We start from the raw sequence: 133,781 nt of genomic DNA, 5'->3' as shown, positions 1-133,781 counted from the left end.
ATGTAAAAACTGAGGTTTCTGCAATTTCAAGAGCTGATACACTGTTTGGAGAGATAAGGTAAGGTCTACTTAGAACTATAATACAAGATTGTGTAATGGTGAGCCAGGGGGAGGAGCTTTTGAACCACGGGGACCAGCAGCAAGATGCTGCTGGGTGGAACCAGCAGTTCCTTGGAACCATCATGGACCAAAGAACTCTAGACTGATAAAAAAGCCCATGTGAGAGAGCCAGGAATTTGTGTTTTGGTAATAGGCATCTCAGTAATTCACTAATTTGGGGGCCTAATAATTTTTAAGAAATTAAAATGGATCTAAGTTTTTAACAGTTCATAGCTTTTTTGACAGCCAGCCAAGAATGGGTTTCCTGTTTTGCAATTTGTACTTTTCGCTCCCTCCCAAACTGACTGAACTCATTGCTTTGCTATTCTTAAGACCGTAGAGAGTTTCAAGTTGAAATGAGTCTCCTGCTTTCATTTCATTCTTTCCATTCTTCACTTTCATTTTGAACTTAAGGCTTTTCTGAGTTAGGCAATTCCATGCTTTAAATTTCCAACAAAAGGGCCTCTTCACTAATACCATGGAATTCTGGAACACTGAGGATTTGAAGTTGGAAGAGCCAAAGTGACATAGGCTAACCCTGTCATTTTAAAGATACAGAATCTCAGCCCAGAGAGGGAAAATTACTTTTCCAGTTTGGTACCGCTGGTCCGAGGCAGACTGGAGAGTAGGATCCAAGTTTCCTAATTTCTACACTAAAGCCTTTGCCACCTACTGCTTGCCTCTCAGAGGTGCCTTGACCAGGAGCCAACTCTGGGACAGATTCTGCCGTTGTGGATGACCACGCTGTCTCCCATCAGAGCAATGTATATGACTATTAATCAATATTTGTCGTTTAAGAAAGTAAAGCCATGGAACAAATATTGGTGGTTCTTGTGGGTGCATAAAAGGATGCCACAGCCTTTGAGCCCTGACCGCGTGGGGAAGTGTTAACTCCAGTTGAAGCTGTATTCCCAGATTCTTCAAGTCAGGCCCTGCACTGGACTGCAGTGATGAATCTGCTTTCCAGCAACCATAATTAGGTGGCGTTTTTAAAACTAAGCATCATGATGGTTGTTAACGTAGTGGCTCTTCCTTGAGTGTTGCTTTTGCAGATCTTGAGTTCAGCATACAGCCTTAGCTGACAGGAAGTCCACATGGGTTCAGCTGTGGCATGCCTTGTAGCAGTGATGGAGGGCAGCTCTGGGGGTGCTTGTCATCGATTATGGCTTAGCACGTTTCTAATTTGATGGCATAGTTGAAGCCAGATGTCACAACCTTGATAGATCCAATTCCCTGAGTTCTGCCTATCCTGTCACACTGAACTGGTCCATTTTTGTACTTCTCATTTGCTCTAAATCAAATTAGATGTTGGGAAGTAAAGTAGATCACATTGCTTATTGGTTTACACTTGGACTCACTTGCCATTTGATGGCAGTTAATTCCTGAAAACACAAATAAGGAAGATTAGTGTTTGCACTAATAACAGTGGGAACAGCAGGCAATGTGAGCAGTGAAGAACCTTCTGGTATTGTGGCCAGGAAGGTTTGATTGTGCCCAGGTAGAGAGCTTCCTACTCATTAAGCCTTCTAGGGAAGTAAAAGACCCTAATAAGGCAGCAACTCAGGCCCAAACTTAAGAGGGTTTTCTCTCAACCCTACTGTAACTTCCTACCCATGAAGAAGAAACATGCTCATTTCCTAGCCAAATTGGATATTAAAGGCCTCCAATAAAGACTGACCGCAAGCTCCTAAAGACCTAGCATTATGGCTCTGCCGTCACCCAGCTGTATTGCCATTTTTGTTGAAATGAAGGAATGAGTTAACTAGATTTTGGGAGGGAAATTTTTTGATGAGTTCCCCTTGCCAGGCAAGTTCCTTAACTCCTGATCCTCAGTTTCCTCATTTATGAAGTTCTTGAGAAGATTGAATGCAATAAATACGTAAACTTAGATAAATGTCTCTCCTTACTTCATCCTTAGTAACAGAACTGTCTTGTTACACTATGACTCTGCATCTGAGATGGATGTTTGTGAATCATGTTTTCTTCTGTGTTTCCCTTGCTCTGGCACTTGGCCTGGGCCCAGATGGAAGGAATTCCAGCTATCCCTTTAAAAGGATAATTAAAATGTCCTTCTCCTCCAAACCCTTTCTTGGTGAACTTGGTGTGGCTTCCTGGGAAAAGCGTTAAGACCAGGAGAAGTCCTAAGTTTGCAATCCAATTTAGTTACTTTCTATATAACTTTGGGCAAGAAATTTAAATTCTTGAGCCTCAGTTTTCTCATCTATAAAATGGTGGTAATACCTGCCCTGTACACTGTGTGAGGTTTTTAATGCCAAATGAGAAGGTGCTGGTGAAGAGATGGTTTATAAATTATAGTAATACTTAAAGGATATTTTCAAAGAAATGATTAAATTCCCAAAGTCCACTGACAGTACTTTTCTATAAAGGTGAAGGGCAGCTGAGCTGTCTTTTGGTTGTCCCCCCCCCCCCCCCACAGATGGCTTCCCTTTTGATTAATCATTTGTAGTTAGGGAATGACAGAAAAATAAATAAAAGGCATTCACCACACCCCACGCCTGCACTCTGAGCTGAGAGATGGATCTTTTAAGAGAGAAAAATGCAAGCCTAAATGGCTAGACTGCACCCTTACTGTGCTCCCAGGTTCTACCAGCTCTCTTACCAGAACTGGGGGGTTTATGGCATGCTTTTGAAAATGTAGTATGAGGATCGATTGGTTCCTTTTAGCAATGTATCTTTCTTTACCCTTTCTTTAGAAGTAGCTAGCACTTTTTGCTCATTTCTCTAGCAGGCTTTTTTGCAGTGGTTGGTGGTACTTGCTGATCAAGTGGAAATGTTTTGCCATGCTGAGACATTATCTTAAATCGGTGCTCGGATCTTTGGAAGATTGGCCCTGAATGTCAACTTCCAGAAATGTAAATAGCTGCTCCTTTATTAATTATAGTTAAATTATACTTTTAAATACGCGTCTGTGTGCCTTAGAATGGTTTTGTCACCTCGTACCATGCTGCAAATGTTCTGTTACGTTTGGGAGAACATAATGCATTTAAAATGGAGGTGGAGACTAAAGCAAAAGTAATGTATTATTTTTCCCCCTGCTCTTTCATTTAAACTTTCTCTCGAGAGTTGAGTGGAAGAAAATTAATTGTAGAAAATCCTTAATTTTCAAAGGAAAAAAGGCACAATGTAAAATACCATTGAAAGGATATTTATCAGAGCACGATTAATTGGAAACAATTCTAATGTCTAACATAAGACACTCAAATATTCCTTCATTTAGATGCTGCATCTAAATGAAGGAATATCGTGGCATAATTGCTTACTTTCAAAATATATGCCTAGAAGATATTGAAAAGACAAACAGCAAAGCCATTAATATTGTGTACCACTGGAAGATAATTACAAATTATTTTTAATTTTCTTTTCCTTTTCAGCATTTTCTCTTTTTACTTTAGTAAAAAGGTGAAGCAATCAAAGGTTACTTTAATTAAACAAAAAAAAAAGATAACCAGCATATTACGTTAGGTGAAAAAAAGCAGGATTGTAAGCTTATATACTTAAAAAAAAATGTGTATAAGTATGTACATAGAAAAAAACTTGTTAGGAAATAGACCAAAATGTTGATGGTGGTTATCTTTCATTGGAATTACAGATAATTTTTATTTTTGCATTTATAGCTTTGTATATCTTCCAAATTACCCACAAAGAACATGTATTTTATAATCAGAAAAAAAAAATTTGGTGTTTTGGAGGAATCATTGTCAGAATAGTGTTAGTTTTCCTCCAAACATTATATAACACACCCTTTCATTTTTTTCCTAAGTAATTCAAGGTCAGGGCAAATGAAGTCAACTAGGTTTATTTAAAACACTGAGGCCATTCTGAATCAAAGGAAATCAGCAAGTTCACCCAGAAATCCTGATTAAATGTTTCCTTTGTGCAGAACCAAGTACAGATCATTCAGCTTATAAAACTAGTCTCCTTTTGTATGGGTGCTCACAGTGATGGCATGGTGAAATGAGAAAGGGGCGTTGATTTTGATTCTGCCCACATAGGGAAGTGGAAGCCTAGGGTATGAATGTCCTGGGGTCCCACATGTGTTAGAAAATGCCCCACTGTTCTTCCACTCCCAACTGCTCCAAGCAAGTCTTTCATGCAAGCTGTGTGACTCCTTCAGTTTAAATCCCATCCTTGTGAAATGTTTTGGTCCTTTTTTTCTCTGAACTCTCACTCCCCCCCAGGCCAACTTCAAAACCTGGGAGTATTCTGGTAACTGAGATGTTCAGCAGCTGATACTGCCACCCCCACAAATATAGTCAGGATTCTATTTAAATTGCTGTCAGGATTTTGATACGGTTTCCATAGTTTCTTTACACTGTCCTAAGTGTTGTACTACTGTGGGTTGCCACCTCAGAACAGGCAGAGCAGATGTTTTGTAAAAGTGAACACCGTATTTGAGGAAGCGTGAGTTAAGCTATGTATGACTACTTTTTCAAGCCACAAAAGCTTTTTAACATTCAATGTGCATTTTCAGCTCCTATTTGTCTGTTATGTTGTTAGCTGCCTGAGACTGGTTAGCAAAGAGAATCAGCTCCTGATATCACAGAGTTTAGAATCTAACAGGGAAGACAAACAGCAGTGATAAATAAGGGGGTGATTTATACTATACCAGTGCTGCTCAAATATTAATGTGAAAATTCTCTGGGGATAGTGTTAAAAACAAAAAGCAAATTCTGATCGAATCGGGGTAGAGATAATGAATCAATTTCTAGCAAGCTCTCAAGCTGCCTGGTGCTGCTGGTCTTTTGGAGACACCGTTGCAAGGTGCTGTATCTCAGGAAGTACAGGTTGCTGAGTAAGAACCCTAGTAGAAACACTGATTAACCATGGGGGGAAGGCTCCTTGAAGGAAATGATGTTAAGCATAAACCCAAAGGAAGAACAAGAGTTAGGCAAAGAGGAGTGGTTGAGGTGTTACAAGGTGGACCAGTGATGAAGTCGTTGCAGTTGTCCAGGGTGAGATAAGTGTCCTTGATTATCGTAATGGGAATGGAGTCAGAGAAGTGGATACATTGGGGTGATATTTATTAGCTCATACTGATAAACTTTGATGGTTGCTTCTTGGGGGGGTGGGGTTAAGGGGCAGGGAGGAGTCAGGGATTATACCCTGGTGGGTGGACGGTGAAGCCCCTCACTGAGTGGGGCACATACAACAGGTTTGGGGATGCGGTGATGAGTTCTGCTCTGGACAGAGTTTGCAGGTGCTCGAGGTATCGGCTTAGAAATAACTCTGGAAATTTATACGAGTCTGGGGGTTAAGAATGAGGACTGGGCAGGAGATGGAGGACATAAGCACAGAGATGCCAGCTGAAGCTGTGGGTGTACGTAAGGGGGCCAGGAAAAGTGTGTAGAGTGTAAGAGAAGCAGGTCTAGACTGGAGAGCTGAGGAGCACCCCCACATAAGGGCCGGCAGAGGAAGAGGAGGAATCTGTGAGAGCCATTGTGAACAGCCATGGCTTGGAAAGCTGTCAGCACCACCGTCACCGCCAGTTTACTCCTTACAATAACCCTATTAGGTGAATACTACTATTATTCCAATTTTACAGATGAAGAAATTTGACCTTGCAGAAGGCTACATACACGCTATTAAGTACAAGAAATGGGATGTAAACTCAGGGAATCTGAACTCAGAGTCCAGGACTATCATCGAGTCTCCATGGCATTTTTCTAGGTTAGATTTCTTCACATTACCCACTTGTGGTCTTGAGTCTGAGCTTCTTTGCCACATCTCTCCTAGCAAAGATGACACATTTTTTTCAACCACCCTAAACAGGTCTGACCTCTCAATACCTATAATTTTTCCTAGCCCAAAAAGGTCATCTGGTTCTTAGATTTGGTAATTGCTTCCATTAAGAAGCCAATTGATTCCTGAAAGATAAGGCCAGAGACCATTTTGGAGAATCCTAAATCAACTGTTTGGGGATGGGCAGTGCCCTCTGGTTCTGGTCTCCCTCAGAATTGAGTTTCCTGCCTCTCAGGAATCCCGCCCTGGACTGTGTTTTTGATTGCTAAATTGCTAACCCCCAGGCTTGGAGGCAGACTACAGGTCCTGAAGTTACTTCTTTGTTTCTTTTATGATGCCTCAAGGCTTTCTTGCAAATAAAGGGGCCTGCCTCCATTTCCGGAAACTGCCCCTTTGGGCTCTGCTGACTGGTTCTTGCGGTGTCTGCCGAAAAGGAGCAGGTCACACTTAGCTCCTATATATCTGAGTTAGAATGCAGCACTTCTTGCTCTCTACAATCATTTCTGAAAAGTAGGGTCACAATGGAAGTTTTGCGTATTACATTCCATCTGCACAAAGAATGCAGTTTCCAGAAAGCACTATCTTCTCCCCTCTGCCTGGAACACCTCACTCCCCGCACGGGTCAGGCTCTGGAGGCGTTTCCCACCTCTGCCCTTCCCTGGGTGTGGGACGTCTGGGTTCACACAGCAACCTTTGCTTATGTCTGTCACCACAATTGTTTCCCAGAGGCTGGAAAAGCTTTACCAGGCAAAGCTTATTAACGTGGTATGACCCATACACACAAAATAGGGGTTCAGTAAGTGTTACTTCATTGACACTCTGCTTGGGAAAGAATCCTGTGAGAATTTGTCTGAAAGAGGCCAGCTTTCAAATGTTCATTTTGCAACTTCCAATCTCCAGATAACGAGTTTGTCTAAAGCAGGGTATAGCTGTTTGACCTAGAGCTCAAAAGATGCACTTGCAGGACAGCTTTGTGGTTGTGGGACCTGGGGAGTTGCATAGGGCCCCGCACATAGAAGGGCCCCACACTTGGCTTAATACTCAGCTGCCACTGTCTTGAAGTTCTTAATAATTGTGAACAAGGACCCCTGCATTTTCATTTTGCACTTGGCCTTGCAAATTATGCTGCTGGTCCGCATACCTGGGTATGTCCCTCGGATCTCAGTGGATCATAGACTAGGGTCCACATATATCTGCAAGGCCCCTGAAATCGCCAGCAAAATTAGGTGTGTGTACTACTGTGTTTTTCTGGGTGGCAAGTCTGTGGCTTTCATCAGACCCCTGGAGAAGTTGAGAACCATTGTTACTAATAATAACAATAGTTAACCTTTACCTGATGCTTATTGTGTGCCTTGCTCAACCTTTACTTAGGCTTATTGTGGGCTTTGCCAGATTTTGTCTTGTGCGTCGCCAGATTTTGTCTGTGCGTCACCAGATTTTAAGTGAGTTGGGGTGGGGCAGAAAGCAACATTGCACCTTTCAGTGGCTATATTCCCCACCCAGAGAGAAGAAAAGAAAACCACTGACAGGGTCCTTTCTCCTCCCATGACGTTTACAGAAACCCAAACCTGTCATTATCTCTTTTGTTAGGAGGAAGAGAGAATCGCCCCCTGCTTTGACCCAGTCCCTACTTCAATTCCTACCACTACTCCCAGTTTTCCCAAAGCTTCCTCCTTTGCCAAGCCTGGAAGAGGTAGTTGGGTAAGTGGTCAATAGGCCCCCTCTTGTCTGGTTAACTGGTTATAGGGACACCACTACTCCTGCAGTCATTATCCCTCTGGCTTTACCTTGAGTGGTAAGATACACAGCTCAGGGCCTATGTGGAAAGGCAGGTGAGCCCATAAGAGTCTAGGTGAGTAATGAGCTCTGGGGGTTCAGTAAAGAGGAGGGTGTCAGCCATTTCTCACAAAAGATAGAATCTGTACTTGGTATTGTTTGTGTGCTTTATGTCCTACTGTGATTGTGGAGTGTGAAACATTTGTGAACATTGCACCCATTTATTTTGCACATTGGCATTTGAGCCTTGTGAAAACTCAAACATAAAACTGGTAGGCATGGTCCCTGGATTTGCTGTACAGGACTCTGAGGGAAATTTGTGACCTGGTGAATTTGTGCGTGGGGGGGTGGGGGGGGAGGGCAACCTCACTCCCACTTCTCTGAATGCTTTATTATTATTTATTTCTTTCCTTTGGTAACCTCTCTGAATTGTTTACTTCCTGTATTTGGAAATCCAACTTCACAGTCTTACACCAGATCGGGTCCTTTGGAGTGTGCCTCGTTTGTAGTTCAACAAACTATTAACAGGGCTACCGGTCGTGGTTCCTGCTTCTAATCATTCTGCTCCTCCACTCTGAGTTTTTATCGTTCTACTTCTGGCCTCACCAACAGAATGTCTTATTGTACCTGACCTTTGGGAGTCTTTCTACAACAAATGCTAGATTGTTCTCACCCCCTGGCTTCCTGGTTTGCTATCAGTTATAGTTGCTGATACTAACTATACGTTCAGCTCAGTGCTGACCAAAAAAAACAACACAAGAACTATTAGTTGTCCTAGAAGTTTATTTTGGTGAGCCAAAACAATTTTGACAGGAATGCTGCCTTGGAAGATAACGGAATCATAAAACAGTCTGAGCTGCTTGCTGCCTTCTCTTTGCCATGCTACTTTTCCCTCCTCTGCTGCTACTTCTCTTCTAAGAAGCTTCTAGTAGCGTTCCTCCTTGGAAGCTGGGGGTGGGAGGAGGAAACTGATAGCGTTGAGCACCAGTTATGCATCAGGTCCTCATCTAATCCTCAAAACCAACCCGAGAGGTAAATTATAACAGAAATTAAGGAACAGACCCAAGTAAGCTCGCAAGAAAGTGGCACTGGAACACATGTCTGTCTGACTCCAAAACTCATGTTCTTAACAACACTAGGGTCTCCCCTCTTGGAAACCCTGTAACAATAGGTGGTGGTGGTTTTTTTTTTTTTTTAACTAGTACCAGTTTTCCATGTCTGTCGCCTTTACTAGCTTCTGAACTCCTCTGGGGCAAAAGAGTGACTTCCTTGTATACATTAGGAGTTCAACTAAGGTCAGTTCCGTCTCTCCTTTCCCCGTCCCTCCCCTTCACTAGACACAGGGTTGAATATGAGATCTAATGGAGTGCTTTGCATTCTCCATATCTTCAAGGATATATTAACATTTATGCCATTTAATTTAATTGAGGAAATAATATTAACACACATGATACAGATAATATAAAGCAGTAAGTATAACTGGACAATAAGTGCTAAATTGGGTGGTAGAGGATAGGAGAGCAATGAAGGCAGAAATAGGCATGGTATATACACTCTGTAAAAGAGGGGAGGATTTTTGAGCCATGGAGGATGAATAGGATTTGGATTTTAATTTGTTCACACCATAAGCAGTTACTAAGCCACTACCCATGGCAGTTCTGGTGCTGGAGTGGGGTGGGGACCAGAAAGGAAGCAGGGTCAATAAGTAAATGAAAGCCTAGGGAAGGGCATTTGGGACTAAACTTGGTGCTTTCTGAGAGAAGTAAGAAACTGAAGTGCAGGGCTGTCACGCTAAGAACACTGCATACTATTGAGAGGTCAAGGCAGTGGGAAGAACTGACTTTTCTTTTTCCCCAAAAGAATATTTTTTAGGAAGGATGAATGAGGGATGGTTGCCAATAGCCAGCCGTCAATTAGTATCCCTTTTTAGATTCACCCTCAGCAACACTCCAGTATTCTCAGAAGGAGAGTAGGTTTTTAAAAGTGTCAAAAGGACACAGATTTCCTGGAGATCTTCCAGCTTTGAGTTAATTAATCTCACTTCTGAAGCTGTGAAATCTTAACATATCACAGGTCCATAGGGGTCTGGAAAGAAAACAGACTCCAAAAGGGAGCACTTAGTTAAAAGACGTGGACAAGATCAGCAGGCAGGGCTCAATCTGTGCTTCTAATGAAGAAGTACACACAGTGTCAACTTCAGGTCCCAGGGAAAGTCAGGACCTTTGGCAGCTGTTTTAATTCGTTCAGGACTCGGACTCAGTGTTAAAGCTGGAGGAATCGTTGAGAACAGCCAGTTCTAGTTGAGATTTCTCATGGCGTAGAAACTGCAACCAGAGAGGTCAAGCCCCTCACCCTGGACCTCATAATGGGAGAGTTCAAATAGGGTCTTGTCTTGAAGAACAGTGCCCCAGATACATCAAGGTTTAGAAAGAGTGAAATGAGATACAAAGAATATCTACGGAAGGATACACAGGGCATGTAACGATGGCTGCTTCCGAGAAGGGAAAAATGGGGGCCAGGGAACGGGGTGGGAGGGAGACTTAAAATTTACTGAATACCTTTTTGTACCTTTTGAACTTTGAACCAGGTATATCTGTTACCTAATAAAAAAGTAAGTTATTTGTAAAAATTCAATGGACTCCTAAGTATATATTCCTTGATCTCCCCCACTGTCTCATATTTTTATAAAACTTGTTTTTCTGAGTCAGACTATCCCAGTATGTAAATTATTCCACAGAAGGATGGTTAAACACTTTGGAAATGGCAATGACAGATCAGCTGGTTACTACTTCGTGGCTGGAACAAGAAGAGCCTCCTGAACCTCAGGCCAACGCTATTCCAGAGTCCCAGCTTCCTGCCAACGTTGGGGCAGAAGCTGGCAAGAAAAAACCCAGAGAACACAAATCAATTAAGAGTCTCTGATTTCATTCACTTCAGAGCAGGATATAGTTGTTAACGAATCTTGATGGAAAGGTCTCCTGTGGCCAAAACTGGAGAAAACAACAGAAGATGCAAAGGCAGAAATCCAGTGTAATGCAGCAGTAAGTGCCTTCAACAGACAGAACCTTGTGCTAGGTAGAGAAGAGAATGCCTGTGTCTGGAGGGCAGTGTTACAATGGAAAAGCTAACCATCTGCTGGAGCTTTCCAAATATAGTATTGGGAGAGAGGTTAGTCTGATTATTTCATGGAGATTTAATGCATGAATCTCTTAGGAACTAGTGAGGGGAACCTGGCTTAATATTCCCAGCTAGTTTTTCCATTGGGGTTCCAATTTTAAACTCCGTTTGGTGTGGACATTTAGATATGGTGTGTTAGACTTAAAAAAAGAAGATCATTGTAATCTTGCCACTTCCTGTACAGTAGTATTGAGACCCTCCTGTGTGTTGGGCATTGTGGGGGAAACAGGTGAAATTTACTCTTACTTTCCTCTTGTCAAGTACCTACATACACCTATCAATTCTGTATACTAAGGTATTAGTAGCTATTAGATTGCTAGTTTAGAATTATCCTTTCTTGCTATTTAATCTACAGTAGCTCTCCCAAATGATGCCCTTGAAACAATCTACTTACAGCTATCACTCATTAAATGCTTACTGTATGCCAGACACTGGTAAGTGCTTTACGTGAATTATTTCACTTAACTCAATCCCATGAGGTACTTTTATTTTACAGAGATGGAAATTGAGCCTCAGAGAAGTTAAATAATTTGTGCTGTTTCACACATGGTGGAACAAGGATTCAAGTGCAGATTGTTACTCATTCAACCAGTACTTAATGACTGCCTAGGTACCAGGCACTGTACCAGGCATGAGGGTAGAGGATAAACACCACTGCTAGTCCCTGCCCTCTTAGCACTTATGGTCTACAGAAGGCTATATGATTCCAAAGTCCATGGTTTTGACACTGACACTATACTATTTCCCTAGGTCTGTGCAAAGGGGAACAACGTTTTCAAAGGCAATTACTGAGTACTATGAGTTAACTGGTATCCTGAAAGAATATGGCCAAGCACCTTTTCCCCAGTCCTCTCTCCCCACGCTTACTAAAATCAAAATTTTTGTTGTGTGCAGAAGATACATTCTCTGCCCTTAAGGAGTGTAAGGAGCAGCCTGGAAGCACAGGCTATGAAAACGGACCCCTCTGGGTCATTTCCCCGTCGGAAAAATGGATATTAGTACTATTGCACGTGCTTGAGATGAGGAGCCTACCACACAGCACACGTTCAATAAAGGGTCGCTCTGGTTATTAATAGGATCAGGAAGACACAAGAAAAACTCAGGACCGTGTTAGGAAAGCTTTTTTATCCACGCAAATTTGGTAGCATTCTGTATGAACAGTTGTGTACAGGTCTTCTCTCGCTTAAACGTGCAGGCAGTCTGAGTAACCCCTGTGTTTGAGGCATATGTGCTATTATTTGAATCAATGAATGGACGAACGACCGAAGACAAGATCAATCTCTCAGTGAGTGAAGAGGTTCATATAGGGAGCACATCAGTAAAACAGCACGTCGATACAATACCCCTACTAGGTTAACGCGCTTCGTTGCTTTAGCCCTTTCAAATTTTCAGTGATCTTAAACTGTAAAATGGGTTTAAGGACACTTCAGTCCTCACCATGTAGTTTTGAGATCAGATAAAACGCTAGATGTGAAAGCCTTTGTAAATGGGATCGCCTCTACAAACGAGATACCGGGGCTTGGTTGCAGACAGCCCACGCCCACGCTCCGGCGGCAGGCGCCTGGTCGCCGCTCCGCCCCCTCTTCCTGGTTTTCCCGAAGACCCTCCCCTCCGCCGTCATGTGACAGGGGTGCCGGTCCGGGCCAAGACGGACTGAAGAACGCCTTGCGATTGGCCCGCAAACGACGGGCCCCCGCCTCCCTCCACCTCCTCGCCGCGGCCCACGTGAGGAGGGCGAGTCACGCGATTTCCGGGAACCCGTCAGGAAGGACATAAACAAAACAAACCCGAGGCAGCATGGAGAGGGGCCGTGGCCCTTGCAGCGGAACCAGACCCAGCCCCTGAGCGGCCCCCACACCCACAGGTGAGCGCAGCTGCTACCTCCCGGAGACCGTAGGGACCTGGGCCTGGGGGCAAACCGCGAGGGGGGCAGAGGAGGGCCCCTGGCCTAAGAGGCAGCAGCAGCGTCCGGGCCCTGAGCCGGGCCGGCGCGGGGCGGGGACCCGGACCAGGGCTCAGGCTGGGGGTGCGTGGGCCACGGGTTGCTGCCTGCCGGTCACGGGGGCGCCCGCTCCCCTCCCCCACCCCCGGCCCGGGACGGTTACATAAAGCGCGGGGCAGCCGAGAGGGGACCCGGGGCGGGCGACGCACTGGGCTGGGGATGGGCAGCGCCGGGTGTCCGCCCTGCCAGGCGCCTCGGCCCTTCACGGCTACCTCCGAGCCGGGGGCCGCGGCTGCCGGCAACCGGCCTGTCAGAGAAGCGAGCGGGTGGGAGGGGCCGGCGAGGGGAAGGGAGGCTGGCCGAGGAGATGGAGAGGGGCGTGTGAGGAAGGGCCGGGGCCGCTGAGGTTGGAGCCGCGCCGGCAGGCGACCAGCAGGCGTGGGCTGGGGCTGAGGGGGGGCCCAGGCAGGGATCTTGGGGGGCAGCTGCTCCCCCTTCTCTTCCCTGCCCCAGAGGCGACGGGCGAGAGGGGCCTCCCTCCCGGGATTTGTTTATATGTCTTCTCAAAGCAGCTTGAAGCGGCTTGGAGGCGTTGCCTTCGGTGCTGTGTGGCAGGTAGTGCCGTCCAATGGGGTAGGCGGACGGAAGATAGCGGGCCAATGGGCGCATAGGAGGCGGTGCCGCACATCTCCGGGGTTTAGTGTGTGTCAGGGGTGGGCTGGGCGGGGCGGCCATGTTAGATGGGAGGAGACCAGTGGTGGTGGGTCCCTGAGAGGGGTGGAGACAGGGCAAAGGGCGAGGGAGCCGGGCCGGGGGCGTTTCGGGTGTCAGAAGGCGAGTCCGATCGGACCAGGAAGTAGCTCAGGGGAGCCTGACCCCGACCCACCGTTCTCCTCACACGGGCAGAGGAGGCAGGGAAGTACCGAGGGCAGTCAAGCCTCCCCTGGGGGTGGTTCCTGGGACTAGATGGAGCTCAGTCTCTGGATTCTCCCTTTCTCGGCCCTACGCTTCCATCTCTGACAAATCCGAACGCCAAACCCTGTAATCGCCCTCCGTTAACCCAAGAAAGCAAATCTTTCTGTTGTTTCTGAGCGATCTTGAGCCTTAAGGAGGTACTTGGATAACTAACGGGCTGAATTTCTGCACCAGGCCTCAAATAGAGGCATGCATTGAGGGAGAAGTTCGGCTTTTCTGGATTTTGCAAAGAGAAAACCCGGACTAGAAAAGCCGAGAAAGTTGAGGCCTGGGCAGGGTTTCCATTTTTTTCATCAAGATATCTTCCAAAAAGCAGGCCCTAGTCTTAGTAATTTGCCCCTCCTCTTTGGTAGTTCACATATATCAACTTCATAAGAAAACTAAGGCTTAAGAAAATTATTTAGGTTTGAAAGTTCTGTAGGACTTTGTCTTGCGACTATTTTGCAGGTGAGAAATAGAATCAAGGTCTGACTTCTTTTTAAAAAGCAAAAAATAAGACCTGTGTAAATCTTGTGATCTGTGGTAAACTATCACTTGATTGTACTTTTAAATATTTTTAAAGTTTTCTTTTAATCTGGAACAAGTAAGAGAAACACCTAAGATGAAGAAAAACAATGGTATGAGTAATTAGAAAACCACTTATTTTACTTTAATTGTATAATGTGATTATTTTGTCACTATGTCGACCTATGTTAACATCAGTTTACAACCTGTGACTACATTGGGATTGCCAAGGATACCAGGCTTTTGATGCATCTTGGGTTAAGCTATTAGGGTAAGAACATGCCTTAGGTATGTCATGCAGGGGCTGTTCAAGAGTTGACTGTATTTATTTTAAGAATTCACGTTATCTCGTGTTAACTGAAGAAAAATAATAATTGGTAAATAAATGATTTATTGATTTGTGTATTTGTTTGACACAATTCACATCTCTGAAAAGGATGATACCTAAAAATATAATCCCTGATTAAATCATTTGATAGACTTTGCAGTTCTTAAGTTTGACTTTTATAGCAAATAAAAAATTAGCTTATTTTTTTAACTGGTTCTTGCTTCATTAGTATTGTGTTGCTTTACAATGGCATAATTCGTTTTTAAAGGGAAGTGTAAAATTTTTAAAGGGAAGTGTAGCTAAACTTAAAATCTGTTTCATTGATACCTAGAATGCTTATTCAAGGTGATTTTCATTTTTGCATTGGTTGATAAGTCAGCATTGCTTATTTAATGTAATGTTCTTTTATTCTAAGAATGGCAAATACATCCAACAGAACTTACTTGGGTAAAGCTCTTTTATATGACTGGTACAGCAGCTTTGGAATTTTTAGATTAGTAGACAGAGAAGAGGATAAATACATCCAGAAGAAGAGATTTTGGATGCTCCACTTAACCATCCCATTCTTTATCATGGCAGGTGAAACAGTGTCCTGCTTAGCTCCCTGGTTAGTTGTGGTATGTCAGTGTAAGGGGTAAAGGAATATCTGCTATATCTCAGGTGCCTGGTTGTGGTTAACTGAAAACAAGTGACAGTGAAAGTACAGTGGGTTTGCCTATTGATTCTATAATGTAGCACAGTTTTTAAAAGATTAAGATAACTAAATTCACCATTTGCTTTTCAAGCATATTTTATAGTCAGGATTGTTAATTATATGACTTTGAATGAAAGAACAGAGATTTGCTTCTAAGATTTGTACTTAGATATTTTGAGGGAGTATTTATTGACGCTTTCACCATATTCAGTAGCTCATTCCAGGGTAGCTAACTCTTAGGCTGGACATAAATTTAATTGCCATACATTGCTTCTGAACTATTTTAAGATAGGTCCACAGATTTTTTTCTGTAAAGGTCAAATAGTAGATAGGCTTCGTGGGCCATACAGTCTCTATCGCACCTACTTAAGGCTGCAGTTGTGGCATGAAAAGTGCCATAGACAATATGTTTGGGGCTGAATTCCAATAAAATTTTATTTATAAGAAAGGGCTGTGGCTCTGCAGCTTGTTTGTTGACCCCAGTTCTAAGACATCAAAAGTCAGAAACCTGGGTTTTAAGTACTTAGATGTTAAGATATTGCAGAACATATAAATACGCATTTTAGTTCAGGTAACATTTGAGCACCTGCAGAAGGTACAGTCGCCTGCCTTGAAGAATTTTTAGTACAAAAGCATATGGCAATATTGTGTTCTATATTTTACTTCATTTACATATAGGTGTTTTCCTGAAAAGCTGGTTAAAGCAAATGCTGGTATATTATTAAGTCCTGTTTCTTCTCAGATATGCATTCTGATGGAAAAAAACTTTGGTTCCAAGATATCATACCCAAGAACTTGAATACATTCATGGTATGGTCCTATTGTGGTTTGGGAATACAGTTAGCGTATCATTCCTGCCAAAACTGTTTAACAACTGTTTCAAGAAAAGTTGGTCAAGTTTATAGTCAACTCACATAGCTCTTACAACAAATATATCATATAGTTAATTTAGCAGTCCCATTGATTGTGCCATTTCCTGGGTTATTTGTCGAGTTCACTAAGTAGAATAGGGTAGTTTTTCAAACAGGACCCAAATGATAACAGGTTTTCCACCTCCTTCTAAAATGACAAGTGCCCAGTGAAGCACAGATGCCCTACCTAAAAATATTAAACAAGCAAATACTTAATTTTTGTCATGCATAGTGGTTTAGTTTCCCGGCTGCTAAAAAAAATACCGTACAATGGTTGGCTTAACAAAAGGAATTTCTTGGCTTATGGTTTCAGAGGCTAGAAGGCTTGCTTCCTGTCTCCCAGGATTGCTATCTCCTGGTGGCCCACAATCTTTGGAATTTCTTGGTTTTTCAGTCGCGCGTGGCAATTGCACATGGCAGCATCCTCTCCTTTGTCTCCCAGGTTCCACTGACTCAGCTTCTTTCTTCTCCTGTGGCTTCTCTTTCTGTATCCAATTTTCTTTGCTTGTAAGGACCTCAGCCATATTGGATCAAGCCCACCCTCATTCAGTTTGGGCACCCCTTAAACTAATGACATTTTTGAAGATCCTGTTTACAAATGGGTTTGCACCCATAGGACCAGGAGTTGGGACTTGAACATGCCTTTTGCTGGGAGCATGATTCAATCCCCAACAGATAGCTTTTGCGCTTTTTTTATGTAATATTTCACCAGTTTTATCAACTTGAACTGAATTTCAAATGGAAGCATGAAGGTTTAGAAAGGAAATGAATCTATTGACCTCTGTGAAACTACAGCATCATGTCACCTGTAATCTTGTTAGTAGTTCCAGCTAGCCTGTTGTCTGGCTGGGTGGCCAAGGGTGATCTCAGTTTATTAATTTGTAATGGTAGGGATTAGTGATACTTTCCATCTCACAGAAGGCTATTGGGAAATTGTTAGTTACTGTGTTCCCAAGCTCTTGTCCCTTTGAATATGCTACTCCTTTGGGCTGTTTGGAATCACCTCTCAAATCTGAATTTGATTTTCTTGCTTTTAGTTTCATTGCACTCTCAGTTTATCTTTGTTAGCACTTACTCCACCCTATAGTATTTGTCTTCCCATTAAACTATAAGCTCCTTGAGGTCAGAGTCTGCCTCTTCTTTTTACATCCCCAGCGCCTAACACGGTGCCTGATACCTTTTAATGCTTGCAACTGTTTAAATAAATGAGTGAATTGCTAAAGTCTGCTTATCTGGAAGGTAATAAAGTCCACTATTAATAGAGGTTTTGCACTTTTCTTACTTGGAAAGTAAGTTTCATCAGGGAGGAAGTAATCACCATCTGCTCAAATGAAAGTCTTCTTTCTACAATTTACTGTTTCTTTAAAGACAGTTTGTAGAAAAGCTATTTTAATGATGTCTAAAAATCCCTTGTATTCTTTGGTTAATTTGTTTTCGGATAAACTCCATTAGACTTGTTGAACATTCCTTTCAGGGAAAAGAAAAGTTGTGCTTTTGCCCTTTGGATTTGTTATTAGCTCTTGGCACACTTGGTCTCTGGGTGTTTGACAGATATGAATGGAGTTGTTACTATAATCCTTTTCTTATTTCTTAGAGGTTTGGAACCTCTAAGAAATTCTTAGAGGTTCGTCTACATTTCAGGGTCCCTTTTTGGGGGAAGCATTATAAAATCATTCTTGCTAATAAGTCTGATTCACCTCTGTGGGGTAGGCTGGACTTGGGAGAGGGTTTTGTGCAGGGGACTGCAGTGATACCTTGTGACCACAGTACCATTCTATTGCCAGCCAAGCCTTAATGCCTTGTCACTAATTCATTACTTTCTTCCAAAATCTGTATCAGAACTCTCCTCCCTAATAGGTTTCTAATCCAGTGATCTCCCTACTAATCCAGGCAACTCTGATCATCCCATCATTTTACCCTTTCAACACCAAAACTACTTTAACACTTTGGTTACAAATCATACTTTTACTTGTTTATCTTTGGGTATCATTGAATTTGACAGTTTCGTATAAAAGCTTCATGAGCTTGATGGTTTCTTGTCCTCCAGCTTTATTCAGTTTCTTGTACATTTATTTCCTTGAGCAGGGTTTAAGGTGCTCCTTTTGTTTTATGAAGTTTCCTCCTTGCTACACAATATTCCTGGTGGAATTGCCTTCATCTCTATTATAGGTTTGCCCTTCACTGAGAAATCTAAAGCATTACAAAAATTAAACTTTAAAAGATTAGGTCATTGATGGTATGGGGAGGAATTAGGGGTAGGGTGGGTGTATTCTTGCTCAAAATAGTACTTCAGGAATCAAGTCAATGAGAATTCCTTCAAACAGCAAGGCTTCTAGCATCCTACTAGTGTTGTATAAAATGAGGTAGATTTTACAGTTTTTTGAATTGCTTTTTAGTTGAGAGTTTTTCTCCTTACTGTTGAATCTTCTGCAGTTACCCATAGACTGGTAGGGGAGAAAGACACTGCAGTTCAGTGTTATATTAGTGTTTCAGAAAAAAATGTTTTGATAGTATGAAAGAGGCACTGCTAACTTTGCCTGAGAAAGTTGGAAAAGCTTCACGGGAAAGGTAACATTTGAATTGGGTTTTGAAGAATAGTGAAGGATGCGTTCTAGTCCAAGTCAAGGAGGTGGGAAAAGTGTACAAGGTGTGTGGGGTAGGGGTGGGTATGAGAAGGCTTGAACCAATACAGAGGTAAAAGGGAAGGAAGAGGATGAGACTGATCTGGGATATCTAGGAATAGCACACTTATTTGCTCTCATTTTGTCCTCTCGTTCTCTTATGCAGGCTGGCTCTGTGCTGTCAGGTCTCAGGTCTTTTTGCTCTGTAACTCTGGCTTTAGTTGTTGGGTCTGTTTCCCCTAGATTTTAGTTTTTCTTTTAGTCCCTTGTCAATGTCTAATTCACCTCCTTTTCTCTGTCTTCTAATCTGTCCGTACCAACGGCTGTAACTTTGATTTTGGCCAATTGTGTGCCTTGCCTTTATTTCACCTCCTTGCTTCTCTACCTCCCTTTACTCCCTTTGGGTTTCTCTTTGACCCTTAACCTTTCCTTTAAAAAAAAAAAAAAAAAAAACACTTTATTTTGAAATAATTTCAAACTTACCAGACAGTTAAAAAAATAGTACAAACCCCATACAAAGAACTCCAACATATTGCCACCTCCCCAGATACCCAGATCTACCAATTTGAACATTTTGCTACCTTTGCTGTGTCATTCTATCTATCACCTATCTATCTATTTTCTAGAAATTTTGGAGCAGGTTGCACACATCATACTCTTTGAACACATATTTCCACATGGATTTCCTATGAACAAGGATATTCATGCCTGTAATCATCTTAAGAGAAGTTGTCAAGTTCAAGACATTTAATGTTGACATAAAACTTACATTCTATATTACAATTTTTTCTTATGTCTCAATAATGTTCTTTTAAGCCTTTTCTCCTCCATTCTTATATCCCATCCAGCATCATGCATTGCATTTAATTGTCATTATCTCTTGTTTTTAATTGTGGAAACATATATACAACATAATTCTTCCCATCCCAACCTCTCCCAAGAATACCATTCAGTGGGATTAATCACATTTATAGTGTTGTGGTACCCTCACCACCATCCATTACTAGGACTTTCCCTTCATCCTAAACAGAAACTCTAAATTCATTTTGCATTAACTCCCCATTATCCTTGCCCCCCACCCCCACCCCTGGTAGCTTGTACTCTATGAGTTTGCATATTCTTTGATTTTTTTTTTTTTTTGTGGTTTCCATGGGACTTCAATTTAACATCCTAAATCTGCACAATCTTGTTTGCTTTGATACTAATTTAACAACTTCAGTAGCAGATGAACACAAAGAGAATAGTAATAGAGAGATGGAAATTATGAAAAGGAACCAAACTATGTTTCTTTACCTCTCTTCCCCCTACCTTTATGTAGTTCTTGTCGCAAATTACATGCTTACACATTATGAGTCTAAAACCATGGATTCATTATTACATTTTATGCATTTGCCTTTTAGATTCTGTAGGAAGTGAAAAAGTAGAGTTCTAAATAATACAACAATACTGATATTTTTATTTACCCATGTCATTATCTTTACTGGCAATCTTTATTTCTTCATGTGACTTCAGCCATTTGTCTAGCATCCTTCCCTTTCAACCTGCAGAACTCCCTTTAGCATTTCTTATAGGACCATCTACTGGTGATGAAGGTCCCTCAGCTTTTATTTATCTGGAAATGTCTTAATTCCTCCCTCATTTTTGAAAGACTCTTTTGCCAGATACAGATTTCTTGGTTGGCAATTTTTTGCTTCCAACACTTTTAGATATATCTTCCCATTTGCCTTCTTGCCTCCGTGATTTCTGATGAGAAACTGGCAATTAATCTTATTGAGGCTCCCTTGTATGTGGCACATTGCTTCTCTTTTGTGATTTTCAGAATTCTATTTTTGTCATTCAGCAGTTTGATTATACTATGGAATGGTGTGGGTCTGTTTATCCTCTCTGGTGTGCATTATGCAGCTTAGATGTGTCATGTCTTCATGTCTTTCATTGAATTTAGGTAGTTTTCAGCCTTTATTTCTTTGAATATTCTCTCTGCCTCCTTTTCTCTTTCTTCTCCTTCTGGGACTCCCACATTGTGTACATCGGTACATTTGATGGTGATCCACAGGTTCCTCAAGCTCTGTTCGTTCTTTTTCATTCTTTGCTCTTTCTGCTCCTCAGATTGGATGATGTGATTTCAATTGTCTTAACTTCATGTTCACTGATTCTTTCTTCTGCCAGCTCCAATCTGCTATTGAACCCCTTTAGGGAATTTATAATTTCTGTTGCTGTGGACTTGAGTTCTGTTTGGTTCCTTTTCATAATTTCCATCTCTCTATTACTATTCCTTTTGTGTTTTCCTGATTTCCTTTAGTTTTTTGTCCATGATTTCTTTAACTCTTTGAGCATATTTGGGACCATTTTTTTAAAAGTCTGGAATGTGCCAGGTCAGATCCTCATCACTGATGGTTTCGAATGCTTTAATCTTCTCCTTTACTTGGGCTGTCACTTCCTGTTTCTTTGTATGTTTTTTAATCTTCTCTTGAAACCTGGACATTTTGATATTTAGTGTGTTATCACTGGAATTTACTCTGAGGCATCTGTTCCTTAAGCTTGTATCCTACTAATTTATGACAGAGCTCTCCATGAGTCCTAGGAGCTAACAAAAAAAAAGAAAACACATTTCTCAGTCTTCGAGTATTGACCTTTGTGAGTGCTTTACTTCAGGACTTATCCATACAGTGAGTTTCGAGACTAGCTCCAGAAGAAAGCGAAGAGGCCTTTCTGATTCTTTCTGCACATTACTTTTGTCTTGAGCAGGGGACTGTGCCCCTAGAAATTTCCTCCATGGTTTGCATGGATATGAATATCCCTTTTTCCCTATGGTTTTCTCAAGGTCCTGGCACTGCATTTGGCTACTCAGTCAAGTCCCAGACAGCATGACTTAGTCTGCTTTCTCACACCAGTCTATAGGAGAGCTCTTTGAGCCGCGTGTTACATGCAGAACAAGTTCTGGGACAGTGAGTCCTTCAGGCCACCACCTGATGGATTGGGCCAGACTTACACGCTCCAAGCATGTGCACTCTCCTCCCTCCGGAACTGGGGCTAGGGATCCACACTGGGAGCTGGAGCTGGCCCTGTGCAGAGCAAGCTGGTGGGGGGAAGGCCAGCCTTGGTTCCGAGATCCTACTGCTTTTTTTGTGGCCTTTTTCTTGATTTGGTGCTTGCCTTGTTACTGCCATCCTTAAACTGTTTTCTAGAGCTTTTAGAAAGATGTTTCTGCCAGTTCTTGGTGATTGTTTAAAGCTTTGGTAGTGGGTGGAGCCCTGAAGCACCTTACTGTGTCATCCTGGTCGGGGTGGCCTCACCTTTCCTTTTCCTTTGCTTCATTAAGAAAAATTGTTCATACCATCTGATTATTTTGTTTATGGAATAGCAATATATGAAATCTGTGAGTTGATTCCCTCTTTGTAACTCTTATCAGATCAACTAGTCTTTTATACCTCTCCAAGTGGTAATTATCCATCTATATGAATTTCTTTTTATGAAGCATTTTCCTTTGTATTCAAAGATGCCTCTTCTGTGGGCTACAGAGCAGGATATGACTATATGTATGCTATGTTTCCTACTTCTTGTGCACCTTAAAATCGTTCTGTAAGGAGATCCAATTCAAATCTCACCTTTTCACTTGAGCTTCCCCAAACTTTTCCTGGAAGAGTTGGTAGTACTTTTCTTTTCTAAATATCTCTTTTTAAAAATCAGTTTTATTGAGGTATAATTTACATAAAATAAAATTTACCCAGTTTTGAGTGTACAGTTTGAGTTTTGACAATGTTTGCAGTCATCTAGCCACCACCATAGTCAAGTTACAGAACATTTCCATCATCATGAGAAGTTCCCTTGGGCCGCTTGGTAGTCAGCCCCAGTACAGTCCATCTCCCCTGGCCCCCTCATTTGCTTTCTAACACTATAGATTTGCCTTTTCTGGAATTTCATATAAATGGAATCATAGAATAAGTGGTCTTAAGCAGTCTTTGGCATCTGACTTCTTTGACCTAACATAATGCTTTTGAGATTTATACATATTGATTCATGTCTCAGTGGTTGATTCCTTTCTGGTGTATGGCTATACCACAGTTTGTTTATCCATTTACCAGCTGATGGACATTTGGGTTGCTTCCAGATTTTAGATCACTATGAATAAAGTTCTGTGTACATTCATGTACAGTCTTTGAAATAAATCTTTTAACATTAATACCTTTTATCTGGAGGTCAAGTTGCAAAGTAGTTAAGAGGGAAAGCCCTGGAGTTAACTATGTTCACAACCAGGCTTTTTGCCAGCTCTGTGGTTTTGAGCATCTCTTAGATTTCCCATCCGTAAATCAGGACTGGTTGGGGATTGGTGCGAGCTAGAGAGCACCTGTTGGTTTAAAGAGGGTAACTGTGACTTCAGTTCAAATGATTGCTTTATGGGGAATATGAACTCAGTACTGCCAGATCGGATTTCTTTCTTCCAAAAGAGTGACATTTGATAGTGGGAATCAGGAATTTTATGTCATATTTCCAATTTAAGTGCTGGCAATTAAAATCAAAAAGTTTTAAAGCACTAATGTGGGAGCAGAACCCAATCTTTCTGCAGGCGTTGATTTGTGGCTGCAGGACAGTTTGAGACCTCTGCTATAAACCTTCAATTAACTTCCTCTTCTATTTTAAAATGTACATACTCCTAATAGAACTCATCAGATCCCTGTTATCTTTGTTATATAGCTTAGCCTAATAATTTGCTAGTTTACAAACTCCGGAGGGATATTAACAATACAGAGTGCTGGGTGGGGGTGGGGGTGGGGGTGGGGGTAGGGGGTTGGGACCAAGTTCTGGTTTTTCTTTGTACTTCTACTCTGATAGCTGCTAGTTCTATTCAATGCTGTTTTCCTAGCAGTTGGGATAGTGTGCCTCCCTTGTTTGATTTATTCTGATCCCTTTTAAGATAAGTGTAGAATAGAATAAACTGTATGTGTATGTCTGTGCACTTATTAGAATCTGTGTAAGTATTATATATGTAAAGATTAATTTTATATAAGTCCATTCTCTCAAGTTGCCCTGAATCTATGGTGAAGCCAGTATAAGTGTAAAAATGTGATAAATTGTATGTAACTGTTGGAACAAGGAGAGCAATAATCTCTCTCAAGAGACCCTTTCCTCTAGAGAGTTGTTAGTTTTTATCATGTGTAGAGACGACTGGGTTGCAGTTTTGTAAATTAGTTTGTGAATCCAAAGATTCTTTTGCTGCTTAAGCCAAAACAACTGAAATTTACCTCATAAAACTAGCTGGGGGTGGGGGGGGCAAGGGTGTTAAATTACCTGTCATGCCTGAATAGCCCTTACTTACCCTAGTTATAGGCAGCTGGCTTTTTGTGCTAATTAACTGTGGAAATTTAGATAAACTAAGATTCTGAGTTGAGTTTTGGGTTTATTTGCTCAAATCAGCAACATCCCAGGAGCATCATATACCATGGAAGGAATCCAAGAAGAAAAATAACCACCATTTACTGAACATATGTTTTGTGCTAGGGATAGATACTTTACATATCATCATGAATCACCAGATCCCAGCAAAGTAAGTTGGGAAATTCTTGTATTTACACATAGAAGGCGGCAAATGAGAATCTGGAATGAAATATATTCCAAATATTCATCTATAAAACAGAACCTTTGTTCTTGAATCTACCGGTCACTCCTTAGTGAGCAAGCCTCTTAGGAATATTAGAGCCTTTCTCAGTGTTGGAAGAGGTGACAGTGCAAAACCATACTCAAACCTTTCTTATAACCCTATACCTATAACCTCTGTATCACCTGGGCTATAGTTCTGTGCCCATGGTATAGCCCATTTCACATAGTAAGAAGGAATTTGAAATTTGCCTCTAGTATATGTTCATGCCACTTTTGAAAAAGGGTCGTATCTGAGAAAGGAGGGAGGGGACAATAAATTTTGAAGAAGGGCCCAAAGCCCTGATAGAAATTGTTAGGGTATATCTTGGAACCTCAAGTGTGTTCTCTTCTGGACCAATGTCTGTTTTTATGCCGCTGTCTTTAATTCTGAAGGGGTTTCTGTTCCCTTTTTACATTTGGTAGATTTCTGCAGAACAGCTTAGAAAACTGAGTGATACTTTAAAACTCAAATTAAAACCTGTCAGATTTTCAGTTGGTGTAAATAATTTTTAATCATACTCTTTCCCCCATCTCTGTAATCCCTAAACAAGAGATATCTCAGGTCTTTAAAATTGACTGAAATTCAAATGGCACTCTTCCTGGAAATTAAAAAAAAACCTCAGAAGTACAATATTTAATATTTTTACCAGATGATACTACAGTGGTTCAAGACTCAAATTAATTAGCTATTACAAGCTACTTCAGAGCACATAAAAGATGCTCAATAAATATACGTATATATATTGACTGACTCCTTTGAAAAGTCTTTGTATATGAAGAACATCGTACCTCTGACTCCATATCCAGAAGAACCTTAGGGGATTTTCCATTCATCATCAGCCAACGCTTGTCTGGATGCCTGCCCCAGGCAAGGCATGGCTTTTGGCACTGTAGTGAAATAGTCATGAAATATTATGGTCATTCTCAAAGATTTTACCATCTTGTGGTTGAGGCTGGTGGGGTGGGGAGAGGAAGAGAAAGAATGTTGTGAGGCAAGTCACAAAAGGCCAGAGTCTCACTGTGGGATAGCTGTAGTGGAGGCAAGTGGGATTGCAAGCACACCAAGTATTTGGGGAAATGGTAAATATATTAAATATAGTATTTCTGTTATAATTCTAGAAGAGTAGTGGAAGATGGGGTTGAAAAGATAGTTTCATTGCAAATAATTTCAGGCACTATTCAGGAGGTGTTTGGGAGTTGGGAGGTGTATAGGGGCACAGTGCTAATGTGATATGGTTTAGGAAGAATAATCATAGAGTGGGACATAGTACTGGAGGGAGGGAGAGGAGAGACTGGAGATAGGAAGATCCATAAGGAAGATCCATAAGGAAAAGATTAGAATGGTAAATATGAGATGAATAGGGCCAAGTAAGGGCTAAGTGGTAAGGGCAAAGTCAAATGGATGCGTGTATGCTCAGGACAAAGTAGGTGGCTTTTGTATCCTTGTTAAAGACGATTGTCATGACTTAACAAAGTGAGTGAGGAGGAATAAAAGGGTCAAGGCTGAAGATGAGGATTCTGTGCCTAGATGTCTGAGAATGATGGCACTATTGAAGTACCAGAAAGTTTGGTTGGGGAGGTAGCCTGCTGTGTTTGAGGTGGCAGGAAGTGAAAGTGAAAAAATCTTGATTTCAGATGGTAGGGTTCGCATACTCACGTGTTTAGCGTTATGGTATAGATTTGGGAGTCTTCTGAGATGTTTTTTGAGGCACTAAGAGGGGAGATTGTCTCTTTGATGATAGGTTTGCAATGAGGCATCCAGTTACTGAATGACCTTAGACAAATCTCTTATCATTGATAAACTTTTTTTATTAATGTAAAAAGGCCTAGACAGAGTAAGGTGAGGGGTGACAGTGATGCTAATACTTACCCTACTTCACCAAGTTTTTTTTCAAAATGTTCACTCTCATTACTTCACCAAGTTATCAAATGATGGGGTATAGCAGTGTGCTTTGTGGTCTCTAAATAGCTACACAGATAAGAAGTGTGAATACTTTGTCTCCAGTGGGTAATTAAGGATGGTTGTTGGGGTTAGAAATGCATTCTTTAGCTTGGTTTAAAACTGTTCCACTCTCTTATTCTTGTGCTCTGAACAACTTAATTGACAAGCCCCAATATCTAGTAGTTGGTAGTTTTCAAATAAAAAGTTGCCCTTCCCTTTCAACTCAGATTCACCCAAAGACCTGCTTTAATGGTCTTTCTTATTGGGTTCCAAAGAGCTTTAACCGAGCTCTCATCTGTTGTCTGTATAGCTCAAAGATTAAAATTGGGCAGAAGCCTTTGGAAAGAATTGAAAAGAATGCTGAGAGGACTTGTGTCTGCAAGACTGCATCCCAAGTAGAGATCACTTTTGAGTTGTAATACCTTCTCTTAGCTCTTCAGGATTCTAAGGAAAATGTGGTCGTAATTATTTTAACTAAATTTTTGTGGCAAACATAGTTCAACCCTCATATTTTTTAAACTGTGAGAGAGGATAAAAGGAGGCTGTTGGGTTGATGAAGGATAAAGAGTTCACAAGGTGTTATCATGGAAATATCACATCTGCTTATTAAGTTCTGCTTTGGCTAGAAAAATGATCCTTTCTTACCCAACTCACAGTCTGAAGGAGAAGATATATCTTCTCTTTCCTTCCTCTCCCCCTTCATCTGTCTTCCATATCTTAAAGATTAACAGCAGCAGGATTCAGAATGTAAGCAATTAGGATCTTTTGCTGATAGTTCCTAACATAAACTATATCCATCTAGTTTGAAGTTTACTTGACTGTTTTCTAAATTTTTGAGTCTAGAGAACTGCTTATTGGAGGGTGAAGAATGGTGATTCGCCTGCAGTTGTGTTTGCAGGACTTACATTACATAATAAAGGGGAGAACTTGATCCCCACCTATCCCCCCCAACCCCCATGGCCAAGAGTCCGTTGCAAAGGCAGCCTCTGCTTCTTGGATGGGTCGGAGGTTTAGGGATCTCTTATTTCTTCTCTAACATGAAACAGGTAATGGCTTGACTTAGTAAGAACCTGAAGGACTGTTTTGCTCAACTCTTGCAAAGTACAGTAGTTTCCAAGAGGAAAAATTGTTGAGTGGTACATACTAAGTATAGAAGACTAGATGGAATGTGTGGTAGATGGGTCCTGGTCTGCTAATGAGCTTGGGGAAACCTGTAAGCTGTCAGTCTTGTCAAACAAGGAAGTCCCTTGAGATACACACATTCTATAAACTTTTAAATTAACAGGTCAGTAGGTTTTTTTTTGTTTTTTGTTTTTTTTTTTCTTTTTCTTTTAACTTTACTGGTGATTAAGCCTTGGGAGAAAAGATTTATTTAAATTAGGGGTCAGGACAGTTCCCATCCCTTAGAAATGTGGTTCTGGTGGTATTTTATAGACAACCAAGAAAAGACCAAGAAGTCTGCGCACATGAAAAAATGATGAGCAAGTACCAGCAAAGATTAGGAAACATCAAAATAAACCATGATATGTGAATTACAAACAGTATAAATGTATCGGTATTTCTTACCTCAAAAAAATCTTGACATCAGTGAATGTTGGATTGAGTCAGAGTGTCACTTACCATTGGGAGGAACCAATTCCTTCAAATTACTGAAAGGAGTATATTAACAAAATCTCTTCACCCTCCCAAATTAGCAGTGGCCTAAACCAGTGCCATATGAAAGGGGAACTGCAGCAATCCTGGCCACCATATATATTTTCATTTAAAAAGAGATTTTTATTTTTCTTGATAGGAACTTTTTTTTTTTTTTTTTTTTTTTTTTTTAATATGTGTCCTCTCGGGGATTAGCCAAAACCCTCAGATTCAGAAGAGGCACAATTTAGGAGCTCTTGGATATGTGTGAGCTTCCTGGTATATTATGATTATTTTAATGGTTTGATCTGCCTCAGGGATAAGCTCTTTTAAGAAGTCCTTTGCCTGTGCCTGCCATCTTACTTTACCTTTTGCTTTGCCTAGCATACATAGTAAGCATCAATATATGTTTAAATGGAGAACGAAAAGCCAGGGGTAGGGCCTGGTGGAAAGGGATATGAAAGAGATTGAAACTGTGGTTGTCTTCAAGTGGTTCCATTGCTGCTGATAAACCAATCATTTGCCCCTCCTGGCTGCTTCAGAAACCTAGGTATCTGTCACAGGAATATCTTCCTTGCTTAAAAGCTTTTGTTGAAGATTTTTAATGTGCTCAAGTACAGAAAATCTATTGGTAAATATTTCTGATGCTCCCCGCAGCCCTCTCTCCCTTGAAAAACTCACAGATCTTTATTGGAAACTGGTGAGCCAGTGCTAGGATCAAAGGAAATAATATATAAGGGATTTAATTTAGCCTTTTCCCTAGTTTTTTTCCAAAGATATATTAGTTTTGAGATAGGCTTGAGGGAAGGAGGTAGAAGAGGATTTTATGATCAAATAAGTTTGGGAAATAGTTTATGCTGTATTCACCTATTGGTGATTTATAATGGACATTAGTGCATTGAATTTCCAAGAAGTCTTGCACTAAAGGAAGTTTAGCAGTTTTGTTTAAGGTAGTATTTTCCAAATTTCACAACCCTTTTGTTGAATAATCATTTATAACATTCCTTAGAACAATTATTCCTTAGGTCACACATTGAGAAATTAGACCATTGCTTTTGATGTACTTTAATATCAGTGCTTTCAGTCAAATATGGATACTCTTGAACTTGAAGTGTGAAGGCGATATGAAAAGCAAGTTGTTGTACCTTCCTTCTCAATGTTATTTGTCCATTTGAGCGTTAATATTTATGTATATGGCTCCCTGGTATAGGATGCAGTTTTGGAGTAGTGTATCATTTTGGAAGATGCTATGTAATGGTAATTTGTTTAGAAGCCTTTATTCTATTTTTTCCAATTTTGGGTGGGGAATTTTGATCTTCATGGTTGTTTCTCAATAAATGCTTGGAATAGTACTAAGGATTTCTGGAAAATGGGTGCAAAACATTGGGGATAAGGATAGTTTGTTGTTAACTTGGGTCATTGGTTTGAGAGAGAGGAGCGAGTTTATCATTGAAAAGAATTATCACTGCTTGGGATAGAACTGGCTTTCCTGTGCTTGCTTCGGCAGCACATATACTAAAATTGGAACGATACAGAGAAGGTTAGATTAAGGGTGACACACAAATTTGTGAAGTGTTACGTATTTTTATGTAATTTTTTTTCTTAGTTGCTGGGGTATTAGAATACCTAGAAGGAAAGAACTGAAATGGTGGAACTGTAACTCATAACATTCTTTGAAATTTGCTGTATAGCTACTTGTTAAATTGTACTTGGAAAGTTATCCCCTTTATATATAGTTCCTAATAAGAAAATAACTGAAACTATGGTACTGTAACTCATAACATTCTTTGAAATTTCCTATATAACTACTTTTTAAAACATACTTGGAAAGTTACCATCTGTGCCAGTTTGAATGTATTGTGTTCCCCAAATGCCATTATCTTTGTGGTCCTGTGGGGTAGATGTTTTGGTGCTGGTTAGATTTGCTTGCAATGTGCCCCACTCAGCTGTGGGTGATGATTTTGATGAGATGTTCCCATGGAGGCATGGCCCCGCCCATTCGGGGTGGGCCGTGATCAGTGGAGCCATATAAATGAGCTGACTCAGAGAGAGGGAATTCAGTGAGTGCAGCTGTGAGTGATGTTTTGAAGAGGAGCAAGCTTGCTAGAGAGGAACGTCCTGGGAGAAAGCCATTTTGGGGCCAGAGCTTTGGAGCAGACGCCGGCTGCCTTCCTAGCTAGCAGAGGTTTTCCGGACGCCATTGGCCATCCTCCAGTGAAGGTACCCGATTGCCGATGTGTTACCTTGGACGCTTTGTGACCTTAAGACTGTAACTGTGTAGCAAAATAAACCCCCGTTTTATAAAAGCCTATCCATCTCTGGTGTTTTGCATTCTGCAGCATTAGCAAACCAGAACAGATTTTGGTACCAGAAGTGGGGTGCTTTTGCTGCTGAGTCTGCAAATACCAAACATGTTGGAGTGGCTTTTCAAATGGATAAGGGGAAGTTTCTGGAAGAATTGTGAGGAGCTTGATAGAAAAGGCCAAAACTGCTTTAAGGAGACTGTTTGTGGAAATATGGACTCTAAAAATACTTCTGATGAGGCCTTGAACAGAAATGATGAATATGTTGTTGTAAACTGGAAGAAAGGTGATCCTTGTTTTAAAGTGGCACAGAATTTGGCAAAATTGAGTCCTGGTGTCAGATGGAGGGAGGAATTTGAGGGCGACAGCCTGGAATACTTAGCTGAGGAGATCTCCAGACTACGTGTGGAGGATGTATCCTGGCTTCTCCTTGCAGCTTATAGTAAAATGCAAGTGGAGAGAGAGAAACTTAGAACTGAACTCTTGGGTTCAACGAAACCAAAAGCTGATGGCTTGGAAAATTATGAGCTTCCAGGGGGTGGAATCCCAGAAGCTACAGCCCAATGTGAGGACATAACCAAACATGGAACCCAGCCGCCATTTCAGTACAAGCCAAGATTGGAGATGGAATTATCCAGAAAGGATTTGTGGAAAGTCCTGTTGTCTGATGGCTTTGACCCCTGCATGCTTCATGCAAAGCCAACAGAATTTTTGCGAGATCCTTATAGACAGAGCCATTGCCAGTCTGGACTGGAGGAGACAGACAAGGAAAAAATTAAAGGAAAAATCTCTTCAAAGACAGAGCCATGGAGGTTGAGGTCTGGAGTCAAGAGGTCTCGGGCTGGGAGAGCGGAGCAGCCCACATGCATGGAAAGGGTGAGTTTGCCCTGGAGGTCAAGGGCGGGCTTTCCGCCTCGATGCTCTGGAAGAGTTTTGCCATCTGAGGTCCCAAAGAGGGCGGAGCACGTTCCCAGGGAATTGGGGACAGCCTGGCTGCCACCACACTGTTCTGAAGGGGTTGAGCGTGTGCCCCGGAGATGGAAGGGAATCTGGGAGCTGCGCTGATGTTTGAAGAGGGTGGGGCCGAGAAGGTGGTCTCCCCAGTGTGTGGATATGTTGGAGCACTCGCCCAAGCATTTGGAGAGGAAACAGTTGCCAAAAAGGCCCTTGGGAAGGGTTAGGCTCCCGTTCTCTCAAGCCCCAAGGATGCAACGTTGTTCTGTTAATGACTCTCAGACTTTGAAATCTAATGGAGTTTGTCCTGCGGGTTTTAGGAACTGTTTTGCTCCTGTTAACCCTGTTTTCCTTACTGTTTCTCCTTATGGCAATGGAAATATTTATCCTATGAATGTCTCTCCTTTGTATATTGGGAGCACATAACTTGTTTTAAGTTCACAGATCCACAGCTAAAGAAAAATTATGCCTTAGGACTGGCCATGCCTATAATTGATTTTGATGAGATTTTGTACTTAACTATTGTTACTGAAATGATGTAAGTTTTTTGTGATATTGTGATGGAATGAATGTATTTTGTATTTGGAAAGATAATATCATTTTGGGGTCCAGGGGGTGGAATGTGCCGGTTTGAATGTATTGTGCCCCCCAAATGCCATTATCTTTGTGGTCCTGTGGGGTAGACATTTTGGTGCTGGTTAGATTTGCTTGGAATGTGCCCCACTCAGCTGTGGGTGATGATTTTGATGAGATGTTCCCATGGAGGCGTGGCCCCACCCATTCGGGGTGGGCCTTGATCAGTGGAGCCATATAAATGAGCTGACTCAGAGAGAGGGAATTCAGTGAGTGCAGCTGTGAGTGATGTTTTGAAGAGGAGCAAGCTTGCTAGAGAGGAACGTCCTGGGAGAAAGCCATTTTGAGGCCAGAGCTTTGGAGCAGATGCTGGCTGCCTTCCTAGCTAGCAGAGGTTTTCCGGACGCCATTGGCCATCCTCCAGTGAAGGTACCCGATTGCTGATGTGTTACCTTGGACGCTTTGTGACCTTAAGACTGTAACTGTATAGCGAAATAAACCCCCGTTTTATAAAAGTCTATCCATCTCTGGTGTTTTGCATTCTGCAGCATTAGCAAACTAGAACACCATCTTTATGCATGTATGTTATATTTCACAATAAGGAAATAACTCTAGCCAATGACATTCTTTGAAAATTATACTCCGTAGCTGCTCATTAAATTGTGCATTGAAATTTATCACCTTTGTATGTATATGTTGTATTTCACAATAAGGAAATGACTGAAGCTGTGGAACTGTAACCCATAACATTATTTGACATTTGCTACTTGTTAAATTGTGCTTTGTTAGTTATCACTTTTATGTATATATGTTATAGTTCACAGATTAAAAAAAAAAAAAAAGAGTTGACTTTCCCCCCTTCCTATTTGCTGCTACTTGAGAGACTAGGAGAAACAACTAAGGATCATCAGTACCCAGGTGAACAAGCTAAACCCTTACTTGGTAGATACCCCCTCTTTAAGAATTGGTGCCTTTAAAACTTTCAGCCCTTTCTGCCAACAGCTGTTACAGATGTTGAGCTTCTGAGAGGGGCCAGCTGTGGGGTTAAGAAAGCATTGGCAAAACATACCTATCAATGATAATCACCTTTCCAAATTTATTTTATTACTACATCCTAATTTAATATCTCATTTAATTCTTATAACTATTACAAAGTTTAGGGAGAATTGTTATTCCTCACATCTGGGAGCTAAGGCATAAATTAAGTAACTTACTCTAATTGATAAAGGCTGTGTAGCATTAATCATAGGATCTAAACTAGAACCCAGATCTCCTATCTCCTAAACAAGTGCTCTTTTTGCTAACCGCATAAACCGAAGTTTGTTTTGATACCGTGTTTAAATAAAATTTTAAATAAACATATTTGTTTGGAAGTTTTATGGCTTGGAGCTTTGGTTGCCATGAGAGTGCAGTGTGTTTTTTTTCCCCTCCTGGAGATGAGGAAAATGAGGCTTAGATTTGACTTATCCGTTTATATAGCTTGCAAGTGATAGCTTTGATTAGAGATTAGCCCTGTTCTGTCCACTATTTCCCTCCTAAACCAAGCTGTTGGTAGATGGTGTCTTTAGTCAGTGCCAAGAAGTATTATGTTGAATAGAACTTAATTTCTTCCTGAGTCTTCAATCCTGTTATTAGTAAGAGTAAGTTTTCAGGTTTTAGAGGATATCAAACTCTTCTCTGAGATCCAAGTGACAGACTTGATCCACTTTGTTGAATGCATGACTTGAACCAGATGCCTTTTGGGAGCCTAGGTAATAGGTCTAGAAACAGTGACTGATCTTATTTCTCACAGGAATCAAGGAAAGAGTTAGGACTGAGACTACGGAGGCAGTAGGACCAAGGCTTGAGGCCACATAAGGAGAAGCTGGGAAAGAACTGACCTTTGGTGGGAGCAGGGATCAGTCCACTTGGACTGCAGCACTGGATTGAGACACATAGTTAATCTTGTTTCTTGGTCCAGGCTGGGTACTTGACAGTGTTCCCTAGGCTAGGCCAGTGAGCTGGGAATGGCAGCCCACCAGAGGGGAACATCCAGAAAAGCCCCAGGAAACATAAATTGTAGTTAATTTATTAACCTAATTAAGTAGAACAGTTATTGAGTTCTTTGTTGTCTATTCCTTATTTGTTCCACAAGGGGCCTTTGAATTTGAAATAGTGTACCACTCTAACTACCTCTAGCCCAGAGTATGGGTTAACTACAGACGGCAGCTCAGTTTAAATGGCTCTTTACATCAATCTAAGAAATGATACTGCATCTAGACTGAATGAAAGCAAGGAGTTCAGTGTAGGGCAGTGGTTCTGAAATGTTTTTTGAGACTCAGAATCACCTGGAGGGTTTATTAAAATCCATATTTCTTGGCCCCATCTCCAGAGTTTCTGTTTCGGTAGGTCTGGGCTAAGGTTCAAAATGTTAAATCACTAACAGATTTCCATATTGCTGCTGCTGCTCCTTGTCCTGAGACCACACAAGAACCAATGATCTGGGAAAAGTTATGGGTACAGCTGTTTAGTTCCTGCTAAAGGAGCTGCTTTAGGTCTTCATAGAGGAGGGAAAGGGAACTAACATCTAAGTCTCTTCTAAGACATGTGCCAGATGATTTACAGTCATCGTCCGGTTTAACCCTTGAAATCATACTGCAGAGTAGTCCTTATCCCTATTCCCTCCCTCAACATACAGACGTTAAAAATGTACTGGAATAATTCTTCCTTCAAGAACAACTTTTACTTATAACTCAAAGAATAATGTTCATATACACTATTAAGAATGTAAATTTCTTTAATGTAGGCGATATGTTAAATTCCATTGCTATCATGTATTCATTGTTCTAGATTTATGAGATAGAAAATATAGATTAATTTAGCAGTAATGATTATACATGCTATAGATGGAATTAAATACTGAGACATTGTTCTCATACAGAACATGAAGTAAATGAGGCTTTAAGATTAATTATAATACATCTTTCAGTTCACGGGAAGAATGAGCCTATGATAATTTTGTCAGGGTGTCTTTTTTAAATGTTGCCAATTGGTTATTGATCAACTGTATTTTAGAAACAAACAAGGGGATGAACTGGTGAATTTCAGAATAGTAGGTATTGAGACTGAACAAATCCCCAATATAGCAACCACAAGATTTACAAGTTTGAAGTGTTCTTTGTTAATATCGTTTTTGAAAGGTTTTGAAAGGTCAATTGTTTTTAATGCATCTCAGTGAAGTTACTTAGTGTTGTTTTACAGATTTGCATGGAATGATTAAAGGAAAAAACAAAAACAGCTCCAGGCAGTTGAATTGAAGGCATTCTGTGGAAACCTGCCCTTTATTGTGAAAATCGTCTTTGATCTTGAATTAAAAGTAAAGCTGGAAAGGAATTTACAAACGAGGAAACAAAGAAGTTTGGAATCAGACTTACAGGATCTGGGCTTGGAAATGCCTCAGGTAAGTCATACAGAATAGGTGCAAAGTTTTATATTTTCCCACTGCTGAAAGTGAGTAGCATTGGATCTGTAAGTTCTTTGACTCTTATCACAACCTGACATACTACCTTTCTTAAAATTTTTATTTTTTTTAATTTTGTTGTTAGTTTTTAAAAATGACTTTTATGTTTTTGTTTTGTAGGTTTTTTTGTTGTTTTTGACATGCTCCCTTTTTAGGACATTTTATTTCTGACCTCAGCTAGTTTTGTGAACGTGCCCTGCCTTCCATTGCCTTCTCTTTCCTCTTTTGCTACAGTTTTGAAGTTTAATGCTCCACACAGGGAGCATGATGGACAAATCTGCTGACTTTATGGGGGCTAAACCCACTCCCCTGAAAATCAGTCTGCCACAGAGATCCTGTTTCCATCTCCTCTGTCCTCTTCCTGTTTCCCAACTCATGTCCCACAAAACATTTAAGAATGATGATACCTGTTTCTATTATGGTGACTGCTTTTGAGTTGATCACTGTGGGTTTGAGGCAATCACTGATAACGTAAATGAAGCCCTGTCAGTCCCCACTCTGCTTATTCAAACTCCTTCCCTTCCCCCTCCAATGGTTTGCTCTTACTTTTCCCTTCTTTGTTTTCAATGCTGGAGTGAGACCTGAAATAAAGAAAGGGCAGGGACTCTTAGGTGGCGTTATATGGGGCCGTACAGAGCTATCCCTTGTGCACAAGAAATCAACAAGCTGCTAGGTCTGTCTGGTGACTCAGGGAGACAGACAGCAGAGGCAAAGAAAGGGGATTTGCTAGCTGATAATAAAAACACCTGAGGCCTATCTTTGTGTTAGGTGGACTGCATATACCCTTTTAAAGGTCTTTTCCTCTTGAAGGTTTTATTTGCTATTCATACTGGAATGAAGGGCTGTGAAACACTTATCTCCTCAAGCTAAATTTCTCTAGGAAGAAAGATTCTGTAGCCTGGAAGGGTTAGGGAAAATAGAAGAGATATGCATGGAAAAGTATAAACAAGTAGACTAATATTTTTTGTTTCTACAGAAACTTGCAGAACAGGAAGGCAAAGAGAATTTTTATTCTTCCTTATCCTTTTCCTTCATCCAAGTTATATTTCAAAGTGAGGGCTTTCTGTTGTTTGAGCCACTTTAGGAGTGTGACCCCTGACTTAGACTCTGTAGTGATTTGTGTAGATGTTGAAATGGAAGAAGGGAATGGAGAGAAGACAAGAAGGAACATTAATTCTGGGTGCTGATTTTCCTGCTCTTACGTATTATAGAATGGATTCTACCCTTTGCAGAGCTCAGGATTAAGGCTACTGAGCTCATGCCCAAGTTACCAGTCTCACTCAGGAGCTTTTTTGGGTATTGACTGATCCTGTCTCCATCATGTTCCTGGAGGCACTTGTTTGACTAGAGAGGCCCAAGTTCTCTTTCAGCTTGTCTTGGGAAGTAAGACATGGGACTCACTTTAGGGATACAGAGTGAGACTGACTTGCTACCTCTGCAGATCCCAGGACATGGAAGGGAAATTGTCACCTTATGGAGTTAGAACAGAGAGTGTTAATAGGGAAGAATTAGAAGAAGTGTTAAATAGCTAAATGAAAGTATTTATTAGATACTGCATGTTGCCTCTGGTGCCTAAATAAGCTTTAGTTTCAAGAAGTTAGATGTCATTAACTATTGCTACCCTCCGTGTTTGTTTTTTAATGCATCTTAGTTATTTTCCTACTGTAAGTCCACAGTTTAATACTAGTTAAAACAGTAGGAAAAAATGCAGAATTGTTCTCTGAAAATAAGAAGTTACTTTGTATGGGGGAGCGGGGGTTGAGGGGAAGCTCATGTACAATAAAATTGGTTTTGAAGTAGTCTTTAACTTTCTAAAATTAAAACCACTCTGTCGTAGCCTAGTGTAAGCGGAATGGATCCGCCTTTTGGGGATGCCTTTCGAAGCCACTCCTTTTCAGAACAGACTCTGATGAGCACAGATCTCTTAGCAAACAGTTCAGATCCAGATTTCATGTATGAACTGGTAAGTAACATATTCGTGGATTATGCTTTAATTGATTTGGGGTAAAAGTTATGTGGTAAGGATTTTTTATTTATGTGTCTGAAAAGAAAAGGGAATGTGATTGTCATGTTTGATTCTTGGTAATTATAATTCTAGTAATTTTAGAATGTATGAACCCATTGAAAAAAAGGTTATCCAAATACCTGTAAGTTCAGTTTTTGATGAGAAGGGGAAGCTGTCTGATTTATGTGCCTGACTGCTAAAGGGCTTTCAGCTGTAATATTAAGGAATGATAACACTAACCAAGGGTAGAGAGTATGACATAGTCAAGGGTGTGACACAGAGAATGTCAGATAAAAATAGCAATTCCAAGCAATATCTGAATGTACTTATCACTTATTCTTTTTTTTTTTAACTTATCACTTATTCTTGAGGTAAATAGACACTTAAAATTCCTAAGGAAAACTTTTTTAAATGAATTTAATTATATGCAATTTAAGCAACACAAGTACATAGAAACTGGAGAAGTGGGTTTCACAAATCTATAAATTTATTAAAAATCATGGAATTGTACACTTAGTGTAAAGTATACTTAAGTACAGCTGTTAAACCACACAGACACACACAAGGAAAAAAAAAACAGACAAAACAAAACTGGAAACCCAAAAACTTCCTCATTTTCTTTCTGAGCCATCACCCTCCAGACCTTCTCCCAAAATGCAACTAACTACTGCTAACAGACTTTTTCCTGTTCATAAATAAATATGTGGATATACTTTTTAATGATACATTTATAGATATAATATTCTATAACTTGTTTTTTAAACTTAAAAATATATGGTGAGCCATCCCAAAGTAATTTGAGCAGAGAATAAAAATATATTTAAAGGGCCCCCCTGAGGAGCTGGGGGAAAATGAGGAAGTGTTGGACTTCCTCACCTGGATTGATGCTGATGTTGTGGCAAACATTAAGGACTGGTGATTTGATGTGCCAAGCCCTCTACTGTGGAACTTGCCCTTGTAAAGCTCATTACTGCAAAGGAGAGGCTAAACTTGCATATAATTGTGCCTAAGAGTCTCCCCCTGAGTGCCTCTTTGTTGCTCAGATGTGGCCTTCTCTCTCTCTTTAACTAAGCCACCTTGGCAGGTGAACTCACTGCCCTCCCCCCTCCATGGGACATAACTCCCAGGGCTGTAAATCTCCCTGGCAATGCAGGATATGACTCCCAGGGATGAATCTGGACCCAGCATCATGGGATTGAGAATATCTTCTTGACCAAAACGGGGATGCAAAATGAAATGAAATAAAGTTTCAGTGGCTGAAAGATTTCAAATGGAGTTGAGAGGTTACTCTGGTGGACATTCTTATGCACTATATAGATACTACACCTTTTAGGTTTAATGTATTGGAATAGCTAGAAGTAAATACCTGAAACTATCAAACTCCAACCCAGTAGTCTGGACTCTTGAAGATGATTGTATAACAGTGTAGCCTACAAGGGGTGGCAGTGTGATTGTGAAAACCTTGTGGATCACACTCCCTTTATCTAGTGTATGGATGGATGAGTAGAAAAATAGGGACAAAAACTAAATGAAAAATAGGGTGGGATGGGGGGATGCTTTGGTGTTCTTTTTTACTTTTATTTTTTATTCTTATTCTGATTCTTGCTTATGTGAGGGAAATGTTCAAAAATAGATTGGGTTGATGAATGCATAACTATATGATGGTACTGTGAACAGTTGATTATACACCATGGATGATTGTATGGTATGTGAATATATTTCAATAAAACTGAATTTAATTAAATATATATATATATATGGTGAGCACCTCTCCATGTTAGAACCTTAGAGCTCTATTGCCTTCTTTTTTTTTTTATATATTTTATTTTATTTTATTTTTTTAATCATCATTTTATTGAGATATATTCACATACCACGCAGTCATACAAAACAAATAGTACTTTCGATTGTTTACAGTACCATTACATAGTTGTACATTCATCACCTAAATCAATCCCTGACACCTTCATTAGCACACACACAAAAATAACAGGAATAATAATTAGAGTGAAAAAGAGCAATTGAAGTAAAAAAGAACACTGGGTACCTTTGTCTGTTTCTTTGCTTCCCCTATTTTTCTACTCATCCATCCATAAACTAGACAAAGTGGAGTGTGGTCCTTATGGCTTTCCCAATCCCATTGTCACCCCTCATAAGCTACATTTTTATACAACTATCTTCGAGATTCATGGGTTCTGGGTTGTAGTTTGATAGTTTCAGGTATCCACCACCAGCTACCCCAATTCTTTAGAACCTAAAAAGGGTTGTCTAAAGTGTGCGTAAGAGTGCCCTCCAGAGTGACCTCTCGGCTCGTTTTGGAATCTCTCTGCCACTGAAGCTTATTTCATTTCCTTTCACATCCCCCTTTTGGTCAAGAAGATGTTCTCCGTCCCATGCTGCCGGGTCTACATTCCTCCCCGGGAGTCATACTCTACGTTGCCAGGGAGATTCACTCCCCTGGGTGTCTGATCCCACGTAGAGGGGAAGGCAGTGATTTCACCTTTCAAGTTGGCTTAGCCAGAGAGAGAGGGCCACATCTGAGCAACAAAGAGGCATTCAGGAGGAGACTCTTAGGCACAAATATAGGGAGGCCTAGCCTCTCCTTTGCAGCAACTGTCTTCCCAAGGGTAAAACTTATGGTAGAGGGCTCAACCCATCAAACCACCAGTCCCCTATGTCTGTGGTCATGTTAGCAACCATGGAGGTGGGGTAGGCGAATACCCCTGCATTCTCCACAGGCTCCTCAAGGTGGCACTACATCTTTTTTTTTTTTCCTTGTTTTTCTTTCTTTCTTTTTTTTTTTTTTTAACTTTCCCTTCTTTTTTAAATCAACTGTATGAAAAAAAAAGTTAAAAAGAAAACAAACATACAATAAAAGAACATTTCAAAGAGACCATAACAAGGGAGTAAGAAAAAGACAACTAACCTAAGATAACTGCTTAACTTCCAACATGTTCCTACTTTACCCCAAGAAAGTTACATAATATAGCAACATTTCTGTGAACTTGTTCCTACTATATCCATCAGAATTTAACAGACCATAGTCATTTCTGGGCATCCCCAGAACGTTAAATAGCTTATCTGTTCTTCTTGGATTATTGTTCCCCCTTCCTTAATTGCTCTCTACTGCTAGTTCCCCTACATTCTACATTATAAACCATTTGTTTTACATTTTTCAAAGTTCACATTAGTGGTAGCATATAATATTTCTCTTTTTGTGCCTGGCTTATTTCGCTCAGCATTATGTCTTCAAGGTTCATCCATGTTGTCATATGTTTCACCAGATCGTTCCTTCTTACTGCCGCGTAGTATTCCATCGTGTGTATATACCACATTTTATTTATCCACTCATCTGTTGAAGGACATTTGGGTTGTTTCCATCTCTTGGCAATTGTGAATAATGCTGCTATGAACATTGGCGTGCAGGTATCTGTTCGTGTCACTGCTTTCCGATCTTCCGGGTATATACCGAGAAGTGCAATCGCTGGATCGAATGGTAGCTCTATATCTAGTTTTCTAAGGAACTGCCAGACTGACTTCCAGAGTGGCTGAACCATTATACAGTCCCACCAACAATGAATAAGAGTTCCAATTTCTCCACATCCCCTCCAGCATTTGTAGTTTCCTGTTTGTTTAATGGCAGCCATTCTAACCGGTGTTAGATGGTATCTCATTCTGGTTTTAATTTGCATCTCTCTAATAGCTAGTGAAGCTGAACATTTTTTCATGTGTTTCTTGGCCATTTGTATTTCCTCTTCAGAGAACTGTCTTTTCATATCTTTTGCCCATTTTATAATTGGGCTGTCTGTACTATTGTCATTGAGTTGTAGGATTTCTTTGTATATGCAAGATATCAGTCTTTTGTCAGATACATGGTTTCCAAAAATTTTTTCCCTTTGAGTTGGCTGCCTCTTTACCTTTTTGAGAAATTCCTTTGAGGTGCAGAAACTTCTAAGCTTGAGGAGTTCCCATTTATCTATTTTCTCTTTTGTTGCTTGTGCTTTGGGTGTAAAGTCTAGGAAGTGGCCGCCTAATACAAGGTCTTGAAGATGTTTTCCTACATTATCTTCTAGGAGTTTTATGGTACTTTCTTTTATATTGAGATCTTTGGTCCATTTTGAGTTAATTTTTGTGTAGGGGGTGAGGTAGGGGTCCTCTTTCATTCTTTTGGATATGGATATCCAACTCTCCCAGCCCCATTTGCTGAAAAGACCATTATGGCTCAGTTCGGTGACTTTGGGGGCCTTATCAAAGATCAGTCGGCCATAGATCTGAGGGTCTATCTCTGAATTCTCAATTCGATTCCATTGATCTATATGTCTATCTTTGTGCCAGTACCATGCTGTCTTGGCAACTGTGGCTTTATAATAAGCTTCAAAGTCAGGGAGTGTAAGTCCTACCACTTCGTTTTTCTTTTTTAGAGTGTCTTTAGCAATTCGAGGCATCTTCCCTTTCCAAATAAATTTGATAACTAGGTTTTCCAAGTCTGCAAAGTAGGTTGTTGGAATTTTGATTGGGATTGCATTGAATCTGTAGATGAGTTTGGGTAGAATTGACATCTTAATGACATTTAGCCTTCCTATCCATGAACATGGAATATTTTTCCATCTTTTAAGGTCCCCTTCTATTTCTTTTAGTAGAGTTATGTAGTTTTCTTTGTATAGGTCTTTTTTTTTTTTTTTTTTTTTTTTTTAATCATCATTTTATTGAGATATATTCACATACCACGCAGTCATACAAAACAAATTGTACTTTCGATTGTTTACAGTACCATTACATAGTTGTACATTCATCACCTAAATCAATCCCTGACACCTTCATTAGCACACACACAAAAATAACAAGAATAATAATTAGAGTGAAAAAGAGCAATTGAAGTAAAAAAGAACACTGGGTACCTTTGTCTGTTTGTTTCCTTCCCCTACTTTTCTACACATCCATCCATAAACTAGACAAAGTGGTGTTTGGTCCTTATGGCTTTCCCAATCCCATTGTCACCCCTCATAAGCTACATTTTTATACAACTGTCTTCGAGATTCATGGGTTCTGGGTTGTAGTTTGATAGTTTCAGGTATCCACCACCAGCTACCCCAATTCTTTAGAACCTAAAAAGGGTTGTCTAAAGTGTGCATTAGAGTGCCCACCAGAGTGACCTCTCGGCTCCTTTTGGAATCTCTCTGCCACTGAAGCTTATTTCATTTCCTTTCACATCCCCCTTTTGGTCAAGAAGATGTTCTCCGTCCCACGGTGCCAGGTCTACATTCCTCCCTGGGAGTCATATTCCACGTTGCCAGGGAGATTCACTTCCCTGGGTGTCTGATCCCACGTAGGGGGGAGGGCAGTGATTTCACCTTTCAAGTTGGCTTAGCCAGAGAGAGGGGGCCACATCTGAGCAGCAAAGAGGCATTCAGGAGGAGACTCTTAGGCACAAATATAGGGAGGCCTAGCCTCTCCTTTGCAGCAACCGTCTTCCCAAGGGTAAAACTTATGGTAGAGGGCTCAACCCATCAAACCACCAGTCCCCTATGTCTGTGGTCATGTTAGCAACCATGGAGGTGGGGTAGGCGAATACCCCTGCATTCTCCACAGGCTCCTCAAGGGGGCACTACATCTTTTTTTTTTTTTTTTTTTTTTTTTTTTTTTTAACTTTCCCTTCTTTTTTCAAATCACCTGTATGAAAAAAAAAGTTAAAAAGAAAACAAACATACAATAAAAGAGCATTTCAAAGAGACCATAGCAAGGGAGTAAGAAAAAGACAACTAACCTAAGATAACTGCTTAACTTCCAACATGTTCCTACTTTACCCCAAGAAAGTTACATAATATAGCAACATTTCAGTGAACTTGTTCCTACTACAACCATCAGAAATTAACAGACCATAGTCATTTCTGGGCATCCCCAGAACGTTAAATAGCTTATCTGTTCTTCCTGGATTATTGTTCCCCCTTCCTTAATTGCTCTCTACTGCTAGTTCCCCTACATTCTACATTATAAACCATTTGTTTTACATTTTTCAAAGTTCACATTAGTGGTAGCATATAATATTTCTCTTTTTGTGCCTGGCTTATTTCGCTCAGCATTATGTCTTCAAGGTTCATCCATGTTGTCATATGTTTCACCAGATCGTTCCTTCTTACTGCCGCGTAGTATTCCATCGTGTGTATATACCACATTTTATTTATCCACTCATCTGTTGAAGGACATTTGGGTTGTTTCCATCTCTTGGCAATTGTGAATAATGCTGCTATGAACATTGGCGTGCAGATATCTGTTCGTGTCACTGCTTTCCGATCTTCCGGGTATATACCGAGGAGTGCAATCGCTGGATCGAATGGTAGCTCTATATCTAGTTTTCTAAGGAACTGCCAGACTGACTTCCAGAGTGGCTGAACCATTATACAGTCCCACCAACAATGAATAAGAGTTCCAATTTCTCCACATCCCCTCCAGCATTTGTAGTTTCCTGTTTGTTTAATGGCAGCCATTCTAACCGGTGTTAGATGGTATCTCATTGTGGTCTTAATTTGCATCTCTCTAATAGCTAGTGAAGCTGAACATTTTTTCATGTGTTTCTTGGTCATTTGTATTTCCTCTTCAGAGAACTGTCTTTTCATATCTTTTGCCCATTTTATAATTGGGCTGTCTGTACTATTGTCATTGAGTTGTAGGATTTCTTTGTATATGCAAGATATCAGTCTTTTGTCAGATACATGGTTTCCAAAAATTTTTTCCCATTGAGTTGGCTGCCTCTTTACCTTTTTGAGAAATTCCTTTGAGGTGCAGAAACTTCTAAGCTTGAGGAGTTCCCATTTATCTATTTTCTCTTTTGTTGCTTGTGCTTTGGGTGTAAAGTCTAGGAAGTGGCCTCCTAATACAAGGTCTTGAAGATGTTTTCCTACATTATCTTCTAGGAGTTTTATGGTACTTTCTTTTATATTGAGATCTTTGGTCCATTTTGAGTTAATTTTTGTGTAGGGGGTGAGGTAGGGGTCCTCTTTCATTCTTTTGGATATGGATATCCAACTCTCCCAGCCCCATTTGTTGAAAAGACCATTATGGCTCAGTTCGGTGACTTTGGGGGCCTTATCAAAGATCAGTCGGCCATAGATCTGAGGGTCTATCTCTGAATTCTCAATTCGATTCCATTGATCTATATGTCTATCTTTGTGCCAGTACCATGCTGTCTTGGCAACTGTGGCTTTATAATAAGCTTCAAAGTCAGGGAGTGTAAGTCCTCCCACTTCGTTTTTCTTTTTTAGAGTGTCTTTAGCAATTCGAGGCATCTTCCCTTTCCAAATAAATTTGATAACTAGCTTTTCCAAGTCTGCAAAGTAGGTTGTTGGAATTTTGATTGGGATTGCATTGAATCTGTAGATGAGTTTGGGTAGAATTGACATCTTAATGACATTTAGCCTTCCTATCCATGAACATGGAATATTTTTCCATCTTTTAAGGTCCCCTTCTATTTCTTTTAGTAGAGTTATGTAGTTTTCTTTGTATAGGTCTTTTACATCTTTGGTTAAGTTGATTCCTAGGTACTTGATTTTTTTAGTTGCTATTGAAAATGGTATCTTTTCTTGAGTGTCTCTTCAGTTTGTTCATTTCTAGCATATAGAAACATTACTGACTTATGTGCATTAATCTTGTATCCCGCTACTTTGCTAAATTTGTTTATTAGCTCTAGTAGGTGTATCGTTGATTTCTCAGGGTTTTCTAGATATAAGATCATATCATCTGCAAACAATGACAGTTTTACTTCTTCTTTTCCAATTTGGATGCCTTTTATTTCTTTGTCTTGCCGGATTGCCCTGGCTAGCACTTCCAGCACAATGTTGAATAACAGTGGTGACAGCGGGCATCCTTGTCTTGTTCCTGATCTTAGAGGGAAGGCTTTCAGTCTCTCACCATTGAGTACTATGCTGGCTGTGGGTTTTTCATATATGCTCTTTATCATGTTGAGGAAGTTTCCTTCAATTCCTACCTTTTGAAGTGTTTTTATCAAAAAGGGATGTTGGATTTTGTCAAATGCTTTTTCAGCATCTATTGAGATGATCAATTGATTTTTCCCTTTTGACTTGTTAATGTGTTGTAATACATTGATTGATTTTCTTATGTTGAACCATCCTTGCATGCCTGGAATGAACCCCACTTGGTCATGGTGTATGATTTTTTAATGTGTCTTTGGATTCGATTTGCAAGTATTTTGTTGAGGATTTTTGCATCTATATTCATTAGGGAGATTGGCCGGTAGTTTTCCTTTTTTGTAGCATCTTTGCCTGGTTTTGGTATTAGATTGATGTTAGCTTCATAAAATGAGTTAGGTAGTGTTCCATTTTTTTCAATGTTTTGAAAGAGTTTGAGTAAGATTGGTGTCAGTTCTTTCTGGAAAGTTTGGTAGAATTCCCCTGTGAAGCCATCTGGCCCTGGGCATTTATTTGTGGGAAGATTTTTGATGACTGATTGGATCTCTTTGCTTGTGATGGGTTGGTTGAGGTCTTCTATTTCTTCTCTGGTCAGTCTAGGTTGTTCATATGTTTCCAGGAAATTGTCCATTTCTTCTACATTGTCCAGTTTGTTGCTATACAGTTGTTCATAGTATCCTCTTATAATTTTTTTAATTTCTTCAGGATCTGCAGTTATGTCACCTTTTTCATTCATTATTTTGTTTATATGGGTCTTCTCTCTTTTTGATTTTGTCAGTCTAGCTAGGGGCTTGTCAATCTTGTTGATCTTCTCAAAGAACCAATTTTTGGTGATATTTATCCTCTCTATTGTTTTTTTGTTCTCTATGTCATTTATTTCTGCTTTAATCCTTGTTATTTCTTTTCTTCTACTTGGTTTAGGATTGGTTTGCTGTTCATTTTCTAGCTTCTTCAGTTGATCCATTAGTTCTTTGATTTTGGCTCTTTCTTCCTTTTTAATATATGCGTTTAGTGCTATAAATTTCCCCCTTAGCACTGCTTTTGCTGCATCCCATAGATTTTGGTATGTTGTGTTCTCATTTTCATTCGTCTCTATATATTTAGCAATTTCTCTTGCCATTTCTTCTTTAACCCACTGATTGTTTAGGAGTGTGTTGTTTAACCTCCAGGTATTTGTGAATTTTCTAAGTCTCTGATGGTTATTGACTTCTAATTGTATTCCATTGTGGTCAGAGAATGTGCTTTGAATAATTTCAATCTTTTTAAATTTATTGAGGCTTGTTTTATGTCCCAGCATATGATCTATTCTGGAGAAAGTTCCGTGAGCACTAGAAAAGTATGTGTATCCTGGTGATTTGGGATGTAATATCCTGTATATGTCTGTTAAATCTAATTCATTTATCAGATTGTTTAGGTTTTCAATTTCCTTATTGGTCTTCTGTCTGGTTGATCTATCTATAGGAGAGAGTGATGTGTTGAAGTCTCCGACAATTATTGTGGAAACATCAATTGCTTCCTTTAGTTTTGCCAGTGTTTCTCTCATGTATTTTGTGGCACCTTGATTGGGTGCATAGACATTTACGATTGTTATTTCTTCTTGCTGAATTGCCCCTTTTATTAGTATGTAGTGGCCTTCTTTGTCTCTCAAAACATCCCTGCATTTGAAGTCTATTTTATCTGAGATTAATATTGCTACACCTGCTTTCTTTTGGCTGTAGCTTGCATGAAATATTTTTTTCCATCCTTTCACTTTCAGTTTCTTTGTGTCCCTGTGTCTAAGATGAGTCTCTTGTATGCAACATATTGATGGTTCATTTTTTTGATCCATTCTGAGAATCTATATCTTTTAATTGGGGAGTTTAATCCATTTACATTCAACGTTATAACCGTGAAGGCATTTCTTGAATCGGCCATCTTATCCTTTGGTTTATGTTTGCCATATTTTTCCCTCTCTCTATTAATATCCTTTATTGTACCCATACCGAATCTCTTTAGTACTGAACCTTTCTCCAAGTCTCTCTGTCCTGTCTTTGTTTCTCTGTCTGTAGGGCTCCCTTTAGTATCTCCAGTAGGGCAGGTCTCTTGTTAGCAAATTCTCTCAGCATTTGTTTGTCTGTGAAAAATTTAAGCTCTCCCTCAAATTTGAAGGAGAGCTTTGCTGGATAAAGTATTCTTGGCTGGAAATTTTTCTCACTCAGAATTTTAAATATATCGTGCCACTGCCTTCTTGCCTCCATGGTGGCTGCTGAGTAGTCACTACTTAGTCTTATGCTGTTTCCTTTGTATGTGGTGAATTGCTTTTCTCTTGCTGCTTTCAGAACTTGCTCCTTCTCTTCTGTGTTTGACAGTGTGATCAGTATATGTCTCGGAGTGGGTTTATTTGGATTTATTCTATTTGGAGTTCGCTGAGCATTTATGATTTGTGTATTTATGTTGTTTAGAAGATTTGGGAAGTTTTCCCCAACAATTTGTTTGAATACTCTTCCTAGACCTTTACCCTTTTCTTCCCCTTCTGGGACACCAATGAGTCTTATATTTGGACGTTTCATATTATCTATCATATCCCTGAGGTCCATTTCAATTTTTTCAATTTTTTTCCCCATTCTTTCTTTTATGCTTTCATTTTCCATTCTGTCATCTTCCAGGTCACTGATTCGTTGTTCAACTTCCTCTAGTCTTGTACTATGAGTGTCCAGAGTCTTTTTAATTTGGTCAACAGTTTCTTTAATTTCCATAAGATCATCCATTTTTTTATTTAGTCTTGCAATGTCTTCTTTATGCTCTTCTAGAGTCTTCTTGATTTCCTTTATATCCCGTACTATGGTCTCATTGTTCATCTTTAGTTCTTTGAGTAGCTGCTCTAGGTGCTGTGTCTCTTCTGGTCTTTTGATTTGGGTGCTTGGGCTTGGGTTATCCATATCGTCTGGTTTTTTCATATGCTTTATAATTTTCTGTTGTTTTTGGCCTCGTGGCATTTGCTGAACTTGATAGGGTTCTTTTAGGGTTTGTAGACCAATTGAAGTCCTTATCTCTAATTTATCAGATCTACAGCTTCGTGGAGTACACTTTCTCTAACTAACCAGCAGGTGGCGTCCACGAGCCACCTGTTCTCCACAAGCCAGTTCTCCGCTGCTTAGCCTTTTTGGTGAGTGGGGGGAGTGAGTCTTGTGGGGCCCAATTGGTGTACCAAGCTTGCGTGTGTAGTTGGTGTTGCCTGCCCTGTATGTGGGGCGTGTTTCTGGGCAGTCGGGGAGGGGGGGTGGCCCTAACAATCAAATCTCCCTGGTGATCCTAGAGTTTTAAAGCTGCTGCAATAGTCTAATCCTTCAGTTCAGTCCTGCCACAGTTTGTCTCTGCCACTGACCCACAAGTCCTTGGTATTGGCGTATGGCTCCTGAGACTTGCAAGTGGGCCCCTCTTCCAGGCTGTGCACCCCGGGTCCTCTGTTGAGGGATGCCTGTGCTATGTCACAGGTGAGTGCCGTCCCCGCAGGGCAGTTCTGGGCTGCTGGGCTGTGTAGGGAGGCTCCCAGTCTGCTCAAATGATGGCTGAATGGGGCTTTGTTAATTCACACTGCTTCACCTTCCCAACTCTGGGACAATCAGCTGAGGTTGCAGGGAAGGCTGATGTCCACGCCCAGTTTTGTGGTGTGTGCCTGTTATTTGAAGCACTTCTGTCACAGTGGGTTGTCTGGGGCAGCTCTGGGCTATGGGGCTGGCGATGGGCAGGAGTGTTTCCTGTCCACCAGGATGGTGGCTGTGAGCGGACACCCTCCTTTTCTTGGGAAGTTGTGGTGTTTAGTGAATTTTCTCAGCCACTGGATTATTGCCTTTTGTCTCAGAGCTCTCTTCGTTCTGCTCTTGACTTGACGTGCCCAAATTGAAAGTCTTTGAAGCTTTCTGTATTGGGCTTCTTAGAGTAATTGTTTTAGAAAAAGAAAAAAGGATTAAAAAAAAAAAAGGACCCTCCTCAGAGATCTAATGGGTTATTGAAATGCTAATAAACAAAGCAACCAGGGCCATTAAGGAAAGGTCCACAGGGCAGAGAGATCAGCTTTTCTTCGGGATTTGCATATGCGCCTCAAGGCCTGAGCTCCGCCCTTCCCCTTTCTGTGTTCACCAGAACTCCAAAAATCCTCTGCTTTTATTTTGGAGTTTTTCGTGTTGTTTTTTTTTTTCTATGCCTGTCTCCTCTTTGCTGGGCTGGCTGATCTCAGATTTTCTGGTGTCTGGTCTCAGTCTATCTGTGGTTGGAGTTTGGATCAGTAGAATGAGTTTCTGATAAGGGCTGCCACTGCAGTTCTCCCTTCTCCTTCCCGGAGCTGACAGCCCCTCCTCCCACGGGACTGAGCCTGGCAGGGAGGGGCGCGGGTCCCCTGGCCGCAAAAACTTACAGATTTCGCTGATCTCAGCAGTTCAGCATTTTCATGAGTGTTGTATGAAGTATGCCCAAAGACTGATTGCTTTGTGGTGTCCAGTCCACGCAGTTCCTGGCTTTCTACCTACTTTCCTGGAGGAGTAACTAAAACATACAGCTCACCAGTCTGCCATCTTGCCCCGCCTCTCTATTGCCTTCTTTTTAATGTCCACATACTCTTACTGGCATTTAAAAACCACATCTCTAAAGTGTGTGAGGAGTATTTCACTCCTCATGCCCAAGAGTGGATATAAGATCTTGCAAAAGATCTTATGCTTTTGTGGCTGAATTCCAGCTCTCTTTGGATTGCTCTTTGCCTCTATATTTAAGTTCCTGCTTAAGAAGACAGATTCTTCTATTATGAAGGTAAGGTCTTCATTATTTCTTTGTAAGTCAAGCTTGTTTCTAAGGAGATTCCCCAAATCCTTCTAAGTCAAGGATCAGGAAATAGTAAACTTTTTCCAGGAAGAGTGTTTGTAGTAAAACTCAAGCACCCTTGATATTTGAACCATACCTGAATGTTGAAGAGGGATGACTCTTAAAAGTATAGTATCAAGAGTTTCTCAAAGGACATATTTTCCTCTTTTTTTTCTTGCCCAAGGAAATGATGGCATTATATGGAATGATAAAATGTCATGTAAGTAGCCTTTATCTTAAAATAGACCAGAGGTCAAGTACTGATTTATCAGTTTGATATATGTAAGTGAGGATGGAGGTAAAGATTTCCATCCTAAAATATGGTGTCTGATTTTTTTTCTTAACTTTTCTCAGGATAGAGAAATGAACTACCAGCAGAATCCTAGAGACAACTTTCTTTCTTTGGAGGACTGCAAAGACATTGAAAATCTGGAGTCTTTTACAGATGTCCTGGATAATGAGGGTGCTTTAACCTCAAACTGGGAACAGTGGGATACATACTGTGAAGACTTAACAAAGTACACCAAACTAACCAGCTGTGACATCTGGGGAACAAAAGAAGTGGATTACTTGGGTCTCGATGATTTCTCTAGCCCTTACCAAGATGAAGAGGTCATAAGTAAAACTCCAACTTTGGCCCAACTTAATAGTGAGGACTCTCAGTCTGTTTCTGATTCCCTTTATTACCCTGATTCACTTTTCAGTGTCAAACAGAATCCCTTGTCCTCTTCATTCCCTGGTAAAAAGATCACAAGCAGAGCAGCTGCCCCTGTGTGTTCTTCTAAGACTCTTCAGGCTGAGGTCCCTTTGTCAGACTGTGTCCAAAAAGCAAGTAAACCCACTTCAAGCACACAAATCATGGTGAAGACCAACCTGTATCATAATGAAAAGGTGAACTTTCATGTTGAATGTAAAGACTATGTAAAAAAGGCAAAGGTAAAGATCAACCCATTGCAGCAGAACCGACCCTTGTTGAGCCAGGTTCACACAGATGCAGCAAAGGAGAACACCTGCTACTGTGGTGCAGTAGCAAAAAGACAAGAGAAAAAAGGGATGGAGCCTCTTCAGGGTCATGCCACTCCTGCTTTGCCTTTTAAAGAAACACAGGAACTGTTACTCAGTCCCCTTCCCCAGGAGGGTCCTGGGTCAATTGCAGCAGGAGAGAGTAGCAGCCTTTCTGCCAGCGCATCGGTCTCAGATTCATCCCAGAAAAAAGAAGAGCACAACTATTCTCTTTTTGTCTCTGACAACTTGGGTGAACAGCCAACCAAATGCAGCCCAGAGGAGGATGAGGAGGATGAGGAGGATGCTGATGATGAGGACCATGATGAAGGGTTTGGCAGCGAGCATGAACTGTCTGAAAACGAGGAAGAGGAAGAGGAGGAAGAAGATTACGAAGATGACAAGGATGATGATATTAGTGACACTTTCTCTGAACCAGGTATTGTAATACTTGGAAGCTTGCCAAGCTGACATTTCTATTAATATTTTGAAATAGAAAGCCTTGCTTTGGGATGATTTCTTTATTTTAGTTTGGGGAGTAGATGACTTGTATCTTGGCTTGAATATTTAATGGCTTTTTTTCTATTCAAACAGGCCTAAAATAATAACTTTTACTTATATAATGGCCTAGATGCTGATTCCTTTGAGGACTTATTCTTAATTTATCTTGCTTTAAGCTATCTGATTTGTCATTCTCTTGACCAGCTGCGCAAAGATGTCAAGAATTTATTGGTTTAAAAATGTTCTTATTTATGCCTGTGTTCCTCTATTATAGTTGAGAAAAGCTAGGAGTACCTAGAATGATGAAATAAGTGATGATGGTTTATATTACTCATGCCTACAACCAACGTCGCCTACTTAATGAATAATGTAAAGGAGAACTTTTTCTTTGTTTCTGCTGCATCTTTCATTTGCACAGTATTTTCCCATTCAAGGAAAGTACATGCTATAATTTAATGAGCATGAAGGAGACTCTTCTTTATTTATATATAGCACGCATAAATAAAAGGGAGAAAGAAAATGAAACCTGAAACCTGATTCACTTCAGTATCTGCATGCTTCGGCTATTGCTACTGTCGGCTCATGCAGTTTCTTTATGAAAATGGTATTGCTAAGTGGCACACAGTTTTAAAAATGCACGAAGAAGTAAAGGCTATCAAATTTAAGCAGAATTCAGGCACTGTAAACATTACTACTTAATTTCCTGAAAGGTTTTTAAGGAGATATTGGAGCCAGTGAACCACTGTTACTGCTGAAAGACTTTATCCTTTCGGTGAAATATTTCTGTTACATAAATGCTTAGACTTAAGTATGTGACACAACTAAGTTGTTTGATCTGGATGGGGTTTCAAGTAAGCCAAAGAGAAATTTAAGTTTTTCTTTAGAACTCTGTATTGTCTAAATAGAACAATTGCCTTTTCCACTTAACAGCAGGAAAAATTTCTATCAGTAAATTAATAAAACCTGCTTTTATTTGAGATGTTTTCCAGGAAAGTTGTCATTGTAGCTAGTAGGAAGTTATGTGGCAATTTCCCATTGGAAGATCATAGGGCTGTCCTTAAGTGGTGTTTAGTCTGACAAATCAGCCTTATTGCTTTGAGACCCATGTTTAGGATTAGGATAGGAGGGTAGGGGACAGGTGAGACAAAAAGGGGGTAGCTAATAATTAGGGGCATGGAAAATGTGGGAAGGGAAATGCCTTTAACAACAGCTGGTGCTTAAAGGAGTATATAAACCAGAGGGAGTCAGTAAATCCTACCATCCCCACGGCGAGCCAGAACTATACTATCTGTCCCACTTTTGGTTTTATTTTTGCTTTTCTTTGACTTTTAACTCCACTTTATTTTTATCCTTGATCTTTTGACTTGGTTTCACCTAGATAAATTTGTTGAGATATAAGTAAATCCATGAAGAGTGTTCATGTGGTAAATTTGCCCCCATTTCTATTTTCTCAGCCCTCTGAACCTTACTAGGGAGAGGGAGGTAGTGTTGGGGTGGGTGTTGTCCCGTCATGCCACATTCTCTTGCTTTTCTCTCATAGAATCCTCTTCTGTGAGCTTGTTGGTTGGTCTTAAATAACCAGCCAGTGGCTTTATAAGAGATACACATTAGCTAGCACCCGGCACGTTCAAGTTCTCCTCTTGGCAAATGTTAATGAACGACATACTTAAACCACAAAATCAACATGATTTTGTAGTATTATTTGAGCCTTATTCACATCTGCTAATGAAAATTTCTCTTCCTCTTGGAAGAATGAGCTAAAACAAGCAACTTCAGACAAAAGTAAATTATCGGTTAGAGGCAGGAAGAAATTCTTTGAAGCAGAAAAGTGGAGATAGTTGTATTTTCTTCAGTGTGCTAGTTTTAGGGTGAGTTGATTGGTTTAATTTGTAATGGACAGTGTACAAAGGCCCTTTTGTGGCAACTAGCTCCCTTGATGCTGTTTTTTGGCAGATGGCTACAACAGTGCCTGAGTCTACAAAGTTCCAGGAAAGGTGTAAAATGGAGTTTCAGTCCCTATTCTGGACTGGCTCCCAGGTTTTAATAGAGCCCATTCTGTGGACGGGATACAGCAGTTTGGAGTCATGGAATTACATGGTTCTAGGGCTAAGAATTTGGCCCCTAGAGTTAAATTTGTAATCCCCACTAAACATTTTCACAGTTGACTTTAACAACTTAATAGCAGTAGTCTGCGTTAACCAAAGATGTATGATTGAGATTTTAGGCAGTGGGGATGGCCTTTTTGGACTTATTTTTGATAATCGTGTCAGGAAGGAATGAGCTAGATTAGCATGGTGATCTATCAGACAAAAAGAAAAGGAAAAGGGCTCCATGGGAAATGTTTCATTAAACAAAATTAATTACTGATTTGTTAAACATTTTTGAGTGCCTACTTTTGTGTCAGGCACTGTGGTTATTAGGTATTGGCTATATAGAGAAGAACAAATCAGATACAATCCTTGTCCTCATGGAACTTAACAGTGTAGTGGATTCACTTATTGCAGTGATCTCTCAGAGTCTTTCAGTCTGATTATTTACACAGTGACTTCGCAGTAGAGGGATGCAGGATGAGAGTTTCTTAAAACTTATTTGACCACGGAACTCACCTGGGGGGAAAGCATATCTTATGGAAATGGTGTTCCCCAGAACACACTTTGAGAAATATTTAATTACTTTAAATGCTAGACCAGTGATTTGGGAATATAATCTGCATTCTATTTAGTAGTCTCTGTAATGAAAGGAGGGTGTCTTTAGCTAACAGATCCACAGTTGTGTGTGTGTGTATGTGTGAATTTATGGTATATGCCATTAGAAAATGTTAATATTAGGTCAAATAAAACTGATGGCCCTACATCATTACCTTTTTGGTAAAAGGATGAATATGATATAACAAAGCATAACTAGTTTGAGTGGGGCAGAAGAAGTCTGCCTATTTGAACACAATATGAAATAATATGTGAAAAAAATCTGTGTAGACCATTATTTAACTTGATAGGCACTGGGAAAGTGGGGAGCCCACTTGGATTTAGGGTCATAAGACTCCTTTAGTCACGGGGTCTGAATCAGTCATAACTCTGCCGAATCACTTAAACCCTAACAGAGCATATTTCTTTGTGTAAAATAGAGTTAATAATCTCTTCCTCACCAGGTCCTTAGAGTTCTCAAATGAAATATCTGTCAGTGAAATAATGCAGGTGCCTTTAATGAGGAGGGGAGCAGTGTTTTTTGCCAGAAATCCAGTCCACTTGAGGAGAGGCAAAGTTAGTTGCCAAGTAAGGGGCGTATCTATCAAATGTCCAGGCAGATGGGTTGCCTGAGGAGTTTTTCCCTTATGGTTTGTGCTAGGGTAGGCTTAAGTGTGGAATACCAGTTCTCAATATTGGTAGGAGGGTACAAGTGTTTTGGTTGCTGCATCTGCCTGTGTTGAGGTGTTCCCAGACAAACTAGAGTAATCTCTGCAAGCCAGTAGTTTTTCCTTGGCCTAGTGGTGCAAGGGCCTTACACTTTTTCCAGAGCTGGATTGATAACTGAGCAAGATAAAATCCTTTAATTTGAAGTGAAACATAAGCACAAATAAATAGGTCATGGCTATAGTGCTTTATGTATTTAACACAATTTTTGAAATTTTTATTTTATTTTATTTTATTTTTTATTTTTAAGGCATTTTATTGTGATATATTCACACACTATACAATTCACCCAAATTTAACACAATTTTGAAAATCATACTTCTGGAAATAATTGTCACTCAGTTTGACTTATATATCATTTAAGAACAACCTAAGGTTCCCGTCACACTACTTGCCATATTATTTTAAAGTACCACATGTGAGCTGATATAATGCTTTTAATACCAGTGATGCTGTTAATACTGATGATGCTATAAGAGCTTGCCATGACTATGGCCCAGAAATCATTCTGCTCTTCTGATTGATTCCTGTTTTTTTAAAGCCATGGTTATTGCGATATAATTTTCAAAACACAGTTAAGTTCACCCTTGCTTAAGTGTGCACATCTTTGAGCTCTGACAAACCCATGCAGTCATGTGACCACCACAATTTAGATACAGAATAGTTTCATCCCCACCCCCAAAATTTCCTCAAGCTCCTTTGAAGTCATCCCTGTTCTACTCCCAGCTCCTGGCAACCAGTAATCTACTTTATCCCTATCTTTTTGCCTTTTTCAGAGTGTCATATAAATGGAATTATTCTCCTGATTCTTACTCTGAAGAATACTTGGTATAATGCTTTTTTTCCAAGCATACAGATGTCATCAGTGTCTTAATGTCATTTCCAGACAAGTCATATTTTCAAGAGAGAAAGTGGTCATTTTGCTTGGCTAGTGCTGCACCATCATTTTTCTGGCCACATTAGATTTGGGATTTTGTACGTCCTGTGCGTGGCCCATCCCCACTCCCCCAAGTACCTGGCACTAACAACGTGAGTTACATCTAAGGTGATCATTCTCTGAGGGTATTTTAGATTTATAGGTCATCCTGGTGATACTGGGTCTGACCAGCAATTCTAGCAGTTCAGAATTAAATATTTTCTGAAACTTTGCTTTAGTAAGGAAAATACCCTTAAAAAGTGAAGTAAATACAATTGCTTCCAGTAAGATATTAGCTAGAATAGGCAGATAAGTTTTAATTTGGTAGCCTGTGTGGGAACTTTGATCTTTTGTACTGTTCTAAAAGGGGTAGGGTGGGAGGTAGGAAGAAGACCACCACTGCCTCACAGAACTCTGCCTAGTAGGACCCAATCGTAGAGACACACACCGCTCTCTGGGAATGTTTCATAATATCATAAGGAAGATATTTAAAAATCATGGTCTAGTGTCTAAGTACCATTCTCTGATGGTACTTTTGGCATTCCTGTAGGTGTATTTCATTGTTCTTTCAATCCTATATGGAACTAGAAGATTTAAAAAATTGTTATATACCAATTCATAAAAACCAAAAAGAAACCTAAGCATTGTAAGTAAACTCAAGGAGGATAAACAGTGTAATTATCTATGTTCATTAATCTCCGAGTATTTTATGAGTTAGAGATTTCTGTATTAAAAGTTATTTCATAATGTGGTTTCTTATTCTTGACATGCCAATGGTGTTTTCAGATGAAAGACAATGTATTAAGTTACAAATACAGGGACCTTTTTTTTTTCTTCCTGATTGGCTATTAAAAATTGGGAAACCTTTTTTTTTTAAGGCTATGAAAATGATTCGGTGGAAGACTTAAAGGAGATGACTTCAATATCCTCTCGGAAGAGAGGTAAAAGAAGGTACTTCTGGGAGTATAGTGAACAACTTACACCATCCCAGCAAGAGAGGATGCTGAGGCCATCTGAATGGAATCGAGATACTTTGCCAAGTAATATGTATCAGAAAAATGGCTTACATCATGGTAAGAGGGAATTGCTGGCAAATACTTTTTGTCACTTATTTTAGAGCATAATTTGAAGTAGAAATACCCAACCATAATGCTTACTTAGTGTACCTAGGTATTCAACTCTTTCTAGCAAACTGGAGAGAAGGGAACGGTAGAGCTCCTGTGTTTGCCCTGACTTCTCTTCACTCATTGTTCCAGTTTGCTAATGCTGCCGTTATGCAAAATACCAGAAATGGATTGGCTTTTATAAAGGGGGTTTATTTGTTTACAGAGTTTCAGTCCTAAGGCCATAAAGGTGTCCGAACTAAGGCATCAACAATAGGGTACCTTCACTGAATAATGGCTGATGGCCTCCAGAAAACCTCTGTCAGCTGGGAAGGCACGTGGCTGGCATCTGCTCTGGGGTTCTGGTTTCAAAATGGCATTCTCCAAAATGTTGCTCTTGGGGTGTCTTGTCCTTTCTTAGCTTCTCTGGAGCAGACTCTGAGCTAGCATCTCCAAAGTGTCAGCAAAAGTCTGCTTTCAACAGCCATCTCCAAAATGTTTCTCTCAGCTGCAGCACCGAGCTCCTTTCTGAGCTCTTATAGGGCTCCAATAAACTAATCAATATCCATACTGAATGGGCGGGGCCACACTTCCATGGAAATAATCTAATCAAAGGTATTACCAACAGTTGGGTGATTCATATCTTCATGGAAACACTCAATCAAAATGTTCTGCCCAACAAGATTGTATTAAAATATTATGGCTTTGTGGGGGGCACATAATACATCCAAACCGGCACACTCATGAGTAGCTCTTACCAGTGTCCAAAGCCATCACCTAGGCAGAAGGAAGGATTATATAAAAATTGTATCATTTCTAGTCCCTTCTATTTACCTCACCCAGGAAATGATCAGGAGACCTTGATTCCTGACCTGTCTCCGTTGCTATCACCAGAAAGGTTGGGGAGAAAGAGAAGACTCCATTCTCATCCAGTCCTCAGATCTAATGTAAATGAAAATGGAGAGATTGAAATCAAAACGGTGGTAGGGAGAAAAGGGGAGAGTAAAGAAATAAAAAGGAAAGTTGTGGAGAAAAGGAATGGTGAGGGAAGAGTTGAAGGAGGAGTTCGGAAAAGCTTATAACATTAGGGAGGCTATATTTTGAATTGTCTACCCATTGCTATTGTTAAATACCGTTTCTTCTGCCACAAATGCTTTACATTCATCTAAAGTCTACCAAAAAGGGAAGGTTGGAGGGCACTTGTAAGTGATTTAGTAATCACTCATGGTATAGATTTAATTTGCCAAGCATTTTTGAGGATCGAATTGTATCCGAAGTATATCAGTGCCTCATTTTCCCTTTTCACTGGCACCCAGCTCTGTGCTCTGTAGTCTCTCAATAATAAAGACCTGGTTTTTCCCTTCAAATCATTTTTTTTTTTTACCAGAAATGAAGACAGGTCCAATAAATAATTCCAGGAGCATGGGACAAGTACTAGGAAAATTGTTTAGTTTATTGGAGGAGTTCAGAAGACAGAGCCAAGCCTTTGCATGGAGTGACAGGGCAAGACTCCTTGAGTTTTCTGTAATATTATCAAAACAACTGAAGAATAGCTTTCAAACAAAATCCTTACTTGTTCTTAAACTTTTGAGTCTAACACAAAAATGTATCTATCTGACATTTTCATTCATAGCATCAAACATCTTGGTTGGGGTAAAATTTCTAAACTGTCTTCTGACCGTACATTTTACCCTACAGCTGATTTTTGTATGTAGTTGAACTTGTACTCCAGTCCTGGAATTTGGGTTGCTTAGACTGCTATGCAAATAATTTAAGAATCTGTCATACCAGGGCTAGAAACCTAGGGATAGAGAAGGCTAGAGTTGCACCATACTGCTCCTATTTCTTATAGCCACAAGGTAGGAAAGAGAGGAGGCAGCCCTTCTTAGGATAGGTTGTTAACATGCTGAAACTTCTGAAAAAGAAAAGTGGAAGAGAGGGAGTGGTTTTTAAAGTATGGCTGTGGAAAATGTATCTCTTGTTAAGTAAAATGATCTCAGACTTCTTTTAAATTCTCTGTAGGAAAATATGCAGTAAAGAAATCACGAAGAACTGATGTAGAAGACCTCACTCCAAATCCTAAAAAACTCCTTCAGATTGGCAATGAACTACGGAAACTGAATAAGGTGATTAGTGATCTGACTCCAGTCAGTGAGCTTCCCTTAACAGCCCGGCCAAGATCAAGGAAGGAGAAAAATAAACTGGCTTCCAGGTAAATGGTAATACTGTTTGCTCATGGGAATAAAGTCCAGGAGGTGAAGTTAGACTTTAAGTGAGCTTTTTATACATGAGATGGCTCTATACCATTTATTCAGGAAAAAAAAATTTATATATATATATATATATATATATATATATATATATAATATTTATAAATACTACAACGAGAGTATTATAATTTTTCCTTTGAAAGCACAAGATGGTATTTATGCTTCATGGAAAAAGTTTTTAGATGGGGAGAGGTGAATGGATTTAAGTGCATTATATTAGTATGACAATGAAAAATTTTATCATAGTTTCATTTTTTTGCTTTTTAGTAAGTCAGGTTTGTTGAGGTATAATTTACATACAGTAAAATTCATCCCTTTTAGTGTATGCTTATATGGGTTTTGACAAATATAGCCAATCACAAACCACCACCACAATCAAGATATTTGACATTTTCATCACCGTAAAAACTTCCCCCAGATCTCTCTCAGGCAAACTCCTCCCCCTCCCCCCACACACACATCCAGTCCCTCACAGCCACAAATCTGTTTTTTATCCCTATCGTTTAGCCTTTTCCAGAATATCATATAGATGGAATTATGCTACATGTAGCCTTTTGAACCTGGCTTCTTTCACTTAATGTAGTGGATTTGAGATATATCCATGTTGTTGCATGTAGTAGTAGTAGTTTGTTCCTTTTAATTGTTGAGTAGTACTCCTTTGTAAGAGTGTACTATAGTTTACCATTTAAGGAACATTTGGACTGCTACAGTTTGGGGCATTTATGAATAAAGCCACCATAAACTTCAACTTATGGTTTTTGTGTGAACACACGTTTTCATTTCTCGTGGTTAAATACCCAGGAGGGTGTGTTTAACTTCATAAGAAACTGCCAAACTAGTTTCCAGAGTGTCTGGATGTACCATTTTATACTCCCACCAGCAATATATGAAGGCTCCACTTGTTCCACATCCACTGCAACACTTGGTATTAACAGTTTTTGTTTGTTTTTGCTTTTTTAGCCATTCTAATAGGTGTGTACTGTTCATAGCTTTATTTTTGAACATGTGCTAAATTTAAAAAAATCAATTTGAATAAATGATTGTATTATATGTTTTTTTTTTGGTAATAGAGTTCCTTGATCTAAACAGCAGTAGGCTGCGATTTTTGGTTACTATTAGAAAATGTCTGACAGCAATCAAAAGGAGTCTATTCTGAATGCTAAAAAGAAAAAAAAGTGAATTAATTGTTCCTTCCTTTCGCAGGGCTTGTCGATTAAAGAAAAAAGCCCAGTATGAAGCTAATAAAGTGAAATTATGGGGCCTCAACACAGAATATGGTAAACCTACACTTTTAAGAATTTGATTAATCTCCTGTTGCTTTGCTGACCATGTTCCTTTTTTTTTATCATCTGCTTTCCCTGCATTCTGCCCGAATTTTCAGCCAGCCTTCTTTTTGTTCAACCATTCAGTAAGCCAAAAGTTCACTTATCCATTCAAATCCTCCTTTTAAAATGAGTGTCATTTTAAAATGGGTCATCTGTGTTCTAAAATGATACATGAATATAAATATATTCTGGGGTGGGAAACAATTGGGAAGATAGTAAGGGCCAGGTGTACATGAGTTTCTGAATGTATCTGTGACTCCCCAACCCAAATGTCATCTCTACCCCAAATAGCTGATCCCTTGGTGCTAACGGTAATTTCTTATATTTTATAATTGTGTTGCTGTGTTAGCCAATTTTATTGACTGATTTAAAAATTTCTTTCCCTTTAGTTGAGTAATGTTTTTAATCTTTGAGTGGATAGCTTAGACCTGTGTTTTCCAAATTTGATGGTTTATTAAAATCATCTGGGGAGCTTGTTAAAATACAGATTCCTAGGTTTCTCCTTTGATCTTCTGGATTGGAATCTGTGGAAGTAAATCCCAGGAATCCATGTTTTTAACATACTCTCCTGATTATTCTTACTCAACTCTCCTAACATGTGTTTGGGATCCATTGGTTTAGATCAGTGCTTTCCAATCTCTCACATCATTGTACATGAAGAAAATTACCATCTCTAAGGCAGCCTGGAATATAAGAGTAGGCTGCTCATGACCCTTTTACAGCACACTAGGTGGTTGGGAAGCTCTGGTTTTGAACTTCTATGATAAGAACCACCCTTCCCCTTCCCCTTTCTCTGTTACTGTTCCTAAAGTTTGGTATCATAAGACTTTGTTCCTTTGCCTCTAAAATAATCCCTTTTGGTAAATAGTTCTTAGACAAGTTCTGTTTTGTCTGAACAGTGGAGCAGTGTACAGTGGGCAGAATGATCAGTTGTTAACTGTTTCTGGAGGTTTTCTGAAGTTCAGCATGGTGCCTAATACATAGATAGGTGCTCAATAAACTTTGTCCAGTTAGCTGAAAGAAAGAATTCTGTTCTTGTTCCTTTATTTTGATTATCTGTTTCCGTTTGATTATCTGTTTCCGTTTGTGAGAGCAGAAAGGATTTCCAACTCGGAATTTTACAATTTGTGAAATGAACTGATGGTTTCATTTAGTAATAGCCCCTCAGGACCTTTAAACAAAGTAAACTAATTAGGTTAAACAATAGTTCTTTTGTTGGAAAGAAAATATATTCATTTTAAAAATTATTTTTTCTTGCTTTTGAAGCATTTTGATCTTAATTCTGCAAGTATATATATATGATGATTGCAATGTCCTGGGCATTCATATTTCATTTTAGAACACAGATGACCCATTGCAGGGAGATGCAGTAGGCTCTGGCAAGCATGCTGGGTCTGTGTTTCTTTGGGACACACACAGCCATCTGTGTGTATGTTTTCAGTGGAAGTATTTATGTAGCTATATATTTTGCATTTATGTATACATGCACACTCACACACATACCTTGTGTCTGTTTCTGGGATGTAAATATATTCTGGGGTGGGAAACAATTGGGGAGATAGTAAGGGCCAGGTGTACATGAGTTTCTGAACGTATTGTCATAGCACAAACTGAGTTTTGTGGCTGCCTTAAACTTTTCTTGTTTCCAAAGCTAACTTATAGTTTCTGATATTTTTATGTAGGACAAAGCCTGTCTTTAAAAGGTAGCATTTTTTCCCATCAATTGGTCATTTGAGGGAAGAGGATCTTCTTCCGGTTATTTCTCTCCTCCTTCTGCCTGACTTGCTTTTCTCCCGTCTCTGAAAAGAGCAGCCTTGACTATTGGTTAGGAATCCATCTCATAACCAATAAAATGCTCTTGTGTAGTTTGTCACATGTAGTTTGAAAATTCTCCTAGGGTTTCTGGTACATCTCTAAGGGGAATGTTGTCTTTGCTTTTTCCTAGATGTCTGAGAGTCACCCTCTTACTGCTTTGTGGAATGCTTATTATCCATTACCTATCAGTTAACTTAGTGTTTCTAGAATTTGTGATTCACAAGTCAGTAGCATTTGATAAAGATTTTTGGACTTGGGAACGTAGTTGCCAAGTCTATGTTTTGCCAAGTGAGAACATTAAAAAATACATCATTAATGTCATACAAGGAAGGATATTTTATCATTAAAAAATTGTGAAGGGCACAATCTCACAATAGAATAAATTTAGCTTTATGAAAAATTTACTCTCTTGTTCTTAGCATGTTAAATTAGTCATGAACTAGCACAGTTCCAAGGACTGGCATCAGGGACCCACAATAATATTACTCATCACATCCCATCCCAATACTCCAGACTTCCTTCTTCTGTTGATTCCATCTACCAGAATTCATAAGAGACTGCCCTGTGAGTCAAATGTAGATTTTAAAACTCAGAACAAGAAATAGAACTGATTCAGGTGGACTGAATCTTCACCCTAATTGACATAAGCAAGCTATATGGGAAAATTAAAATTGAAAGACTTCTTGGTGAACATGGAATCAGACAAGGAGGATCTGTTTATGGATTTAATGTTTGGCCTCAATTTCTGAGAGCCAGATGCCTCCATTTCCTAAATGAGGAAGCGTGGTAGCACGAGAGTCCTTCCCCCACACGCCACCTCCCACCCCAAGTGATGCTGAGGCGAGCACTGCCAAGATTTGGAAAGAGCTATTCTGCTGTTTTGTTTAATTTTGATTTCGTGTGTGTGTGTATGTGTGTGTGTGTGTGTGTGTGTGTGTTTCTTTTTAAAAGTGACCTTATTTACTTTTAACCAGTTGAGGGTGGGGGGACCTCATTGTTTTCCCCAAGTCCAACTGGCATGTAAATGTCCTTGTTTATATTTGAGTAAACGGTGTTCTCTCTCAATTATTCATGGAGAAAAAGCAAAAATTTCTTGTTTTGTATGATTTAGGGAGTCACCTTACTTTCCTTGTTTAATGACATCTTTTGCATATATTGACCTTGCATGTAGTTTTTTTTTTTTTTTTTTAATTCAGTTTTATTGAAATATATTCACAAACCATACAGTCATCCATGGTATACAATCAACTGTTCACAGTATGATCATATAGTTATGCGTTCATCACCACAATCTATTTCTGAACATTTTCCTTACATCAGAAAGAATCAGAATAAGAATAAAAAATAAAAGTGAAAAGAGAATACCCAAACCATCCCCCCATCCCACCCTATTTGTCATTTAGTTTTTACTCCCATTTTTCTACTGATTTTTTTTCAATTTTTTAACTTTGTTTATCAAAAAATTAAAAACAAACAGGCAAACAACAACCAAAAAAAACCCCACAACATTTCAAACAAAGCAATGGATTAAGGAAAACAAATAACCTAAAATAACTACTTTGCTTCCAATATGTTCCTACCATACCCCAAGAAAATTAATAAACCATGTCCAGAGGAGTAAGAAAAACAAATAATCTAAAATAACTACATTGCTTCCAACATGTTCCTACCATACCCCAAGAAAATTAACAACCCCTAAGAAAACAAAGGAATAAGAGAAAAAAAAAACCTAAAATAACTCTATTGCTTCCAACATTGCATGTAGTTTTAAACCCCCTTTTTTTATTTCTCACTTCCCTCTTCCACCTCAGTCTAGATTGTCCTCTTCTCGGTATTACTAGAAGAGGAATAAGTCACTGATTTCAAAGCAGTCTGTGATGAGACAGAGATTTATTTCAGACCATAGGAATCCTGTGTGTTGAAATTGGAAATGCTTATTGCCCTGGAGTTTATTTAGGTATAATTAAAGTACAGTAACTCTACATATTTAAAGTATATAATTTGGTCTGTTTGGATGTATATACATGTGAAACCAATGAAGATAAGGAAGATTTCCATCACCCCCAAAAGTTTTTTCATACACCTTTGGAAGCCATCCTTCTGCCACTCCTAGCCACAGTGAGTTTTATGTCACTTTGGATTAGGTTGCATTTTCTAGAATTTTATATAAATGAATCATACAATATGACTGGTTACTTTCGGTCACCATAATTATTTAAGACTCATCCATGTAGTTGCGTGTATCAATAGTTAGATCCTTTTTATTGCTGAGTAATCTGTTATATACATGTTTACCCATTCACCTGTTGATAGATACTTGGATTGTTTCTAGTTTTTTACTATAACAAAGCTATCAGTATTCTTGTACAAGTATTTGGGAGGATACACATTTTGGGTAAATGCCTAGGAGTGGAATGCCTGAATCATGGGATGGATATAGGCTTAACTTTATAAAAACTCCCAAGCTGTTTTCCAAAGTGGCTGTTCCATTTTACATTCTCAAAAACACTGTTAGGAGTCTTCTAGTTGTTTCACATCTTTGCCAATGCTTGGTAGGGTCAGTCTTCTTAATTTTAGTCAATCTAATGGGCGTGTGGTAGTGTATCTCACTGTGGTCTTAATTTGCATTTCTCTGATTAATGACATCAAGCATTCTTCCTGGGCTTATTGGTTATTCATATATTTTTTGAAGTGTTCAAATATTTTGCCATATAAAAATTGGTTGATCATCTTAACTGAGTTGTAGGAGTTCTTTTATTTATTTTTGGATACAAGTTCTTTGAGATATATGTTATAAATGTTTTATTTTAACTTGTTTGCTGTTTTGTTTTCTTATTGGCATTTTTCAAAGGCAAAAGTTTTTAATCTTGATGAAGTTCAATTTTTTAACTTTTTCTTTCATGTTTCATTATTTTTGTGTTCTGATAAATCTTCACCAACTCCAAAGTTACAAATATTTTCTTGTATGTTTTCTCCTAGAATTTTTAGTTTTAGGGTTTTATATTTCAGTTTATGGTCCATTTTACGTTAATTTTTGTGTTTGGTATGAGGTAAGAGATGGTGTTAAATCTCTTAGTGAGGCTTTTAAAATTTCTCTCTATCATGTTACTTTTCAGTGTAGATTGCTTGGACATTTTATGTTAGATTTATTCCTAGATATTTTATATTTTTGGTGCTGCTATAAATGGAATTATTTTGAAATTTTATTTTCCAGTTTACTGCTAGTATATAAAATGGATTTTTGTGTATTACTCTTGTATCTTATGACTTTTCTAAATTTATTTATTTGTTCTAGAAGTAGTTTTATAGATTCCTTGGGATTTTCTATTGAAGCAATAATCATCTGCAAATTGGGATGGTTTTACTTCTTCCTTTCTGATATTTATGGCTTTATTTCCTTTTCTTGCATATTGCAGTGGCTAGGACAATCCAGTACAGTATCAAATAGAAGTGGTGATAATCTTGTTCTCAGTCTCAGGGAAAAATAATTCAGCCTTTCAACTTTAAATTTGATGTTGGCTGTAGATTTTATATTATAGATACCTTTTATCATTTTGAGGAAGATCTCTTCTATTCCTAGTTAGCTGAAAGTTTTTATCTTAAATGGGCATTGAATATTGTCAGTCCCCCCCCCCCTCCTTTTTAAAAATATATTCTGAAACAATCATGTTGTTTTTTTCCTTTATTCAGCTGATATGTCACATATTTACCTGTTAACATGATGAATCACGTTAATTGATTTTTGAGTATTAAACCAACCTTGCATTTCTCAGATAAACTCTACTTGGTTATGATATATCTTCCTTTTTATATTGGATTCTATTGCTAATATTTTGTTGAATTTTGCTGTAGTAATTTAAGTTAGATTCTGATGCTTATGTTTTGTTAAGGACTTTTGTGTCTATATTTAAGAGGGATATTGGTCTCTGATTTCCTTTTTCTGTAATGTCTGTCAAGATTTTGGTATTTAAGCTATACTGGCCTCATATAATGAATTGAGCCATGATCCCATTTCCTCTTTTTTGAAAAAGCTTGACAAGATTGATTTTATTTCTTCCCTGAATATTTGATAGAATTCATCATTGAAATCTCTTGGGTTTTCTTTTAGAAAGAGTTTTAATAAATTAAATTCTTCTACTAGAAATTGGGTATTCAGATTTTCTATTTCTTCCTGTGTCAATTTTAAGTTGCATTTTCAAGAAATTTGTCCATTTCATCCAATGAATTTGTTGGTATAGTAGCATAGTATTTTCTTATTATCCTCTTAATGGTTGTAGATTTTGAAGTCCTAATCCCTGTTTCATTCTAGATATAGATGTTTGGTGTTTTCTCTTGTTTTTTATGATCAGTCTAACTGGAGGTTTGTCAGTTTTGTTGATCTTTTCAAAGAACCAGCTTTTAGCTTTATTAAATTTCTCTATGTTTGCTTTCTGTTTCATTGCTTACTGTTCCTAGCTTTATTGTTTTCCTCCTTCTATTTTCTTTGGATTAACTTTGTTCTTTTTTTTCCCCATCTTCTTAAGGTGAGGAAATTTGTGGGTTTTTTTTTTCTTTATTAGAGAGTTTGTGCGTTTACAGAACAATCATACATAAAATACAGGATTTCTGTATATGATCCTGTTTTATTAACATCTTGCATTGGTGTGAAACATTTGTTAAAATTGACGAAAGCACATTTTAATAATTGTACTATTAAAGATAGTCCTTGGTTTAACTTAGCGTTCACTGTGTGGTGCTGGTCCATGGATTTTTTTTTAAATTTTTATTGTTACCATATGTATAACCTAACATTTTCCATTTTAAGCACATTCAGGTATATGTTTCATTGCTGTTAATTATGTTCACAATGTTGCAATACCAACACAACCATCCATTACCAAAACATTTTCATCATTCCAGGTCGTTGTGCTGTATACTTTAAGACTTAATTTCCGATTCCCTATCCCAGCACCATTCACTGGTAATCTGTATTCTAGATTCAGACTTTTGGGGGTTGGTTTATTCTGATTATTTCAAATCAGTGAAATCATACAGTAATTGTCCTTTTGTGTCTGGCTTATTTCACTCAACATGATGTCTTGGAAGTTCATTCATGTTGTTGCCTTTATTAGGACTTCATTGCTTTTTACGACTTAATATTCCATTGTACGTATATACCATATTTCGTTTATTCATTCCTCAGTTGATGGACACTTGGGTTGCTTCCATCTTTTGGCAATTGTGAATAATGCCACTATAAATATCGGGCTGCAAATATCTGTTCAAGTCCCTGCTTTCAGTTCTTTGGGCTGTATATGTAGAAGTGGGATTGCTGGGTCATATGGTAATTCTGTACTTAACTTTCTGAGGAACCACCAAACTATCTTCCACAGTTCAGCTGCACCATTTTACATTGCCACCAGCAATGGATGAGTGTTTCTATTTCTCTGCATCCTCTCCAACGCTTGTAATTTTCCATTGTTTTTAATAGCAGCCATTCTAACTGGTGTGAAATAGGGAAATTTGTTTTGAAAGCTTTTGTCTTTGAAAGACATGGTTTTATTTATTTAATAAACATTTAGTAAGCATTTACAATTTAACGTACCAGGCACTATCATAGCTCTTAAAATATATGAAGACAAGTAAGACAAGTTGCTTACAGGATAACGCATGCTTACAATGTGTTTATCAAAGTGGCATATCATTTGTAATTAGTCTCTTTGGATAGGAATGCTTGTAACCATAACTGCTTAATGTTTTCTTATACGTTCTCTGTTTTTAATTGAACAGCTTTGTTCCCTAACTAATACAGAATTCTGCCATATTAGTGATATGTTCCAAGAGTCTTGTTCTGTTTTGCAGATAATTTATTGTTTGTAATCAATTCCATCAAGCAAGAGATTGTAAACCGAGTACAGAATCCAAGAGAGGAGAGAGGACCCAACATGGGGCAGAAGCTTGAAATCCTCATTAAAGATACTCTTGGTAAGAAGAATATTGGATAAATCCATCACAAATAATATATAGTGTGAGATATATGATCCTACACTAGGGATATTAAAAGTTCTTATTAGCTTAAGGAAAAACTCAAGTACTCTCATTGTAGTTACTTTCTTCTGAGAGTAGTTTTGTCTTTTGAAATTTCACATTTCTAAACATGTACTGCTATGGTTACCACTATTTATTATTTAGATTTCGTCATGGAACTATCTAGATCTCAACACTCACGAAAGACACACTTTCAGCAAATTTAACCTTCAGTGGGGGAAAAAAGGTCCCTGAGTGGTCAGATCTGCCAGTTACACTTTAGTGGAAGTTCTCCCCTATTTGTTTAACTCAGTAATAAATTTCATAGCAATCTAATAAACTTGATTATCTGGTTTCCCTTTCCTGAACAGATTACATAACATGGGGAGGATCAGAGAGGCAGGCATCCTGAAGCCAGGCAGAGTAATAGCTGACAGGGAGGATAGAGATAGCTACTGTAGACACAAGAACTCCAGAGCTTAGCTGCCACAGGAACAAATGACCTTACAGATCAGTAGCATCTCAGAGGCACTACAGCATAATACAATCCATGAAAACCTTGAAGCATTATAAAGTTGGTTCAGCTATATTATATATTCTTTGTTTAACAGTATTTATTCTAGGATTATCCTTTCAAAATTGGTTCTAAGATAGGCCTTGTGTAAGAAGAATTTTCTTCCTATCTGTTTTCCTTCAGAAACCTCATGGAGTATTGAGTCAGTTCACGTAGAAGAATTAGATTCTACTTTTCAACCATTAACTAGCTATTTACACCTGAATTTTAGAGTAACAAGAACTTTAACTTACACTGCATTGTTTTATATTTCTTTCTCTTTTTTATTGTAAATATCTTGGAATTTTTTTTACATTCCTGTTAAGACAATGTTTTTGATCTCAGTTGACTATAAATTCATTTACACCATAATATTTTTCAGCGCTAGTATGTGGCAGGTGTAGGGAATACGGGGTGAATAACAGAGACTTGGTCCTTACCCTTATGGGAGCTTGTAGTAGAAAAATGGAAGACAAAGAATAAACTGAAAAACAAAAATAATAACAAATTGTGACAAGTGCTATGAAGGACTCAAGATGCTTAGATGGAGTAGGGTGGGGAAGAAGAATTTGTTTCTGTTGATACAGAAATAGATACTTCTCATAGTCTCGAAACTACTGCATTTTCTTTAATTGGATATGAATACACTTTGAATGCTTCTATGCACTTAGTACTTTTCTCATGGTCTTTGAAATTACTTAAAGGTTTCTTTTGACAGCCTAGTGTGTATACTGAAAGTAAGATATACTAGTGTTTTTGAAGGGCAATTTGGAATTGTTTTTAACTTAACAATGCATGTAGATTGTGACCCAACAATTTCATGAAGCTTGACTACTACTCTCTATGCACAAAGACTGAAGGAGAAAGTATTAAAGAGAGATTAAGAGCCAGGAGAAAAAAAGGATTCCTTAGGTATTAGGAAGGGATAAACAACTGACATTAATTGAGGTCTTACTATGATTCAGGACCTGTATGCTAAGGTATTTTGGGTTATTTACTTCCACATTTCTGTGAAAGAGGTATTATTATTATCTGGTTTTATAAATGAGGAACTGGAAGCACAGCAAGGTATTAAGTAACTTGCCGTAAGTCATACAGCCAGTAAGTGGCAGAACTTAGAGCTAAGTTCTCCTGGTTCCAGTGCTTGCACTGCTGAAATGTCTCCACGTAACGCCCATCATCTGGCACTCGTATCTGTATAGTTTCTGAACTGTGTAGTTCACAAGTGACCCACTAATTACCTAATCTGATAGACTTATCTGAGAATTTATTTTTCTTGACATTTCTTGTAGATTTGATACTTTGGCCATTTCTTTCCTTCTTGAAACATTGTCTTTAAGATAATTTAGCATCTACAGGCCTCATTTCCTATCTTTTTACCTATCTTTTTATCTTTTTTCTCTGTGGCTTCAGCAGTACCCACTGGTCATACCCAGAAATTAAGAGTTTTTAAAAAACTAAAAAGTTGTTTAACATTGTGGTTAAGATCAGAGTATTTGAAATCAGTTATAGATTCAAGTCCTGACTCTGCCACTTATCACATGAGGACCTTAGGAGAGTGGCTTCACTCCCCACAACCTCATTTTACCCATCCATAACATGTGAATAATTGTGTGCACTAAATGAGAAAAGTGTATTTTAACACACTTGGCATACTGCTGAACAAATAAATTGTCAATTCTCAGTAAATTTTAACTGTTGGTGTTGGTGTTACTATATTACATATTAGTGCATATGTTACTATATTACATCTTAAATATTTTTATTTTTTTCTTAAAGGAATTTTATTTCCACATAATTCCTGAACTATATCATTAATATTTTAGAAACCAAAGTTTTTTAATGACAAAGCCAATTAAGTTATTTCACTGTCTAGTTTGTACACCAACAACATAGGATTAATTTAAGAAATATTTTTAATATAACTTGCTAAGAAAGTAGATGTATTTTCCTATTTGAGTCTTCCAAACAGTATGACATTTCTGTGATTATTACTTACCAATAATTAATGATAAATTCCTTTTGCTTAACTTGCAAATAGTAATGGGGTAAGTCAATAGAATAATAAAAAGAATGAAATATTCAATTATTATGTCAAGCTGCAGAATTACTTTATTCAAAAGTAAAGTTGTAAATTCATATAAAAATCAAGTACATAATAAATGGAACAAAACTAAGACCAGTATATTTGTACCAAAAATTAAATTAACACAATAAAATGTCAAATGTTTAACTATATGAACAAAACTATATTTATACTGGAAAACAATCTTAGGTGAAGAATAGATCCTAAATATCACTATTTCCCTAAATAACCACTTACTTCCTGCATCTATGTAGATTAATTCAGTACCCAAACATTAAATAAAACAGGAAATAGTGATGGCCAGTTTGCTTGACTTTTCCTTCAGGTGGATTGATGCTATTTTAATGTTTTATGTATTCTTTCAAAACATTTCTGTCATTTCTTTTTCTTTAAAAGCATTTTCAGTCTTCTTTCATTATGTGGAGGGGGAATTTAATATTACAAGAAGAAAATTTTTTTTTCCTTTTTAATTTAAAGGCCTCATATATTTGTAAGTTTATGTATGCCCCTTTACACCTGAAAGTCAGTTTTACCAGATTTCAAATCTTTGAGTCACTTTCTTTCCTTGAGTATTTTGAATATGTTTCTCTGTTTTCTTCAGGCATAAAGTGTTGCTATTGAAAAGCTAATAATTGCCTAATTTTTTTTTCATAATATGTTATTTATGGTTTTTGTCTAGGTGCCAAAGGATTTTTTTTCTTTTTCTTTAGATCCCAGTAACACTATGTCTTGGAGTTGGTCATTTTAGGTCAATGAACTCATATGTACTGTGTGCTTTTTATTTTAGGAATGTTTTCTTGAATTATGGTTTTTAGTATTTGACCTGTTCCCTTGCTTTGGTTGTCTTCTTCAGGAACTCTTATTTTCTATAGGTTGGATCTTCTTTGCCTATCTTCAGTTTTTTTTTTTTTTCTAATCTTCATTTTATTGAGATATATTCACATACCACGCAGTCATACAAAACAAATCGTACATTCGATTGCTCACAGTACCATTACATAGTTGTACATTCATGACCTAAATCAATCCCTGACACCTTCATTAGCACACACAAAAATAACAAGAATAATAATTAAAGTGAAAAAGAGCAATTGATACTTTTCTGTTGCTCGATTTTATATGAAATTAGTTTTTCTAAACTTTTGAAACAAGGCTTCATTCAGAACAGCTTTTCTAACTTCACTGAATCTCCTCTGTCTTTAGTTAATGTTAAAAAAAAAATGGCAGCTTTCTAAGATTTCTCACTCCTCCCCCCATTTTATCTGTACTTTCTCTTTCTTTCATATTTATTGTTCTCATCTTACTCAATTTTGTTTCCAACCCCAGAAGTTTCTTATCAGTGCTAGCCCTTGTCCTGCTAGCCCTTGACCACTCCTGGCTGGTCAATTTTCTTAGTTCTCACAGGGGCTAGACTGCTCCAACCCTTCACGTATTACTGTGGGTCCCCTGCAGTCACGTTGTACTCACTGTTAGGTTGGACAGAATCTCTCCTAGCTTCAACTCCAGTTGTCAAGTTGGCCTGCTATATTTTCGAGTGAGTTACCTGTTGGCTATCTTAGACTTCTTTTGTTCTCAGGTCAAGTGCTTCTTTCTGTCTCTTTCTGCACAAATGCCAATATAATAATGTTGATGCCATGAGGGTCTTACTGCTCTTGGTAGTTTATTCCCACCCTGTTGGATTTGGGGGTTTGTGGGTTATTTTGTCACTTGTAAATGTTTTTCCGTGGCTTTATGGTTTTGCTATTTAGTTGCTCTGTTTTCACGTGGGGATTTGTGGAGAATAAAAATCTATGCTGCCATACCACCACTTCCCAGAATTCCCCTCTGGAGCAGTTTAAATATGTTGGGGTTTCTTTTTCTTAACGGTTTGGTAGAACTCTGAAACCATCTGACCCTGTGTGGTTTTTTTGTGATTTTTGTTTGTTTGTGGTGATTAATTCTTTGAAAACTTTCTCTGTTTCATCTGTGGTAAACCACACCACCAGTGTCACACCCAAGGACTTCAACATTGATAGAATATCTAATATGGAGTCCGTATTTAAATCTCCACACATCTCAGTAATGTCCTTTTATAGACTTTTTGTTGGTTTTGTGATCCAGTCAAGGATCTTACATTGCATTTAATATATCTCTTTTGTCTCCTTTAAATTAGATCAATCTCCCAGCCTTTGTTTTTGTTTCATGAAATCCAGGCAGTTGATCTTGTAGAGAGTCCCGACATCTGGATTTATCTGTCTCCTCATGATTAGATGCAGTTAAAATTTTTTTTGCCAAGAATACTTCACAGGTGATCTGTCCTTTCCATTTCATCAGTTCAGAGGCACATAAAGCCAGTTTGTCCCATTGTTGGCCATGCTAAGTTTAGTCATGTGGTTAAGGAGGTGTCAATACCCTTTTTACCGTATCTTTTGAGTAATGACAGAAAATATCTTTCCACTTCCACTCCCTTTAACCTTTTATTATTTTTCTTAATACCTTTCAGTTACACCTCTGATTTTATCAATTTTAAATATCTTTTGATCTCAGCTATAGAAGATGAGAAAATCCATATACTTACCTCCCACCTTTTCTTCCTCTTCCAACTTTTCTTATTCAGTAGTGCTCTATTTGTCAGTTGACTGGGTGAGCTGGGGACAAGTGAGGTTAGAGCAGTTGGCTGAGAAAAAACATGGGAAAAAACATGTTCATTGGGTTTAGGGAACAGTGCCTGTCATTGGGTTTGAGTTTGGACCATTATTTGGACTGTTATTTCTTGTCATCTGTCCCACTTGAAAATATTCATTGACCACTCTTGGTTATTCTTAAGATTATAGGCTCCAATCTGATGGGCAGAATTATTTTGGGGGCTGCAGTAGCAAGCAGCAGAGAACTTGTTTGGGACCCATATCAAGCCCTAAGAGTCATACCATTCAAGCCCTCGCCATTGTTATGTCTAAGTCCCTTTTTTTCTTCTCTTCAGGTCTCCCAGTCGCCGGGCAAACCTCTGAATTTGTTAACCAAGTGTTAGAAAAGACTGCAGAAGGCAATCCCACTGGAGGTCTTGTAGGACTAAGGATACCAACATCAAAAGTGTAATCAGCCTCATTGGACCACTGGTCAGAAATGTCTCTTTGTCACGTTCTTCATTGTAAATTTTCATTCTGTTTTGCATGTCAGTTTAGCATTATGTAAACATTTACAATTAGGTTACATTGTTTTAAGAACTAAGTAGCATAAGTGAAGCATGATCCAAAATACTTGATTATTGCATTTTCAGAGCATAAACCGTGGCTAAAACCGCTGTTGGCATCAGAATGGAAACTCCCATATGTTTAAGTAAATGTTTAGGTACAGATTGCAAAAATCTGTTAAAGTAAAATGTTTTGGAGGGGTGAAGATAATAGTAAATGCCAAATGTTGTGGCAGGTTTATGCTCTGAACCACACAAAAAAATTGAGGAAGCTTTTTTTTTTTTTTTTTTTTTTTTAAAAAAACAGTTTAGGTTGTTTTTAGAATTACTGCTTTAGGTTCTAATTTTCCACCATTAATCTCACTTGTACATGGCACACTTACGCCTGTGTGCCATATTAGATGTTCATTTCAGAGCTCAATATATATGTTGATATATTGATATATATATATATCATCACTGTCTGTGCAAGTAAGAAAAAAAAAAGCATATTCTTTGTGCCTTGTATTTTGGGGAAACTACAAAACTGGTAATATTTTGTATGATGAAAACCCTAATGAGGAAAAACAAGATATATAGATGGAAAAAATTACGGGGTTTAAATGGTTTTTTGTTCCAACTCTTTTTCAAATTTTTTGAATGTATATAGGACTATGTTGAAATGTAGATATATGCCACAGAGTCTGTGTATTGTATAAAAAACACAACAAAAAAAAAAAAACAAAAAAAAAGAAGGCTCTAGAAAACTCAATTTCGGTACTTGACCGGAAGAAGATAAATACTTGCACATTATTACGATTGTTTTATTTTTTGTACCAAAGACAAATGCAACTGATATGGCAAACTGCCAGTCTAAGTAAAGTTTTGCACAGCTTACATGATACTGTATGAATGTATGAAAAAAAAAAAAGGAAAAAAAAAGAAAAAAATTAAAAGGTCAGGGTTAGGGATCTTACTGAACTGTGAATTTTATTTCTGTTTGGGTCCAATTATCTACAGAAGGAGCATCCATACATACAAATATTATTTTGCTGTTCCTCTAGTTCGCTTCCATAGTAGATAAGTTGGTGGCCATTTAGGTGTCTGTAAATCTTTTTATTTCTGCACTTATTGTAGGAAATTTTAATATATTTCATTTTAGTAAGCTATTGGTAAAATAATTTTTGACTTTGAAAATTAAAGTTTATTTAGCTTATTGTAGTATACTTCCACCAAACAACCAAAATACAGATTATTTTTATTGTATTATGTATATATATATATGTAAAGAAAGAAAAAAGCTAAAAATATATCTAATTCTTTAGTTGCCACTTTTCCAATTGATGTATTATTGTGCATGTAATATTTTCAGAGATCAACACAAGCTTAAAACAAAACAAAAAATTTATAGATTTTTATATTTTTGTACAGGTATTTTCAAACTAGCTTCTTCAAACTTACATGTGATTTCTTCTATAGTTTCTAGAATTGAGAAATATTAACACATTTAGTTTTTAGGTGCTCTTTTTTGCTCACATAAGACAGCTTCATTAGTCAGTGTTTTAACTGTGTTAAAGCTTTACCTCTTGATGAGAAATTTCTTATGTCAAGGCAGCATTATAAACCTTCCTTCCCACAGACTCTTTCCATCCTGTCTCTCTTACTTTTTTACCCTCAAATCTTGTTTTTTGAACTCTGAAAACTGGTGGCCTGAAAGCTACTCTTAAAAAAAAAAACACAAAAAACCCTATCTAGCAAGAAAAAAAATACCAAAAATTTCAGACCTAGCTGCTGGGAAACTATTTCTCCAACTTGCCCTTGGAGAATTTATTCTTTAATTATATTTTGTCTATATAGTCTGTTTTCCTTTTATTTTCTGTCTCCCCTATTTGTAAGCTGTAGCATATGAAGCTCTAGCTTATGAAGGTCTGATACTAAAACACACAGCAACAACTGAATAATGCGGCTTACATGCTTCTTTGACATCATGAAAAAGAAACTCCAAGAAGGATTGTCTTAACACCTTAGCTGTACTGTGATGCACAAGATTTTCCTAGTGGTTAGCGGAATTGTACCTGATTGGTGCATTCACACTAAACAGATGATAAGCTCATATCTAATGGTTTAATAGAATGTAAGTTCCTTGTTTAAAGTTTTTCCTTTTTTAGGAGGGAGAAGGCAAAGCACAGGTTTGTAACTTGGAAGTATATGAAGTCTTGACAAGAGTATATCTATTAAATTGAAAAGTGTTCCAAAATATGGCAGTTTTTGCAATCAGGTGAAAATCACTTCATGATAGAGATTCAGCTGATGAGGTTTATAAAATTGCCCCTTTCTGGCTGCTCTGTTAGGAATTCTGGTTTTTGATACTTTTTTCCTGTGTGCAAACCAGAATATGATTTTTTGGTCTTGCATTTAAAAAAAAAAAAAAAAAAAAAAAAAAGACTTTGGATCTGTTTAGTAGATTCCATATCCTTGCATTTCAGTGTTTTATATGTACTACTTAAGTTAAAGTTAAAAGCTTTTAAATAGTTGAGCTTTTTAATGTTGACACTTTATTTTGTATCTATTTATATATGTATGTATATCTTAGAAAAGCACTTTGTTAAAAAAAAATTGCATTTTATATGATTCCTGCCATTTGCTGCTAAATCTGGGCTGGTCAGAATGCTGCAGCGATACTTGATCTACATAAAAACCTGGCAGTAAAATGTAGAGTAAAAGTTAAATCCTTTTGCTGTTTTAACTTTATCATAAAGATGACATAGGCAAGCTGTGCAGCTTTACATTTTAACCAGGGGACTCTGTGGCATTTAAAACCGTCTAGAAATGGTTGTACTTCAATGCCAGTAATAATCTGCTTCCTCTATTGTCATTAAAATATGTATGTTTAGTGTATCACACAAACCAATCTTACAAGGGTAACATAAAAACCCCAACAATTGTACATGTTCTGTTTTTGAAAATTGTGGCATGTATTTTTGGGTGAAGATCATTAGAGAAGAGCTCTCTAAAAGGTTTTCTGTGTTCATACATGGTATACAGATAGCTCATAATGAAGTCCAGAATCTTTCTTTAAGTGAAGGCATTGTGAATTCACCTCAAATAATCCCATTGTTCCCAAAGCAATTATAAACTTCAACTCTAGTACTACTATGATTTAAAAGCAAACAAAAACTTTCTTCCTAGTTTCAGATACACTGGATTCTTTATAGAGTTTGTCTCCATATGAAAGCATGCTGTCCAGTTGCTCTTGTTAAGATCTTGTCTGAGTTTTGAATTGGGTGCCACACTTCTTCAGTCAATATGATAGCCTGTTCTACTGTACCATGTATGATTCTTGTCCTTTTCTATATCCTTCATGACAGATTATGATGTGGCTTTATATTGTGCCTTACTTGTACATTTAAAACTAAATGTCTTCATTCCCTTCCACTTCCTAAATCTTTAACTTTGACCTTTTTGGTAAGAGAATCAGAGCTGTTACAAAAGCATCATGAAGGATTTCAGATGGATATGGTTTCAAATTCCCCTTTCTTTATAGTTATTTTCTGTTTGTAGGAAAGACCAGTTTTGAATGGTCTTTCAATATGAGGGGGAAAGAGTAACAGTAATTTCACTACATCCCTTTTTTCTGACTCTCGTAAATTTGTCATACATCTTCTTTACAATGCTTGACTTTATTTGCTTCTTAGCAATAGTCTGCATTTAAAGAAAGGTGTGTTCAGTTCATTGGCTTGAAATTGACTATTTCATTTTTCCGGAATTTTTTAGAAGAGTACTCATTTTGTTTGTTTTATAAAACAGATGACAGGTCTCTTTAAAAGAAACAGAAGTACAGTACTTTTGAAATACAATGCTGTTAGTTGGTTTTCTTTTTTTATATATAATATTCATACAATTATCTGATGTTTGCCTTCATTAATAAAGCTGTTAGTTTATTCACCAAAATGTCAAGAATGGATGTGCTTTTCTTTATTCCATAAATTTAAAGATATTTTAGCTGCTAAGATTTAGTTAACTTTCTAAGAAATGACTTGAAGTTGCCTTCAGCAGGAATTAACAAAAACTTATCACATTTCCTTTCTTCTTCTGGTCTTCCTGAAATTCTGTTTAAGTATTTTCTAGTTATGTAACAGAATACTAGCATCTCTCCAAATCTTGAAACTTGAATTTTGAGAATGTGTTGAATTATGCTTTCAGTGTTAAAGTAAAAGGTTTTGATTATCCTTCTAGTGAAACCTATTGTGGAATACCATTTCCCATGGAACTGAGGCCATTTCCACAACTTTGCACAGAACTGCAGTCTTGTTCTTCCCTCGGATCATGACAAATAAGTCTCACACAGTGCCGTAAAACTTGTGGATTCTTTTGTAATCTTTGTAATCTTAATAAGGGCATTATGAGAAGATGACTCCATGTTTTTTTTAATTCTTTAAACACATTGGGATGTAACAATGAATGTCAACCGTAGGAATGGTTGTTTCGTTTTAAGGAATAAGTGTGTTGGGGAAAGATGATGAAAATATACTACTGAAAGTGAAGTGGGGATTATGTGTTGAAGCATAGTCCTCATGCTTAGTAAACTGACTGAAATTGTAGAAATTACACCTAGGAACTGAATTATGCCAAATCACCATTTTTGTTTAGAAAAGAGAGTTGGGGGCGGGGTAGTAGTGAAGGAACAGAACCTTAAAACTACTGCCAAATAGTATTTTGGAATTGAAGACTTGGTGTGAATTGTGAAGAACATCAACATTGGGTATTTCTGTGTGCCAAGTTTGGGTGAACTAGGTTTGCCTCTTTCATAACAATGTAAACAGAGTGGTGTAATTAATTGAATTCTGGGTGGATGGGAGCAGGACTGATTACTATGTCTTGCCCTTCACCCTTTGTTTTTGGGTTTTGTTTTTTTTTTCCAGAACCAAATAACAGAAATGTGTATGTGTGTACTGTATCTGCCTTTCCACGTTTTTATGACACTGTATTCTACTGCTTTTTTTATCTTCTTTCTCTAGGATTTGTCCTGTAGCTTAGCATTTGTAGTTAACAGTGATACTAGGGCTGACAGCACATTAAAAAAGTCATGAGAGAAGCTTGGAAGGGCAAGAATTCAAAACATTTGTTCATACAATGTGGCAACCTCTTTTGCATAGTTGCGTAGGATCCTGTTTGTAATGCTATCATAAATATTTTGTAGGGTTTTTTTTCCCCCACAACTGGAGCAAAGAAACTTTTTATTGGATTCAGTCTTGTCTCTTGTCTAGAAAGAATTTTATCTTGTTGACGCATGAGCTGTTTAAAAATTATTCTATTAAATGTTGGTTAATAGTTGTGCAGTTTTTCTTTTCAGAAGAAAAGGCAATCCAAATGTTGCCTTTATTTTCTGTCACCTTCCAACCCCTCAGCACTTCTAGTCAGATACAGATTCATCAGTGTATGCAACATCCTTTGTAATTTAAAATAAAAAAAGACAAAAAGAAAAGGTTTTGAATTGTTTGCCTCATGTTTTCCCCTTTCCTTTCTCTCCTGCTTCTCTGTTTCTTACCAAGATAACTGTCCCCTGCTCTTCAGGATAACCCATTGCAAAGAAATCCCCAAAACTAAAGAAAGCAATGAACTGTTGATCATGCTGCCCCTTTCTTGGTAAGGTCCAAAGAGCTAACATTTTTTGCCACCCTGGGCTGATTTTTAAATGCCTCAGAGAAATATAGCTATTATGTAGAATTATTTGTTGGCATAAGCATTTGCATTCTTCATAATTCAGAGCATAAGTTTATAGTTTATACTTACTTTCTTCTCTTTGAGGCTTTGGGCAAGCTATTTCTCTTGGCGGGAAATAACGTATGTTGGGTCTCCTGATTTCAACATTTGTATGTGTTTGTTTAATAATTCTAAGTAAGTCTCTGAGCTAGGCCAGGTGTATGCATAAAGTCTCACGGCAGGGAACCTGAGTAAACATTATCATAGCAGTATGTAATCCTTCAGCTAACAAACATTTGTTTAGCACTCACTGTGCCAGGGCTTGTGCTGGGTGCTGGGATATAGAGCTTATAGAGTCCTCCAGGAACTTAGTCTGCTAAGGGAGATAGCATGTGAACAGGATTGCAGGATCACATGAGACCTGCCACAACATATGCCAAGGGCTCTAGGGATACTATGGCTGAGGTATTTTCAGACACACAGGTACCACATCCAGTTGACAGTCCTGTGTTCTTGATGTTCCTGGACCTTTATAGAAGCCCTCTTGGCTTCATTTGTGTGACATGGGAGCCATTCAGGAAGCAGAGTGAACATGGCCTCCCATGGGCTAGTTCTGTTTCAGGCCTCTCAAGGCTACTCGTCATAGGAGCCTCTGCCTTGGTCCCAGGAACGTTAAGGTGGTGGTTGAGCTAGGTCAGTATAGTCCATAGAAATGGCACTTTAAATGTGTAGCACTCACCTAGATGGGTCGTTCATTTGTCTCTCTTCAGTGCCAGTGATTTCGGAACCAGGTAAACTGTTTCATCATAGTCCAGTGGAGGATTTGAAGGAAAGAAAAACATTAGTTGGGAAATACTTTAAGATCCCAGCCAAAGGGTTCAGAATAGGAAGATGTTAGAAAGTTCTGGGCTCTGGGGGTGGCATTCATTAAGCTCCCGATAGCTGCTTTCCCATTGGGAGCCTCAGCTGCCACTCTCAACAGCCCATTTTACCAAACGAATCAGACTAGACTTGGAGGACGTGGCTCACCTCAGACTCAGCTAATGTGATAGAGAGCCCCGACTCAAACTCCAGTCTGAGACAACTCAGCTCATCTTTAAAGCACTAGACCAAGTCAACAGGCATTATTTTGAAGAGGCTGTGTAGGAGGGTGATATTGGGCTTAGAATCTGAAAACCAGAAGGAACGAAAGCCAAAACCAAGCAAACATATTAACTAAAAGCTAGGCTCAGGGTCAGTGGGTAAAGGTGATGGGGTGGGGTGGGGTGGGGGAGCAAAACAGCATTGGGAGTAGTCAGTGATTGAGTACTCCAGCAAAGACAGCCTCGAGCAGGACTTAGAATTGAGTCTGTTTGTTAGAAAGGGACTGTTTTCTTCTTTAGCTGCTGCCTAGAGATGCGATTTGGGAACTATTGCTGGCATTAGGAATTTAGAGCAAAAAGCATGATGTGAAAGGGGCTCAAGGTCATGTGGGCAGATCCCCTGCTTGCAGGCTTGCAGGCTTCTCTGCTGTCCTAAATAGGGAGCTTCCATTTGGGACCCAAAGTGTTGGTGTGGCCTGAAGAATGTTAACCTCAGTTTCCGCAAAAGGTTTGAATCTTAACACATCACCCGGAATAAAGTCAGCAGAAAATGTAAAAGGTCTCGATAAAGAAAAATTTAAGATACTATAAAGAACACAAAAGAAGACTTAAACAAATGAAAAGATATACCAAATTCTTGAACAGAAGCAAGTCAACATCATAAAGCTGTCAGTCCTCCTAAGAGAAATTAAAAATTCAATGTCACCCCAATGAAACATTCCAATAGGATTTGCAAAACAAAACTAAAGTTCATGGGCATGGGGGTGGGGCAAATAGCTGGAAGATGCTGGGGCAAAAAAAAAAAAAAAAAAAAATTGGGGGTGGGTGGGTGTTTAGGCCTAGCAGATATTTAAACATAAAAGTATAATTAAAACAGTGTAATGTTGGTGCATGAATGAATAAATAGGCCAACAGGACAGAAAGGAAAGTTTAGAAATGGACTGAAATATATGTGAAAATTTAGTACAGTAAATGTGGCATTCAGAATCAGTGAGAAAAAGATGGACTCCTCAGTAAATAGTGCAAACAACTGGATAACATCTGGAAAAAGTAAATTTGGATCTACTCTATACCTCACATCATAAACCAGCATATATTTTAAAATGGATTAATGGCTAAATGTTAAAGAAAAAAAAAAAAAAAATAGAAACCCTAAAAACACTAGAAGGAAATCTGGGAGGATTCCTTTAAACCTCCAGGGGTAGGGAAGGCCTTCCTAACTTGGACCCCAAATCCAGAAGCCGTAAATGAAGATTAATAAATTCTAGCATGTAAAACATAAAACTGGTTTATAGCCCAAGGCACTACCAGCCAAGTTAAAATTCTGTAGACTAAGAAAAAAGCTTTGCAACTCATCTCTAAGGGATAAGCCTCCTAATACATAAAGAGCTCCTGGAAATTAATATGAAAAAGACCATAACCCAATAGAAAAGCAGACAAAAGGTAAGAACAAATAGCATTTAAACACAGGAATAGGTCCTCAACCTCAATCATTATAGGAGAAATGTAAATTAAAAGATGCATTTTTCATCTAATCAGATGCAAAAATCCAGATGTTGCTTAACACACCATGTTGATGAGGGTGTGGGAAAACACATTTCTACCATGACATCACTGGCAGGAGTGTAAATTGATATAACCCCGATGGAGAGCACTTTGGTAGCATGTATCAGAATTTTTAAGTGCATATATATTCTTTGACCTAGCAAGTTTCGTTTGCTCGTGGCTTTGAGCAACTCATTATTCTTTTCGGTGCCTGTTTCCTTATCTGTAAAATGTGTGATGTCTATAAAAGTTCTACCTCATGGAGTTACAGTGAATGTTACCAGGAGATGATGATACATATAAAGCACTTGGTACTCAGTGCCTGGCACATAGAAAGTGGTGGAGAAAATGTCAACTAGTAATATAATGGGAGCTAACGTGCATGGAGCTCTTACCATATACCAGGCACTGCAGTGGTGCTTTTCGTGTATCAGCTCACTTAATCATCAAACCTACCATATGAAGTAGGTGCTAGGATTATCACTAGTTAGTCTCTGAGGAGACTGAGGCACAGACGACAGTGAGTTGGAGAGTGGAATTCAAGCCGGACAATGCCCATGCCTACTTTACACTGCTTCTCTACTAGGTTAAGTGAGGCCATGAAAGCCTTAAGGGAGGGGTATGCCCAGAGCTGTGGGCACATGGATGGACCAGGGTAAAGCTGGATTTATACAACCCTACCCAAGGAACCATCTGTGAAGTTTGAGGGAAGATGTAGCTTCTCTGCCACTTTCAAATTGGGTAACCTTGGGGCAGGTTTTTAATCCACTCTTAGCCCATTCTAGGCATTCTAGGAAGAGAGAACACTAAGTTCCAAGGCTCCAGATCCAGAAAGAGCTTGAGGAATCCAGGAAGGAGGGGGATGGAGTGGTGGCCGACAGCCTGGGGGTTCGCGAAGAAACTTAGACCGTTTCTTAACAAAAAAAATAAAACGAAAGAGCCACCATTTGTTAAGAGCCTGCTCTTACACTATTTTACTTAATCCATCAAAACTACTCCAGAGAGGTAGATTTTATAAATCCAATCGTACGCAAAAGGGAGTCACAGAAGGGGGTGTTAGCAGGGAGGTGACTTGTTCAGTTCTGCGTTTTAGAACGATCCCTGGAGCTGTGGGCTGGAATGACACAGGAAGTGAATGAGTGAAGTGCCTTGAATTCTATGCATTAAAAAAAGAATAACGTTTATCATTTTCTTTTACGTATTCCACAATTTATACTCACTGTAGAACGTGTGAAATATACAAAAAAAAAAGTTTAAAGAAATATAAACTATTGTTAATTCCCCCTCCCAGAGCCATCCCAATTGATATATTTCTTCCAGTCTTTTTGTTTTCCTATGCCAGCTGTAGGTAGTCAATAGAATGACCGGTATAGACGAAAGAAGCGGAGAGAACACTCATAAGCGTTCTTGATACTACCTCTTCTCTTCCTCTCTGTTTTATTAGGGTCATTCCAAGAGGAGAGGCCGGTTTTCCCCACGTGTCGGGGGAAGTCCTAGTTGTTAGGAAACCCTGGGCGAATTGCTCAGGATTCTCCCCTAGACGTTCCCGCGCCGACCTCCCCCTCCCACCCCGCCCTTACCCCAAGGCGCGGAGATCCTCGCTCAGCTCAGGTCGGTCTCTAGGGGGCGCTGCCGCAAGAAGAGGTGGGGGAGGGAAAGAAGGCGCCGCGAAACGCGTTTGAATTTGGACACTATTGCCGCCCGTAGCTGGCGTTCCCAACATGGCGGCTCCCCAAGATGTCCACGTCCGGATCTGTAATCAAGAGATTGTCAAATTCGACCTGGAGGTGAAGGCGCTTATCCAGGTACTAATTCCCGGGAATCCTGCCGGGCTCCAGCCACCCAAGCTTCGCGGGTCCCTGGGTGCTTGGCGCTGTCAGCCCTGAACTGTTGACACTCGGTCAAGTCTCCGAGCCTTTGTCCCCGCCCGCTGGCCGGCTACCCCGGTGTAGTCCCCATTTGGTTCCGTCCCCAAGACCGTTGGCCTTGATCTTCCATGCGAGTGCCGCTGGCTCTTCCTCTCCCCGACCACCCCTATGTCTTCCTCTCCTGACCCGGTCATCTCTGTGTACACAGCACCTGACCCGTCAATCCCCATGTCCCCCCACCCCGACCCAGCCTCCCTTTTGTGGCCCCCGTTTGGTCCCTCCCACGGCTCCTTTGGCTGTTGTCCCGCCCCTAACCACCTCACAACATACCTGTCACCTGTTATTCCCCGCCGGATGGCTGCTTGGCTCCGCCTTCCGGCGCCAGCCTCCAACATCCACCTCTAAGCGTCCCGGAGGCCATTACCGCCGCCCCCTGCCGGCCAGCCCCGCTGGGTCTGGTGCCCCGTGGCACCCAAGCCCGGTTGGCACGGGACACACCGGAAGTGAAATGAATGTAGCCTAGACCATAGTTGTGATTTTGTAAAGGAGAAAGTCGAGTAAAGTGCCAGATCAGAAAGCAGACTGTGTTAAAACTGGGACCTGGACAGAGAAAGTCATCCTTTGGAAGGGATCTTAGAGTCTGCACCTCTGCGTTAAACACATGGGGAATTGAGGTGCTTTGCCTTAAGCCAGAATCAGGGCTCTTAAATTCCCATTTAAGAAGATAGTAGTGCAATAAATCATTTGACAAAGGGAAGTGTTAGGAATGTGGAAGTAGTTCCACAAGTTTATCAAAAAGAAACCAAGTGTTTTAAACCTTGGTTTTAAGGAAACTTTTTTCCTTTCCAACAAATGTCGCTAAATATTAGATGTAGGCTCTGAATTTGCAGCTAGCTGTGGCAAAAGTGAAGGAAAATAGAGATTCCCGGGTAGAACAGATGCAGAATAAACCAAACTGGTGGTTTAGCATATAGTGCAAGGAATTGTGGTTTAGTAAATAAGCCATGTAACAAGTGAAGAAACTTGTTGCAAACACTTGAACTTTTTGAATGTCACTTCTTCCATGGGTAAACTACAAACACCTCAATTTCCCCATATGTTAAACACAGAGGTGCAGACTCTCTAAGATCCCTTCCAAAGGATGACTCTCCCTGTCCAGATCCCAATTGTAGAAAAATAAATGTAGGGTTCATACAAATGAAATTATCTTTTGACATTATGTAAACTGCTTTGTTTTATATCTCTTAACATTTGGGTTCTTGTGATCCTAATGGGAAAGATTGGTCATAGCTGGATTTATTGCACTCTTAATGTGTTCCTGTACTAAGTGCTTCACATATGTACATAATCTGTGAGGTTTTTAATGTGGTGAGGTAACTGAAGCACAGAATTTGAGTAACTTTTTCAAAGTTATTCAGCTATTAAATTCTCAATGTCCAGGAATAGTTTCTAAATCTGCCCTTAAACGTATCTGTAAGGAATATATCTGCAAACACTTTGATTCCTAATAGATGGTTTATAAAATCAGACTGAAGGAAGTTAATTAATCTTGTGTGATGCCAGAAATTTGAGCTTCATGATTTTCAAGTTGGAAAGGTCTAAAGTTATAGTATCACTTTGGTATGTCCATTCTCATTGGACATACAAGCTGCTTCAAGCCTTTCAAACTGGCCAGGTAATGTTTTGTTAAACTTTAGGATCTAATAAAAGGTCAAGCCAGAGTTGTGTTTCTTTGTATGCTTTTATATTATCTGCTCAAAATTAAAGAGGCTTGAGAAAAATGTAAATGATAATGTTTCTGTTTGTGTTACAGAGGTAACCAACAAAGATCAGGATGAATTACAGTCAGTAGACCAACCTTAGTTGTGGTCTAGGCCAGCTCCCTCACTGAACAGACAGTTTCATTTCCATTTCATTGCCTCCAGAAAGGCCTCCTCAACTCTTCAATGTCTCCTAGGATATTCGGGATTGTTCAGGACCATTAAGCGCACTTACCGAACTGAACACTAAAGTGAAAGAGAAGTTTCAACAGTTACGGCACAGAATACAGGTGAGTGGCTTTAGACCCGATGTGCTGAGAATGGGTAACAGTGAAGGGGGCTCAGTTCTTGGACTAACCTCTGCATAAATGGATGCTTAAGAGCTGTCCACGTTCTTCAAATACCAGCTAGAGTAGTAAAGGTTTAGACTGGGAGGGTATCTCTGTACTAACCTACTATCCAGGTAAAAATGAGGAACTTTTGAATGTAGAGCATTGTCAACTGTGTCAACAAGTAGGTGGCAGGGTTATCATTGCCCTTGGAGTTTTTAACTTGAAAACCCTGAGGTCACTTCAACTACTTCCTCTTCCCTCCTCCTTTCTTCAACCCATTCACTCCTTCTCCACCTCAGTCCATCACCAGTGCCTCCTGTTTTTTTATTCATGCATCATTTTGCCCAGCCTCTTCCTTTCTATTTCTGTAGTCACCAGTCACATCACATGCACATTTAAGACTTCCATATTCAATTGTGGGATGTGTGCTGCCTCAGAAAATACTAGAGAGCAAGAAGTACTATTCTACCCCTTTATTTCCTTCCTGAACTGTCTCTGGTTTTCTGTGACAGAACTTCCAGGCAGTCTTTCCTGAGGAAAGTGTACATTTCTCCTTCCTTCTCTCCCTCCCTCTCTTCTTCCTGTATGGCCATTCTTCCGTTCAACCATTCAGTGCCTAATATGTGCCAGGCACAAGGGACCTATGTAGTGAGCAACACTAGATACAGCCCTGGTTTCATAGAGGTTACATTCTACTAGGGAATATAGGCCTTACACAAATAATTACACAAACAGCTAACTAATTACATTTGTGTAAGTTTTCCAATTCACAGTTGATTATTTCTCTCTTTTCTTCCTCTCTCTCTACCAGAGCAGTATCTGAGGGCATAAATTGGAAGTCATCTCTGAGCTATTGAATTAGTGGATACAGACACTTGCTCCAGACAATGTGTGTAAATTAGTATATAAATCAGTATATAAGTAAATAAATTAGTATATAAATGAGCTAACACATTGATGTTTTAGCATCAGTAGCTTGACTGAAACTGAAACTTGTTTTAATCTGTAAATAAAAATGTATGACTTGAAAATTGAGGTGAACTGGCGGGTAGAGACTATTATCTGAAGTTCCTGTGGGTCTAATATTACTGGTTGTTATGTCTGGTGATCCTCACTCATAGTGGATTATTTCCTTAGTGTTTGGTTATTTTGGATTGTGAGCACTCATCTTCAGCAACTTTGTCTGTAGGACTTTTGTGCAGCTGGGGTTGAAGGCAAGTCTCCAGAGTTTTTTGCATTTGCTTCTGCCAAGTCTAGGATTATCACAAATCTGAGGGCACTTTTTATGTTACTTTCTCTTCATGGAGGTTCTTGAATCACTCAGGGAGGATAAATTTGAACCCAAGATTAGTGTGTAGGCAAGTCCCTGGTTATAAATTCTCGTGGGAGATATTTTTTATCCCTCTATCCAGAGCCCACAGCAAAAAAGGGCATAGCTACATGTTTTCTTTCTGTGAACATTTTCCTAGTTTACCTTTTCACTGAGAGTGTAAGCCATCATGGGTCCTTATAGCAGTTTGATACTTCCATGATCTCTAAATGTGGAATCAGTGGGCTATATTTTATAATCTTTTTTTCTTGTTTCATTGCAGCAAGATTACTGGAGCCAGCAGCCCCCCATCCTCGGGCATCATTCACTTTCCAACTGCTCTGGCTTTTACTTCCCTTTTCAATTTTGGAGCCTGAGATTTTCTACTGTTATAGTTTCCTTGGCTGTTCAAGTAAATACCACGCAATGGGTTGGCTTAAACAATGGGAATTTATTGGCTCATGGTTTTTAGGCTAGGGTAAGTCCAAATCAAGGCATCAGCAAGGCAATGCTTTCTTCCCAAAAACTGGCATTCTGGGGCTGGTCACCAGTGATCCTTGGTCCTGGGCTCCTCTGTCACATGGCGGCCTCTCCTGCCTCTCCTCCTCTTCCAGGTTCCGTTGACTTTCAGCTCTTGCTTCCTCTGGCTTTCTTGCTTCCTCTGTCTGAATTTCATTCTGCTTATAAAGGACTTTAGTAATAGGGTTAAGACCCATCCTGATTGAGGTGGGGCACACCTTAATTGAAGTAACCTCATCAGAAGTCCTTCTTATAATGGGGTCACACCCACAGGAATGGATTAAGTTTAAGAACATGTTTTTCCGGAGTAGATACAATTCCAAACCACCACACTTACTTTCTTGCAAACTCAGCCATATATTTAAAAGGATGCTTGTTATGTGTTCCCTAGCATTCCTAAGTGTTATTTTAGCAGGGTTTCTAAGGGCTGTTGTATGACCTCGTCAGAAATAGAAGTGTTTCTGTTTTTATATTGGCTTTAAAAATAATTTTAATATACAGCTATTTTCCCCCAAAGGATCTTGAACAGTCAGCTAAGGAGCAAGATAAAGAGTCTGAGAAGCAAGTTTTGCTCCAGGAAGTGGAGAATCACAAAAAGCAGATGCTCAGGTAGGCGAAGCCCTGGCCTCCTGCCAGCGGCTTTTGCGGAGCTGGTTGCTCCCTGTGAGGCATGAGTTTGCCTAATAAACCTGGCTTAATGATGGCTTAATTGTGTCATTATACACACAGGCTGAATGTTCTCTCTACATCAGTAATTCTCAAAAGGGGAGGAGGCGGGGGTGTATGGGCAGGTGGAACTGTGTATACTTTACAAAAGCATATTTAATGTTATACTGTATTTTGTATTTTAAAAACAAAAACAAAAATGAATGCTTTTGGAACACATGGTCCTTTTTAATCTAAGGATAATTGGTACCAGAAAAAAGTCCACTGAAAGTGGATCTACTTAAGATGGATAAAATTTAGAAAGTTGTGAATGGGACTTTATCTTCGAAATGAAACAAGTAATGTAAATAAGCTCATTTTATGTTATGTTAAGCAAAATTGAGGTTATACTGGCAGCTGGGTATAATTCTTGATTATGTACTTGCAGCTGTGTGCTAATTCTTGATATTGATGTAAGGGAGGGGTAACTTTTCTAACAAAATTGTCTGTTGGCATGAAATAATAGCTTTTCCTTCACATTTGACTTTGGTACCATGATCATAAAGAGGTTATTGTTGCAGAAACATTAGAGGGCTCCTTCAGTTTTCTCGATCCCCTGGTATTTGGATCATTCTCTGTTGAAGCCCCTGCTGTGTCATCATCCTCATCTTTTTTAATTGGTCTAACTCTGCCAGCTCCATATTTGTCTGTGGCTTTGCTTCCAATTTGAGTAATTCTCCAGCATGATTCTCCCTGACAGCAGCTGTGTTTGTAACACTCAGCCCTTACGGGGAGACTGACAAAAACATGGCCATGGTAGCTGGTGTGAGTAGGGAGGGATGTGTGAGTGGCAACCTGTGTCATAAGTAGTTGGTTCATTAGCAGTTAGTTCATCCTGTGATGTCTTTGGTTTCTCATGCCATTGAGGGCTCTCGGAGTAGAGACCCTGGATTAAGTTACACCAGACAAAGTCAACTTAGCATGGGTTTAAAGAAGGTTGAGATTCATTGTTCATGATACAGAGCTACAGGGTAAAGGAGAAAAGGCAGTAAATGTATATGTTGACAGCTGTGTGTTGAAACAGTAGTTCTGCTTGCCTGGGTTATCTTATTTGTCACACTGTGCATAAGTGTTGTTTGCTTGTCTCTCTCCCCCCAAAATGCAAGCTTTATGAGAACAGGCACTGCTGCTCATTTATCTGTGGACTCCAGGGCCCAGCAGAACTCCCCTGCAAACAGTTTGAAAATGTAGCAGATTCTTTTTAAGTATCAAGTGTGAGATGGTCTAGAAGTTGCTGTTTGGGGGTCAGAGCCCATTTGAAGACCTGTAGCATGAGAATCTGTTACAAAACCACTCTGTCAGTGTCTGCCCTGTACATTTTAATTTTTAAGTATTTCCAGGGCTCAGCACAATTGATTTGAACTGGCTGTGTGAGAGTTATAGGGCATGAGTTTGATCCTCCAAGGGGCGCAATTAGCTTTTCTGTAGTCCAGCACCAAAGGTTGCATTGCTGACCCCAGGGAGCTGTCCATCGAATTTGAGTTGTGGCTCACAAGGATGATTAGGTAAAGAATGTAAATAAATCACATTAAACTGGGCCCTACTAAGCAGTATATTTGTGTTGCTCATGCTTGGGCTGTAGTATATACAGAACAGTATGCTCCCTTACAAAATATTGAAGAATGTATTTTTGTGGTCTTTCTCCTTCCTACAACATATATTAACTGAGCACCTAATGGGCCAGAAACTGTTACTCTAGATACTGGTGATACAAGATGACTAAGACAGGGTCCCTGTCCTCAGGAGTGTATCAATCAGTACACAAGTAAAAGCAGTGTAGAGCCGTTACTCTAGATACTGGTGATACAAGATGACTAAGACAGGGTTCCTGTCCTCAGGAGTGTATCAATCAGTACACAAGTAAAAGCAGTGTAGAGCCTTAGAGAGAACTTAGCAGAACATACTGGAGGGAGAAATCGTTTCACCTGGGGATGCAGAAAAGGCTGCAGGGAAGAGGTGAGAGAGGAGGAGGAGGTGTCCTCTGGTAGTGTGAGCAGGGCCAGGGCATCCCAGGCAGCAGCACAGCAGGATCTGAGGAAGCAGGAACCTGCTTGCAGTGTTGGGGGACCTGTGGGTGGTTCAGTGAGCTGGCACCCAGGATGCTCAGGAGTCAGGGTGAGAGACCAAGTTGGGGAGGCTGGCCAGCCAGTGGGAGCCTTGCATGCTGGGGGATTTGGATGTTACCCCAAAGTCTGGAGCCACTGCAGGGGGCCAGACCATCCTTCTGGTTGCTTCGAGGTGGGGGTTTGGGGGCTGGGGAGGGATAGCTACAGGCAGGAGAACATCTGGGAGGGAACTGCCGGGATCCATACGCGAGGTGTTGGGCCTGAGCTAGAGCAGCCGCTGGGGCATCCAAGAAGAGAAAGTGGTAGGAAATGGGGATGGACTCTCTGGCCTTCCTCTTCTTCCCTTGTGGAAAGGAAGAACTGCTAGCGTTGGAATTGACAGCTCGGTGGAGTCAGCAAAAACTCACGTGTGATCCTTCTGATTCCAGCAATCAGACGTCATGGAGGAAAGCTAATCTCACTTGCAAAATTGCAATTGACAATCTAGAGAAAGCAGAACTTCTCCAGGGAGGAGATCTCTTAAGGCAAAGGTACGTATCTCTTAGTCTTTCTGGGTTATGATACTAGAGGAGTTAGTATTTGCCAAGGTTTAAAATCCACCGTAAGGGCCCCCTCCTGCTTTTAGCATAAAATTGGTGTTTAATTGTATTATGTAAGTAACATTTTTTAAAAATTGTGAAAGAAATGCATGCTTGTTTGTAGTAAATTGGTAAAATAAAATATGAATCATAAAATGGATATAAGCCAGAATCCTATTACTCATGAACATTTTGGTTTATTGTCTCTCTTTAAAAAAAAAAAATTATTGTGGCAACATATATACAGCATGAAATTTCCCATTATAACCACTATCCACTTTCAAATATACAATTCAGTGGTGTTAATTACATTCACAGTGTTGTGCCACCATCATTGCCATCCATTACCAACACTTTTCCATCACCCCAAACAGAAACTCTGTGCCTATTAAGCATTAACTCCTATTACCCCTCCTCCTGCCCCTGGTAACCTGTGAACTACTTTCTGTCTCTATGAATTTGCATGTTCTAGTTATTTCCTATAAGTGAAATCATACTATATTTGTCCCTTTGTGTCTGGGTTATTTCACTCAATGTGATGTCTTCAAAGCTCATCCATGTTGTAGCAAGCATCAGAACTGCATTCTTTTTTGCGGCTGAACAATATTCCATTGTGTGTATGGATCACATTTTGTTTATGCACTCTTCTGTTTATGGACACTTGGGTTGATTCCAACTTTTGGCAATTAAGAATAATGCCACTATGAACATCAGTGTGCAGATATCTGTTCAAGTCCCTACTTCCAATTCTTTTGGGTATATACCCACAAGTAGGATTGCAGGTCATATGGTAATTCTATACTTACCCCATTATTTTTTCATCCATGATTTTTATAAAGTTGAAATCGTAATATGTATACAATTTAGGATCCACCTCTTCTTCACTTAATATTATGGCACAAAATTTGCCCATTGTTTTTATTTTTTTTTAATTACTTTATCAAATAAAAAAACATTTCCAAACAAAATAAAGCAAAGCAATAGGAAAAACATATGTCCTGAAATAACTTCATTCCTTCCAATATATGGTAGGAGTATATTGCCCATTGTTTTTAAAACTCTTTGAACCTAATTTTAACAGCACATAGCCTTCCATCATATTAACTACTCCCCTATTTGTGGGTGTTTATGTTTCTAGTTTTTCAGTATTCTAAATAACACACCAGCACACATCTTAGAACATAAGGCTTCATCCGCAGTTTGAATGTTTCCTTTGGAGAGATTCCCAGGGATGGGACTATTGGTCCAAAGGCATGAACATGTCTAAGGATCCTAATGTGTGTCATCACACTGCTTTCCAGAAAGGTAGCACCACTTTATACCCCAACTATCAGTCTACCCAAGTGTGCTCTCGGCATACCCTTACCCGCATTGACTATGGTCATTTAAAAAGTAGGTACTAATTTGACAGATTTAAAAAGCGTATGGGCTTTCTTGCAGCCTGGCTTTCACTGACATTCCTTCTCCCCCTCCTGTGGACTTTTAGAAAAACCACCAAAGAGAGCCTGGCCCAGACATCCAGCACCATCACAGAGAACCTCATGGGGATAAGCAGGATGATGTCCCAGCAGCTCCAGCAGAGTGAAGAAGCCATGCAGACTCTAGGTAAAGCCGGGCCTGGAGGCGGACCCTTCTCACAGAGATGCCAGCTCCCAGGCCCTTGCCCAGCACCTCCGCTGGGGGCCCTTCAACCTCTGCTCACCTGAAGCTTCCTGATTTGGGTGACTTCTCACTCACGAGGTGACTGAGAGCTTGGTCCTACCCAGAGTTGGGGTGTGCTGCTGTTGCTTTTCTTGGTGGTTATTATAGTTGTACTAGAAAAGCCCCAGACCCCCATCCCTGTTTCCACAGTGAAAGCACCCCCAGGGGCTCCTGTGAAAGGCAGAGGTCCCCAAGCCGTCCCCTGAGAGTTGGTGTCAGCAAGGCTGGGCAAGGGCCTGGGAGTCTGGCTTATTCTCAGACAGGTTTGGGAATCATTGCCAGGAACGATTGTCAGCTGCTGGGAAGACTGCTAGGACCTCAGCTTAGATTCTACTCCCAAGTGGTATTTTTACTGTGTCTTTTGAAAGATACCATCAGAGGCTACAGAAGAGGCTTCTCGATACCATCTGGTTCTCTCCAACAGCTTTCCCATAATTCTCCCTCATGACACAGAAGAGTCTCAGCTCTCCACAGGGTCCTTCAAGATTAGGAAAGCAGAAGAAGAGAGTTCACTCTTTGAAACACCCAGGGAAAATTTCACACATATCTGCAAGTAGAGAGCATGGTCTCCTGAATCCATGAACCCATCACCCAGCATCAGGGCCAGTCTCGTTTCAACTCTACCCTCACCCCATATCCCAGTCTGGATTATTTTAAAGCAAATCCCCAATGTCATCCATAAATCTCTCAGTATGTCTCTCGTAAAACAAAACCAAAGACATAACCACAATACCATTATTACCCCTAAAAATTACCTTTAATTTTGAACCAGTTTTTTCACTGTTCCATATGGACAGGCAGAAGCAGAAGGAAAGCAAGCAGCTTGCCCCTAAGGCCACTGTGTTTGAAACTTGTCTGAGACTAGAGGCTCCGAGCCAGCCAGTCAGTTCCTCTGTGTGCTGTGGGCACAGCCTGTAGGCCTTGGGACAGGCCCTGGAGAAGGTGGGAAGGGAGGAGGCAACTTGTCCCTTGAGCCAAGGACTTTTATGCTCTCATGTGGGTGACAGGACACTCGTCTCCCCCCCAACTCTGAACACATCCATCAGAAACAGACTGCATTTAAGTGGCACAAGGTAAACACAAGTGCTAGTGGTTTTGGGGGGTGTTGAGAGCTCAAGTTCCCAGTTTGAGGGTTGTTTTGGGGGCACATCTTGTAGAAGAGCTATCTATTGAAGAAAGACAAGGCAGCAATTCTTAACCCTTTCCTTGTGGATTACAAATCCACCTCAATTGAAAAGCCTCTTAGGAATGTGATGTCTGGAACTTGCCTCACAATTATAGGTGTGGGGGCACCTGGATGGGGGCAGAATGGGGCAGGATCGCCAGGGCTGGTGGTGCTTGGCTGCGAGTGCTGGCCACATGGCATTTCAGGATTCTCTTCTGTCTACTTTTGTGGTGCTTCAAAATTCTCCGTAATTAAAAAGTCTGAATGGGAAGGCTTACGAGGTTTTTACTTAATAACTATTTTTGAAATGGCAGAGCAGGCATGGAGGCGGAGGAGTGAGAGGAATTTTTCTTGTGTCTTTGCTTTTCCCCCTTATCTTCCTTTTTCAAAATGCTGCTCTGTTTCCTCTGGTAATTTCTTTTTTGACTTGTTAACTTGTGGTTTTGTGGAAAGGTAGTATATGTACATGGTTAGGGGGAAAGAACTTCAGGCCAGTGCTGTCCAATAGAAATATAATGTGAGCCACACAATGCAATTTAAAAGTTTTTAGTAGACACATTTAAAAAGGTAAAAAGAAACAGGTGAACTTAATTTTAATAATATACTTTAGTTAATTCCATATATCTCAAATATTATCATTTCAGCATACAACTAATATTTAAAAATTATTGAGATATTTTATTCTTTTTTTTTCCATATAAAGGCTGTGAACTCTTGTGTGCGTTTTACACTTGCAGACATCTCTAACTAGCCACATTTCACATGCTCAGGTGCTGCCTGTGGCTAGTGGCTCCCGGCTACTGTTTCAGACAGCATAGCTCTAAATGGTACAAAAGGGAAGATGTAAAAGACACATCTGCCCTGGACTCTAGTCCTCTGGTCCCACTCCCCAGTTTATTTTATGTCCTTCTGAGATCCTCCAATCATGTTAATATAAGCAAAATAAATATGACTTATCCCTTTCTTTCTTACATAAATGAAAATATTTCACATTTTACACTTCTTTTATACCTTGCCTTTTCACTTAATATATCTCACTGTATGGATGTTTGGATGACGCCTTAGTATGCTTCAGAGGATTATCTTGCCATGTAAAGCTTCTTCCCCAAGTGTCTGGCCCAGATACCTATACTCACAAGTAAACCTGACTCCTGCGCACAGCCAGGCCTTACGGGACACATGCCTCCTCTCTTTTTACACAGTGGCTGGAGCACAGGTGTCACATATTTAAAGCTACAGTCCTGCATAGGCTCACAGCGGGGCCTGGTCCATCCTTGCCCTCTCGTGATCTCACAAAGAGCAGATCTGACTGCCAGGTGTCTCGGCAGGGTGGCCCACACAGGTGGATTTTGTCTAAATACAGACCTCCCAGTGCCCATCCAGCCTTGCTTCCGGGTGAGCTCTGTGGTTGGCGTGCTTCTCCTCAGCAGTGGTGGTGTGGAAAGGAGCCCTCTTCTGCCTGTTTCCCTGGGGATGCCCATGTTCGAGGACTCCCAGTGTGGCCCTGTGTCTGTACACAAATCACATCACTCTCTGTGGCTGGGTGGGACCTGAGAAGTGTCCCTCCTCATCACATCCTCATCCTCTGCTCATCTGGATTGTCTCCGTGCACATGCTTTTATTCTGGTGCAGAGGAGCTTGCTTCAGAATGCAGGGGTTTTCATCAAGCAGCCCAGCCGGCAGAGCGAGGTCTTTGGGTTTTGTGCTGTACAGTCTCTGAGTCAGGCTCCCTCCCTCTTTTGTTGCAGTCAATTCTTCACGAACTATCCTGGATGCAAATGAAGAGTTTAAGTCCATGTCGGGGACCATCCAGCTGGGACGGAAGCTCATCACAAAGTATAACCGCCGGGAGCTGACAGACAAGCTTCTCATTTTCCTCGCTCTGGCCCTTTTTCTTGCTACAGTCCTCTATATTGTGAAAAAGCGGCTTTTTCCATTTTTATAAGATCCGAGGGCTGCTAGGATCTGTCCATGCTCCTGAGCACTAGCCCAGGCTGCTACACTGAGCCACGCTGTTCTCCTCCCCAGTTTGCTCCAGTTGGTCAGCAGGTTGGATGGAAACCCAGCACCCCAGTTTTCTGTAAGTGGCCAACATGCAAAGGGTGAACAGAGCGTCGGGAGGAAGGCCTGTCTTCGGGACTCCTCCAGAGACAAAGGGACTCCAAGCTCCCAGAGCTATCGAGTCCTTTAGGGGGCTGCTGTGTATAGCATTGAGAGTCCAGCTTGGGGATCTAGCTCTTCCCCTCCACTACCTCTCCTACTTGACCTTAAATGCCAGATCTGGTGGCGGGATGAGAGAAGGGGTGGGAAGGATGATGAAAACTCATGTCCATTCCTTGAATAAACTTGACTCTATTTAACAGAATGAAATGCAATTGGTTTTAAAAGGTATCCCCCTGGGAAACTGTGTGCCTCTTGTTTTGGTGTCCAGGTTTCTAGGACATGAACTTAGATTACTTATTCATTCAACAAAGTTATTAAGCAACTGCCATATGCAGTGTATTATATACACTGCTAAACATTACAAATACATTGGTAAACCAGAGAGGCTTACCTTGGGGGTGGGTCACACCAGTATCTGAAAGGGCCAAGGCAGATGTCCTTCTCTTTCCACACAGAGCAGCCTGGCCATGCCTGTGTGGGCAGTGACTAAGTGACTGGCTCCTGCCTTTCTCTTTGAGGTCTGGAGCTAAATATAAACAAGGAGAGAGAAGGCAGTGAAATGCTGAGGCCTGTCTGGGCCTGAGTTCTCTTGAGGCCAGGGGGACAGGGCCCAGGGTAGGCCAGGCCCAGAGGTGTTAGTGTCTCCTTGTGCTGCAGGCCCAGCTGACCTCACACTTGAAATCCCAGCCTCCTCCACTATTTATAGCCCCCGAGGCCCGGGGAGGGGTAGTGTGGAGGCCAAAGGGAAAGTGGAAAGAACATGGGCTTTGAACCTTGGTTCAGACTTGGATTTGCGTCTTGGCTCTCCTACTAACTGACCACATGGCCTTGGGCAAGTTACCTTATCTCGCTAAGCCTCAATTTCCCCATCTGCAAAGTGGGGGTGGAAGTCTATATAGACCCTCATAGAGTCAATTTGAGAGTTAAACAAGAATATGGGTAAAGGAGCAAGTGCAGCTCCCTTCTGACTGAGCCTGCAATGGGCTTCCCTAACACTGCCACCCCCAGGGCTCTGAGCTCTGAGCTTCCCTGCTGCAAATAGCCACGGGGCTCCAGGGATAGCTGAGCCAGGCATTGGAAGCTCTGTTTAGATCTCTTTGAGCAAGGGGACAGTGTCAGTAGTTATGAAGCAGCAGGCCATCATGGGACCATGTTGTAAGAAACTGACTGCACACTTCAGACTATCTTAATGTGTAGGTTCCACGTTACAGTGTAAAATCTATATATTGCAAATTTTTGTATGGTATATGCTATATATATATATTTCACCCTTAAATAATTTCTGGCCCCAAAAGACACTCAGAACAAATTATGCACTCATGTGTCTTATTTATAGTCAAATAAAAGCTGAGAATAAAGCACAGATGGGAAATTCCCACTCAGATTCCAGCTGTAAGTGCAGCAGATGGATGTTATCAAGTTAGGATTTTGTTGTCTTAACATTTTTTTTTTTTACTACTTCCCGCTAATTGGCAACATCCTGCACACAGTATGGAAATGTGTGGGCTCTGTACTCCCTAAAAATTCTCCCTTTGACACTTTATTCCTCTTGTACTTGCCTCCTTCTGAAAAGAGTTGAATCCGACCCATTTTGAAATGTCGATAAACCTTGCAGCCCCTTCCTGTGCAGGAAGCGGCCATCGCCTCATTCAGCCATGCGAGGGCAGTGTTCACTTTTGCTCTGTGGGCTTGCTGGGTTGTGATTATCTCTCTCGGCCCATTTAAAATGATTTTAGGGGCTTTTTTTTTTTTATATGCAGACACCAGATTTTTTTTTTTATTATTGTATAAATGTACCAAGCTTACCTCCATCTTGTTTTTTGGAAGATGTTTCATAAATGACCTTAATTTTCACAGTTAAACAGTAAGGTAAGCTTGTAGTTTACATTTTGATTAGGTGATAGTCAAGGAATGTATAGAACAGTCATCAAGAGTTCTTTCATTCAAGAAGTATTTACTAAGCACCTACTACGTGCCAGCCACTCTGTGTTAAGGATACAATAGTGGACAAAACAAAGATTCCCTGTTGTCATTGAGCTTACAGTATGTGGGGGAGAATGGGAGTTTGAAAACAAACTATCAGAATAAGTAAAGTGGATTTTCTTTGTTTTTTTTTAATTTTTTTTGTTTCCTTTATTTTTTAGGGTTTTTTTTTTCCCGTTTTTACTTTATTTTTTTTTGTTTGTGTGTATGTGTGTTTTGTTGTTTCTTTCTTTTTTCTTTTTTTTTTTGTTTCAGAAGTAGAGCAGGTTAATGGATATCTGGAACATGGGAGTTGAGCAGGTTTGCAACATTAGGTAGGGTGGTCAGGATTGGCTTCATTCTTAATTGGAGCAAAGACTTGAGGTAGAGACAGGGTGGGGGGAGGAGAAGTGACCCATGTGGATATTTGAGGGACGAGGGTTCCGGAGAGGGAACGGCTAGTGCAATGGCCTATGGTGGGAATGTGTGTGGGTGACCAGAGTGCAGTGTCTGCTTGTGGGGGGAGAGACGGGGTTGAAATAGAAAGAGTGGGGTGCAGGATCATAAGAGGCCTTGTGGGTCATCAGAAGGATTGGTCTTTTACTTTGAGGAAAAAGGGGAGCCATTGGAGGGTTCTGAGCAGAGGAACCACTAGATTTGAGTTCTCTGTTGATAACAGAGCCAAGGGGGAAGGGCAGAGCAAGGAAGATGGTTACGAGGATGCCTGCTGTCATGTGGGTGGCAGATGGCGGTGGCTTGCACCAGGCTGGTTGCAGAGGAGTGGTGAGAAGTGGTCATATTCTCCATATATTTTGAAGATAGAACCAACAGGATGGGATTTTGTGACGGTATGGGTGTTATTCCCAAAGGAATAAGAGCAATAACGAAGTTTTTGGCCTAGGCAAGGGAAGGAGGGAGAGGGTGGCCAGGAGTCTGGTTTGGGACATGTCAGGTTTGAGATGTCCATTACACATCCAAGTCAAGATTACAGGTAGGCAGGTGGCTTTGTAAGTCTGGCATTTGGGAGAGCAGTCAGGACTGGAGATACAAATTTGGAAATCTGGCATATAGAAGAAGTTTAAAGCCATGAGGTTGGAGATCCCCAATGGATTTGAGTATAGATAAAGAAATAAGGGCAAAGAGAAAAGAGGAACCAGCGAAGGAGACAGAGAGGGGGCAAGCAGAGATGGAGGAGGCACCCTTACTAGGGATACTTCTTGGAGGGTGTAGATGTTCTTTTAACCCCCAAGAAAGGAGACTTTCTGATCTCTAAGAATCTATATTTTTCATGATCATCTTTGTCATTATGGTCATCACCAAAAGAATCATCAAAAGCATCCCTGTCCTCATCAGAGTGGCACCAAGTTCCTTCCTGCTCGATGTTAGACACCTGAAGTCTGCACATAAGCATGAGGCCCCTGGCCTTAAAGACCATGTAAAATAGCAATGGTGCCAGCCATGTGAGTGCCAGAACAGATCTGTGAGAGAAAAGATAGAGTCCCCTACACCTCACCCCACCCCCTGCTGGAAAAGAACATGGAAGAACTTGCTTCCCCCTTGAGCCACTGCTCTGTCTCCTCTCCCCTTCACTGCCAAACTTCTCAGAGGACAGGTTTTCCATAACTCTCCAGTCTCCTCCACAGTCCCACTCCCCAGTCCCATTCAGTCCTGCATCTGCCTCCAGCATTCTCACAAAACCAAAGCTCACTTAGTCACCAGTTACCTTCAGGCTGCTAATCTGAAGGGAATTTTCACCTCCTACCCTCCCTCATCTCTCAGCAGTTGTTGACCCTGCCGAGCACTGGTTCTTTCCAGAAACCCTCCCCGGCATCTGTGGCACCACACTCCCTTGTTTCGCCTCTTGGTTCTCCAGCAACTCCTTCTCAGTTTTCTTTGTTCATCTTCCATTCAGCCTTAAATGGTGTCTTAGATCTTGTTCCCTTTCCTGTCTTCTGTATTCTCTCAAAGGCAAGTCCGGCCGTGTCCCCACAGCTTTAATGATCATCTATAGGATGAATCTAAATAATTCCAAAGCTGTATCTCTCTTACTGTCTTCTCAGGTGAGCTCCAGACTGTCACATCACCTCCACTCTGCCGTCTCTGAGCCTGCTCAACCCCAACATGTTGATCTGTCCCATTCCAGAGCCTGGCTCTTCTCCAGGCTTCCCTGTCTTCCCTGACACCCCTCCAGCAGCACATGCCGGAAAGCAGAGTTGTTCCTGACACCTTCCGCTCCCCTCTGCCGACCTCTCAGATCCACACTCTTTCCCCTTGCGACCTCTTAATAGCTCCCAGTCTCACTGCTTTCTCTCCTCTGCCCCCATCCTAGTCCAGGACACCATTATCTCTTCCCTGGATGATGGCAATAGTTTACTGCCTGGTCTCCCCAATTTCCTTCCATTCCCCTCTAAACTGGTTGCTACACAGCAGCCAGTGGGATCTTTTAAATACAGATATGATTGTGCCAGCTCGTGCTGGAACCGCTGCAAAGGCTGCCACTTGCTCTTTCTCAAGATGGCCCCCAAGGCCCTGGGCATCTGGCCTCTCTGCTTCATGCCACACCACACTCTCCCTGCCCGCCTTCCTCCTGCCACAGGGCCCTTGGGCACACCTTGTCTTCCGATGGACCGTGCATCCCCCAAGGTGCACATGGCACCAAGATAATAGTTACTCATCCTTCTACTCTCAGTTCCAAGGCGTGTCCTCAGGCGTGCCTCCCATAGCCTCCCCAACTGGGGAAGATCACCCCAATGCACACTCCCTTTTCAGCACTCACCACAGTTGCACTTTCACAATTAATTGGGTAGTGGTTTGTTTGTCTTGTCTCCTCTACTTCACTATAAGCCACTCAGAGTAGCATCTCTGTCTGGTTCAACCATAGCACCTAGCCCAGGGCCTGCCTCATGACAGCTTCTCAGCAGATTATTGTTGATGACTGACGTGAAAGTGGAGCTGGACCTGAAGGATGGGTGAGAGCCAGGAAGGAGGATGCCCTGAACCCAGGCAGGCCATGGAAAAAGCCACTGAACTGTCTTGGCTTTTTGTTTTGTTCTGATCATGAAATAAAGCCTCAGGGTGTTATAAAGACTGGAGGTGGCAGTGACATCCTTGGAGGTGTCCTGAGCGTTCCCATAGAGGACCCCAGCCTGTGGCTGCAGCTGGAGTCTCCATGGTGTCCCAACCCCAATTCTGATCTGATGTCAAATAAATGCCTGTCATCCCCACCCCATCCCACCCCCCTTCCTGGGTTCCTTTTCCCTCGCCAAGCACATCTTGAAACCTCTTTCCCACCAAACCAGGAAGTGAGACTTCACTTTATTTCAACAGATCCCTGTCAACATAGTTCTGGAAAGAAGGCATCAATACATTATGTTGGTGAATGGAGGTGGCCAAAAAGGCCCTGCTGTTGGCAGATCTCAAGGTGGCTCAATTTGGAGATGCTTCTAGGGAAAAAAGATAGTAAAAGATCCTGAAATAAGTTCTGTTTTCTTCCTGGGCTAATGGTGGTCTTCCCCAGGGCCTGTCTGAGGGTTTGCCCAGGCGGCAAGCAGGCCCGGCTGTGTTTATTCCCTAAACAAGGGCAGAATATAAATAGCTGTGGGCTAATCTAAGAGATACTGGACAGGAGTCTCAGGCAGTGTTGTCAGCCGTGAAGGGCTGCAGCCTGGGGGTGGAGGGGTGGAGGGGTGTTATCCCCCCCTTCAGGCACACGAAAGTGAAGTGACCTCTTTCCCCTTTTGAGCTTAACTTGGTGCTCAGGCAAAGAGGATGTTGGGATTGCCAAGGAATGGGGACCCAAGGAGGGACTAGAGTTTCTCAAATTTCTGAGAGCTGGGCAGGGCAGGCCGGGGCAAATTGGCCATCTTTCCCAATTCATGGGGGGAAAAAATAAACAGTCAATAGGTAGAGTTAGCTCAGTGTAAAATGTTCCCTTTTTTACTATTCTTAAATCTTTACTCTGCCCACACACCCACCCCTGTCTTGTTTGTGGCCAAAAAGGGGCTCATAGGTAAAATGAATCTATAAAGCAGCAGATGGATATGGGCTGGAAAATGAGGACTAGGCCAATCTCTTTTCACCTGACAGCTCAACTGGTATTAAAACACCAGGGTTGTCACGACAGAAATTTCATATTTCTACCTAAGGAAGGGGCCCCTGGTTTGCAGAAGATGGCTCTTCCCTGGCATCGTCGTGTCCACCTGAACGGGTTGGAGAAGCAGTGCACTCAAGGACCAAGGGGGAGTGAATTTTAGCCTCTGCAGGCTCCTGGCCGCCTTTCTTCCTTACCTCACTGCCCCATCCACTCTGATATCTTACTGAGCGCCTCCTCCGGCCACACTCTGCTGGGCTGAGGACAGCACAAAGAGTAAAGGGCCACCTGCTTTGCCCAGCGGCCGCCTGTCCAGAGCCAGGCAGTCCCATTAGAGGTGGCAAGTGTCCTAGAGGGGCTCCAGGGAGCCCAAAGTGACAGTGACTCCTTCGACTGTTAAGAACCAGTAAATGGAAGACAACATAAAATTAATGATGAGCAATGATCACGAGATCCACTTGCAGTCCTTGGTGAGGTGTTTGCATACAGGATGTGATGATGATGTTAATTCATTTATTGAGTGCTCACTTAGTGCCAGGCACCATACTAAGCACTTTATATGCATTATTTCACCTAATCCAGGACTTCATTGAAGTAGGTAGTGTTATTTCAGCAGAGGCAAGTGGGGCCCAGAAAGGTTAAGAAACTTACCCAAGGTCACAGAGCTAGGAACTGACGAATCCGGGCTTCAAACCCAGGAAATTGCTCTCCAAAGTTTCTGGAATTCTCTCAGCAGGAATGAGTGAGGCCTACACAGCTCTGGGTCGGGGGGACTGGCCGCTCTGCCGACCCCACCCAGCAACTGTAATGAACTAAAGGGGAGAATGGAGTTGGAGTGACTGGAGAATGCAGGACAGAGCACAGATCCCCGTGCAAGGAAGCCTGAGCAGCAGGTCAGCAGCGGGGGCTCAGGAGAGGGGCAACCACATAAGCAAAAAGAGGGAATTCACTGGCACACACACGGAGAAAGTCCAGGAGCAACAGCCTTAGGTACGGCTGGATCCAGGCACTCAAATAACCACGTCAGGAAATGGTCTCCCTTCATCTCTCTCCTCTGCCTCCCTCCACGTTAACTTTATTCTCAGGCGGGCTCTTCCCTAACCCACGCAGCCACTCCAGACTCACTTCCACTTAGCCTAGAACCTTGGAAGAAAGAGGGAGCATTCTCCCTGAGAGTTCTTGAAAAAAAATTTCTTCATCAACCCCTGAACTGGTCCCTACGGCCAGGAAGCTGGGGGGCCCTGATTGGCCAGGCTTGGGTCACGTGACCATGCTGCCATGGGGGCGGGGCCAGCCCCACTTTGACCAATCACGGGGTTGAAAACTGTAAGGGCGTGGTTCCTGAATCAAATTCAGGTGACGACACCGGAAGGAAGCATGGAGGCTGGGTGGGCAATAGGCACACATAACCTTCGTGGGTAGTGATGGATGGAGTGGGGAACAAGGGCTTCCTCAGTCGCAAGGCGGCTCTTTCCCAGGCGTCAACGTAGCTTGAGGGGGTTCATTCCTAATTGTGCAGGCTGGGGGATGTTTCCCCCAGGCTTTGTAGGAGGGAGCTTGCTTTTGTCAGTTAGGGGAGATTCTCTTTTTTTGGAAAACAGAAATAAAAATGCTTTGAATTTCTTTTCTTATTATGGTAACTGTATATGTTGCTTGCAGAAAAATTTGGAAATATATATAACCAAAACAAAACCCCCTCCCCCAAAAATAATTTGAAGAAGGTATAATCCCATCTAGGAGAATCACCCTTAACATTTGGAGGTGGATTATGTTTCTCTTTTTCTTTCTTCTCCCTCAACAAAGATGGGATCATAGTGTGCATACATTTTTTTTATTCTTAAAAATAGCTTTATTGAGTTATAATTGATGCATAATAAACTGCACATAATTCAACTATACAATTTGATGAGTTTTGACTTATGTACACCACCACAATCAAAGTAATGAACATATATCCTTTATCCCCAAAACGGTTCTCCTGAGCCTTTGTAATCCATCGGCCCTCACTGCTTCCCCCATCCACCCACACTATCTCCCAGGCAACCACTGTTCTGCTCTCTATCTCTAGAGATGAGTTTGCATTTTTGAGAATTGTATATAAATGGATCATGCAGTATATACTATTTTGGGTGTGGCTTGTTTCACATTATACAATTATTTTGAGATTCATTCATGTTGTTTTATGTGTCAGTAGTTCATTCCTTTTCATGGTTGAATAATAATTCCTCATCTGGATATAGTCACCTGTTGATGGACATTTGAGTTATTTCCAATTTTTGCTCTTACAAGTAAAGTCAATGTGAACATTCATGTAAATGTGTTTGTATGGATACAGGCTTTCATTTCTACTGAGTAAATATCTAGGAGTATATTCATTTGGTCATATGATAAATATTTGTTTAACTTTCTAAGAATGTTTTCCAGAGTGATTGCACCATTGTACATTCCCACCAGCAGGGTGAAATTCCAGTTGCTTCACATACTCGCCGACACTTTGTATGGTCAGACTTTTACATTTTAGCCATTCTGGTGGCTAATCCATTGTGGTTTTAATTTGTGTTTCCCTAATGACTAATGATGTTGTGTGCTTATTTGCCATCCATTTCTCTTCTTTGGTGAATTGTCTATTCAAATCCTTGGCCAAATTTTTTACTGAGTTGGTTGTTTTCTTACTGTTGAGTTGTAGGCATCAAGTATTACTTGGATTTTATGTTACTTTCAGTCAAAAGCTTCGTAACTAATACACAACCACTGCCATCAGCTTCTTACATATCCCAAAGAGTGTTCTTATAGACCCCAAAAACAGGCTTGACACTCAGCTGGGACTTAGCAACATGGCATGTCTGCCAGCATCCCTGCCAAGGGGCAGTGCCCCTGCTCCACCAATTGTTAAATATTTTGAATGTTGCCCCTGTATTCAAGTATATATGTGTGAGGTTGTATGTATAGAGAAATATATTAAATTATACAGATGAAAGAAACCTCTGTGCATTCTTTGCACCTTCATCAATACATCTTGGAGATCCCTCCATTTCAGTACCCCAGAGCTGCCACATTCTTTCTCATGGCTGTGGAGCCTGCACACCAAGTGACTTGATCTGTTCCCTATTGACGGACATCTAGTTTCCACTGCAACATCGTTTTTAATGCATCCTGCACTGTGATATGTTTAAATAATTCCATAGTTCAAGGAGTATTTCAGGTTATTAACCTTTGTTTTTTCCTGCAATTTCAATAATGCCTGGATTGGAGCACTCACCCCAGTGTTTGGAGAGAAAAGGGCTGCAACTAGCACCCTTGGAAAGAGTTGGATTGCCGTTCTCTCAAGCCCCAAGGATAAAACATCATTCAGTAAATGACTCTCAGACTTTGAAATCTAATAGAGAGGAGAAACTAAGATGGCGGCTAGATGAGACAGGGCAAAAAAACACCTCCGTGAAAAACACTAGATAAAAACCAGAAAGTGACCCAGAATACCGGTTACAGTGATGCGTGAGCTGGACGAGGTCTGCTAGTTCCACAGGGGCCGTATGCTTGGTGAAACTGGGAGTCTGCATTCTGAAACAAGTGAGTAAGCTGCCTGGAAGACCCACAGCCACATGGCAGTCTGGGGAAGCCAGGGCTTGGCATTTGGAGACTGACTGGCTCTTTAAAAAAAAAAAAAGGGAAAAACCCAGGAGCGGCTACAGTTGAAATAGTGGGAACCACGCAGTAAAACACAGCAAGAGGGGGCTGGGCCGGCCTCTCGGTGTCTGGCCTGGAAGATAGCCCGCTGCAGATACCCTCGGGGCTGGGGGAATGGAGGGGAGAGCCGGAAGCAGAAAGAAACCCCATGGCTAGCAGCTGGCTCCCCGGAGGGCTGGATAAACTCCTGCCCGGGGCCGTGCCCACAGCCCAGAGCCCCGCCAGTTGTCCCGGAGCTGGGAAGGAGGAACTGTGTGAGGAGGGGGGTGTTGAGATGCCCCGTTTGGCCATCTTTGCATCAGGCTGAGAGCAAGTCGGCACAGCACGGCGGCCCGGGGCTTCCCTTCAGGGACGGTGTGCACTGGTGACATAGCAGGCATTCCCTCAGCAGAGGTCCTGGAGGATCGTGGCTGGGTGGGAGGACCTGCTCGGAGAACCCAGGGACACTACGCCAAGTCCGGTGGTTTGTGGGACAGCGAGAGAGAGGGTTTGGGGCTGAAATGAAATGAAGGCTTAGACTCTTGCGGCAACCTTGAATCTCTGGGAACCTGGGGAATTTGAATATTAAAGCTGCCCTTCCTCCCTGGCCACCCGGACACACGCCCCACATTCAGGGTGGATGGCTCCAGCAACACACCCAAACTGAGTTCTCCAACTGAACCCCACAAAAATAATTTCCCCACACACCATGGGGACAGGTGGAGAACTGACTTGAGGGGTATAGGTGACTCACAGATGCCATCTGCTGGTTAGTTAAAGTGTACACCACCAAACTGTGTTTCTGAAAAATTAGATTGGTATCTTTTTTTTACAACTTGAAAGAACCCTATCAAGCAAAGCAAATGCCAAGAGGCCAAAAACAACAGAAAATCTTAATGCGTATGATAAAACCAGATGATATGGAGAATCCAACTCCAAACACACAAATCAAGATACCAGAAGAGACACAGTACTGGCACAATTAATCAAAGAACTACAATCAAGGAATGGAAACATGGCAAAGGATTTAAAGGACATCAAGAAGACCATGGCCCAGGATATAAGCGACATAAAGAAGACCCTAGAAGAGCATAAAGAAGACATTGCAAGAGTAAATAAAAAAATAGAAGATCTTATGGAAATAAAAGAAATTGTTGGCCAAATTAAAAAGACTCTGGATATTCACAATACAAGATTAGAGGAAGCTGAACAATGTCTCAGTGTCCTAGAAGTCCACAGAACAGAAAATGAAAGAACAAAAGAAAGAATGGAGAAAAAAATCAAAAAAATCGGTATGGATCTCAGGGATATGATAGATAAAATAAAGCGTCCAAACTTAAGACTCATTGGTGTCCCAGAAGGGGAAGAGAAGGATAAAGGTCTAGAAAGAATATTCAAAGAAATTGTTGGGGAAAACTTCCCCAACCTTATACACAATATAAATACACAAAGCATAAATGCCCAGCAAACTCCAAATAGAATAAATCCAAATAAATCCACTCTGAGACATATTCTGATCAGACTGTCAAATACTGAAGAGAAGGAGCAAGTTCTGAAAGCAGCAAGAGAAAAGCAATTCACCACATACAAAGGAAACAACATAAGACTAAGTTGTGACTACTCAGCGGCCACCATGGAGGTGAGAAGGCAGTGGCACGACATATTTAAAATTCTGAGAGAGAAAAATTTCCAACCAAGAATACTTTATCCAGCAAAACTCTCCTTCAAATCTGAGGGAGAGCTTAAATTTTTCACAGACAAACAAATTCTGAGAGACTTTGCCAATAAAAGACCTGCCCTACTTCAGATACTAAAGGGAGCCCTACCAACAGAGAAACAAAGAAAGGAGAAAGAGATATAGAGAATTCTAACAGACATATATAGAACCTTACATCCCAAATCACCAGGACACTCATTTTTCTCTAATGATCACGGATCTTTCTCCAGAAGGGACCATAAGCTGGGACATAAAACAAGCCTCAAGAAATTAAAAAAAAAAAAATTGATATACTCAAAGCACATTCTCCAACCATAATGGAATACAAATAGAAGTCAATAATTTTTGAACTGTAACTCCACTATTTACTTCCTACATGATATAAAATACACAAACTCTAATGACAAATCAATGGTTTTGAACTCAATGTAAAATATGTAATTTTAGACAACTATATAAAGGTGGGGGAATGGAGGAGTATAGGAACATAGTTTATGTGTCCTATTGAAGTGAAGGTGGTATCAAAATAAAACAAGATTGTTATGGATTTAAGAGGTTAATTTTAAGCCCCACAGTAAACACAAAGAAATTACCAGAGAATATAACCATAGAGATGAAAAGTAGAGTATGGGTAAAGAGAAATGGGGGAAGAGGAAATGGGGAGTTAAGAAATGAGTGTAGGGTTGCTGTTTGAGGTGAAGGGAAATTTCTAGTAACGGATGGTGGGAAAGAGCATTACATCATTCTAAATGTGATTAATCCCACTAATGGAAGGCTAGGGAAGGGGTGGAATGGGAAGATTTAGGCTGTATATATGTTTCCACAACTGAAAAAAAAAAGACAGTCTAAATAGATGACAATTGAATGCCAAGGATGAACTTGAATGGGATTGGAGGATGGGGGATAGGAGGCTCAAAAGGATACAGTGGAGACATAAGGAAAAGGAAATATAGAATGTAAGCTTTGTATCATTGTTGAATCTGTTGTACTTCTTAGCTGTGCTTAATGGGATTGCATAAAAGAATGTTCTTGTTCATGGGAAGTGTATACTTGAATTATAGTGTATGTTCAAGGATGTGTGCAGCTAGCTCTCATATGTTCAGAAGACAGAGCAATAGACGATGGATGATAGGGAGGGAGGGAGGGAAAGAAACAGCGATGTGACAGCATGTTAAAGTTGGTGGACTGGGCTATCAGCGGAGGGGGGTCAGGGTATGATGGAATTCTGTGTATGGGGTTAGTATTGTTTTTGCAACTGTTCCTATAACTTTGAATTTATTTTAAAATTTGTTTAAAACAACAACAACAACAACAAAAAGAGAAATCTAATGGAGTTTGCCCTGAAGTTTTTAGGAACTGTTTTGATCCCTTGAACCCTGTTTTCCTTTCAGTTTCTCCTTATGGCAATGGGAATGTTTATCCTATGGCTGTCCCTCCTTTGTTTATTGGCAGCAGATAACTTGTTCTAAGTTTCACGGGTCCAGAACCAGAGGGAATTTTGCCTTAGGACAGACTACACCTGTAAACTGATTTTGATGGGATCTTGTATTTACCTATTGTTACTGAAATGATTTAAGTTTCTGTAATATTGTGATGGGATGAATGTATTTTGTATATGGAAACATTATGTCATTTTGGGGTCCAGGGGGTGGAATGTGCCAGTTTGGATGTATTATGTCCCCCAAAACACTATGTTCTTTATTGCAATCTTGTGGGGGTAGATGTATTAGTGTTGATTAGGTTGGAATCCTTAGATTGTTTCCATGGAGATGTGACTCAATCAACTGGGAGTGAAACATTTGATTGGATGATTTCCATGGAGATATGGACCTGCCCATTCAAGTTGGGTCTTGATTTAATCACTGGAGTCCTATAAAAGAGCTCACAAACAGAAGAACCTGAAAGCAGCTGAGAGGGGCATTTTAGAGAGCAGCTGAGAGAGACTTTTGGAGACGGCCACCAAAAGCCGACTTTTGCTGAAACTTTGGAGATGCTAGCCCAGAGTTTGCTCCTGAGAAGCTAAGGGAGGACAAAACGCCCCAAGAGCAACATTTTGAAGAAGGCACAGGAGCTGAGAGAGGAGCTGGAACAGAACCCGGGATCAGCAGATGCCAGCCTTCCCAGCTAACAGGTTTTCCGGACGCAATTGGCCTTCCTTTGCTAAAGGTTTACTCGTGTTGATGCCTTAATTTGAACATTCTCATGGCCTTTGGACTGTGAATTTGTAACCAAATAAACTCCCTTTATAAAAGCCAGTCCATTTCTGGTATTTTGCATAATGGCAGCATTAGCAAAGCAGAACACTTGGCTAATATCTTCAGACATATATCTTTCATCCCAGCCTGGATTATTTAATCAGGCTGCTTCCTAACACTGGGGAAATGGTGATTGTGAACATTTGCCATCCAGTTTACGGTAAGGCAGCTCATTATTTGTGTTGAGATTTTGGAAGGTCATCTGGTATGGTACAAAGAGTAGGCACAGTTATAATCAAAAGGGCATATTGTAAGTCTTGGCTTTGACATTTCTGAGCTGTGTGATCTTGAGAAAGTTGTGAAACCTCTCTGAGCCTCAACTTCTCTGCCATAAAAAGGGCCTAACACCATAGAGGATTTGGGGAGAATTAAATGGGAAAAAAAAAATGGATATGAGGACACTTTGTAAGTTAAAGGGGGTTTAGTAAAATCTAAGGTAGGGATTTTTTTTTTTAAATTTTTCTCAATCATAAGCATATGTCTGTGTTTGGTACAGTGGTTTATGGGAACTTGCTCTCAATCCAAAATGTTAATGAGCAAGAGACACTGAAGTATTTTTTTCTCTGTATTGTCCCCCTCCCCTGCATAAAGCTGACCTATCCCTAATAGCCAATCTGAAAAATTAGCGCTAACTGGAACAAAGGGTCCCTGATCCCAGTTTTCGGTCAAGAGGGCCAACCTGCACAGGCCCTTGAGTTTACAAACGCCAACATCTACTGCAATTTAATAACGAATTGGTTAAAAGGTGGGTGGAAGCTGTGAACCCACGGCAGTCACGTGGCCTCATGGAACATCGGATACAGTCAGCGATCCATCCTGCCTACACACAGCTCTCCAGCTCCTTACAGCATTGCCAAGTGACAAGCGGCATCCGTAGCCTGGAGAAGACCCGCAAAGGCCCCAGCGAGCGGCACAGGACCTCGGCATGGCCAGGCCAACTGACTGGACACTTTCCCAGGCAGAGCACCCCAGAGATGTGGGCTTATCTGGTGAGGGGGACAGTGGGATCCGGGACAGGGCTGCTGCCCGAGTCTCTTCCTCCCGGGCAGGCTCAGAGTCCCCCGGCTTCGCTGAATGGGCTTCTCGGCCAGTTCTGGAAGTTGCTTGTCAGAGAGCCAGACGCCCCTGGGAGCCCCTAGTAGGTTGGTTTGGTGTGGGTGTCGGGGTGCTGGGAGTTTGGGGCACAGATCAGAGGAGGGGAATCACTCTAGGCGAGGCAGGACAGTCACTTGACTGGGAAGGCCCAAAGTGCTGGGGAGTTGTTGGGAGTTAGGAAATTCAGGCCACCAGGCAACAAGGAAAATATGCTCCTGCCTCCCTCGACAGCCACGTAGGAAACTCAAACAACATGAACCCACTTCTTGCCCATCAGAGTGGCAACAATTAAAAAGACATAATTATTCAGTGTTGGCAAAGGTGGGGGTAAGTGGGAACAAGTAGCCCTCAATACCCAAATCCTGAAATTTGCTGGATAGTAAGTTTACAGAGAAAAATGCCTATAAGCCTTTATTTAAATGGGGAAGACAATACTGGATTTCCAGTTCATCCAAAACTCTCCACCAATTTTCCCAAGTCTCACTATACAGTCTTAAACCCCTGTAAACACATCCCATCAAAAATATCTGCACAATATAAAGCATTTCAATAAGCGTTTTCACTCATACAGTGGGTAAGTCTGTGTCCAATACAAACTTAATACCAGGGTCAAATGCAAATTACATTCTCCTTACTAGTGTTCCAGTTTGTATATATTATGTCCCCCAGAAAAATCCATGTTCTTTAATGCAGTCTTGTGGGGGCAGACGTATTAGTGTTGATTAGGTTGGAGCCTTTTAATTGCTTCCATGGACATGTGACTAGTACCAACTTTGATTAGGGTGTGACCTGTTGATGGGATTGTTTCCATAGAGGTATGGCCCCACCCATTCAGCTTGGGTCTTGATTTAATTACCAGAGCCCTGTAAAAGCTCAGAAACAGAAGGACTTCAGAAGAGCTGCAGCTGAGGGACACATTTTGAAGATGGACATTGAAAGCTGACACTGACATTTTGGAGAACACAGTTTTGAAACACAACCTGGGAGCAAGCGAACGCCAGCCATGTGCCTTTGGAGCTAACAGAGGTTTTCTGAATACCAATGGCCTTTCTCCAGGGAAGGTACCCTATTGTTGATGCCTTACCTTGCACACTTTATGGCCTGGAGACTGTAACTTTGTAACCAAATAACCCCCCTTTATAAAATCCAATCCATTTCTGGTGTTTTGCAAAACGGCAGCATTAGCAAACTAGAACAACTGGTTTATTTGTTAATTTATTACTCTCTGTCACTTCCAACTTCTCTTCTAGGCCTCTTTGGCTATACCCCTTCTTCAGAAGCTGTTCTACTTTTTTTTTTTTTAAGACGTTTTCACTCCTTTTTATGGGGTGTTTGAAATGTTCACCCCAACATACTTAAACATGGTGGCTGTGAACAGCGTCCCTAAAGAGCTGAGATGTGAACCATCGTGCAAGACAGCCTTCTGGACTTCTGTGCATCTGGAATGTTTGGTGCACATGTGCACGGTCATCAGAGCACACTTTCAATTCAGGGAGTGGATTTGGGGTAATAATGCTTGCAAGGCTTCACAGTGAATCTTTGAGAGTGGGTGACACCTATCACCTCATTCTCCTCTAGGCCTGGAAAACCTTGGCAATTTGGCCATAACTATTGAGCTGTAAAATGTGCATCCCTTTCACCCAGGGAATTCCATTACCGGGCATCTCTGCAAAGAAATCACTGTAGGTGCATAAGAAGAGGCAGAGATAGCACTGTACTAGCAAAAAATTTGGAAACAACCTAAATGTCTATTCTTTGGGGGATATTAGGGGGCTCTTCAGTAACTTTTAGGACGGGATGATACCAGGCAGGATGAGAAAGCAGGAGGCAATCTGTCCATCTGACCACTTAGCACTGCCAAGCGAAGAGAGGACACTGCAGGACCAAACTTATGAGAAGGAAGCCATTTATGTAAAAGCATGCACATTTAAAACAAAGCTTTATTTTTTTTTTCATTTTTTTTTTCTATTAGAGAAGTCATGGGTTCACAGAACAATCACGCACAAAATACAGAATTCCCATACACTGCCCTACCACCACCACCACCCCACACTGGTGCAGAACATTTACCACAATTGCTAACAGCACATTTTTGTAATCATATCACTAACTATAGTCCATATTTTAACTTAAGGGTCACTGTTTGTGTAGTGTAGTTCCATGGATTTTTTTAAATGTTTATTCTGCTGTTACCATATATACGATCTAACATGTCCCCCATAATCACATTCAGATACATATTTCAGTACAGTTAATTACATTCACGAAAAGCTAAATATTTTTGTATGGATGTGTATGTGTGTGTGTGAATGTGTTAAAAAATGGAGGGCTATCAAGCACACTTGATATCTCTGGAGCTGTTTCTAGGAGAGGCGGATGGTGAGGGGCTGGGAGAAAGGGACTTTTCATTCTACCTCCGCGTGCCTCTGTATTTCTTGGCTTTTTACAAGGATAATGCACTCACATGCTACTTCATTTAAATAAATCGTCACAGGTTGACTCATGTCCCCCACAAAGACATGTTCCAGTCCTGATATGCAGTTCAGTGGATGTGAACGTGTTTGTAAATAGGATCTTTAAAGATGTTAAAGCCAAACTGAATCAGGTGGGCCTTCATCTTTTATGACTGAAAGCCTTGTAGGCCAAGGAAACTTGCACATGAAGTAGAAGCCAGAGGAGACAGGCAGATAGATGACTGAGTGACGGACACAGAGACTGACAAGCCACCACCAGAAGGCACAATCCTGCCAACACCTTGATGTGGGACTTCAAGGTTCCAAAACTGGGAAACCAAAAATTCCTGTTGTTTAAGGCGATCAGTGTGTATTATCTGAAATAGCAGCCCTGGCAAACTAAGACATGAATTAATTAATAAATAAACAAAAAATTTTTAAAAATAGATGAAATGAACGTACCTACCTTGCAGACTGTTCTGGCACATTCCTGGCACGAGGGGGCCTCTGTTAGTGCCGGGCATTTACACAATCCAGGTGGAAGGCTGCAGGTGGCAGGGGAGCACAGAGTTCACAATCAGAGTGAGGGAGTTGAAAAGATGGCTCCAGGCGCCAGCCACCAATGTGTGACCCAGCCAGTGGCTCAGTGTCCACGAGGCGTCTTGCAGGGAGTGTGTGGGATGAGAAAGGGCTCTGTGTTGAACTCTGGGGCACAGTGATGCTTCAGGACAGTGTAAGAAAAGGAACCGGCAGAAAAGAACTGCGAGAGCACGGAGAAGAACCACAGAGCCAGCCCTGGGAGCAAGGCGGCCCCAAAGCCAAGGGCAGAGAAGGAGAGAGGGGTCCATGATGTCAGGAGCCAGGAGAGGCCATTCCATCGACACCTAGGGGTCCCCGACTGCCCTGCCCAGAGCCAGGAGGGCAGAAGGCAGCCCAGAGGCACATCTGCCAATTCAGTACATGAGGACCACACTGTCTAGAAGTTGAGACGAGATGGGCAAGAGAGGAACTGCTGAGAGGGACCAGCCAAGAAAGGAGACTTAGATTTTGCAAAATGAGGAAAGGAGATGTCCTGGAAAACTCCTGGAGTGGCTCCCGGGTCTGAAGGGAGAGGTGTGGGGGCCTGAGCCACCCCAGGACTGAGGTCCTGGCCCCAGGAACGCGAGACCCCCAGCACTCGGCTCCTGCCCACTCCCCATCCCCAGTCTTCCCTGGAAGCCGCTGTATCTTCTCAGCCCCTTCCTGGAGACACAGGCTGTCTGCGGCTCTGGGATTTCAGAGGACAGAGGGGGCTCTCTCGCCCAGGTTTCGTAAGAGAGGTGCCAGGGAAGGATTCATGGGGCACTGGAGGTGGAAACCTCAAACTCACTCCCCATTCCCATTTCATCACCCTACTGTTTCCAAAATGGACTTTCCTTCAGCCTCCCCTTTCATTCCTTTTCCCACTGCCCTGATCTCTCCTTGACTGGCTTATTGTGATAATCCAAACGGGTCTCCCTACCCAGGCTCTGAGGGGCGATGGGTTTATTTAAGGTGAAGAAACATAGCCCATCCCAATAACCTGAGGGGAAAGGGAGGAGAAAGTTGGGAACCAAAGGCAGGGTGAGAGGTGGGGGAGGTTGGGAAGAGGGGCCTCCAGACTCAGCAGGAGGACACACCTCAGCGAGGGGGTTGGGGTTCGGCTGGCAGGTGGTGGCTGCCTTTGGTTTCAGGAGGAGATGAGGTCTTCTGCAGAGAGCACAAGGTCCAAGGCAGGTTTGAGGAGAGCAGAGAAGGCAGACGACAAAGGGACTGATAGGAGCAGGGAGACCGGAGGTTCAGAGGAAACTGAGGCTCCAGAAAACCCTAGAAGATTGTTTTAAAAGATGTTTGCAAATTTCTGGACATTCTTCCAGAAGTGAAGTCTCCTCCCCTTTAACGTGGACTGGCTTTAGTGCCTTGCTTCCAATGAAAGAAAGCAGCGAAAGTGATGCTGTGCGATTCCCAGACTGGTCATAAGGCAATGCAGCACCCACTGGTGCTCTCTCTTGGGATGCTCACCCTGTGTGGGGAAGCTCAGGCCACACAGAGAGGCCACCAGCTGACAGCCAGCCTCAAACGCTGGGCAAGTCAGCAAGGAGGCCTTTGAAATAACTCCAATACCACCTGCCATCCAACTGCACCTGCGTGAAAGATCCTGAGGAAGAAACACCCAGCTGAGCCCTGTCGATCCCCAGAACCACGAGAGAAAAACGATAAATGAAATTTGTATCATTTGCAAGTTTGAATAATCAAACTTAAAAAAGAAAGAAAAAAATGAATAATCAAAGAAAGTCGTTTTTTCTCACACATTTGGGGTGATTTGTTATGCAGCAATAAATAACTGGAATATGCTGTCAAAGCACTTCCAGAACATCATTTCCTTTTGTTGATTTTTCCTTACAGCATGAACATTACTCTTTTTTTTTCAGATGGGAAGAGTGATACATGCTCATTTTAGAAAATTTGGAAAATGCTGAAAAATTCTAAAGGAAAAAATCAACTGAAACCCCACTATCCTGAGACACATGCTTAATAAATATTTACTGAATAAATGAATGAACCTAAGGGGGGCAGTGTAATTTGTTTGATCGTCTTCGTGTCCTTCCTCCTCCATGGTTGGGCATTTTGGTTGTTTCCAAATTTTTGAGAGTGGTACATTCTTGACTTCTGGAGTTCACTGTGTCAAGCAAGATGGAAGCAGGGCACAGTAATGAGAGATGGGCAAGCTACCCTAAGATTTAGAACCCCAAATATTAGCCTGTCTTCCAGCCTTCAGCTTCCTCCCATCTGGAGTGCTAAGTTGCTCCAGTGGAAATGGCAGGTCAGAAAAGAGATTGCAGATATCTTCTTTCGGGAAAATGGATTTGCATAGGAAGGTGAGCTTTTGGGATAATATTTACATCCATCTTTCAGTCCTGCTGCTTGTGTTACTCAGCCTCACATGACTTCAAACACTTCTATTCTGAAAGTGTAGGCGTTCCAGTCAGCTATACCCAGGAACAAATGCGGCTGTGTAATCCCAGGGCTTACAAGGAATGTGGCAGATAAGTGCAGCAACTGAAACTGAATTATTAACCGTTTTCTAAATCAAAAACCTGCAAAGGAAACAGGCACTCAGAAGGAGGCACTTCTGAGCACAACTTTAGTGATAAAGAATTTCATTAACCCTCCAACATCAAATACTTCCAATTACTTATGGCTTGAAAGACTCCACTCACAAGACTAATGCATTTTTTAAAAACTTTTTACGTTGAAATAATTTTAAACTTACAGGGCAGTTGCAAAAATAATACAAACCCCATAAAGAGAACCCCCCAGGTTCCCAGAGCCACCAATTTTAACATTTTGTCACCTTTGTTTTACATTTTATCATCTTTCTTTCTTCACTCCTTCCTTCCTTCCTCCCCACTCCCTCCCTCTCTCCCTTCCTTTCATTTATCATTTATCACCAATGATATATCATCTATCTATCATCTATTTTCTAAATTTTTGAGTGCAGTTTGCATAACTCATATTCCTTGAACACTAATACTTTCATATACAGTAACTAAGAAAGGGATCTTCACTTGTGTGATCACCTTAAGTACAGTTCCTATGCATTTTAACACATTCAAGATTACTTTCTTCCCCTTGTTTTTTAGCGGTGATAAAACTGGTAAAAAAAATTCTGGGGCAGAGTTTAATGTGGGCTTCCCTCCTTTCTCTCCTTCTTTTTTTTTTTTTAATAAATTCAATTTTATTGAGATATAGTCACATACCATGCAGTCATACAAAATGTACACTCAGTTGTTCACAGTACCATTATATAGTTGTGCATTCATCACCAAAGTTAATTTTTGAACATTTTCAGTACCACACACACAAAAATAATAAGAATGAAAATTAAAGTGAAAAAGAACAATTAAAGTAAAAAAGAACATAGGGTGCCTTTTTTTTTTTTTTTTTGCCCCCATTTTTCTACTCATACATCCATACACTGGACAAAGGGGAGTGTGGGCCATATGGCTTTCCTAATCCCATCGTCACCCCTCATAAGTTACATCTCTATACAGTCATCTTCAGGATTCAAGGGTTCTGGGTTGTAGTTTGATAGCTTCAGGTATCCACTGCTAGCTATTCCAATTCATTAGAACCTAAAAAGGGTTGTCTAAAGTGTGCATAAGAGTGCCCACCAGAGTGACCTCTCAGCTCCTTTTGGAATCTCTCTGCCACTGAAGCTTATTTCATTTCCTTTCACATCCCCCTTTTGGTCAAGAAGATGTTCTCCGTCCCACGATGCCGGGTCTACATTCCTCCCCGGGAGTCATATTCCACGTTGCCAGGGAGATTCACTCCCCTGGGTGTCTGATCCCACATACAGGGGACGGCAGTGATTTCACCGTTCAAGTTGGCTTAGCTAGAGAGAGAGGGCCACATCTGAGCAACAAAGAGGCATTCGGGAGGAGGCTCTTAGGCACAATTATAGGGAGGCCTAGCCTCTCCTTTGCAACAGTCTTCCCAAGGGCAAGTCCTGTGGTAGAGGGCTCAGCCCATCAAACCACCAGTCCCCTGTGTCTGTGAGCACATCAGCAACCATCAACGTGGGGAAGCCCAACATCCCTGCATTCTCTACCAGCTCCTCAGGGGGGCTCTGCATATTTTTTTCATTTTTTAAAATTAATTCTTTTTTTTAAATTAGCTATTAACTACTTCAAAAAAATTAAAAAAACACATACAATAAAAAAACATTTCAAACAAACCATAACAAGGGAGTAAGAAAAACACAACTAACCTAAAATAACTACTCTACTTCCAATGTGTTCCTACTCTACCCCAAGAAAAGACCCTAATATACCAACATTTCTGTGAACTTGTTCCTACCATACCCACCAGAAATTAATAAACCATAGTCATTCCTGGGCATTCCCAGAGTGTTAAATTTACCCACAATAGCTTATCTGTTCTTATTGGGTTATCTTTCCCCCTTCATTAATTGTTCTCTATCACTAGTTCCCTTACATGCTACATTATAAACCATTTATTTTACATTTTTCAATGTTCACATTAGTGGTAGCATACAATATTTCTCTTTTTGTGCCTGGCTTATTTTGCTCAGCATTACGTCTTCAAGATTCATCCATGCTGTCATATGTTTCACGACATTGTTCCTTCTTACTGCCGTGTAGTATTCCATTGTGTGTATACACCACATTTTATTTATCCACTCATCTGTTGAAGGACATTTGGGTTGTTTCCATCTCTTGGCAATTGTGAATAATGCTGCTATGAACATTGGCATGCAGATATCTGTTCGTGTCACTGCTTTCAGATCTTCTGGGTATATACTGAGAAGTGCAATCGCTGGATCAAAGGGTAACTCTATATCTAGTTTTCTAAGGAACTGCCAGACTGACTTCCAGAGTGGCTGAATCATTATACAGTCCCACCAACAATGAATAAGAGTTCCAATTTCTCCACATCCCCTCCAGCATTTGTAGTTTCCTGTTTGTTTAATGGCAGCCATTCTAATTGGTGTGAGATGGTATCTCATTGTGGTCTTAATTTGCATCTTTCTAACAGCTAGTGAAGCTGAACACTTTTTTATGTGTTTCTTGGCCATTTGTATTTCCTCTTCAGAGAACTGTCTTTTCATATCTTTTGCCCATTTTATAATTGGGCCGACTGTACTATTGTCACTGAGTTGTAGGATTTCTTTATATATGCAAGATAATTAGTCTTTTGTCAGATACATGGTTTCCAAAAATTTTTTCCCATTGAGTTGGCTGCCTCTTCACCTTTTTGAGAAATTCCTTTGAGGTACAGAAACTTCTAAGCTTGAGGAGTTCCCATTTATCTATTTTTTCTTTTGTTGCTTGTGCTTTGTGTGTAAGGTCTAAGAAGTCGCCACCTAATGCAAGGTCTTGAGGATATTTCCCTACATTATCTTCTAGGAGTTTTATGGTACTGTCTTTTATATTGAGATCTTTGATCCACTTTGAGTTAATTTTTGTGTAGGGTGTGAGGTAGGGGTCCTCTTTCATTCTTTTGAATATGGATATTCAGCTCTCCCAGCCCAATTTGTTGAAAAGACTGTTATGTCCCAGTTCAGTGACTTTGGGGACCTTATCAAAGATCAGTCGGCCGTAGATCTGGTGTTCTATCTCTGAATTCTCAATTCAATTCCATTGATCAATATGTCTATCTTTGTGCCAGTACCATGCTGTTTTGACTACTGTGGCTTTATAATAAGCTTCAAATTCAGGGAGTGTAAGTTGTCCCACTTCGTTTTTCTTTTTTAATGTGTTTTTAGAAACTCGAGGCATCTTCCCTCTCCAAATAAATTTGATAACTAGCTTTTCCAAGTCTGCAAAGAATGTTGTTGGAATTTTGATTGGGATTGCATTGAATCTATAGATGAGTTTGGGTAGAATTGACATGTTAATGACATTTAGCCTTCCTATCCATGAACATGGAATATTTTTCCATCTTTTAAGGTTCCTTTCTATTTCTTTTAGTAGAGTTATGTAGTTTTCTTTGTATAGGTCAAGTTTATTTCTAGGTACTTGATTTTTTTAGTTGCTATTGAAAATGGTATCTTTTTATTGAGCGTCTCTTCACTTCATTCATTTCTAGCATATAGAAACATTACTGACTTATGTGCATTAATCTTGTATCCCGCTACTTTGCTAAATTTGTTTATTAGCTCTAGTAGCTGTATTGTCGATTTCTCAGGGTTTTCCAGATATAAGACCATATCATCTGCAAACAGTGACAGTTTTACTTCTTCCTTTACAATTTGGATGCCTTTTATTTCTTTGTCTTGCTGGATTGCCCTGGCTAGCACTTCCGGCACAATGTTGAATAACAGTGGTGACAGCGGGCATCCTTGTCTCATGCCTGATCTTAGAGGGAAGGCTTTCAGTCTCTCACCATTGAGTACTAGGCTGGCTGTGGGTTTTTCACATATGCTGTTTATCATATTGAGGAAGTTTCCTTCAATTCCTACCTTTTGAAGTCTTTTTATCAAAAAGTGATGTTGGAACAAACAAACAGACAAAGGTACCCAGTGTTCATTTTTACTTCAATTGCTCTTTTTCACTTTAATTATTATTCTTGTTATTTTTGTGTGTGTGCTAATGAAGGTGTCAGGGATTGATTTAGGTGATGAATGTACAACTATGTAATGGTACTGTGAACAATCGAATGTACGATTTGTTTTGTATGACTGCGTGGTATGTGAATATATCTCAATAAAATGAAGATAAAAAAAGTGATGTTGGATTTTTTCAAATGCTTTTTCAGCATTTATTGAGATGATCATTTGATTTTTCTCTTTTGATTTGTTAGTATGCTGTAATACACTGATTGATTTTCTTATGTTGAACCATCTTTGCATGCCTGGAATGAACTCCAGTTGGTCATGGTGTATGATTTTTTTAATGTGTCTTTGGATACAATTTGCAAGTATTTTGTTGAGAATTTTTGTATCTATATTCATTAGGGAAATTGGTCAGTAGTTTTCCTTTTTTGTAGCATCTTTGCCTGGTTTTGGTATTATATCAATGTTAGCTTCTGTTCTAGTTTGCTAATGCTGCAGAATGCAAAACACCAGAGATGGATAGGCTTTTATAAAAAGGGGGTTTACTTGGCTACACAGTTACAGTCTTAAGGCCATAGTGTCCAAGGTAAAACATCAGTAATCGGGTACCTTCACTGGAGGATGGCTGATGGCCTCCAGAAAACCTCTGTTAGCTGGGAAGGCACGTGGCTGGCGTCTGCTCCAAAGTTCTGGTTTCAAAATGGCTTTCTCCCAGGACATTCCTCTCTAGCAAGCTTGATCCTCTTCAAAACGTCACTCACAGCTGCACTCTGTTCAGTCTCTTTGAGTCAGCATGTTTTATATGGCTCCACTGATCAAGGCCCACCCTGAATGGGTGGGGTCACGCCTCCATTGGAGTATCCCACCAAAGTCACCACCCACAGCTGGGTGGGGCACATTCCAAGCAAATCTAACCAGCACCAAAACATCTGTCCCACAAGACCACAAAGATAATGGCATTTGGGGAACACAATACATTCAAACCGGCACAGCTTCATAAAATGTGTTAGGTAGTATTCCATTTTCTTCGATGTTTTGAAAGAGTTTAAGTAAGATTGGTGTCAGTTCTTTCTGGAAAGTTTGGTAGAATTCCCCTGTGAAGCCATCTGGCCCTGGGCATTTATTTGTGGGAAGATTTTTGATGACTGATTGGATCTCTTTGCTTGTGATGGGTTGGTTAAGGTCTTCTATTTCTTCTCTGGTCAGTCTAGGATGTTCATATGTTTCCAGGAAATTGTCCATCTCCTCTACATTATCCAGTTTGTTGGCATACAGTTGTTCATAGTATCCTCTTATAATTTTTTTTAATCATCATTTTATTGAGATATATTCACATACCACGCAGTCATACAAAACAAATAGTACTTTCGATTGTTTACAGTACCATTACATAGTTGTACATTCATCACCTAAATCAATCCCTGACACCTTCATTAGCACACACACAAAAATAACAAGAATAATAATTAGAGTGAAAAAGAGCAATTGAAGTAAAAAACAACACTGGGTACCTTTGTCTGTTTGTTTCCTTCCCCTACTTTTCTACACATCCATCCATAAACTAGACAAAGTGGAGTTTCGTCCTTATGGCTTTCCCAATCCCATTGTCACCCCTCATAGGCTACATTTTTATACAACTGTCTTCGAGATTCATGGGTTCTGGGTTGTAGTTTGATAGTTTCAGGTATCCACCACCAGCTACCCCAATTCTTTAGAACCTAAAAAGGTTGTCTAAAGTGTGCGTAAGAGTGCCCACCAGAGTGATCTCTCGGCTCGTTTTGGAATCTCTCTGCCACTGAAGCTTATTTCATTTCCTTTCACATCCCCCTTTTGGTCAAGAAGATGTTCTCCGTCCCACGAAGCCGGGTCTACATTCCTCCCCGGGAGTCATATTCCACGTTGCCAGGGAGATTCACTCTCCTGGGTGTCTGATCCCACATGGGGGGAGGGCAGTGATATCACCTTTCAAGTTGGCTTAGCCAGAGAGAGAGGGCCACATCTGAGCAACAAAGAGGCATTCAGGAGGAGACTCTTAGGCACAAATATAGGGAGGCCTAGCCTCACCTTTGCAGCAACCGTCTTCCCAAGGGTAAAACTTATGGTAGAGGGCTCAACCCATCAAACCACCAGTCCCCTATGTCTGTGGTCATGTTAGCAACCATGGAGGTGGGGTAGGCGAATACCCCTGCATTCTCCACAGGCTCCTCAACGGGGCACTACATCTTTTTTTTTTTTCCTTGTTTTTCTTTTCTTTTCTTTTTTTTTTTTAACTTTCCCTTCTTTTTTAAATCAACTGTATGAAAAAAAAAGTTAAAAAGAAAACAAACATACAATAAAAGAACATTTCAAAGAGACCATAACAAGGGAGTAAGAAAAAGACAACTAACCTAAGATAACTGCTTAACTTCCAACATGTTCCTACTTTACCCCAAGAAAGTTACATAATATAGCAACATTTCTGTGAACTTGTTCCTACTATATCCATCAGAAATTAACAGACCATAGTCATTTCTGGGCATCCCCAGAACGTTAAATAGCTTATCTGTTCTTCTTGGATTATTGTTCCCCCTTCCTTAATTGCTCTCTACTGCTAGTTCCCCTACATTCTACATTATAAACCATTTGTTTTACATTTTTCAAAGTTCACATTAGTGGTAGCATATAATATTTCTCTTTTTGTGCCTGGCTTATTTCGCTCAGCATTATGTCTTCAAGGTTCATCCATGTTGTCATATGTTTCACCAGATCGTTCCTTCTTACTGCCGCGTAGTATTCCATCGTGTGTATATACCACATTTTATTTATCCACTCATCTGTTGAAGGACATTTGGGTTGTTTCCATCTCTTGGCAATTGTGAATAATGCTGCTATGAACATTGGCATGCAGATATCTGTTCGTGTCACTGCTTTCCGATCTTCCAGGTATATACCGAGAAGTGCAATCGCTGGATCGAATGGTAGCTCTATATCTAGTTTTCTAAGGAACTGCCAGACTGACTTCCAGAGTGGCTGAACCATTATACAGTCCCACCAACAATGAATAAGAGTTCCAATTTCTCCACATCCCCTCCAGCATTTGTAGTTTCCTGTTTGTTTAATGGCAGCCATTCTAACCGGTGTTAGATGGTATCTCATTGTGGTCTTAATTTGCATCTCTCTAATAGCTAGTGAAGCTGAACATTTTTTCATGTGTTTCTTGGCCATTTGTATTTCCTCTTCAGAGAACTGTCTTTTCATATCTTTTGCCCATTTTATAATTGGGCTGTCTGTACTATTGTCATTGAGTTGTAGGATTTCTTTATATATGCAAGATATCAGTCTTTTGTCAGATACATGGTTTCCAAAAATTTTTTCCCATTGAGTTGGCTGCCTCTTTACCTTTTTGAGAAATTCCTTTGAGGTGCAAAAACTTCTAAGCTTGAGGAGTTCCCATTTATCTATTTTCTCTTTTGTTGCTTGTGCTTTGGGTGTAAAGTCTAGGAAGTGGCCGCCTAATACAAGGTCTTGAAGATGTTTTCCTACATTATCTTCTAGGAGTTTTATGGTACTTTCTTTTATATTGAGATCTTTGGTCCATTTTGAGTTAATTTTTGTGTAGGGGGTGAGGTAGGGGTCCTCTTTCATTCTTTTGGATATGGATATTCAACTCTCCCAGCCCCATTTGTTGAAAAGACCATTATGGCTCAGTTCAGTGACTTTGGGGGCCTTATCAAAGATCAGTCGGCCATAGATCTGAGGGTCTATCTCCGAATTCTCAATTCGATTCCATTGATCTATATGTCTATCTTTGTGTCAGTACCATGCTGTTTTGGCAACTGTGGCTTTATAATAAGCTTCAAAGTCAGGGAGTGTAAGTCCTCCCACTTCGTTTTTCTTTTTTAGAGTGTCTTTAGCAATTTGAGGCATCTTCCCTTTCCAAATAAATTTGATAACTAGCTTTTCCAAGTCTGCAAAGTAGGTTGTTGGAATTTTGATTGGGATTGCATTGTATCTGTAGATGAGTTTGGGTAGAATTGACATCTTAATGACATTTAGCCTTCCTATCCATGAACATGGAATATTTTTCCATCTTTTCAGGTCCCCTTCTATTTCTTTTAGTAGAGTTATGTAGTTTTCTTTGTATAGGTCTTTTACATCTTTGGTTAAGTTGATTCCTAGGTACTTGATTTTTTTAGTTGCTATTGAAAATGGTATCTTTTTCTTGAGTGTCTCTTCAGTTTGTTCATTTCTAGCATATAGAAACATTACTGACTTATGTGCATTAATCTTGTATCCCGCTACTTTGCTGAATTTGTTTATTAGCTCTAGTAGGTGTATCGTTGATTTCTCAGGGTTTTCTAGATATAAGATCATATCATCTGCAAACAATGACAGTTTTACTTCTTCTTTTCCAATTTGGATGCCTTTTATTTCTTTGTCTTGCCGGATTGCCCTGGCTAGTACTTCCAGCACAATGTTGAATAACAGTGGTGACAGCGGGCATCCTTGTCTTGTTCCTGATCTTAGAGGGAAGGCTTTCAGTCTCTCACCATTGAGTACTATGCTGGCTGTGGGTTTTTCATATATGCTCTTTATCATGTTGAGGAAGTTTCCTTCAATTCCTACCTTTTGAAGTGTTTTTATCAAAAAGGGATGTTGGATTTTGTCAAATGCTTTTTCAGCATCTATTGAGATGATCAATTGATTTTTCCCTTTTGACTTGTTAATGTGTTGTAATACATTGATTGTTTTTCTTATGTTGAACCATCCTTGCATGCCTGGAATGAACCCCACTTGGTCATGGTGTATGATTTTTTTAATGTGTCTTTGGATTTGATTTGCAAGTATTTTGTTGAGGATTTTTGCATCTATATTCATTAGGGAGATTGGCCGGTAGTTTTCCTTTTTTGTAGCATCTTTGCCTGGTTTTGGTATTAGATTGATGTTAGCTTCATAAAATGAGTTAGGTAGTGTTCCATTTTCTTCAATGTTTTGAAAGAGTTTGAGTAAGATTGGTGTCAGGTCTTTCTGGAAAGTTTGGTAGAATTCCCCTGTGAAGCCATCTGGCCCTGGGCATTTATTTGTGGGAAGATTTTTGATGACTGATTGGATCTCTTTGCTTGTGATGGGTTGGTTGAGGTCTTCTGTTTCTTCTCTGGTCAGTCTAGGTTGTTCATATGTTTCCAGGAAATTGTCCATTTCTTCTACATTATCCAGTTTGTTGCCATACAGTTGTTCATAATATCCTCTTATAATTTTTTTAATTTCTTCAGGATCTGCAGTTATGTCACCTTTTTCATTCATTATTTTGTTTATATGGGTCTTCTCTCTTTTTGATTTTGTCAATCTAGCTAGGGGCTTGTCAATCTTGTTGATCTTCTCAAAGAACCAACTCTTGGTGTTATTTATTTTCTATATTGTTTGTCTTTGTTCCCTATGTCGTTTACTTCTGCTTTAATCCTTGTTATTTCTTTTCTGCTACTTGGTTTAGGATTGGTTTGCTGTTCATTTTCTAGCTTCTTCAGCTGCTCCATTGGTTCTTTGATTTTAGCTCTTTCTTCCTTTTTGATGTATACGTTTAGTGGTATAAATTTCCTCCTCAATACTGCTTTTGCTGCATCCCATAGGTTTTGATATGTTGTGTTCTCATTTTCATTCATCTCTATATATTTAGCAATTTCTCTTGCTATTTCTTCTTTAACCCAATGATTGTTTAGGAGTGTGTTGTTTAACCTCCAGGTATTTGTGAATTTTCCAAGTCTCTGATGGCTATTGACTTCTAATTGTTTTCCATTGTGGTCAGAGAATGTGCTTTGAATAATTTCAATTTTTTAAAATTTATTGAGGCTTGTTTTATGTCCCTACATATGATCTATTCTATTTGGATTTATTAGTTTACAAATGTACACTTCAAAGGCCATGGAAATGTCTCAATTAAGACATCAAGAGGATGATACTTGGACCCCCTGAAGAAAGGCCACTGGCATCTGGGTCTCCTCTGTCAGACAGCAAGGCACCTGGCCGACATCTGCTGGTCCTTTGCTCCCAGGTCTCATTGCTTTCAGCTTCTGGTTCTGGTGAACTCCTCTCTGAGCTTCTGAGAGTCCTCTCAGAATCTCCAGGGTTTTTCTCTCCAAGCTCTCTGGGTGTTTCTCTCTCTAAGCTCTCTGGCTTTTTCCTGTTCCTTTATCCTCTCATAAATGACTCCAGTAAAGGATTAAGACCCACGTTGAATTGGGTGAGTCACATCTCAATTGAAACGACCTAATCAAAAGGTCTGCACCCACTTGAATAGATTAAAAGAACATGGCCTTTATTATCCAAAAAACAGAAAATGACAAGTGCTGGAGAGGATGTGGAGAAAGAGGCACAATTATTCATTGTTGGTGGGAATGTAGAATGGTGCAACCACTCTGGAAGACAGTGTGGAGGTTCCTCAGGAAGCTAGATATAGATTTGCCGTATGACCCAGCTATTCCATTGCTAGGTATATACTCAGAGGAACTGAAACTTAAGACACAAACAGACATTTGTAAACCGATGTTTATTGCAGCATTATTCACAATTGCCAAGAGATGGAAACAGCCCAAATATCCATCAACGGACGAGTGGATAAACAAACTGTGGTATATACACATGATGGAATATTATGCAGCTGTAAGACAGTGCAAAGACATGGATCATGTAATAATGTGGATGAACCTTGAGGACATTATGTTGAGTGAAGTTAGCCAGAAACAAAAGGACAGATTCTGTATGGTCTCACTAATATGAACAGACATTAATGAACAAACTTTGGGAGTTAAAAGCTGACAATACAGGCGACCAGGAGATAGAAAGAGGGCAGAGACCAGCCATTTGATGCTGAAGGACTACAGAATGTTTAGGATTGATTGCATAGATCCAGAAATAGATAGCATAATACTGTGTGATGGTAGCACAGTATTGTAAGTACACTGAACAAAGATGTCTGTGAGTAAAGCTGAAAGAGGTGGGATAGGAGAATGTATGACACCAGAGATAAAGATAGATGATAAAGACTGGGACTGTATAACATGGCAAAAACTGGAGTGGCCAATGACTGTTACTAAATATACAAATATAAAAATGTTTTTGCATGTGGGAGAGCAAATGAATGTCAACCATGTAGAGAGTTGAAAAAGGGATGGTATCCAGGAAAAAACATAATCAAAGCAAACTGGAGTCTATGGTCAACAGTAACATTGTAATATACCTCCATTAAATGTAACAAAGGCAGTAAGCCAATGCTAAATGTATATGAGAGGAGGATATAGGGGAGGAATATGGGATTCTTGGTAGTGGTGTTATTTGCCGTCCTTACTATTATATTGTATTGTATGACATGTTATTTTTCTTTTTATCATTTTTTCTTATTGCTTAAAAAAAACAATTTTTCTTGTAGTAATCAATATGTTCAAGTGCTGATTGTGGTGATAAATGTACAACTTTATGATGATACCATGAACAACTGATTGTACACTGTGGATAAATGTATGGTATGTAAATAGAATGTTATAAAATTGTAGGAAAATATATATATAGGAGTAAAAGTGTTGGAGAAAACATGGTGAGAGGGATGTACCTATCTACTGTTGATGAGCAGGTAGAATGGTGTAGCCTTTCTGAAGGTCGGTGTGGTGGTTCCACAAAAAGTTAAGTATGTGGGGACCATAAGGTCCTGCAACCTCATTATGGGGTATGTCATTTGAAGATCTGAGAGCAGAGACATGAATGGACATTTGCAAACTGGTGTTCATGGAGGCAGTAATCGTGATTTGCAAAGGGTGCAGATGACCTAAGGGTACATTGACTGAAGAATGGAATGGTGTACTGTGGTGTACGCATACAATGGAACATTGAGCAACTACAAGAAGGAGTGAAGCTGTGAGACACACAATGAAGTGAATGGATCCTGTACACAGTGTTTGAGTGAAGTACACCAGAAATAAAGGCAAACACTTTAAAGCCTCACCAATATGGACTAACTACAATGTGTAAACTCAGAATTGAATCTTAGAACATAGCCTAACGTGGACATAATTATTGTAACAGTCCCTAGATTGTAAGCTCTTACAGCAGTTAACTCTATCCCTGAATTGTAATGCCTATCTCTAAACTTTGAGATGCTGATCCCCTAGAGTATAACCTGATTGGTCTCTGGAACAATGCATATCTCTGAGACACCTGAAACTCAGAGCTAGAGCTCGGCAGATATGAATGTTAGTATTAGTTCATACAGCCACTGTCAAAAAAAAAAAAAGTGAAAAAGAGCCCAGACTTCAATTAGTGATATGAATGAAGCAGGTCTGGTTACGACCAGGGCAATCCAGGCCAAAGGGTAAAGGTCGCAACTGACTGTGTTTTAAAACTTCAACTTCCATTTGAGACCAAGGGAAGAGAAATCTATTTGGTACAGGATCTAAATTTTCTAAACGGGACAACTCTATAGTTGATTTGTTCAAACACCACAATTGCATGGAACTTTGAATAGGAAGTGAGATACGGTAGGTTAGTATAGGCTGGAGCAAAATAGTGACACATCCCAGAGTAATTTGGGCAGATAATAAAAAATATATTTACAGCCTCCACCTCCCCAGCCCCAAGGATCTGGGGGAAGGTGCAGATGTGTTGGACTTCCTCACTTGGACTGATGTTGATGTTGTCACAAACATTGGGACTGGCGGTTTGATGTGCTGAGCCCTCACTCATGTGACATGCCCTTATGAAGCTTGTTACTGCAAAGGAGAGGCTAAACTTGCATATAATTGTGCCTAAGAGTCTCCCCCTGAGTACCTCTTTGTTGCTCAGATGTGGCCCTCTCTCTCTCTAACTGAGCCATCTCGACAGGTGAACTCGCTGCCCTCCTCCGTACATGGGACCTGACTCCCAGGGGTGTAAATCTCCCTGGCAACGCAGAATATGACTCCCGGGGATGAATCTGGACCCAGCATCGTGGGACTGAGAGTATCTTCTTGACCAAAAGGGGGGATGCAAAATGAGACGAAATAGTTTCAGTGGCTGAGAGATTTCAAATGGAGTCGAGAGGTCACGCTGGTGGACATTCTTATGCACTGTATAGATAACACCTCTTAGGTTTTAATGTATTGGAATAGCTAGAAGTAAATACCTGAAACTACCAAACTCCAACCCAGCAGTCTGGACTCCTGAAGACAATTATATAATAATGTAGATTACAAGGGGTGACAGTGTGATTGTGAAGACCTTGTGGATCACACCCCCTTTATCTAGTGTATGGATGAGTAGAAAAATGGGGATAAAAACTAAAGGACAAATGGGGTGGGATGGGGGGAATGATTTGGGTGTTCTTTTTTCACTTTTATTTTTTATTCTTGTTCTGGTTCTTTCTGATGTAAGGAAAATTTTCAGAGATAGATTGTGGTGATGAATGCATAACTGTTATCATACTGTGGACAGTTGATTCTATACCATGGATGATTGTATGGTATGTGAATGTATCTCAATAAAACTGAATTAAAAAAAAAAAAAAAAAGAACATGGCCTTTTCTGGGGTATCTAACAGCTCCAAACTAGCACAGAAGGGATTCTGGAGCTGCTGGAGGCCATAAGACTGAGTGACAGTGAGACAGAGACAACGTCCTATTGACGTAAGTTGAGCCCCTGAATCCAGCCATGCCTGAAACCAGCCATAATTCTAACATACCTATTTATGTCAACTTCTTTTACTTAGGGTTTCTGTCACATGCAACCCAAAGGATCCTGACAAATACAGCCCTGTGAGCCCAATTAGCATAAGAGGGAGGGAACTGGCAGGCCAAACCTCCCCGACAAGGCTTCCAGAGAAGGACTAAGAACCTCTGCATTGGTATGGCCAAAAGCATAAACATTTTTATCTGTTGCTCTCCCTTCAAAGGCCCTGGTTTTGCCAACAGTTTCTCAACTGTCTGTGAAGTGACCTTCCCCAGAGCCAGGGGAGATGTTGCTCGAAAGCCTGAATTTGGCCCTTCCTGACATTAAGCCAGGCCCTTGGCTTCACTACTGGGTTCTGGCCTAAAATCAGGCCCCATGTGACCACAAAGGCTGTGTGATTGCTGACTGCTGGGTGTCAAGACCTTTGCCAACCCCAGGTGTTCCCTGTTCAGTCACTGTTCCGGTTTGCTAATGCTGCCGTTATGCAAAATACCAGAAATGGATTGGCTTTTATAAAGGGGATTTATTTGGTTACAAATTCACAGTACAAAGGCCATGAGAATGTCCAAATTAAGGCACCAACACAAGCATACCTTCACTGAAGGAAAGCCAGTGGCATCTGGAAAATCTTTGTTAGATGGGAAGGCACATGGCTGGCATCTGCTGATCCCAGGTTGTGTTCCAGCTCCTCTCTCAGCTCCTGTGTATTTTTCAAAATTTTGCTCTTGGGGTGTTTTGTCCTCTCTTAGCCTCTCCGGAGCAAACTCTGGGCTAGCATTTCTAAAACATCAGTAAAAGTCTGCTTTCAATGGCCACCTTCAAAATGTCACCCTCAGTGGCTCTCCAAAATATCACTCTCAGCTGCTCTGAGCTCCTTCTCTTTGTGAGCTCTTTTCTAGGGCTCCAGTGATTAAATCAAGACCACGCTGAATGGGCAGGGTCCATATGTCCATGGAAAGAATCTAATCAAAGGCATTACCCACAGTTGGGTGGGTCACATCTCCATGGAAACATCCAATCAAGAGGTCACACCCTAATCACAAAGATTAATCAATCTGCCCCCACAAGATTGCATCAAGGAATATGGCTTTTTCTGGGGGACATAACATATACAAACTGACACACTCACCTAACTAACCTAACTACCACCTCACAGCTCCAATCACCCTTGCCTCTGCCTCCTATGGCCCAAGCCAGAACCCCAACCTCTTCCCTGATATCCCCTGTTTTTATCTCTTCTGAATGGTAGCCACTGAGGCCCCCACTTCTGCTCTCAGCCTCTGCCTACCTCAGGCCTCCCTGTCTCCTGCTTGGATAGCTCCAGCAGCTTCCAACAGGTCCCACCACTGCTGATCTCGCCTCATCCAAATCAGTGCCCAGCATGTCACCCTTCTCTTTCAGAAGCATGTGCCACCCCCTCCTTAAGTTTCCCCGGTGGCTGCCGGGCCTGTGGCTGGGAGCACAAACTCAAATGTCCTCAACCCAAGTAGGGACACGGGCCCTGCAAATTCTCTTTTTCTGATTTTTCCAGGAAAGCCAGATACTTGTGGTTTTTTAAAATAACTCTTCTGGTTTTTAACTGTGAATTAATTAATTAGTTAATTAACTAATTAACCCAAACAAAGAAACAATACAAAGCAAAATTGCACGGGTCAAACAAAATACACCTGTAGGCTAGATTGACCCCCAGGCCATCGCTGTGCTCCAGGGTAAAGTCCAAATGTCCTGGGAACCATCTAAGCTGAGGTCTGAGCAGTAGAAGTCACCCAGGTAAGGAGGGGGTGCCACGGAGGCGGAGCGGCTCTTAGGGTCGCAGGGAGTGTCATTGTTTTACCTATCCCGAATTCTATCAATTCCAAGGGGCGTGGATTTTTACATTTTAACGTCTCTGAAATCAGAATGGCTTTTACTAAGGGTGTTACAGCTTAAAGGGCAGCCTATTTTTTTTTCTTTTCTCTGTGGTCCATAAAACAACTGTGGTCTTAGGATCAAAGTCGTCTTCCAAGTGATTAAATATGGTGAGTTCTTTTTTTTTCTAACAATAAAATGCAGTCATTCTATGCATTCTGCTCTATGGGCGCAGCTTCTGCCGTGGCTCCCAATGGACCTGCCTCCTGGTGGCTGGGAGCTTGTGAAATCTGTTCCACCTAAGCGTGGGCTGGACCTGGTGACTCACTTCTAATGGATAGAATCCCAAACAGACAAAAGGTCACAATTACAAAATACTGAATTCCATCTCGTTAGTTCTTTCTTCCTTGCTGGCATTCTTTTTTTGTCCTCTCACTTGCTGCCATGTCGTGACCTACCCTATGGAGAGGCTCACGTGGCAAGAAGCCAGCTCAAGAGGAACTGAATCCTGCCCACAACCACCTGCGTGAGTTGGGAAGCAGATCCTTCTCTGCCAATCCTTGAGAGGGTTCCAGACTTCAGCAGGAGCCTGAGCCTCAGGACCCAGCTATGCCACCCCCTAATTCTTGATCCACAGAAACTGTGAGAAGTACATGCTGTGGTTTTTTTTTTTGTTTGTTTTTTTTTTAATTCAGTTTTATTGAAATATATTCACAAACCATACAGTCATCCATGGTATACAATCAACTGTTCACAGTATGGTCATATAGTTATGCGTTCATCACCACAATCTATTTCTGAACATTTTCCTTACATCAGAAAGAATCAGAATAAGAATAAAACATAAAAGTGAAAAGAGAATACCCAAACCATCCCCCCATCCCACCCTATTTGTCATTTAGTTTTTACTCCCATTTTTCTACTGATTTTTTTTCAATTTTTTAACTTTGTTTATCAAAAAATTAAAAACAAACAGGCAAACAACAATCAAAAAAACCCCACAACATTTCAAACAAAGCAATGGATTAAGGAAAACAAATAACCTAAAATAACTACTTTGCTTCCAATATGTTCCTACCATACCCCAAGAAAATTAATAAACCATGTCCGAACAGAGGAGTAAGAAAAACAAATAATCTAAAATAACTACATTGCTTCCAACATGTTCCTACCATACCCCAAGAAAATTAACAACCCCTAAGAAAACAAAGGAAT

At 40.4% G+C, this 133,781-nt stretch overlaps 2 protein-coding genes and 1 pseudogene across 5 annotated transcripts; all 3 read left to right on the top strand.

The window, feature by feature from the left end:
- Positions 1-12,575: 12,575 nt before the first annotated feature.
- CREBRF (CREB3 regulatory factor) lies at positions 12,576-86,241 on the top strand. 4 transcript variants are annotated; one of them, XM_037801066.1, is made up of 10 exons: positions 12,576-12,676; positions 35,066-35,264; positions 37,162-37,287; positions 50,439-51,525; positions 56,792-56,986; positions 59,039-59,228; positions 60,490-60,563; positions 68,268-68,390; positions 74,031-74,166; positions 86,231-86,241. In XM_037801066.1, exons 2-9 carry the CDS (start codon positions 35,256-35,258, stop codon positions 74,144-74,146), a joined length of 1,920 nt encoding a protein of 639 aa, XP_037656994.1. In that variant the 5' UTR covers positions 12,576-12,676; positions 35,066-35,255; the 3' UTR covers positions 74,147-74,166; positions 86,231-86,241. The 4 variants fall into 4 exon arrangements, with proteins under 4 accessions (XP_037656994.1, XP_037656993.1, XP_037656991.1 ...); XM_037801065.1 differs by lacking the exon at positions 86,231-86,241 and having other exon boundaries at positions 74,031-76,636; XM_037801063.1 differs by lacking the exons at positions 12,576-12,676; positions 86,231-86,241 and adding an exon at positions 13,949-14,176 and having other exon boundaries at positions 74,031-74,168.
- On the top strand, positions 29,487-29,582 carry LOC119508647 (annotated as a pseudogene).
- Positions 84,257-96,928, top strand: BNIP1 (BCL2 interacting protein 1). Its single transcript, XM_037801068.1, has 6 exons — positions 84,257-84,354; positions 86,375-86,467; positions 88,855-88,946; positions 91,537-91,638; positions 93,173-93,291; positions 96,301-96,928. Exons 1-6 carry the CDS (start codon positions 84,271-84,273, stop codon positions 96,495-96,497), a joined length of 687 nt encoding a protein of 228 aa, XP_037656996.1. The 5' UTR covers positions 84,257-84,270; the 3' UTR covers positions 96,498-96,928.
- The last annotated feature ends 36,853 nt before the right edge of the window (positions 96,929-133,781 follow it).

The sequence above is a fragment of the Choloepus didactylus genome, chromosome 13, assembly GCF_015220235.1.
Source record: "Choloepus didactylus isolate mChoDid1 chromosome 13, mChoDid1.pri, whole genome shotgun sequence".
Lineage (NCBI taxonomy): Eukaryota > Metazoa > Chordata > Mammalia > Pilosa > Megalonychidae > Choloepus > Choloepus didactylus.
This window is presented reverse-complemented; position numbering and strand designations above follow the sequence as displayed.

Excerpts from the sequence above, each read along its gene's own strand:
- BNIP1 (XM_037801068.1), top strand. The coding sequence starts at position 84,271 with ATGGCGGCTCCCCAAGATGTCCACGTCCGGATCTGTAATCAAGAGATT. Across the intron at positions 84,355-86,374 it reads AGGTGAAGGCGCTTATCCAG|GATATTCGGGATTGTTCAGG; the intron begins GTACTAATTCCC and ends AATGTCTCCTAG. Across the intron at positions 88,947-91,536 it reads CACAAAAAGCAGATGCTCAG|CAATCAGACGTCATGGAGGA; the intron begins GTAGGCGAAGCC and ends TTCTGATTCCAG.
- CREBRF (XM_037801066.1), top strand. Across the intron at positions 51,526-56,791 it reads TGACACTTTCTCTGAACCAG|GCTATGAAAATGATTCGGTG; the intron begins GTATTGTAATAC and ends TTTTTTTTTAAG. Across the intron at positions 60,564-68,267 it reads GGGCCTCAACACAGAATATG|ATAATTTATTGTTTGTAATC; the intron begins GTAAACCTACAC and ends TCTGTTTTGCAG.